The sequence below is a fragment of the Aquarana catesbeiana genome, linkage group LG02 (assembly GCF_042186555.1).
Source record: "Aquarana catesbeiana isolate 2022-GZ linkage group LG02, ASM4218655v1, whole genome shotgun sequence".
NCBI lineage: Eukaryota > Metazoa > Chordata > Amphibia > Anura > Ranidae > Aquarana > Aquarana catesbeiana.
In genome coordinates this window covers 707,510,956-707,655,134 of record NC_133325.1, presented here as the reverse complement: position 1 = coordinate 707,655,134, position 144,179 = coordinate 707,510,956, and the positions used below count along the sequence as shown (strand labels likewise).

General features: G+C 44.9%; 2 protein-coding genes and 2 long non-coding RNA genes across 6 annotated transcripts in view; 2 read left to right on the top strand and 2 right to left on the bottom strand.

Annotated features, from left to right (window-relative positions):
• Positions 1–73,759: 73,759 nt before the first annotated feature.
• On the top strand, positions 73,760–74,381 carry LOC141130080 (uncharacterized). The gene is made up of 3 exons (XR_012241979.1): positions 73,760–73,922; positions 74,011–74,110; positions 74,205–74,381. It is a non-coding gene; the product is annotated as an uncharacterized lncRNA (long non-coding RNA).
• A 260-nt stretch (positions 74,382–74,641) lies between these two features.
• LOC141130081 (uncharacterized) lies at positions 74,642–75,098 on the top strand. Its single transcript, XR_012241980.1, has 2 exons — positions 74,642–74,736; positions 74,888–75,098. It is a non-coding gene; the product is annotated as an uncharacterized lncRNA (long non-coding RNA).
• A 21,229-nt stretch (positions 75,099–96,327) lies between these two features.
• Positions 96,328–123,580, bottom strand: LOC141129146 (cell cycle control protein 50C-like). The gene is made up of 7 exons (XM_073616967.1): positions 123,229–123,580; positions 116,071–116,181; positions 115,439–115,549; positions 109,787–109,883; positions 109,109–109,252; positions 100,837–101,046; positions 96,328–97,809 (listed from the first exon to the last, which is right to left on the bottom strand). Exons 1-7 carry the CDS (start codon positions 123,433–123,435, stop codon positions 97,616–97,618), a joined length of 1,074 nt encoding a protein of 357 aa, XP_073473068.1. The 5' UTR covers positions 123,436–123,580; the 3' UTR covers positions 96,328–97,615.
• Positions 123,581–141,107: 17,527 nt separating this feature from the next.
• Positions 141,108–144,179, bottom strand: part of CMSS1 (cms1 ribosomal small subunit homolog) — a 507,566-nt gene continuing 504,494 nt past the window's right edge. For all 3 annotated transcript variants that reach the window (XM_073616965.1, XM_073616966.1, XM_073616964.1), the window contains exons 8-10: positions 143,361–143,448; positions 142,136–142,224; positions 141,108–141,301 (exon numbers count right to left, since the gene is read on the bottom strand). In XM_073616965.1, the coding sequence (XP_073473066.1) occupies positions 141,218–141,301; positions 142,136–142,224; positions 143,361–143,448 (261 nt within the window). In that variant the 3' untranslated portion in view covers positions 141,108–141,217. The remainder of the gene's footprint in view (positions 141,302–142,135; positions 142,225–143,360; positions 143,449–144,179) is intronic.

Sequence of the window (144,179 nt, the reverse complement as noted above, 5' to 3'; positions counted from 1 at the left end):
TCTTGAGTAAGGGCAGATGATTCATGTAGCATTTACTACCTGGAATCCATCTTCCCTTAGCTCAGGCAGTCAGGAAGGTGTGCTTAGCTGAGAAAAACCCTCCACCCGATGAAATAAAGAAAATGTCCATGAAGACTCCTGGGGTGTAGGAGATCATTTGTCTAGGCCTGGGAATCAGGAAGCAACAGAAAAAATGTAAAAAAAAAGCAAGTAAATATAATATACCGAATATTATATACTATATATGAACAAATTAATGGGGTGGGCAACTACATGGCAAATGAGGGTTAATGTAGAAAAATGTAAAATAATGCATTTGGGTGGCAAAAATATTAATGCAATCCATACACTGGGGGGGAACCTCTGGGGGAATCTAGGATGGAAAAGGACCTGGGGGTCCTAGCAGATGATAGGCTCAGCAATGGCATGCAATGCCAAGCTACTGCTAACAAAGCAAACAGAATATTAGCATGCATTAAAAAGGGGATCAACTCCAGAGATAAAAGGATAATTCTCCCACTCTACAAGACTCTGGTCCGGCCGCACCTGGATTATGCTGTCCAGTTCTGGGCACCAGTCCTCAGGAAGGATGTACTGGAAATGGAGCGAGTACAAAGAAGGACAACAAAGCTAATAAACGGTCTGGAGAATATTAGTTATGAGGAAAGGTTGCGAGCACTGAACTTATTCTCTCTGGAGAAGAGACGCTTGAGAGGGGATATGATTTCAATTTACTAATACCGTACTGGTGACCCCACAATAGGGATAAAACTTTTTCGCGGAAGGGAGTTTAACAAGACTCGTGGCCACTCATTAAAACTAGAAGAAAAGAGGTTTAACCATGAACTACGTAGAGGGTTCTTTACTGTAAGAGCGGCAAGGATGTGGAATTCCCTTCCACAGGCGGTGGTCTCAGCTGTGGGCATCGATAGTTTCCAAAAACTATTAGAGAAGCACCTGAACGGCCATAACATACAGGGATATACAATGTAATACTGATATATAACATACACATAGGTTGGACTTGATGAACTTGTGTCTTTTTTCAACCTCACCTACTATATATATATATATATATATATATATATATATATATATATATATATATATATATATATATATATACTTCTTATCTATTTACCAATGCTAGCAGCATAAGGATTAAAATAGTTAATGCTGATTGAGTTTAATTCCATTTTAATATTTATGTAGCATGAGATTTGCCATGTACTGGGGATTAAAGCGGTAGTACTGTATACGGTCAAATAAAAAAAAAAGAAATTGGGTCCCTGGTTTATGCCATAATGTGCTAGTATGCACCTCATACTAGCACTTTATGACAGACTTACCTTTCAAATGAAGACCTCCAGCAGCACACGGTCACCACTGGCAGGGCTTCCATTTTCACCCAGGGTTACAGGTTCACAGGCTCTGGCACAGCGAATTGCATTCCACAACATACTGTGTGCCCTGAATGCAGAGCATCACTGTGCATGCGTGGGTGACGTCATCAGCTATTGCTTATGCTATTATCTCCTAAACGGTGCAGTTTTAGGAGATATTCTTTGTACCTACAGGTAAAAAAAAACAAAAAATAGTGTAGAGCGCTAATATAAAACAACCATGTGTTGTATAATATGAAGAACGATAGATTCCTCAAATGCACATTTCACAAAAGAGGACATAAAAATTATATAAGAAGACGGAAAAGTCCTAATAGTCCTCAAGGAATGTGTCTGGCAAAGTGATGGTAGTCCTCAATATGTATGTGACTTCATATTGCATGCATCCATAAACAAAGAAAAGGATGATTCGAAGGTACACCCCCACCAACAATAAGAAGGCTTACCGAAACCTTTGGACCCAATGAAACCTAAGTTTGATTGGGTCAAACAAGCTTTGGTCATCAACAGCGGCTGAACTTCGGTGGAAGATGGAAAAAGATCCAAAGATGGTGTATGGAACCGTATGAGCTTCAGAGGTGATGTCCTCAGAAAAGATGGTTACAATGGATTGGGAAAAACAAAGAAAGGCCACATAGTGTAATCCCATATGGAAAAAATGTATGACAAATTTATTGTAAAGGAATTACACTCACATGTAAATAGATAAAACCAGCGCTGTATAGATAAAAATGGTGGCAGTGGGGTCCTACCCATTTTTATCTATACAGCGCTGGTTTTATCTATTTACATGTGAGTGTAATTCCTTCTTTCATTACACTTCTTTCATTCTTCTCTGCTGTTTTATGCCGCTGAGCCGGGCTGTCTGGCATGGGCTAAGGCTGGCAGTGTCTGGCATAGAGCTGTATTACAATGAGGCAGCACACTGAGGACAGCAGAAGCGGCTGGGGCCTGTCCCGCCCACAGCCCTATTCCCATTGGCTTGCAGTGCTGCTTTCTGCCTTGGGGGCCCAGGAGTGCAGAATGCTGTGCTGTGTAGCCGCCACCCGCCGCATGGATGAACTGGCGACCAGGTGTCAGTAAAATTCCATTCTCTCACTGATCAGTCAACTCCGGTCATGTTGATTAGAAGACAGATTTATTACAAATGTATCGATACATAGGGGTGAACTCTGTTCACAGCAAGGAGTTTCATGCAGAGTCACACAGGAACCCTTTTACACATGTCATTTTATAGCAGTATTTGGTAAGCTGCCATTGGCTAAGGCACACTGGTGACTCATGGTGCATCGTCAGCTTTATTGTCAAAAACCAGTGTCCTTTCACAATATTTCCTAATATGGTAAACTTTTGCTAGTTCTTTTAAGTATTGTTTAAGGCGTTAGTCGGAAATAAGCAGGTTGCATAAACAACAAGTCAGCGCCATTTTAGCTAGAAAAAAGCATATAAGGAACAAGGCAAATGTTGATATCACTTGTAATTCTTTACATATTTCTTATCATTCCCTCCTCTGATATCTATATTTGCTTCCTCAATTTATTACTTCAGTGCAGGTCCGTTCCACAACTGGGTTTTCAGACCTTACTTCATTGAGAGGAGTACTTGCATCATCGTAGATATCTTCTCCTTGGGGAACTGTGTGGTACATTATCCTGGTCATGGCAGTCTCAATTAATCTTTGAGAGAGTCCTCGGATACAGGGAATACAACAACAACCACAAATGACTAAGATGGCTAAAACCACAGCAATAGAGATCAAACATGAGGTGGCAAGTCCAGTCCATTTCCCAAAACAACCTTCAAGCCAATTTGTGAATGGATCATTAATACCCGAGTTTTCCGCTAATTCATTCGATAAAGCCGTTAATCCTTCAAGGGCTCTAGTCACGGTTTCTCCAGGAGCTGTAATGTTAGAAATAAAGGTGCAACACATACCCCCAAACATTTTACAGACCCCTCCTCTTTCTGCTAGGACCATATCTAATGCCATCCTATTCTGCCATGCCGCCAGAGAGGTAGGGGCTAATTGCTCTGCCAATCCCTTAACTGCATCCCTGGTGTAGTTTACAAACCTTTGTTGGTTATAGTATATATAGTTAATCCAGTCAACATTTTTGTTTACTGTCACCCACCAGAGAAGAGACTCAAATCCAGCTGCCACTTGGTTCCTAGCCTTAAACTCGCTCGGCACTCCACACGGAACCCCAATCTCATCTATATAGATCTGGGGGTCAAAAGACCCTGCAGGAGAGCTGTCCCTTCTGTTCCTCCAGTGACCCTTCTTCCAAGGGGACTCTGACAGTAAGTGCAGAGGCATTGCCAGCTGTACCAGTGCACAATCCCCTCGGGAATTGGCTGGGATGCTCGCTCTGAGCCTCTTGTCTCCGCATAACCACCAGACGTCTGCCCTCTGGGTGTTGTGCTCAACCCAGTTGTCACCCTCTCCCTTTACAATTTTGTTAATCCTCTCCATGCAGTAGTCATCCGGTAAAGACCCCAAATCTGTGCCACTCTCATTCCCCGGAAGTGCAAAACAAGTAAAGTTGCCAGGGTATGCCGTGACAGCAGGAGGTATCTGAGGTCTCTGAACCTGGGGAAACAATAAACTTAATGTGTGACAGGGAGTGTTGGTGTCAGGTTTGTATGTTTTTTGACATAGCTTTACCATACACCCGAAACCATCTGTATCTATATTGTTATTTAAGGGAAAAGGCACTGTAGCCAGCTGGGGTCTGGCCCCTACACAGACCAAGCAGTTCTCTTTTTTAAGGGTGTTAGCAGCATAGATTAACCATTCAAGCCATTCATTCTTATCCTGGTATCCTGTTTCTAATGTTATAGCTTCTTCCACTGTGAGATTGGTGAATCTCACTGTAGTTCCTAATACCTCTACTGTAAGTCGGTCCTCATTATCTAATTCTTACTTCTTGTTTGTCTCATTCTTTGGTTTAACTTCAAGGAAGAATTTTCCCAAAAGGTCAGTTCCTGATATCCAAGCTTCTAAACGGAATAACCTCTGATCTTCTAGTTTGGGGTCCTTCAGGGAAATCAATAATATATTACAATTCTTTGGTTCTGTACAGGGAGAGTTGGCTGCTTTTAGTTATGGTTAATCTATACTTTAAATCCCCTGCTGCTTGGATCTCATATCCCCAATCCTGGGCTGCAGTTGTCCACATGACTGAATCCCAAGTAGTTCACCTGGTAGTTCCAGCCAGGTAGCACACGTATTTGTGTCTGCCCAGGTCAACTTGCTTGCTTCTACCTTATCTCCACAATCTGTCATCTGGCAGAAATCCACCTGTATAGTACTGGTAGTTCCTTCAACAAAGGTGAGGTTCAATGCTCTTCCTGTCTCTTCCCAATTGATTGGTTCCACTATCCTCCCGTGTCTCCTACCTCCCCGTATAGAGGCCTCTCCTATGCCGCGTACACACGGTCGGACTTTCCGGCATACTTGGTCCGGCGGACCAGAGTGTGCCGGACAATCCGCCCGTGTGTGGGCGGCGGCGGACTTTTCCGGCGGACTTCTTCCCAAAAGCCCGCCGGACCTAGATTTCAAACATGTTTGAAATCTTTCCGTCGGACTCAGTTTCGGGCGGAAAGTCCGCTCGTGTGTGTGCTGGTCCGACGGAAAGCCCGCTCGTGTGTAGGCTGGTCCGACAGACCAAATACGACACGAGGGGATGGTATTGCATCTCGCGCTCGCTGCAATAGGAAAAACAAATCTTCCTATTGCGGCGAGCGCGGGGCATACCAGGCCCTTAGGTCTGGTATGGATTATAAAGGGGAACCCCGCTACGCCGAAAAAACGGCGTGGGGTCCCCCTAAAATCCATACCAGACCCCGATCCGAGCACGCAGCCTGGCCGGTCAGGAAAGGGGGTGGGGACGAGCGAGCGCCCCCCCCCTCCTGAACCGTACCAGGCCGCATGCCCTCAACATGGGGGGTGGGTGCTTTGGGGGAGGGGGGCGCCCTGCGCCCCCCCCCCCAAAGCACCTTGTCCCCATGTTGATGAGGACAAGGGCCTCTTCCCGACAACCCTGGCCGTTGGTTGTCGGGGTCTGCGGGCGGGGGCTTATCGGAATCTGGGAGCCCCCTTTAATAAGGGGGCCCCCAGATCCCGGCCCCCCACCCTATGTAAATGAGTATGGGGTACATGGTACCCCTACCCATTTACCTAGGAAAAAAGTGTAAGTAATAAAACACACCACACAGGTTTTTAAAATATTTTATTAAACAGCTCCGGGGGGGGGGTCTTCTTCCGGCTTCGGGGGTCCCTCCGCTTCATCTTCTCCCGGCGTCCGGTTGGTTCTTCTCCGCTCTCCGGCCTCTTCTCCCGGTGTCGCAGGTCTTCGGCCGGCCCCTCCGCTCTCTTCATGTAGCTCTATTGCGAGCGGAGGTCCGGACTTCTGGGCTTCTTGGCTTCTTGGCTTCTTGGCTTCTCTTCTCTTCTCTTCCCCCAGATGTTGACACGACGCTCTCTCCGGCTGGACTGGTCTCTGAGGGCTGCGTTGTGACTTATATAGGCGGAGACCCCGCCCCCATATGATGTCACAGTCCCTGGGCATGCTGGGACTGTGACGTTTTAGGGGGCGTGGTCGACCACGCCCCCCGACCACGCCCCCTAAAACGTCACAGTCCCAGCATGCCCAGGGACTGTGACATCATATGGGGGCGGGGTCTCCGCCTATATAAGTCACAACGCAGCCCTCAGAGACCAGTCCAGCCGGAGAGAGCGTCGTGTCAACATCTGGGGGAAGAGAAGAGAAGAGAAGCCAAGAAGCCAAGAAGCCCAGAAGTCCGGACCTCCGCTCGCAATAGAGCTACATGAAGAGAGCGGAGGGGCCGGCCGAAGACCTGCGACACCGGGAGAAGAGGCCGGAGAGCGGAGAAGAACCAACCGGACGCCGGGAGAAGATGAAGCGGAGGGACCCCCGAAGCCGGAAGAAGACCCCCCCCCCGGAGCTGTTTAATAAAATATTTTAAAAACCTGTGTGGTGTGTTTTATTACTTACACTTTTTTCCTAGGTAAATGGGTAGGGGTACCATGTACCCCATACTCATTTACATAGGGTGGGGGGCCGGGATCTGGGGGCCCCCTTATTAAAGGGGGCTCCCAGATTCCGATAAGCCCCCGCCCGCAGACCCCGACAACCAACGGCCAGGGTTGTCGGGAAGAGGCCCTTGTCCTCATCAACATGGGGACAAGGTGCTTTGGGGGGGGGGGCGCAGGGCGCCCCCCTCCCCCAAAGCACCCACCCCCCATGTTGAGGGCATGCGGCCTGGTACGGTTCAGGAGGGGGGGGGGCGCTCGCTCGTCCCCACCCCCTTTCCTGACCGGCCAGGCTGCGTGCTCGGATCGGGGTCTGGTATGGATTTTAGGGGGGACCCCACGCCGTTTTTTCGGCGTAGCGGGGTTCCCCTTTATAATCCATACCAGACCTAAGGGCCTGGTATGCCCCGCGACGGGGCTCGCAAGGTGTCAATCTAGCCGATAAAAGCGGCAAGATTGACATCCTTTTCTAGTCCCGTCGCACCTGAGTCACGTTCAAAATGAACGGACTTGTCCGTGTGTGGGCAAGTCCGTTCATTCTGAAAGTCCGCCGGAACTCCGGCGAAAGTCCGTCGGAAAGACGGGCGGACTTAGCCCGCCGGAAAATCCCGGCGTGTGTGGGCAAGTCCGTTCGTTTTAAAGTCCGGCGCACCTGGCGGACAAAGTCCGTCGGAAAGTGTGCCGGACCAAGTAGGATAGAAAGTCCGCTCGTGTGTACGCGGCACTAGAGTCACCAATACTCCCACGAGGTACAAAATCCCTACCATCCTATCTGAAGTGAGGGGGGCCTAAATAGGGCCTTTTCTTCACCAAGGTTGAGACAAGCAGACCTTTTATCTGCCTCCCTTTGTATTTGGACTTTCCCCCTCCTTCAGTCTTTCTGTCCCTACTCTGCCTATGTTTACCTTTTTACAGTGGGATTGGTGAATCCAGATAGTCTTTTCAGCAATTCTTACTGCAGTGGGAGTAGTAAGGAGTACTTGATATGGCCCGTCCCACTTAAGGGAGTGCCAATGCTTCTTTCTGATCACCTTGATGAGCACCCGATTTATACTTTGTCTTCTCCTATGGGCTCTCCTTCTGGAATGGAACACTCTTGGTTAATTTGTTTCTGTTTTAATACCCTTGACATGTATTCTGCCAAGGTTCGTTCCCCTTCCTCTGTGTGGGTTTCATTTGGTAATAAAGGTATTTTATAAGGTCTACCATACATCATTTCAAATGGACTCAGCCCCTCTTTAGTGAGGGTGATGTGCATGCTTAAAATAGCTAGTGGGAGACAGTACATCCAATTTTTCCATGTCTCCTCCATAGCTTTTTTTAGCATATCCCATTATGTCTTTCTATAAGCCCTGCTGACTGAGGGTGATATGCACAGTCATTCTTTACTTCTATACCCATCACTTCTGTTAGGTGTTTTATGGTCTGATTTACAAAATGTGGACCACTATCACTATAATGCCCCGTACACACGGTCGGATTTTCCGATGGAAAATGTCCGATCGGAGCGTGTTGTCGGAAATTCCGACCGTGTGTGGGCTCCATCAGACATTTTCCATCGGATTTTCCGACACACAAAGTTGGAGAGCAGGAGATAAAATTTTCCGACAACAAAATCCGTTGTCGGAAATTCCGATCGTGTGTACACAAATCCGACGGACAAAGTGCCACGCATGCTCAGAATAAATAAAGAGATGAAAGCTATTGGCCACTGCCCCGTTTATAGTCCCGACGTACATGTTTTACGTCACCGCGTTTAAAACGATCGGATTTTCCGACAACTTTGTGTGACCGTGTGTATGCAAGACAAGTTTGAGCCAACATCCGTCGGAAAAAATCCTAGGATTTTGTTGTCGGAATGTCCGAACAAAGTCCGACCGTGTGTACGCCCTATTAATCTTCTCTGGTATCCCAAATTGTAAAATGATATCTTTTAGTAAGGCTTTGGATACTGTTAAGGCGTCAGCACTTCCTGTGGGGAATATCTCTACTCATTTGGTCAATGCATCAATGATTTCCAAACAATATTTCTTCCTTTTCACATTTGTCTAATTCAATAAAATCCATGCAAATGTGTTGGAATGGTTATTGCGGTGTGGGGAACTTCCCTTTCTGTGGTCGTATGCCTCCCTGAGCATTGTGTCTTGCACATATAATGCATTGAGAACAAAAAGTTTTTTAGTAGTTTGTGAAGCCTTAGGCTGTACATACCTTATTTAACATCTCAGTCATCCCCCTGTTTGACACATGAGTTACTCCATGTGTCAATACTGCTGCATACCCAAATAAGGATTTTGGCAATACCAGCTTTCCTTCAGGTGATGTGTAGATGTTATCTATTATTGTGCAACCTTTTGTTTTCCAATATTGTTTCTCCCCAGGGGATACATTCTGCTGTATATCAGTAAGGACTGTATGATCTATCTCTATGATTTCCTGTTCTGTCATGTGTCACTTCTGCATATCCAGTTACACTTGTGCCATCTGGATTTTTCGTACTGGAGCCATCAACAAAAAGTGTCATGTCAGGGTTAGATAATGGTACATCTTTCCAATCACTTCATGGCAGTACCTTTTCAGCGATGGCAGCAGTACAGTCATGTTTATGACCATCAGTAGGAAGTGGTATTAGTGTGGATGGGTTTAATGTAGTACATCTCTGTATTGTTAAGTGAGGTTGTGTCAAAAAGTATTGTCATACAGGAAAGGTGTCGTGCTTGGCTCAAATGTATGGACCAACGGGGCGCGGTCAGTATTGAATACCCGGAAATCCAAGCTCTACAAAAATTTGTCATGCCCAAAAAAGACATCATTTGTTTCTTTGTTTCTGGCTTCGGCACCTGGTGGAGGGCTCAAATTCTCTCCTCATCCAGGTGTCGACCTTCTTTTGAGATATTATACCCTAAGTATTTGACCTGCTGTTGCCACAACTGGAGTTTAGTTTTATTTACCTTATGCCCTTGGTATAACTGCCTGGTTAACAGCTTGTAAATCCTGTACCCTTTCTCCAGCCTGTGGAAGGCGGAGCCTTCTTAACAGGAAAAAGAGGGGTATTGCAGGGGCTATACCCTCCTCTGCTTCCTTCTTAAGGGGGTATCTCCTTCATCACCTTGCACAAAAACCTTTACTTTCACATTTTTTTTCAAACTTGTCAGAATGCTTAACATATTGCAAAACATTTAAAACTGATGCAGTTCGGTAAGAGATTGCATCTCTGATAGACGGAAGTCAATCTGTCTGTCAAATCTTGGCTATCAAGGGCCAGTGGTTCCCCTCTTTGTTGAGGGGGTACTGTGGCTACACAGGGGTCCCAATTTCCCTTTACTGATGCCCAATCTGATCCTAGAACCCTCCTTAAGGCCCTTTCCACTTCGACCCCGTTTAGCCTATAACTGTTCCTCAGACCTTCCATATTTTTAATGATTTGGTTTGGGGCCCCAAACTTAGGATATTTAATATGCTCAGTAGCCTTCTGCACGTCACTCTCAGTCCATGGTTTAAAAACAGTCATAGCTAAGGGCTGACCATTTTGTCTGCCTCTTTGTCCACTAGGGGCAGTTGGGCTTGGCATTTCTCTTTTGTTCTCCTTCCTTCTACTCTAATTCTAGCGTGCTCAAACCAGTATTCCGCCATTTCTAATCCATACTTTTTTTTTCCTTGAGCTTAGAATACAAGACTGGTAATTCTACTTTCTAAATTTGCCAAAATCTATATAAAACAGCAAACAAAGTCCAAACTCTCCAAACAGGAAATAAACATATATATATACATGCATATACATGCACATATATATATATATATATATATATATATATATATATATATATATATATATATATATATATATATATATATACATATACATACACACACACACACACACACACACACACACACACACACACATACATATATATATATATAAAACAACTTATACCTTTACCTTGTTTACTACAAAGTACAGTTGGTCAAAACATACAGTATTCTTAGCGTTCTGATCATTTTTTTTTTTTTTTTTTACACACACACACACACACACACAAAAGAGAAAGTGCACTTAGGTGTCCATGGGGGGGGGGGGGGGGGGGGGGAGGTGTGAGTGAGTCCATTTTTTTTTTTTAACCACAAGTTTGCAGCCAGACAGATCATAAAGCGGCCTTTTATCAACCTGTAAACCACCAGACTAGCAACCCTTGGATTACGGTAACAATAAGAATATAAGAAAAGCAAAAATATCAAGACTCCCCACACATAAAGTTAGCAGTAAGGTTAAGCATGAGGAGGAAAGAGCGAGAGTTAGTCTCATGATTTAACAAATGCAGTAAAAGGAACAGTGCAGGAAATGTTGTTCTCGAGAGAAAAAGAGAAAAACAATCGATCTATGGGGGAAGTGTTTCTGATCAAGTTAGATTGATTCCTGCTTGTACATTCACTTCCTCTTTTGTCCCAACCACCACTCAGTTAGAAAAAAACCTGAAATGGCCACTGTGACTCTCTGTAATCTATCCAGATTACTTGTAGTCACTATTCACAACAATTATCAATCATCTATCATTTATCATCTTTCGGTACCTTAAATTTTTTGTAATCTGTCTCGGACAGCGGGCTACGTCTATTTACCATAGGCAACATCCCCAAGTGCCTCTGTCTTCGGCCCCTATGTCACCTAGATCTTATAAGATCAACTACAGTGCCGGCATACTCAATAAAAACCCAAATCACCTTGAGTAGAAGAAAAAAGAAGAGAAAAGAAAAGATCTGTCTTACCTTTCACAGACCCGGAGGACTGGATCAGAAGTCCAGGAGTAGAAGTCAGGTGTGGATCCCCGAACCGACCAGCCTCTTTTTACCACTTAACTTGAGTGGGAGGACCTAGGTCTCGACGAGAGGGAGTCTGATACTCACCGATATTTTGGACGGAACCGTTCAATCCACCACCTAATCCTTACTCCTGGCTCGAAAGGACCATGATGTCAGTAAAATTCCATTCTCTCACTGATCAGTCAACTCCGGTCATGTTGATTAGAAGACAGATTTATTACATAGGGGTGAACTCTGTTCACAGCAAGGAGTTTCATGCAGAGTCACACAGGAACCCTTTTACACATGTCATTTTATAGCAGTATTTGGTAAGCTGCCATTGGCTAAGGCACACTGGTGACTCATGGTGCATCGTCAGCTTTATTGTCAAAAACCAGTGTCCTTTCACAATATTTCCTAATATGGTAAACTTTTGCTAGTTCTTTTAAGTATTTTTTAAGGCGTTAGTCGGAAATAAGCAGGTTGCATAAACAACAAGTCAGCGCCATTTTAGCTAGAAAAAAAGCATATAAGGAACAAGGCAAATGTTGATATCACTTGTAATTCTTTACATATTTCTTATCACAGGGCCGGTACAAGGCAGGGGCAGGCGGGGCCACTGTCCTGGGCGGAGTGTGGGAGGGGACACCAAAACACTGGAGCATCATGTTTTGTCTCAGCCTCTGTGATGCTAATTCTGTCCAAAAGCAGAGCGAGAGTGTGCCCTTACCTGCTGCAGGCTTCCCCAGAAAGGACAGAGACCCTCTCCTGGGCACAGATCCCTGGCAGGCTAGATTGGACAGTGAGAACCCACAGTACAGGTGGGAAGAGCAGGCAGACAGCACTACACTGAAGGCCTGATCACTGCTTTCTGCTCAGCCGACATAGGAGCTTTCCTCTCTCCTCCAGCCAACTGAAAATAAGAGGTGACAGATAACTGATTTTCTCCTCCTGTAAATACAGACCTGTTCTGCTATCCACACTGTGCAATGCTGTGCTGTAAACCTGTACTGACCCTTGCATTGCCGGTTTACTAAAGTAAATAAAGTAAATAATTAAAGTAAAGTAAATGTACCATCCAGGAACATTAACCCTGTATGGTATGATGAGGCTGGAGTGTGACCACAGCCACTCACAATTCACCCAGGAGCTCCACAGGACCAATCATAGCACTGGGAGAGCCTAGTGGAGCAAGAAATAAGGTAAAGCTGGGTACACACAGATCACAATTCTTTCGGTTTAGCAGGGACCAGCTGAATTTTAATCTATGTGTGGCCTTACCTGTTAGAAGCTGCCCCATCAGATCAGCTTCTGTAGAATGGAACTGCTGGAAAACCTTGTTCAACCAGCGGCTTGCAGCCAATCAGCTGCAGCGTTGATCAATGTATTCTGACAGAGAGTCCCCACTGTCAGAATATGTGTCGGTAAAGGGGATTTATGCATCCACCTCTCTTGTGTGGATGGATGAATCTGTTAGGCTGGGTTCGCACTGCTGTGCGGAGCGGCTCACAGCCGGGGGTTCGGTGCATCCCTGTTCTCCGTTTCAGGTCTGATTTCGGTCTTAAATTTTGGCTGAATACGGACCAGAAACCAGGGTTGCCAACCTCCCGCAGCATTTTTTTACTGACAAAACATGGGAAATTTACTGGTAAAACACATTTTTTACTGGCAACCTGAGAAATTACAGAACTCCTATTTTTTTTTTTTCCAGATTTTTATTTTTGTGCAAATACCATGCTATTTACACGAAAATCATTCATTCTGTTCTCTTACAATAATTTTTTTGTGCTTATTTTGTGATATTTTCACATGAACTCTTGAACTCTTGAAAGTTGTGTACTATTGATCAGATTATCAGACAATCGCTCCAAATGCCCTTGTTTTCATCTAATTTTGTGATCAAGTGTACTAAGCATGAATGAGCATTTAACCCATGCACAACCTGGGGGGGGGGGGCGCAGTTTGGCATGTTCGCCCTGGGCGCTGAATGACCTTGTCCCGGCACTGCTGGTGACTGCTGCTCTCCTCTCCATGTATGTCCCTTTTTCCCTTTTGGCTTAGCCTCAGTGAGGCTGTCTCAGAGTGTGCCCTCAGTCAGGCTCAGACTAACTTACCACTGCTGTGCTGCTGCTGGCAATATAGTACTGACACTAGTTTTAAGGGTTAATAGTGCGTCCACTGACACCAATTTTAAGGGTTATTAAAGCGTTCACTTGCACCAATGTCGGGGATTGTTCTTGCGTACACTGACACCAATACTGGGGATCATTATTGCATTCATTGCCACTTGTGCTGGGGGTTAATAGTGCATCCACTGACACCAACACTAGGGGTTAATAGTGTGTCCACTGACACCAATACTGGGGGTTAATAGTGCGTCCACTGACACCGATACTGGGGGTTAATAGTGCGTCCACTGACACCAATTTTAAGGGTTATTAATGCGTTTATTTGCACCAATGTCGGGGGTTGTTCTTGCGTCCACTGACACCAATACTGGGGGTCATTATTGCATTCATTGCCACTTGTGCTGGGGGTTAATAGTGCATCCACTGACACCAACACTGGGGGTTAATAGTGTGTCCACTGACACCAATACTGGGGGTTAATAGTGCATCCACTGACACCGATACTGAGGGTTAATAGTGCGTCCACTGACACCAATGTAGCACGGTCCCCTTGGGGACTGCTGAGAATTACCTGCTCATCTGCATGACCATGGCCAAGTGAACTTTCCAACCCACCTGACACTCTGGGTTCAGACATCCTGTTAATTTTATAAAGCAAGAATAAAGTAACTTAGTAGTATAAAGTTATGAAATGTTTTACTTGAACCGAATATGAAAAGTTATTTCACAAAGAGAGGAGTGAATCTGCTGAGCTGTGATAACAGCGCCAACTCGGCAAACAGACTCCTCCCGAAAACACAACAAGGTTTAAACAATGAATAATGCTATATACACAATAATGCACTATATTCAGATCTGAAATCTGGGGTTAAATTTCAGCACCATTAGCGGTAAGGCCTCATGCACATGAGACGCTGGTGCAAACTCTGCTGAACACAGGTTTTTAAAAGCTGAAACCAGCATTTAGAAACGCCCGTTTTGCCGAGTTTGCATGCCGCGTTTGCGTCTAGAAGCGTCTGCAGAGCAGAGAATGACATTTTGTGGCCTGAATTTGGGGCCCCATATCTCGGGGCCACTTGGTGCTAGGAACCCCAAATTTGGATATGTTGTAGTGCTAGTTCCACTGTGTTTGCATACAAAAAAAATAAATTTGGGGTTCCTAGCACCAAGTGGCCCCGAGATATGGGGCCCCAAATTTGGGTTGTAAAAAACACATAAACGCGTTTAGCCGCGTTTATCCGCGTTTAGCCGCGTTTGGCTGAACCCATTTTTTTGCTTCTGGAAAAACGAGGTTAAACGCAACTGCCTAAAAACGCAAAAAAGACTGTGTACATTCAGGGGCAGTTGAAAAAAGTGTCCAACTGCCTCTGAACACGAGTTTAACAGCGTCTCGTGTGCATGAGGTCTAACCCCGAGCCACACTTGGGATTGCATTGCAGGATCCTGGTGCTGTATACTTACCTTGTCCCCAGGATCCTGCGATGTCCCCCTGTGGTGTCTGCGGGCTCCGTCTTCTGCCCGAAGCCTCTCTGTGCCATGCTCCGTTCCCTGCAAGCGTCGCGACGCACGGGGGCGGAGCCTGGTGGCAAATTAAAAAATGTAAAAATCAGAATACATACAGTTCACTGTAATCTTATCACTGTATGAAATCATTTCACCTCCCTTTTGTCCCCAGTGCTTTGTCCAATGCCCTGCATGCTGTTTTATATGATATATACAGTTCTTTCTGCCTGGAAACTTGAGATTGTCCATAGCAACCAAAAAGTGTCCCTTTACATCAAAAGTGGCTTTAGACCAGCTAGAAAACAGCGATAGTAAATTAGAACACTTGCAGAATTGAGCGATAGTGAATCGTGGGGAAATTTATTTTATTATTATTATATTATCATTTTTTAAAATTATTTATATTCATTTATTATATTATAATTTATTATTTTGTGTTTCAAACTTCATCATACCCGGGATATGTACTAGACTCTTGGTGGACGGATTTAAGTGTGCTATTGCTAAGAATTACAGGCCTACAATATAAAACGCCAAATTTGCATGCAAAATAATTGTACCGCTTTCAGCACCTAAAATCCAACATAATCATACCACCAGGGAGGTTAACTACACAAGTGGCCACACTGAGATAGATGTAATCTAGACAGCCTATGCTATTTTAATATAAGAGCTAATCTCCCGCTGGTGTTATATATATATATATACAGTATATAGTTCCACGTGGCAGATCTGTTATTCTTCGCTAGCTAGTTGGAGTTTGTTAACTGTAATCCGTTTGGTTGCAGATGAAACAATAGACTTCAAGTGGTGAAGGCCTAAGGCGTCTGAGTACAGTGTTCCAGCAATGCAGTAAAGTGTTCATGGGTAGGGATGTGTGCGCACTGTGTTCTGTAATGGTGGTAGTGAATAGATAAAGATTGAGCAGCTTGCTCTCTCACCAACGACCCCATCGCTCGGCAGTCTTCTAGACAGGAACACGGATGGCAACACTCCGGCAACGCATTCTCTGTCTCAGCCTTCGGTAGTGACTTTCTCCACACATCCGCACCGATGGGTAGGCGCTGTAGGTGATGCTAGTAACAGGATATCCAACAGTGGGTAGCAGGACTAGGCCTCTCAGGCCTCGTGGTGGAAGTAGCGTTCTGCGTGGTAGGCCGAGACCTCTCTCTCTGTCACACAGAGAGGCCTGTCTTGCGTCAGGCCCAGGAGGAAGAGAGCGTGCGCGGGTTTCTAAACTCCTTTTATCATCCCTCCCAGCAACCTTTAGGCCACTGCAAGGATCCCTGGGATTTGAACGAATCAGCCGGACAATTCGATCATGTGTGGGCTTCATCGGACCTTTGCTGACAAAAAATCAGACGGACTTTAGAAATAAAACATGTTTCAAATCTTTCCGACGGACTCGAGTCCAGACGAAAAATCCGGTCGTCTGTATGCTAGTCCGATGGACGAAAACCGACGCTAGGGCAGCTATTGGCTACTGGCTATGAACTTCCTTATTCTAGTCCGGTCGTATGTCATCACGTTCGAATCAGTGGGAGTTGGTGTGATTGTGTGTGGGCAAGTCCGTTTCGTTAGAACTCCGTTGGAACTCCGCCGAAAAGTCCTCCGCAGTTCAGTCCGTCAAAGTTCGGTCGTGTGTACATGGCATTAGGGTACATGAATGCATACCAGAAGATTTAAAGAGAACTATACGCCCCATAGCTCACTCCATTGGCACACAGGTTTGAGGTCATTGGCTGCACGAATAATCACGGGGACAAACAATGTTTAGAACACTGAAATGTACGAAGCTTTCTGGTAACAGTCGATATCGCTACACCAATACTGAAGGTTAATAGTGCGTCCACTGACACCAATACTGGAGGTTTACAGTGCGTCCACTGACACCAGTACTGGAGGTTTACAGTGCGTCCACTGACGCACTATAAATAAAGACCTGGGTTGAGCTAAAATTTCAAGGACTAAGCCTAGCCCCCTTGTCTGAGAGCCCTGAAGTGACTTAGCCCGTTGCATCCCTTTCTAATCCTTCTTGCTCAGTTGAGGCTTAACCTCTCACTCAGGGCCCCCCATATCAAAATTTTTGAAAAAATCTTATGCAGTTTGTTAGATCTTTGTTAGATCAGGTTAGATCAACCGTTGTTTGCGTTAGATCTCACACAGAAGAAGCAATATTAATAGTTATTTGCTGGGGGGGGCTAATCTGTCATCACCCCCCTTATCAAAAAATTGACCAAACAGTTAGCTATTTTGAAAGCTACTTGTTATATATATATAGTGGTTTTAACATTAGATCTCACATAATTAAAGACTTATTAAGTGATTAATGGGGGGGGGGGGGGGGATGGCCCCCCTTATCAAATTTTCTGGCCAAAAATCATTCAGGCTAACCGATATTCGTTAGATCCGGTAAGATCAAGTGGTTTTAACGTTAGAGCTCACATCATTTCAGAGATATTCCACATCAAAATAGAGATATTAGGTGGTACATATGGATGGGTTAGCCCCCCCACATGCAATTTTCTGGCCAAAAATCATTCAGGCTAATAGATATTCATTAGATCCGGTAAGATCAAGTGGTTTTAACGTTACTCACATCATTTCAGCATACCTTCCAACATTTTGAGCTTGAGATGGGAATGAGGGACACCTACTAGCAAACATATGTAGGCATAGGACTCGCCTCCTGCCACACCCCCTTAAAGGAGAATTAACCCCCAAGAAAAGGTTAATCAAATCACACAAGGGCTTTTTTTACCACTACTATTCCCTTTAGGTCTGGTATGGATTTTAAGGGGAACCCCGCGCCAAAATTTAAAAAAAAAATGGCGTGGGGTCCCCCCCAAAAATCCATACCAGACCCTTATCCGAGCACGCAACCTGGCAGGCCGCAGGAAAAGAGGGGGGGACGAGAGAAAGCACCTTGTCCCCATGTTGATGAGGAGAAGGGCCTCATCCCCACAACCCACAAAGGCTTCTTCTTCACTCCGTCCGCATGATCCGCCTCAGTGGGAGTCTTTAGCCGTGTGACGCTTCGCTTCTTCTGACATTTCTTATATAACGGAGGGCGGAGCCACCCAGTGACCCCGCCCTCCTCCTCCGACGCACGGGGAATTCACGGGACTTCCCTGTGGCTTTCCCCGTGTCGTCAGAGGGGGGCGGGGTCAGCCTGGAGGAAGATGCGGGACGAGAAGAGCAGAGGAGGTAGAAGATGGAGAAGAAGAAGATGAAGAAGAAGAGCGGAGGAAGAAGAACACCAGAAGAAAGAAGATGGAAGAAGAAGCCGAAAGAAGAAGTAATTAATAAAGGACTTGTCAAAAACCGTTTTTTAACCTTTTTGACACTTTTTTTGTGAAATGGTATTACCAATTCACACGGGGCGGTGGGATCTGGGGGTCCCCTTGTTAAAGGGGGCTTCCAGATTCCGATAAGCCCCCCGCCTGCACACCCCCACAACCACCGCCCAAGGGTTGTGAGGATGAGGCCCTTCTCCCCATCAACATGGGGACAAGGTGCTTTGGGGGGCTACCTCAAAGCACCCTCCCAATGTTGAGGGCATGTGGCCTGGTACGGTTCAGGAGGGGGGCGCTCTCTCACCCCCCTCTTTTCTGCGGCCTGCCAGGTTGCATGCTCAGATAAGGGTCTGGTATAGATTTTTGGGGGGACCCCACGCCATTTTTTTTTTAATTTTGGCGCGGGGTTCCCGTAATATACATAAGAGACCTGAAGGGCCTGGTATGAAATTTAGGGGGACCCCACGCCATTTTTAAAAAAAATTTGGTTCGGGGTTCCCCTGTGGGGAAATCCCATGCCGTTTTTATCAATGAACTTTTATGTGTATTGTCGGACCGACAATTCATTATAGCCGCAAGTAGTTTTAAATGACTTTTTTTCCTTTGAAATGTCATTTTGCTGTCAGACTGTTCTAAACACAGGAAACATGTGCCCCTTTACAGGCATACTATAGACACCCCCAGGTACGAAATTTAAAGGAATATTACACTTTTATTGTTTCACTTTAAGCATTATTAAAATCACTGCTCCCGAAAAAAGGGCCGTTTTTAAAACTTCTTTTTGCATTGATACATGTCCCCTGGGGCAGGACCCAGGTCCCCAAAACTTTTTATGACAATACCATGCATATAAGCCTTTAAAATTAGCACTTTTGATTTCTCCCATAGACATTTAAAGGGTGTTCCGCGGCTTTCGAATTTGCCGCGAACACCCCAAGTTGTTCGCTGTTTGGAGAACTGGCGAACAGCTGATGTTCGTGTCGAACATGAGTTCGACTCGAAGCTCATCCCTACTCCCAACTGTCCCTGATTTCGAGGGACTGTCCCTGATTTGGAGCAATGTCCCTCTGTCCCTCATTCCTCCTCATTTGTCCTTCATTTTGGTCGGACCTATACAGATGTATATAAAATGCACTTTCCTGGTGCCTCCATGGCAGCATACTAGTGATAGAGCTTCGCCTCGACTCCTCCCTCAGGACCAGTGAATAGCATAAATTAAAGGCACAGTCCCTCCCCCAACATTCTCCTTTTTTTCCTCATACCTCTTGTGCTGGTGAAGAGTAGCAGTATGTCCATACCTCTGCCTTCGGCAGCGTCCGCCGAGTTTAGCCTTTCCCGTGCGCAGTCCCTGTTCTTGGGCCACTCACAGCGCTGATAAGACTGGGAACCCCTCTGTGGATCTGTTGGGGTCTTCTTGCAGAGTTTCCTCACAGGAACGCAGTCTGCCACCATATCCTATGGTGAAGGCAAAGGAGTCGCAAAAGGATCAGCTCCCATTCTTCCAGGCTTGTGATTTTTCATTTTTTTCCATTTCTCATTTTAAAAAAGAAAGAAAGAAAGAAAGTTGCATATGTCTTTCCCCCCCCTCTTTCCTTTCTGTATCATTCCCTTTCTTCCCTTTGAAAGAAAATATAAAGATAAGAGGCTGTAAGATATTCCTTTTGTTTAGTACCTGTAATGTTTTCAGGCTGCTGCTTTAGGAGCGACATCCGTTGCCCTGTTGCTGTGGGGGCCGTGTTGTGTTCTGTTTTCCTTTCCTTGTAGGTCGAGACAGCGTGGCTCGGCGTCCCCTTCGCCGTACTGCGCATGCGCGATCCGGGGAGCTAAACAGCCGTCGCTTGGCGAGTGTTTTTCTCGGCTTCCCGGCTTCGGCTCTACTGCGTGGGCCCTTTTCTTCTAAAAAGCTTAAAAAAAAAAAAAAAGACAGAGAGACTGGGGGTTCATGGGACTACCCCACCCACCCTTAAGCTATTTAAGATCTGCTTTGGGGGCTGGCGGTCAGAGTTTCCTCGGCTGTGCCCTGCTAGGTCTCTCTAAAGCTGCTCTGTGGTAAGCATTTAAAAAAAAAAAAAACTTCTTTTTCTTTCCTTACCTTTCCTGCTATTTTTTTCCGCAGCTGATCCTTATGCCCAACTCCGCAATGAGCCTTTCATCTCGCAACAAAGATCCTCACACTTCCGTTAGGTATGGGACCACCTATATGTGAGTATTAAAAAAAAAAAAAAAAAGTGCGCTCGCTGGCCTGACATGATTTTTTTCTTAAAATCATAGCCCTGCCCACTCCAAGAGGACCGAAAAATCCTCAAGGCACCGCGATGACGACAGCCCAAGTCCCAGATCTCGTTCTTCACACCACCGGTCACGCTCATCAAGACGTGAGTCCCATTCTTCTCGACATAGATCAAGAACCAGAAGACGGGAACGGTCCCCCTCTCCTAGATCCTATAAGAAGAAGAAGTGTTGGACCTGTGGGGCTAGTCCGCTGCCGAACAAAGTAGTCTGCAAGGACTGTTTCACAGATTATGCGTCCAGCCGCGAGTTAGAAAATCAACAGGTGGTGGACCTGCTCAAAAGAGCTATGAAGGACTCCTTCTCTGAGCTTGCGGCCTTGGTTCCCACCCAGCCAGTCCCGCAGACGCCCCAGGCTCAGGATGTTGAACTTAATCTTCCCGGTCCTTCCGCAGCCAGTACTCCTCTACCTCCATCAGGCCGACTGGCCAGAGATTCCCCACCTGAAGACCTCTCGGGGGATTCATCCGATGAGTCAGATCCTTCTGGCTTCAGCCAGCCATTGGTAAAGCCATTTATCCAGGCAGTCAGGGCTGCAATAGCCTGGGAGGATACTGAAGAACCTTCCCAGGAAGCAAAAAGCTACTTCCCATTCCTTAAAAGGAAACAGGCTTTCTTCCCTTTGATGGGAGAAATTAGTGAAATCATTCAAAATGAGTGGTCAAAAGACTGATAAAAAGCTGTCATTGGGCCGTTTCAATAAACTGTATCCCTTACCAGAGTCGGGAACACAGTCATTAAACTCCATGCCTGTGGTAGACGCATCAGTGGTGCGACTCGCAAAAAATATCACCCTGCCTATGGAAGATTCCGCTTCTTTCAAGGATCCTCTTGACAGACGAATCGACCTGGACCTCAAGAGGCGCTATTTAGCCACAGGAGCAGCATGTAAGCCAGCGATCGCCCTCACCTCCGTGTCTAATGCCATTAGAGCTTGGACAGATAACACTGAAACGGCTCTGTGCCAGGACGTCCCCAAGGAGGACATAATTAAAGCCTTGGAGGAAATTAGGTTGTCAGCAGACTTCGTCGGAGTAGCAGCTATAGACACGATTAGGTGTTCAGCAAGATCTATGCTGCACTCAGTAATGGCGAAAAGGGCCTTGTGGTTGAAACCCTGGGCGGCGGATTTGGCTTCCAAGCAAAATTGGTGCAAAATCCCGTTTGACGGGAAGGCATTATTTGGAGACAAGATGGATAAAGCCATATCTAGGTTGTCAGGAGGAAAGTCAGGTATGCTTCCCCAAGACAGAAGGATGCAAAGATCCAGAGGGCGTTCTTCCAGGTTCCGCCAGTCAAACCCTAGGGATTTTAGACAATCAAGGCAGTTCAGAGACGGCAGAAGACCCTGGAGGGGCACTCAGGCATCCTTTTTGGGCAGAAAGTCCAAGGCCCCTCTGACTCCACATGAGCAGAAGCAATCCTTTTGACGCCAGATTAGCCCAGACACTCCCGGTGGGAGCCAGGCTAAAATTATTTTTTCCAGTCTGGGCCAGCAAATGCCAGGATCCCTGGGTCCTGTCAACAATCCAATGGGGGCACTTTTGGAGTTTCTCTCATCCTCCACCTCAAAATTCTTTCAAGAGAACAGAAATTCCATCCTCTCCGCTGAAGGCTCAAGCCCTAAGACACTTTGTATCGTCACTCCAGCTTCAGGGAGCAGCTGTGCTGGTTCCCTTGGCAGAGCGCTTCGCAGGCTTCTATTCCACTCTATTTCTGGTCCCAAAGAGAACGGGTGGATGGAGGCCTGTGATAGATCTAAAAAGGCTCAACAGGCACATACACCCAGAAAGCTTCAAGATGTAGTCTCTACAAACAATTATTCAGGCAGTACAACCAACAGATTGGATGATCTCAGTCGACCTGCAGGATGCGTACTTACACGTGCCAATTCTACCTGCCTTTCAGAAGTTTCTCAGATTTGCAGTAGGATGGATCCACCTGCAGTTTCAAGCCCTGCCCTTCGGTCTGTGCACCTCCCCCAGGGTATTCACCAAGATTCTAATATCCGCTCTGGTTCCCCTGAGGGAGAGGGGTTTGAGGATATACCACTATTTGGACGACATCCTCCTCCTAGCAAGCAGTCCGGGTCAGTTGGTGTATCACCGAGACATTCTTCTCCAGTCCCTGAGAGAACTAGGATGGTTGATAAACTCAGAGAAGAGTCAGCTTGCGCCTACACAGCGGATGATCTATCTAGGTGCAATGTTCGACACCCAGGAGGGGACAGTATCATTACCATCCCTGAAGATGAGGATTATTATCCAGAAGATGATCAAAACCATCGCGAGCCGGTACCTAATGGCATCGCAATGCCTGAGCCTCATTGGCACAATGTCTGCCTGTATACCAATGATTCCTTGGGCCCATTGGCATTTGAGATATTTTCAGATGGGTTTCTTGGCGCAGTGGAAGAAACAGCGACTCTCTCAGACAATTCTGCTGATGGGAGCAATGCACAGGAGCCTTCATTGGTGGACTCTTCCGGAAAACCTCTCCAAACCTCGTCATCTGGGTTCCCTCTCCTGGATCACAGTTACGTGGACAAGGCTGGGGAGCCCATTGCGGGGAAACCAGGATACAGGGGAGATGGTCCTGTTCCACCCAGGGAGTAGTATCCAACATACTGGAGATGAGAGCAGCGTTCTTGGCACTGACTTCATTGGCATCTCAGATCAGAGGCCAGAGAGTACTTTTACGCCTGGACAACAGGGCAGCTGTCGCGTACCTGCAGAGGCAGGGGGGCACTCGCAGCACATCACTCCTCAGGGAAGTAGAGCCGATTATGCTCTGGGCAGAGAAGAACATCCTAGACCTCAGGGCGATGTATCTCCCGGGAAGGTTGAACACGGAAGCAGACACGCTGTCGAGGAAATTCTTGGACAACAACGAGTGGGCTCTTCATCCCCAGGTCTTCCGTCAGATTGCCAACCTCTGGGATCCTCCTCAGGTAGACCTATTTGCCAATCCGGAGAATTCCAAACTGACCAGATTCGTCTCTCGCCTGCCGTATACGCAAGCCGAGGAAGTAGATGCCCTGTCATGCCCCTGGAGGTTCACCACCGCATATGCCTTCCCCCCCGGCCATTAATATTCAAGTTCCTCCTGAGGCTTCTCAGAGAGACAGTCCAGGTACTGGCAGAACTTCCATATTGGCCGAAGAGACCCTGGTTTCCTCTAGCTATGCGCCTCAGTGTGAGCTCTCCAATCAGGATCCCTCCGTTCCCTCAACTTCTGACGCAGGGCAGTTTAGTTCATCAAGACCCTCAGAAGCTGAATCTTCGAATCTGGAGGTTGAGAGGCGAAGGTTCGAGTCCCTAGGATGTTCCCCAGGGGTCATAACAACCCTCCTAGGAGCTAGGAAGCCAGCAACCAATGCTATATATTCAAAAATATGGGACAAGTTCTTGTCATTTGCTACCTCAAATGAGTTTGATCCAATCTTTCCTTCTACATCAGATGTTCTCGGTTTCCTCCAGACAGGACTTGATCTGGGTCTTGGCCTAAGTTCCCTCAAAGTGCAAGTAGCAGCAATTTCTGCCGCAACAAATAAAAGATGGGCAGAAGAGCCCTTAGTAGTCACTTTCCTCAGAGGGGTGTTAAAGATTCGCCCACCTGTCAGATGGTCTTTTCCCAAATGGGATTTATCCCTGGTCCTTGAAGTCCTCTCTGACCATCCATTTGCCCCAGTGGAACAACTGGCAATATGGAACATAACACTAAAGACGGTTTTCCTGCTAGCCATCACATCTGGTAGAAGGATCTCAGAGCTCCACTCTTTAGGGATAGGTGAGGACCACATCTCTTTCTTCCATGATAGAGTGGAGCTTCGTCCCCTTCGGGGGTTTACACCTAAGGTCGCTACTCCAAGCCACCTTTTGGAGCCTTGGGCACTACCAGTATTTGCGGAAGCAGATTCGGAATCATGTCATGAGCTGGACATATCCAGAGTGCTCAGAGCCTACCTAGAGGCCACTAGGTCCTTCAGGAACTCGGAAAGACTTTTTATTGTTCCATTCGGTAAATACAGGGGCAAGGAAGCTTCCATCGGAACTCTGGCTTCTTGGGTGGTAAAATTAATCCAGAAGGCCTACAGGATGAAGAATATGGAATCTCCATCCCGAGTGAATGCTCATTCTACAAGGGCAGTCTCAACCTCCTGGGCAGCGAGGGCTAATGTTTCATTAGAGACGGTGTGCAGGGCCGCCACCTGGTCGTCTCGCAATACTTTCCTCAGACACTACTATATTGATCCAGGAGCTCTCACAACGGTTGAGTTTGGGAGGAGAGCAGTTCAGGCTGCAATGTCCCATTCTAATTAAACATTTATTATTAAGCATTATCCCATCCGTATCAGCTAGTTATTTATCACTAGTATGCTGCCATGGAGGCACCAGGAAAACGGAAAATTGTATCATACTTACCGTAATTTTCCTTTCCTGGTGCCTATCCATGGCAGCATACGCTCCCACCCTCTGTATTCTATTTGACGGAGAATGTTGGGGGAGGGACTATGCCTTTAATTTATGCTATTCACTGGTCCCGAGGGAGGAGTCGAGGCGGAGCTCTATCACTAGTATGCTGCCATGGATAGGCACCAGGAAAGGAAAATTACGGTAAGTATGATACAATTTTCCGTTTTTTATCTATCAAAAAGTGTTTTCCAGCGCTAAGCATTACATCTGATTTCTAAATTGCTGCATTTGTAAATTCTAAAAGCCAATATAAAGAAATAGTAGAGGTAAATAAAGCACTTGTGGGTTGAACCAATCTTTTTTTTGTACAATCCTCCTTTAAGGGGGCATGACAAGAGGTGTGTCCTATGCCTGCATACTTTTGCTGATAGGTATCCCTCATTGCCATCTCAAAAAGTTGGGAGGTATGTATACTTGTCTAGTTTTTTTTTTTTTTTTTTTTATCTTAATGCATTCCCTGCATTAGAATAAAAAATTAATTAAAAAAAAAATGTTTACGTAAAAAGGCTCGAGATGCAGAGTTCGTCATACAAAACAAGAACTTTGTGTGACAAACTCTGCATATCAAGCCTTTTTATGTAACAGTTACGTACTTGTATGTTGGAGGTGTAATGTATCTATATGAAAATACAGCAGGCATTATCTACAGCTTCTGCCCAGCAAGTTCTTTCTGATGCTTCCATTGGCTCTCTCTCCTCTGCCCTCTGATTGGATTGGATTTGCACTGTGGGAGGGAGGAGAGGGCAGGAGTGGGGATTACCCAGAGCTGCTCCCGGTCACATGGGAGTCTTTGAACACAGCAGCCAGCCTCGAGGAGAAGTTGCCGGCTTCTCCAGGTTCCCTTTATAACTTCTTGCTCTTTCCTCACACAATGGGACTATTTAAAGTGAATGGACAAGGGCAAGCCTCCATAGTGTTAAACCATAAATGTATTAGATATAAACAGTGAAAACTGCACTTACAGCATGCCTCCCAACATTTTGAGATGGGAATGAGGGACACCTACTTGCAAATGTATGTAGGCATAGGACACGCCCCCTGGCACAACCCCTTAAAGGAGAATTAACCCAAAAAAAGGTTAAGTCCACAAGGACTTATTCTTTACCACTCCTATTCCTTTATATTGGCTTTTAACATTTACATATGCAGCAATTTAGAATTTAGATGAAAGGTTTAGCACTGGGAAATACTTTTTGAAAGATAAAAAGTGCATTTTATATACAACTATATAGATCAGACCAAAATGATGGACAAATGAGGAGGAAAGAAGGACAGAGGGACATTGCTCCAAATCAGGGACAGTCCCTCGAAATCAGGGACAGTTGGGAGCTATGCTTACAGCAATAAACATGTAATGGAGCTTTAAAAATCTGCCTGTCCGGGACGCCCTGCGTTCTACAGACCGAAGAATACAAAACATGAAGTGACGCAAGTGGCTCTTTTTTTGCGTTTTTGGGAGCGATTTGTAAGCTGAAAAAAATCTGAAATCTCCTCACTGCTGCTAAAGGCTGGCACAAAAATGCTATGTTGAACGTTTTTCATCCAGCGTTTTTCTGGCATTTTTTTTAGCTTGTAGTGTGCACGGAGCCTTAGGCTGGATGGAAGTCTGTGTGTTTTTTCCTCCTGATGGGTTTTTCATTGAAATCAATGTAAGCTCATCAATGAGCCCGCCATCGTATTGTAATGCACATTGTATTGGGTGTCACCACATATCATAACACATGTCAATGTGCGTTGACGCGCGTCATGATGAATCTACATGGCATATGACACATTGACATTAATATGCATCTTAACACATGCATTGGGATGCAGTTTGCTGTTAACAGAAAGCACATCAAGCAAAAATGCAAAGAGGTGAGTCCAGCCTGATTGGTCAATCCAACAATTTTTAGTAGCTTGACGGATATAGTAGAAAGATTTTGGCTCAGTTCACACCATTTCATTGCTCAACGCGTGTGTCACCGCAACGCGTGGCAGTGCTTGTTACTTGCATAAGAGCGATAAGGATTGTGAACTCACCTTGCTGATGCACATGTGTTACATCATTCATGTGTTTGTGGCTTTCATAACCTGTTTTGCATTATTCTACAGTGTATGCATGATCGTTGCCATTTTGTTTTGCGTTATTGATTCTAAGAGCCCATTCACACAGGGGCAACTTTGGATCCGACTTCAAGTCGCCCCAAGTCGCCCCTAGCCGCCCCTAGTCGCGCTACATGAAAAAATCAATGTAAGTGAATGGATCCATCTTAATGCACACTACTGCAGTCGCTCCGACTTCAGAAAAGGTTCCTGTACTACTTCAATCCGACTTCTAGGCGACTTGTACCCATTGATTTCAATGGAAGTTGCCTCCAAGTCTGATCACTGTTCATACTGAGGCAACTTTACAGGAAACAGAAAGTAATTTACTCCACTAAACAGCCAGCCCCCTCCTTCTCACACACAGCTGATAAGCTCTGATTGGCCACTTGTAAAGTTCCCTGTCCTGGATAGGGTTGCTACCTTTTCCTCAAGCCAAACCCGAACACTTTAGCGGCGCACAACAATTTTTTTGTAGTACACGCTATAGGATTGTAAAATACCTTGGGTTACCCAAAGAGAGTACTAATGAGGTGTGCTACGGTGAACAGTGGATGGTGTCAGTAGAGCAGTGGATGGTGTCAGAAGATCAGAGGATGGCATCAGTAGAACAGTGGACGGTGTCAGTAGGGCAGTGGATGTTGTCAGTAGAGCGGTGGATGGTGTCAGTAGAGCAGTGGATGGTGTCAGTAGGGCAGTGGACGGTGTCAGTGGGGCAGTGGAAGGTGTCAGTAGGGCAGTGGCTGGTGTCAGTAGGGCAGTGGATGGTGTCAGAAGGGCAGTGGACGGTGTCAGTAGAGCAGAGGACAGTGTCAGTAGGGCAGTGGACGGTGTCAGTAGGGCAGAGGACGGTGTCAGTAGAGCAGTGGACAGTGTCAGTAGAGCAGTGGACGGTGTCAGTAGAGCAGTGGAAGTTTCAGTAGAGCAGTGGAAGGTGTCAGTAGAGCAGAGGACGGTGTCAGTAGGGCAGAGGACGATGTCAGTAGAGCAGTGGATGGTGTCAGTAGAGCAGTGGACGGTGTCAGTAGGGTAGTGGATGGTGTCAGTAAAGCAGTGGACGGTGTCAGTAGAGCAGTGGACGGTGTCAGTAGAGCAGAGGACGGTGTCAGTAGGGCAGAGGACGGTGTCAGTAGAGCAGTGGATGGTGTCAGTAGAGCAGTGGACGGTGTCAGTAGAGCAGTGGACGGTGTCAGTAGGGCAGAGACGGTGTCAGTAGAGCAGAGGACAGTGTCAGTAGGGCAGTGGACGGTGTCAGTAGGGCAGAGGACGGTGTCAGTAGAGCAGTGGACAGTGTCAGTAGAGCAGTGGACGGTGTCAGTAGAGCAGTGGAAGTTTCAGTAGAGCAGTGGAAGGTGTCAGTAGAGCAGAGGACGGTGTCAGTAGGGCAGAGGACGATGTCAGTAGAGCAGTGGATGGTGTCAGTAGAGCAGAGGACGGTGTCAGTAGGGCAGAGGACGGTGTCAGTAGAGCAGTGGATGGTGTCAGTAGAGCAGTGGATGGTGTCAGTAGAGCAGTGGACGGTGTCAGTAGGGCAGAGACAGTGTCAGTAGGGCAGTGGACGTTGTCAGTAGGGCAGAGGACGGTGTCAGTAGGGCAGTGGATGGTGTCAGTAGAGCAGTGGACGGTGTCAGTGGAGCAGAGGACGGTGTCAGTAGAGCAGTGGACGGTGTCAGTAGAGCAGAGGACGGTGTCAGTAGGGCAGAGGATGGTGTCAGTAGAGCAGTGGATGGTGTCAGTAGAGCAGTGGACGGTGTCAGTAGAGCAGTGGACGGTGTCAGTAGAGCAGAGGACGGTGTCAGTAGAGCAGTGGATGGTGTCAGTAGGGCAGAGACGGTGTCAGTAGGGCAGTGGACATTGTCAGTAGAGCAGAGGACGGTGTCAGTAGGGCAGTGGACAGTGTCAGTAGAGCAGTGGACGCTGTCAGTGGAGCAGAGGACGGTGTCAGTAGAGCAGTGGACGGTGTCAGTAGAGCAGAGGACGGTGTCAGTAGAGCAGTGGACGGTGTCAGTAGAGCAGTGGACGGTGTCAGTAGGGCAGAGATGGTGTCAGTAGGGCAGTGGACATTGTCAGTAGGGCAGAGGACGGTGTCAGTAGGGCAGTGGACGGTGTCAGTGGGGCAGTGGACGGTGTCAGTAGAGCAGTGGACGGTGTCAGTAGAGCAGAGGACGGTGTCAGTAGGGCAGAGGACAGTGTCAGTAGAGCAGTGGATGGTGTCAGTAGAGCAGTGGACGGTGTCAGTAGAGCAGTGGATGGTGTCAGTAGAGCAGTGGACGGTGTCAGTAGGGCAGAGACGGTGTCAGTAGGGCAGTGGACATTGTCAGTAGAGCAGAGGACGGTGTCACTAGGGCAGAGGATGGTGTCAGTAGAGCAGTGGATGGTGTCAGTAGGGCAGAGGACGGTGTCAGTAGGGCAGAGGACGGTGTCAGTAGAGCAGTGGACGGTGTCAGTAGAGCAGTGGACGGTGTCAGTAGGGCAGAGACGGTGTCAGTAGAGCAGTGGACGTTGTCAGTAGGGCAGAGGACGGTGTCAGTAGGGCAGTGGACGGTGTCAGTGGGGCAGTGGACGGTGTCAGTGGGGCAGTGGACGGTGTCAGTAGAGCAGTGGACGGTGTCAGTAGAGCAGAGGACGGTGTCAGTAGGGCAGAGGACAGTGTCAGTAGAGCAGTGGATGGTGTCAGTAGAGCAGTGGACGGTGTCAGTAGAGCAGTGGACGGTGTCAGTAGGGCAGAGGACGGTGTCAGTAGGGCAGTGGACGGTGTCTGTAGGGCAGAGGACGATGTCAGTAGAGCAGTGGATGGTGTCAGTAGAGCAGTAGATGGTGTCAGTAGGGCAGAGGACGGTGTCAGTAGGGCAGTGGATGGTCTCAGTAAAGCAGTGGACGGTGTCAGTAGAGCAGTGGACGGTGTCAGTAGAGCAGTGGACGGTGTCAGTAGAGCAGTGGACAGTGTCAGTAGAGCAGTGGATGGTGTCAGTAGAGCAGTGGACGGTGTCAGTAAAGCAGTGGAAGGTGTCAGTAGGGCAGTGTAAGGTGTCAGTAGGGCAGAAGACGGTGTCACCCGGTGAGAACAGTATATGTGGAGGGTGTATGGGGGGGGGGGGACTGTATATATGGATGGTGTATTGGGGGGAGGACTATATATATGGATGGTGAATGGGGGGGAGGACTGTATATATGGACAGTGTATGGGGGTGTGTGTATGTTTGTATAGTGTATGTATGGTGGGGGGAGGGGTGTGTGTATGTATGTATAGTGTATGGTGGGGAGGAGAGGTGAGAGTACTTTGAAATCCTGACATGGCACAAACTTACCTTACAAGCTTGACTGCAGTCCCAGTGCGATCTCTGCACACATTCCAGAGCAGCAGGGACTGGGGAAGCTCCGCCCACCTCGTTGTCACTTCTGCAGCCAGCCAGGGGATTCGAGGAGAGCACCCGGCCAGCATCATGGAGGCTCCGCCTCTGCCTCTGTGTTCCGACTCCCGTCCCGAGTCTGACAGCTGTGCAGGAGCAGAAATCCAGCAGCGCTGCGGACCCGAAATCGAGGAGACACGGCCCCACTGATGGCACAGGGAGCCACTGGCGGTTCTGAAATGAATAATGTGCCCGGGTCTAAGGTGGTCAGAGACCCGGGCACATGTTTCAAAACCCGTACTGTCCAGGTGAATACCGGACAGGTGGCAACCCTAGTCCTGGAGGCGACTTCAAGTTGTGTTGTAAGTTGCCCCAAGTCGTGCTGTGATTCATACTCAAGTCGTGTCCAAGTTGCCTCCCAAAGTCACGCTGGAAGTCGTGTTGCCCCTGTGTGAATGGTCTCTAACTGTGCGCCTGTTTAGTGAACTGCACGCTACATTTGTTCTCTGATCAGCTGGTCAATTATCTATTCTATTAAATTGCCTGTTCACATTTGTCACTGACTGCGGTCACTGACACCAATGCTGGGGGTTATTTTGGCCACTGACACCAATGCTGGGGGTTGTTATTGCAGACACTAATACCTGTGCTGGAGGTTATTATTGCAGTCACTGACACCAGTGCTGGAGGTTATTATTGCAGTCACTGACACCAGTACTGGAGGTTATTATTGCGGTCACTGAAACCAAAGCTGGAGGTTTCTATTGCGACCACTGACAACAATGCTGGAGGTTATTATTGCAGTGACTGACACCAATGCTGGAGGTTTTTATTGTGACCACTGACACCAATGATGGGGGTTATTGTTGCAAATATTGGCATTAATGCTGGGAGTTATCATTTCATCCAATGACACCATTGCTGAGCATTGTTATTGTGGTCACTGATACCAACGCTGAGGACTATTGCTGCAGTCACACACACCTATGCAGGAGATAATTATTGCATCCACTGACACCAATGCTGGGTGTTATTATTATAGTCACTGATGGCAATGCTGGGGGTTATTATTGTTGTCACTAACACCAATGCTGGGGGTTATTATTGAAGTCACTAAACTCAATGTTGGAGGGTATTATTACAGTGACTATCACCAATGCTTTGGGTTTGCTGTTGTGGTGTAATGACACATTCGGCGACCCATCACATTTTGCTCCGGACACGACGTTCCGCTGAGAAATTAGGCACTGCACATGCGTAAGTTCCCCATATGCGTTCCAAAAGTTTTGCCACAATACCGACCAGTGAAACCGTCAGATAATGTCACGGAAGTAACATTACAAACGATACAAACACTGCGGCGGGAGCGCGCACAGCTACAGCAGAATGAATGCTAATTTATACGTTCACATTACACAAAAAAACAAACACTGCGGCTGAAGCACGCACAGCTACAGCAGAATGAATGCTAATTTATACATTCAGGTTGGGGGGGGGGTGCAATTTAATCCTGCTAAACACACACAATCTATTACAAATAAACATCTGATCGAACATCTTATCTCGCAGCAGTGGCTGTCTCGCTCGCTGCAGTGGCAGTCTCACTGCAGTGGCTGTCTCTCTCGCTGCAGTGGCAGTCTCACTGCAGTGGCTGTCTCGCTGCAGTGGATGTCTCGTTGCAGTGGCTGTCTCGCTGCAGTGGGTGTCTTGCTGCAGTGGCTGTCTCGCTGCAGTTGGTGTCTCGCTGCAGTGCCTGTCTTGCTGCTGTGGCTGTCTCGCTGCTGTGGCTGTCTCACTCGCTGCAGTGGCAGTCTCGCTGCAGTGGCTGTCCCGCTCGCTGCAGTGGCAGTCTCGCTGCAGTGGCTGTCTCTCTTGCTGCAGTGGCTGTCTCGCTGCAGTGGCTGTCTCGCTGCAGTGGGTGCCTCGCTGTAGTGGCTGTCTCGCTGCAGTGGCTGTCTCGCTGCAGTTGGTGTCTCGCTGCAGTGGCTGTCTTGCTGCAGTGGGTGTCTCGCTGCAGTGGCTGTCTCGCTGCAGTGGCTGTCTCGCTGTCTTACTGCAGTGGCTGTCTCGCTGCAGTGGCTGTCTCGCTGCAGTAGGTGTCTCACTGCAGTGCCTGTCTCGCTGCAGTGGCTGTCTCGCTGCAGTGCCTGTCTCGCTGCAGTAGGTGTCTCACTGCAGTGCCTGTCTCGCTGCAGTGGCTTTCTCACTGCAGTGGCTTTTTCACTGCAGTGCCTGTTTCGCTGCAGTGCCTGTCACGCTGCAGTGGCTGTCTTGCTGTCTCGCTGCAGTGGCTGTCTCGCTGCAGTAAATCATAAGACAAAAAATAAAAGAAAAAAACGCGCTGAAGAAATAATTGTATTCAAAACTTATAGCTGCACGAATAAAACACCAATATCTGTGTAAAATAAATCAAATAAAACAAAAAAACGTGCGCTCATAATCAGTGTAAAAAAGAGAAACTTGTATTGAAACAATCCCAATCGATATACATAGTTCAAAGAGATAAATGTGCAAGACGGATCATGATGAAGCGATCCAAATCAATGCAATTAAAGTAAAATACTTAAATCAAACATAAATCGAAGTGCTGTTAATGGGTGATATATAATGAAATGTGTACTGGTGTGCTTAAAATCATATAACAATGCACTACTTGAAACTTCCCGCACTAAATAAGTGGCTAAATAGACCAGTCCTCAAATAAAAAAGCGTCTCAGCCGTAAAAGGAAAGGAGGTAGTCCATAGAATGGATAACAGAAGGAAAAGTTCCATATGTAAATAGTCACTTCATGAAAGCAGAGTAAGACATCCACGATCCATCAGGTCAAAAAGCCACACAGGTAAATGGAGAAGGGGGGAGTATGTAGACACAAACTCTCACAGAATCCAACAATATTAGAAGATGGACCCTTACCCTCAATGGTGGACCTCCCTTCTGGCGAGGTCTTACTTGCAGGCAGACTTAGCCCTCTGCAGGGACTGTAGGTGGATGATATCCGAATCAGCTGATATAGGTGCCTATATAACTGTGTGTAGGACTCATCTTGAGCCTGCTCAGTGTGAGGCTGTGGAACTTAGTCCAAGTGGAACTGGTCTAAGTGGTGGACGAGTTGGTTCACGCCAGGCCGGAGACGCACGGTACATCAGCTGATTCGGATATCATCCACCTACAGTCCCCGCAGAGGGCTAAGTCTGCCTGCAAGTAAGACCTCGCCAGAAGGGAGGTCCACCATTGAGGGTAAGGGTCCATCTTCTAATATTATTGGATTCTGTGAGAGTTTGTGTCTACATACTCCCCCCTTCTCCATTTACCTGTGTGGCTTTTTGACCTGATGGATCGTGGATGTCTTCCTCTGCTTTCATGAAGTGACTATTTACATATGGAACTTTTGCTTCTGTTATCCATTCTATGGACTAGCTCCTTTCCTTTTACGGCTGAGAAGCTTTTTTATTTGAGGAATGGTCTATTTAGCCACTTATTTAGTGCGGGAAGTTTCAAGTAGTGCATTGTTATATGATTTTAAGCACACCAGTACACATTTTACTATATATCACCCAATGACAGCACTTCGATTTATGTTTGATTTAAGTATTTTACTTTAATTGCATTGATTTGGATCGCTTCATCATGATCCGTCTTGCACATTTATCTCTTTGAACTATGGATATTGATTGGGATTGTTTCAATACGAGTTTCCTCTTTTTTACACTGATTATGAGCGCACGTTTTTTTGTTTTATTTGTCTCGCTGCAGTGCCTGTCTCGCTGTCTCGCTGCAGTGGCTGTCTCGCTGCAGTGCCTGCCTCACTGCATATATACTACAAACACCTAGTGTTAGCATTTCATTCATCACCTGAGCGTCGTCTCACTTGCCACTGTCACCTGCCACCAGATGCCCTCTTTATGTCAGGTGTTTACAGTCGATTCCCTCATTACATCAGGTGTCCCCCCCTCTTCATCACCGGTAGCAATGCCACTGGTGATTTTGTCTCCATTTACAGAAGACCGGCTCATGGAGGCCAAAGGGAAGAACCAAGAGCCCGAGCCTGGGTTCCACATCTTGTTTCTTCCTCAAGATAGCTGGTCTTCTGTAAAATAGTGGCGGGAGGAGACTGTTGGCTGCGCACCTCTAGCGGAGGTGGAGAAAAATTATTAAAACTCCAAATTTACGGGACAAGACCCGGTTAGACCAAGAAAAATGTCTAAACACCAGTAATGTGGGACAGTTGGCAACTATGCTAGAGCTTAGTTTTTTTTTTTCACTTATGACTTACAGCTCTGGGGTTCTTGGTGTGAATCATGATTAGCATGCTATCTGCATGGAGTTTGCATATTATCACTGAACTTGCATTGCTTTTCTCTGGGTACACCATTTTACAAAGACATGCTAGTAAGACAGTTGTAGTTTGCCCAAATCTACCCTGTGTTTGGGGATCCACAAATGAAAATGGCCATAGCATCCATATCCCTTTGTCTATCCCCTGTCTCTAGCATGTACGTCCTATGATTGGCTGAGAGCTGTCAATGTGTTGGGAGTGCCATGCGCACTCACTTAGGTTGCTGTGTACACATATTTGTAGCAGCTGCATGTTGTGTGGTTGAATAACAATACAAGACTGAACAAATGTTGCTTTACTTTCGAGAGGAGGGGCTGTTTAGATGTAAAATTCTAATTTAAAAATTATTTCAGTTCAATCACATAAGCTTCTCACCATAGTTTACAGACACCATGCTGTGTTTTGTCTCTCCACCATTGACACCGAAGCAGGCTAAGGATATGGAGTGGTTTGCAACTTTTTAACTTCTTCAGTTCTTGATAGGCCAATTGGGACACTATTCCATTCACTGACACCAATAATGGGGGCCTAATTACATTTGATTACAACAAAGATGGGGCACTATTCCTCCCACGTACACCAATGATAGGGCAATCTTTACTCCAACTAGACACCAGGACATTTTCTACTCCAACTAGCCAAAGTCCATGCCCCCTAAAGTCAGAAGTATAGTAAACTGGCCCATTGTTTTTGACATTATGGATTGGAGTACTTTATTTTTATTTATCACAGGCAGGAACGCTAGTAAAATTTATTTATTTTTGCATTTTACAGTCAAAAGTAAGTAACAGTAAGCAGGTGGATGTACAGTCTTGTCTGATATCGCTCACAGATTTCTAGTGAGCGATGATAGTTTAGTCCCCTTTCACAGGATCAGATTCGCCTGTCCATTTTCTGGCAGATCCAATTGGCCCAACCATTAATTTCGATGGGGGGGTGGATGTCATGTGTCTGCTGATACCCGCCGGGAATACGTTTCAACAAGATCCACTAAAAACAGACAAATGGCAATACATTCACCATTCGTCCAGCATGTCGGACAAAAAAAGACAGGTGGTCCTTTTTCATCCAATCTCCCCATAGAGAAGAGCGGGTATGGAGTGATATCACGGGAGGAGGTTTGTTGTGGATGGAGAAATTTGATGGAGGTATGTAGTAGATTGGGTGAGATTGAGGGTTGTAGTGGACAGGGAGAACCCCCAACTGCAATAGATTGAAGCCTCTATCAGCTAGCAGACACAATAGGTCTTAATTTACAATGGGACTGCATCCTAGCGGCATACAATGGGAAAGACATTTGTCTAGTCTATCCTAATAGAAAAGTCATAAGTAAAGAATACATGTCCCAGCTAGGTCATAAACATGAATCATGGGTTTTGATTTCCAGAGTCCGTATGTCTAAGGGTTTCCCCAGTCACCCATCTACCAAAGAGTAGTGCGTAAGAGGCTTGATCCTTATCTTTGCCAAAAGTCCCTGTCCTGGGTAGGTCTGTCACAATAATGATGCCTTTAACACAAAATGTTTATTTTATGCACACAAATGGCACACCGTTTTTGGTTAACCACATAATTTTAACATTTACTGAGGTTGGTTGAATTGGCACATGGATTCCCATGTGAGCAGTAACGCCACGTCAAGGCTTCAACCCTTGTTACTGACTATTCACACACCTTTCACCCATTCACCCACACCAGTCTCTCTCTCACACACACACACCACAGTCTCTCTCTCACACACCACTGTGTGCGAGAGAGAGACTTTGTGGTGCGTTAGAGTCACACACACACACACACAGGGGGTCATTTACTAAGATGAATGCACTGCGCTGGTTCAGACCTTAATTGGTGTGCTGGATAGATCCTTAATAGGGTACCCACATGTCCCGCATTGCCCGGGACTGTCCCGCAATGGACATGTCTGTCCTGGGTCCCGGACACCTTCATTCCAGGACAATACAGTGTCCCGGAATGAAATACTGGACACAGCCAGTCCAGCCACCCTATTAACTACATTTGTGGAACTGGTTGCTAGGGCCAGCCCCGCCTGGCGTCTAGTAATCAGTGACGTCACAGACAGTGAGCGAGGCTGCCCTCCTGTCTCCACCCACCTCGGCAGTTAGCACCTCTTCCTTCTCCAGCACCCGGCGGCATGCAGCAGGGAGTCAGGACAGTGTCTCCTGAGTCCCTGACCAGCCCACCTACTGTGTGTTAGACTGCCCGACTGCTTCTACTGCTTGGGTGGCAGGCGGTGGGTCTGGTTACCAGCAATGACAGTGCGAGGAAGCAGGACTGGCAGCGGCTGTCAGGCTGACCCCAGAGGAGTAAGAAGTATCTAGACTCCAGTCCCGGAACTCCTCCTCCCTGCACTTCTCTGCAAAGACCAAGAGCAAGTGACACCGACAAAGAGCTGCAGTCACAGGTACAGATAACATGGGGCTGTGGCAGGGAGAGCGCAAGCAGGACTGGAATAGGGTGGCCGTGAGGTCGGCGGTGTACTCTGCTCCTATCATTGACATGGCATGATTAATGGCCATCGCTCTTCTGGGCTCTCTGAATGGGGCACTCTGGAGGTACTATCTTAGTGCCTCTGGAGTGTCCCCTTACATCCTCCAGGGTGTCCCATTAAAACCTCCAGGTTGCCTCCAGAGTGCCCCTTTACTTTTTTCAGAGTGCCCCTTTACCATCTCCAGAGTGCCCACTGACATCCTTCAGCATGGATGAACAGTAGTACTAAGGGGGCACTGTGGAGGAAGATGTAAGGGGGCACTCTGAAGGTATTAAAAAGGCGCTCTGGAGGAGAATGTAAGGGGCACTCCAGAGGATGTAAGGAGGCACTAAGAGGGCACTCTGGAGGATGTCAGGGGGGCACTCTGGAGGATGTAAGGAGGCTATGGCTAAGTTAGTACCGCCAGAGTGCCCCCTTACATCCTCCAGCGTGCCCCCTTACCTCCTCCAGCGTGCCCCCTTACATCCACCACAGTGCCCCCTTAAATCCTCCAGAGAGCCCCCTTACATCCTCCAGAGTGCCCCCTTACATCCTCCAGAGAGCCCCTTTACAACCCTCGGAGTGCCCCTTAGTACAGTAGTACAGTAGTACTAAGGGACACACTCCCTGGAGGAGGATGTAAGGGGGGGATAGACCTGCTGTACTCCCTGCGGTAGTCCCTCTGAAAAGTGATCCTAGAGCCCACTTGTGATCTTGCACACAGGCCCACTGTCTGCATAAGACGCCACTGCCCCTGCCCCAAAAATTGGCCAAAAAAAGTATCAAAAATCATCTTTGGGGGGGGTCCCTGAATGGTAGTTTGGAAATGTGGTCACCCTAATCCTTAATCCAGCGTGTGAACTAGCGCACACACAGGAGTACCTGCACGCGAGAATGTTTCCAGCGCGATAGGATCGCGCTGGTTCTCGGCGAAGCTCCAATAGGAAAAATACATCTTCCTATTAAAGCAGCGCGAGAAAAACCGGCATGGGTTCCCCCTTTGGGTGCATGCCAGGCCCTTCGGTCCGGTATGGATATTAAGGGGAACCCCCTACGCCAAAAAAACGGCGTGGGGGGGTCCCCCAAATCCATACCAGACCCTTATCCGAGCACGCAGCCCGGCCGGTCAGGAAAGGGGTTGGGGACGAGCGAGCGCCCCCCCCCCCCCCCTAAACCGTACCAGCCGCATGCCCTCAACATGAGGGATGGGTACTTTGGGGAAGGGGGGCGTGCTGCGGGCCCCCCCCACCCCAAAGCACCTTGTCCCCATGTTGATGAGGACAAGGGCCTCTTCCTGACAACCCTGGCCATTGGTTGTTGGGGTCTGCAGGGGGGGGCTTATCGGAATCCGGGAGCCCCCTTTAATAAGGGGGCCCCCAGATCCCGGCCCCCCACCCTATGTGAATGAGTATGGGGTACATGGTACCCCTACCCATTCACCTAGGGAAAAAGTGTCAATCAAAAAACACACTGCACAGGTTTTTAAAGTAATTTATTAGACAGCTCCGGGGGTCTTCTTCCGGCTTCGGGGGTCTTCTTCCGCCTTCGGGATCTTCTTCCGACTTCGGGGGGTCTCTCCGGTTCTTCTCTGCTGTCTCCGGCCTTTTCTCCTGTTGTTCAACCTGTTCTCCACGTTCTCCGGGTCTTCTGCCAGGCTCCTCCGCCCCCTTATGCCGTCACAGTCACTGGTAGGGAAGGGGTTAAACACTAGGGGGCAATCAAGTGTGTTCCCTAGATGTGTTCAAACTGTAGAGGGGATGAGCTCACAAGAACATGACAGAGATCACTGCTCCTGATCACTGGGAGCAGTAGATCCCTGTTATGTTGCTAGGCAGAACAGGGAAATGCCTTGTTTACATAGGCATCTCCCTGTCCTGCCTCTCCGTGCCACGATCGTGGGCCACCGGCGGACATCGAGTCCGCGGGGATGCTCCCGCTAGCCGCCGATGATGGAGTGGCGTACGGGTACGTCATTTTGCACACCCGTGCCACTTTTCCTTCATATATCAGCGTGAGTCGGTCTGCAAGTGGTTAAGAGAGACTCCTTCTCAATCATTAATAGTGTGCAATGTTGCAGGGAGTGTACACAGGCAGAGACACTCAGGAGCTACCTGTAAGTGATACCTGGGGTCATGTGTACACCTCCCTGCAAAACCACACACTGACAATTCAGTCTGAAAGCAGAAGCTGCTTATATGCAATGTGACAGCTGCGGGGGCTGGAGGATGTTAGCATCCAACACTCCTAGAAGTGTCAGATTCCTATTCATTCTGCAAAGCTTGTACTGTAAATAAAGGAGCAACCATCTTTTCAAAAATAGCACTCATGTATCTGTTAATTTTAAAATTACAACTTTTAAAGTATCACCAAAATATAGAAAAAAAAATTCAAATCCCCCAGAGGACCAAGTGCATATAGCACTCAGTCCCTTTCTTTGTTCTTGTTAAAGCTGACTGTACTCCAAGCTGAAGCCCAATTTGTGGGCGTTCCTATGAGGATACTACAGCCAGCGCTGTAAGAATCAAAGGGGTTGATTTACTTAAAGTGGATGTAAACCCAAATTTTTTTTTTTTTTTGATATCATACTGTAGAGTATAAGATTTCCGATCATTTGAGCCCAGTCTTGCCACACAGAGTTAATCCATCTCTGAGCAATCCTCTTTTATTGTTCAGTGAGAAAAATCTTGACAAACTGAGAAAAACTTTGTCAAATCCTCCCGCTTGCTGTGAGTGACAGGTGATTTACATATCGTGTTTCAGCCTAAGAGACATGCAGTATTTTTTAATTCCCTCCCCCACTCCTTTCTTCAGCAGCTCTGCAAGGATTGGCTGTTCCACACCTCAACATGATTTGGCATGCTGAAGTCATGTGGTTACTTTCCTGTCTTTTCACTGGATGTTAGAGATCATAGCAGAAGTTCAGTGTTAGAAATACACAGGAGAAAATGCATATTGACAAGGGGAGTGTAGAGGTGGGCGGGGAGTCTACTGACATCAGGACTCCACCCACCGAGCTCCAGACAACAGACCCACCCACAGAATCTGCAGTTTTTCGGTTCAAATAACAGACAGAGGGGAGACCTTTGACAGGTAAAGGTACATGCAGGAGGCATGTATATCCTTATAGATAACCCCTATGCCAGTAGTTTAGAAAGGATGACATTGGGTTTACATCCACTTTAAGGCTGTGCACTTTGTAAGTGCAGTTGCACTCTGCAAGGGCATTTGCTCCAGAGGGCTTAGTAAATGAAGTGAAGCATGTGATTGCTTGCACATGATTAAATGATGGAAGTTAGGAGAATTTCCCCTCATTTACTAAGCTCTGGAGCAACTCCACTTTGCAGAGTGCACTGTCTATTTGCCTTTAGTAAATCAACTCCACAAGTGTCTGTCTTTACTCTTTCAGTAAAAAAGTATGTTCCAGATTACCTTGCATAGGACTCCTGTTCCCTGCCAGTGAGGACCGGCACAGCTGAGAACCAAGGCATCCAACAAGAGATGCAGAGCTTGTGCTCCGAGTACCTGCTGCCAGTGACAACCATGACCATAAGCCAGTCCACCGACGACGTCATCTCTTTGACGAAACTAGTTGGGCATGGCTACAACGCTTCATCATCACGCACGCTTGCTGACCGGCGGGAGAGTACGGTGCAGCCACACAGCCTGCTGCTTTTTGGGTGAGCAATTTTATCTGTTTTTATTGCTATATGCAAGTTTTTTAAATCTATTGCCCAATAATTTGGTTAGTGCAATTTCCTTTGCAAGTTTCACTTGTTATTTTTTGAATAAATGTTTTTTATGGATGACACTATTGCCGTATATGTTGTTTATTTTTATTTTTCATCCTGCTGATGAACCAACCCTGACTGGATCACGTTTCTCGCTTTGGAGTTTCCCTTCATAAGGAGATGTAACACGCGCATTTGACCATATTATATGATGGTCCACACCCATCCGCTAAGAGGCTTTAATACTTGGAGTCACCTGGATGTGGAAGCACTATGAATTGTGATTGTGGGGACACTGGTGGAGCAAATAAATCGTGAATAATTTGTTTCCTTTGGACTTTCTTGTTTCACATATATTTTTCCTTTTAGCCCTTATGAATGGGCTCTTATGGGCACTTATTTACATATTTGGTGTGATTTCTTTATACACGTTTTTCACCTAATTAGTTTATTGTCATTATATTGATTAATTTTAGCGTTTTCACAATATTGAGTTAAATTTTTTAGCGCTGCTTTATATATTTATCACAATTCTTGCATCTAGTATCACAGACTGCTTAAACGCTGGCTGACCAGCCGCCGTTATTATACAGCAGCAGGTCGGCACGTTCCCGCAAGCCGTCGTAGCTGTACGTCAGCCCTTTAAACGGGGATAGAAGCACTGCGGGGGGAACCGATGAGCATGGCCGTGATGACCGGCGGCACGAGAGCCAGAAGGAGAGCCAGAACAGGGACGTGTGTATGTACACACAAATCCCTGTTCTGTGAGGAGAGGAGAGACAGATCGTGTGTTCCTACTAGCTAGGAACAACAATCTGTCATCTCCTCTAGTCACTCCTATTCCCGTACAGTTAGAACACACTGAGGGAACACAGTTAACCCCTTGATCGCCCCCTAGTGTTAACCCATTCCCTGCCAGTGACATTTACACAGTAATCAGTGCATTTTTATAGCACTGATCGCTGTATAAATGTCAATGGTCCCAAAAATGTGTCAAAAGTGTCCGATCTGTCCGCTTTAATGTCGCAGTCCTGATAAAAATTGCAGATAACCGCCATTACTAGCAAAAAAAAATAGTAATAATAAAAATGCCATAAAATTGCATAAAATTCTGCCTGATTCCTATAGGTAGATTATGGCATGACATCTGCATTTACTAATATTGTAGTAAGCATTGTAATATCACATTGCATTATAATGCTACAGTAAATATTGCAAAGTCATAATCAGTATTGTTATGTCATTCTAATCATATAATGCTGTATTGCAATTCCATTAAGTATTTGTAGTTTTTTTTTTTTTACTTTTGTAGTCGTATTTTGATATCAGAGACTTAGAACATCGAAGTGAATATTCTGATGCCACAATTTTATGTCACAGTGATCCATGTAAATCGATTGTAATCCATGACCGCAATATTGTGTCAATCTCGCCACTGTTACCGGCGAGATTTGAAACCTGCGAGCCCCGTCGCGGGAGCCAGCGCCGAGCTGGCTCGCTCATCGGGAAAGTAAAACAGTTTTTTCCTTTCACGATGAGCGACAGGCAGTGCTGACAGCTGTCTGGCATGAATCATGAGGGGGAACGCCGCACCAAATTTGAAATAAAAAAACGGCGTGGGTTTCCCCCCAGGGACATACCAGGCCCTTAGGTCTGGTATGGATTTTAAGGGGAACCCCCTACACCTAAAAATCGGTGTGGGGCATGGGGCCTGGTACAGTTCACGAGGGGGGGGCGCTCGCTCGTCCCCATCCCCTTTCCTGACTGGCCAGGCTGCGTGCTCGGATAAGGGTCTGGTATGGATTTTGGGGGGGAACCCCACACCAATTTTTCGGCATAGGAGTTTCCCCTTAAAATCCATACCAGACCTAAGGGCCTGGTATGCCCCTGAGGGGGAACCCACGCGGGTTTTATATTTAAAATTTGGCGCGGCGTTCCCCCTCTTGATTCATACCAGACAGCTGTCAGCACTGCCTGTCGCTGATCACGAAAGGAAAAAACAGTTTTCCTTTCCCGATGAGCGAGCCAGCGCGAGATGCACAGTACCCTGTCGCTGAGAACGATGGGATCGCGCTGGAAACACAATCTCGAGGTCAGGTACTGTATATATTCCCTGTTACTGGTCCCTGTCAATCAGCTTGAGAAAGGAGTGCAGCCGTCACGCTATCCACGGCCTGCCAGCTCGAGAAACGTGTTGCATTTCCAGTGACGTCATCACCCTCCGCCTGGATTCCAGTCTGCATCCCAAGCCTCGTTTTGACGCCCATTCACCGCTGCCGGCTGAATACCATCTAGCAGTTCTGGAGACGAGTACAGAGAAAGCACATCCACTGGCTTCCAGGAGACTGACATCACTGATGCCCCCCCGTTGTTTGGGACCATACCGTGCCTTTTTTTACGACAAAAATGTGAGTTATGTTTACAACTCTTGTTTGATTAAAACCTGTTATACAGTCTGCACCCAGAGGCGCCTCCTCTTCTTGTCTCCCCCAAATATCTTGTTTGCCTTTTCTGTACTAGTCTCAAATAATAGGAAGGAATTGGGATCGCTAGGACTCTGAACAAATATAATAGTTTGGGCAGAATCGTCATTTTTGTTGCATTAATCTTACCTATCCATGATAATGGAAACCTATTGTTTCAATAGGTCTGTGACCTGTCTCAGTATCGGAGGATAGTTGGCTGTGAATAGGTCTGTATTAGAAGCTGTGAGGTGTATTCCAAGATACAGAATCGATTTTTCCACCCAGGTAAAGGGGAAACCATTCTTAGCAACCAATTTCATATTGGAGAGGGATAAATTAAAAGCCAGGCATTTCTTAGGGTTAATTATGAGGCCAGAAAAGGCCACAAACCTATTCAGAACGGGCAGGAGATTGGGGCCTGAGACTTTTGTAAGTGACAGTTATCGATCGATACTGCACTTGGGTGGGCTGGGCATGGCTGGGCCGTGGGGCAAAATGCAGGTGCTAGCAGGTATCTGGGCTGATCCCGCTAACATTGCGTTTTTGGGAACCCTAAACTGCTGGGGACGCTAGTATAGATCTGATCAGATCAGATATTGATCTGTTCAGATCCTATACTACTAAGGGAGGTGTATGCTGCGTGCGTGGGTGTTAGCGCTACTGGCACTAACCTGACGCTGCCTGGGGCGACGCAGACCCTATCTGACCCTAAAACTTAGCTTATATCACTGCCGGGCGATCAGGGGGTTAAACCTTTATTCAGTAATAAACGGCGGGTGCCCTGAAACTATAAAAAACAAGCTAACTAACCAGGGTCACCCGTAACAGTTATACGGTGATCACTGGTGAAAGGGTTAACTAGGGGGCAATCAGGGGGTTAAAACCTTTATTAGGTAGTATATGGGGGTCCCTGACGCTATAAAACGCTGACGGCGAACCTAAATGCTTACCTCCCTAACTAGCATCACCTGTGACATTAATACAGCGATTAGAAAAACTATCGCTTAGTGACACTGGCGACGGGGGGTGATCACGGGGTTAAACCTTTATTGGGGGGTTAGGGGGTACCCTAGACCTAAAGGGGGCTAACCCTAACTGCCTTACTACTTATAACTGTCACAAACTAACACCAATGCAATAATCAGTAAAAAAAAAAAATGCTATTGGTGTCACTGTGACAGGGGGGTGATCGGGGGGTGATGGGGGGTGAAAAGTGTGCCTAGAGTGTTCTACTGTATGTGTAGTGCTGGTGCACTTGGATGTTTTCTCTCCTCGGTGCCGGAACGAAAAAGACCGACACGAGGAGAGATGACATTACTTCCTCTGCCGCTGTTTACATTACAGAGGCAGAGGAAGATTGTCATTCGTACCAGGTACGTGATTTTGCCTGCCCGTGCCATTCTGTCGCAGTATATCTGCATTAGGCGGTCGCCAAGTGGTTAAAGATGGTGCAGCCATAAGACCATACAACAGAACAAAATATTACAGCGCACACATGCAAAAAAGACATTTACCTCCTGCATGGCTATTTAAAACACCTAGACATTTTCAAAAAACATTATCAAAAAATATGGGGATTTGGTCACACATATTGCTATATGGTGCTTAAGCCCACTTACTGCGACAAAGTACCCCATGATTAGTGGGTCCTACACTATCCATAGACTGTGAGATCCTGCTTCTCTGAACCATGGGAGCAATACACTCCTCCAGGGCTGGACTAGGACAAAAATTTGGCCCTGGACTTCATCCAGACCGGCCCACTTTGACAGGTTTCTCCCATGCCGGCCGGACAAACCCGCCCCTCCTCCCAGCCGGCCAACCCTGATGGCCACCCAAGCCCCCCCTCCCCCTTCACTAGCCATTAGCCGTTCTACTTTATTAGAGTAGAAAGGCTGGTACCGGTGGGGAAGTTACTCATTATTTCACCCGGGGCAAAAAATCAGTTTGTTGCCCCCCCAATGGGACAAGATTAGACAGAAGTGAGAAACGCCCAGGCCATAGCTGTTGAGTCAGCTGTCTGTCCCCTCCCCCATGCTCCTTTTGGTCCCCCCATGCTCCTCTGCCCCCCCTGTGCTCCTCTGGTCCTCCCCCTGCTTCTCTGTTCCCCCACATGCTTCTCTGTTCCCCCCCATGCTCCTCTGTACCCTCGTGCTTCTCTGGTCCCCCCTGTGCTCCTCTGGTACCCCCCTGCTTCTCTGGTCCCCCACATGCTTCTGCATTCCTCTCCTGATCTTCTGTTCCCCCCAGGCTGCTCTGGTACCCCTGTGCTTCTCTGGTCCCCCCATGCTCCTCTATTCCCCCATGCTGCTCTGGTCCCCCGTGCTCAACTATTTTTCCCCCATGCTGCGCTGGTCCCCATGTGCTCCGCTGGTCACCCGCATGCTGCGCTGGTCCCCCATGTACTCCGCTGGTCCCCCACCTGCTCCTATGGTCCTCCATGTGCTCTGCTGGTCCCCCCATGCTCCTCTCCCCCCCTAATGCTGCTCTGGTCCCTCGTGCTCCTCTAATCCCCCCCTTTGCTGCTCAGGTCCCCATGCTCCTCTATTCCCCACCATGCTGCTCTGGTCCCCCATGCTCCTCTATTCCCCTTCCCCCCATGCTGCTCAGGTCCCAATGCTCCTCTATTCCCCCCATGCTGCTCTGGTCCCCCATGCTTCTATATCCCCCCCCCCTTTGCTGCTCAGGTCCCCATGCTCCTCTATTCCCCCCCCCATGCTGCTCTGGTCCCCCATGCTCCTCTATTCCCCTTCCCCCATGCTTCTCAAGTCCCCATGCTCCTCTATTCCCCCCATGCAGCTCTGGTCCCCCCTGCTCCTCTATTCCCCTTCCCCCCATGCTGCTCAGGTCCCCATACTCCTCTATTCCCCCCATGCTGCTCTGGTCAGACCCCCTATGCTCCTCTATTCCCCTTCCCCCCTTTTCTGCTCAGGTCCCCATGCTCCTCTATTCCCCATGCAGCTCTGATCCTCCATGCTCCTCTATCCCCCCCCCCCCCCCCATGCTGCTCTGGTCCCTCCGCAGTGCTCACCTCCTCTCCCTGCCTAGTTATGAAGCGGACTGAATAATGACATGCTCCTCGGGAGTCGGCACTGAGAAGCTCATCATACGATCCGGAAGGAGGGCTCAGGGCAGCCACACACAGCTGTGACATAAGCTTCCTCTGCACTCGTTCTCCTGCTCTTTCCTTTCCTGCTCTCCATCTAGATTCTCCGCGGCAGCAGACAGGATGGAGAGTGGGGAAAAAAAAGAGCAGGAGAACGAGTGCAGAGGAAGCTTATTTCACAGCTTTGTGTGGCTGTCCTGAGCCCTCCGTCCAGATCGTATGATGAGCTTCTCAGTGCCGACTCCCGAGGAGCATGTCATTATTCAGTCCGCTTCATAACTAGGCAGGGAGAGGAGGTGAGCGCGGCGGGGAGACAGAGGAGCGGAGGGGTGGCGGTCCGCTGTCACTGAAGCCGGCCCACTGAGCCATCGGCCCACCGGGAAACTCCTGGTAGTCCCGATGGCCAGTACATGCCTGCACTCCTCTATATGGGAGAACTAAAGGTCTCCACTCATGACACAGGTGGACACTAATGAGAGGCACTGATGAGGGAGTGGGGTGCTCCTGCCCAAAAGGATTTGGTCAAAATCCATACAATAGACAAACAAGATATTTGAGGGGCACACCCTAAAAGATGCATTAAAGATGATGCAGCCGTCACTCTCATTCCCTTGGTAGGGATGTACCAATGTTGCACAAAACTGTGTAAAACGTGCAAATTTGTAGCACATGGCCAGAAATCGTTTTGCACCAAAGGAAATACTTATCCTTTGAAAGATTTCTATAATTGCTCTTCCAATTACGTAGTATACTGCCTCACCTGTCCATGTGGCCTAATGTACGTCAGCCGTACCATCCGGCCCCTCAGACAATGCTTTGGAGAGCAGAGGAGGTACACTGAGGGTGGAACAGCGTTCCCAGACACTTTGCTGTGGCCCACCAAGACTCCACCACTAGGCTGAGAGTCTGGGTTATAGAACAGATCTCTAGATCTCTCCCGATAGCTGAATGTTTTAAAAAACTATGAGCGAGAGAGACTTACTGGATCTACCGCCTTGATGTCCTTTCGCCAGGAGGAATCAATGAATATATTGAAGTATCTACCATTCTTTAATACCTAACATCCCCTCATTTATCTCTGTTCTTATAGCCATTTTACTACCATTTTAGATACATTATTGTATAGTATTATATTTGACTTATCCTCAGTTTTAACCTTATCCACCACGATCTCTATGAAATCTAACCAATTTTTTCCATATATAACCTATAGGTTGGCCTCCCATTCATTCCCTCATTCCCCCCATGGGGGTGGCGGGCCCTCTGTGAGTATGGCTGCACATACCCCTTTCCTTCTCAAAACCCTCCCTCCCCCACCCCCTCTTCCCAATTCTCCTTCTCCCTCACCCATTTGCCCCCTCCCTCTTCCTTTCTCTCTTTTTTTCCCCCTCCCCTTTTTTTCCTTTATTCTTTTCCTCCTTTTTTACCTCCACACTCTTGCTCCCCTCCTCATTTTTTCCAGCCCTCTCCCCTCCCTCCCCCCAGTTCGTTCTTCCTTCCCTTCTTTTTCTTTCCCTCCTCCCCTCCCTCCCATCTTACCTCTTCACATATAGTATGCCTTTAAGTTTACATCCACACATGCATACATACATTACCCTCTGCCCACACCATATTGTTAATATATCAATTTATTTATCTATACACATTTCCATATATCCCCCATTGTCCACCCCCTTTTTTTTTCTTTTATTTTGGCCCTTTTACTGCCTCACTTCATCCCATACATTTTATTCCCATTGATTCACACCATCTAATTCCATTCCCTTTATTTATTTAATATATCCATTCATTCATTTAAAATCCTTGCCTCATTGCAACAATAGTAATTTCACATGCATCAGGGATATTATTTATTCATACACCATACTCTTCCCCACATATTCCTAATTGATTTTATTGTTGTTCTTAATAATTTGCTCTTTTACCATATTTGTATACTATTTCTATTGTGTGTTTGTCTTATCATGTTTATTATAACCCATGATTGCTGCTCACCATTTTTGCCTTCTAATGATATTTTATGATGCTAAACTGTTTTACATAACGTTCCCTTTCGTGTGCTGAGGTATCACATCACAGTGATGCACCATTACACAAGGCTAATTCCACACTCTGGCCACTCCCCTTCCCTCCCCCTACAGTAGATGACCACAATATTGTGTCAATCTCGCCGCTGTTATCGGCGAGATTTGACACCTGCGAGCCCCGTCGGGAAAGTAAAACAGTTTTTTCCTTTCACGATGAGCGACAGGCAGTGCTGACAGCTGTCTGGTATGAATCATGAGGGGGAACGCCGTGCAAAATTTTAAATAAAAAAATGGCGTGGGTTCCCCCCCAGGGGCATACCAGGCCCTTAGGTCTGGTATGGATTTTAAGGGGAACCCCCTACGCCGAAAAATCGGTGTGGGTGTGCCCCCCAAAATCCATACCAGACCCTTATCCGAGCACGCAGCCCGGCCGGTAAGGAAAGGGGGTGGGGACAAGCGAGCGTCCCCCTGAACCGTACCAGGCCACATGCCCTCAACATGGGGGGGGGGTGGGCGCTTTGGGGCAGGGGGGCGCCCTGTGGGCCCCCCCACCCCAAAGCACCTTGTCCCCATGTTGATGAGGACAAGGGCCTCTTCCCAACAACCCTGGCTGTTGGTTGTCGGTGTCTGCGGGGGGGGGCTTATCGGAATCTGGGATCCCCTTTAATAAGAGGGCCCCCAGATCCAACCACCCTAAGTGAATGAGTATGGGGTACATGGTACCCCTACCCATTCACCTGGGGGAAAAGTGTCTTCTTCCGACTTCGGGGGTCTTCTTCCGACTTCTCCGCTCTCTCCGGGCCTCTTCTCCTGGTGTCCGCTTCTTCTCCCGCTCTCCGGCCTCTTCTCCCGGTGTCCGGTTCTTCTGCCGGGCTCCTCCACTATCTTCTGCCGCTAGCGGTGGCCTGGTCTTCGCCGCCTTGTTCCTTCTTCTCTTCTTCCGATGTTGATATGACGCTGTCTTCCGCTGACACTTTTTCCCCCAGGTGAATGGGTAGGGGTATACTCATTCACATAGGGTGGGGGGCTGGGATCTGGGGCTCCCAGATTCCGATAAGCCCTCCGCCCGCAGACCCCGACAACCAACGGCCAGGGTTGTCGGGAAGAGGCCCTTGTCCTCATCAACATGGGGACAAGGTGCTTTGGGGTGGGGGGGCCCGCAGGGCGCCCCCCTGCCCCAAAGCACCCACCCCCCATGTTGAGGGCATGCGGCCTGGTATGGTTCGGGGGGAGCGCTCGCTTGTCCCCACCTCCTTTCCTGACCGGCCAGGCTGCGTGCTTGGATAAGGGTCTGGTATGGATTTTGGGGGGGAACCCCACGCCAATTTTTCGGCGTAGGGGGTTCCCCTTAAAATCCATACCAGACCTAAGGGCCTGGTATGCCCCTGGGGGGGTAACCCACGCCTTTTTTATATTTAAAATTTGGCGCGGCGTTCCCCCTCTTGATTCATACCAGACAGCTGTCAGCACTGCCTGTCGCTGATCGCGAAAGGAAAAAACAGTTTTCCTTTCCCGATGAGCGAGCCAGCACGAGATGCACAGTACCCTGTCGCTGAGAACGATGGGATCGCGCTGGAAACACAATCTCGCGGTCAGGTACTGTATATATTCCCTGTTAGTGGTCCCTGTCAATCAGCTTGAGAAAGGAGTGCGACCATCACGCTATCCACGGCCTGCCAGCTCGAGAAACGCGTTGCATTTCCAGTGACGTCATCACCCTCCGCCTGGATTCCAGTCTGCATCCCAAGCCTCGTTTTGACGCCCATTCACCGTTGCCGACTGAATACCATCTTGTGGTTCTGGAGACGAGTACAGAGAAAGCACATCCACTAGCTTCCAGGGGACTGACATCACTGATGCCCCCCATTGTTTTGGACCATACCGTGCCTTTTTTTACTGAAAAAATGTGAGTTATGTTTACAACTCTTGTTTGATTAAAACCTGTTATACAGTCTGCACCCAGAGGCGCCTCCTCTTCTTGTCTCCCCCAAATATCTTGTTTGCCTTTTCTGTACTAGTCTCAAATAATAGGAAGGAATTGGGATCTCTAGGACTCTGAACAAATATAATAGTTTGGGCAGAATCGTCATTTTTGTTACATTAATCTTACCTATCCATGATAATGGAAGGTGTGACCATTGTTTCAATAGGCCTGTCCCAGTATCGGAGGATAGTTGGCTTTGAATAGGTCTGTATTAGAAGCTGTGAGGTGTATTCCAAGATACAGAATCGATTTCCACCCAGGTAAAGGGGAGACCATTCTTAACTGCAACCACATCCATATTGGAGAGGGATAAATTAAGAGCCAGGCATTTCTTAGGATTAATTACAAGGCCGGAAAAGGCCACAAACCTATTGAGAACGGGCAGGAGATTAGGGCCTGAGACTTATGTAGATGATAGAAACAGCAGGATATCATCTGCAAACATACAAAGTTTGTGCTGATATCCCCCTATTTCTATACCTGTTATCGTAGGATTGGTTCTGATTTGTTGAGCTAGGGGTTCTATTAGAAGAGAAAATAGGAGGGGGGATAGTGGGCAACCCTGACGTGTACTCCTTTTCTATATTGAAGGAGTCTGACCTGTACCCTGCGTATTTTATATATGGTTTAGGTTTATTATAAAGTGATGCAATCCATTTTATAAAATGTGGGCCAAAACCCTATTTCTGTAGGGAGTAATGCAAATATGGCCATGCTACAGAATCAAAGGCCTTCTTGATATCAAGGGAAAGAAAGCATAAAGGGATCTGGCGCGTTTTAGCAATATGTTACAGAAGCACTGCCCTTCGCACATTGTCACCAGCTTGTCAAGTCGGCATGAAGCCCACTTGGTCCCTATGAATTTGATTTTTTTATGATATTTTCAATAGATCTGTAATCTCTAGTATAATCCATTAGAAAAGTCGTTTCATGCCCATTTTTTTAATTTTGTATTTCTTGGTTTATCTCCTAGTAGTAGATCTCTATTCATTTCTTTAACCTGCTTTTGTGTTGATTTTAGTATTTCCCTGTTAAACCCTTTATTAGTAAACCTTTAAATTAGTTCGTCTGATGTAAATAATCATCTATTCTGTTACAATTGTGCCTAATGTGCATTAATTGCTCTTTGGGGATACCCCCTAACCACTTCGGGTGGTGACAGCTGACTGTTGGGATGTAACGGTTTCTATCAGTTTCCCTTAAGAAGGTTTTAGTGTATACATGGCCATCCTGTTTGAAAATAACCAGATCCTAAAAATTGATAGACAGCTTATCCCAATTACCAGTGAACACCAACTCATTGTTATTTATGTATTCCAATTTAAAAAAAAATTTCAATGTGTCCTCACTTCCTCTCCATAGAATCACAATGTCTTCTATGAAGCTCTTGAAAAGAACTAGCTCCAGTACATTTTTTCTGAAAATTGCTTTGTTTTCCCATTTGCTTAACAATAGGTTGGCAGCACTGGGTGCATACTTGGTTTTTCAGCATTAGCCAAAAACTTTTGTATTTGAACAGATTTTTCTTTGTATTCTGATGTATCTTTGAATGGACTCAATTTTTCTTTTAATTCAGCTATTTTTGTGATTATTTTTTAGAGTTGGAGCAGTGTGACCGCATGCAAACAGAGGTGTGCCAGAGTCACAGGGTCTAAGGAGCCATCTGGTTTTCACCAGAGCCACTGGAGGTGTGGATGTTGCGCTGCAAGGCAGCTCCCAGGTTGCGGCTCTCTAGCACTCCCGTGCGGGCACAGTCCATCCAAATAGGCATAATATTACCTAGGTTCAGGTATTGCGTCCACTGACATCAATGCTTGGGGGTTAATATTGCTTCTACTGACACCATTGTTGGTGGTTATTATTGCGCCCACTGACCTCTTATCCTTTACAAGCAAGGAAGCTTCCATCTTAATTTCTGTTTGATCTGCAGTTCTCATGGTGTTGTATAGTTTATCAGCCATGACACCACCCATATGATGTGTTTATAGTTTGGTTGAAAGCAACCTGTTCTGCATTAAAAGTGCCCTATAATATGATAAAAAGTACATTTGAAAATTGATAGTCCTTCAGTCTGTTGGATACCCTGCCGCCAGGTTCTGGCAACTGGCTAGGTGCCCTGCCACCTGGGTTTGGAAGCTGGCTGAGTGCCCTGCTGCTGAAGTCTGGAAGCTGGCTGAGTTCCCCACAGATCAGATCCTTTAAGAATTACAACACTTGGATTTTGCAGCTCCACAAGGCAGAAAATATCCCAATGCTGGGATCCCATGGACTATCTGCAGGCTTAACATGGAGTCCCTTAACCCATACTGCTTTTCATTTTACCAGTCAGCCAAGTCTTTCCAAGGAATTGGTTCCCCAGCATAGGTCCCCTAACACCCTTGGAGTCACAGAGGCACACATTACAACTGGATCAGGACAAAAGTCAGATGGAAATCTGCCCTAACCCAGAAAACCTCTACTACTGGAGTTGTAAGTGTAATGCCCCGTACAAACGGTCGGATTTTCCGATGGAAAATGTGTGATAGGACCTTGTTGTCCGAAATTCCGACCGTGTGTAGGCTCCATCACACATTTTCCATCGGATTTTCCGACACACAAAGTTTGAGAGCAGAATATAAAATTTTCCGACAACAAAATCCGTTGTCGGAAATTCCGATCGTGTGTACACAAATCCGACAGACAAAGTGATACGCATGCTCAGAATAAATAAAGAGATGAAAGATATTGGCCACTGCCCCGTTTATAGTCCCAACGTACGTGTTTTACGTCACCACGTTTAGAACGATCGGATTTTCCGACAACTTTGTGTGCCCGTGTGAATGCAAGACAAGTTTGAGCCAACATCCGTTGGAAAAAATCCTAGGATTTTGTTGTCGGAATGTCCGAACAAAGTCCGACCGTGTGTACAGGGCATAAGTGTATTTTAACAGTCACCCAGGTCTTACCAAGACATTGGTTCCCCAGAAAAGGTCCCCTAATGCCCCTGGAGTGGCAGGGGCACACATTACAACTGGATCAGGCCAAACGTCAGATGGAAATCTGCCCTTACCCAGAACACCTCTACTACTGGAGCTGTAAGTGTAAGTGTATTTTAACAGTCACCCAGGTCTTACCAAGACATTGGTTCCCCAGAAAAGGTCCCCTAATGCCCTTGGAATCGCAGAGGCACACATTACAACTGGATTAGGACAAAATTCAGATGGAAATCTGCCCTTACCCAGAACACCTCTACTACTGGAGCTGTAAATAAAAAGCAGAAATCTGGACCACCAGGCTTTTACACAACCTAATTAAATGGCTCATGAAAGTTGTCTACAGGAATCTTGGACCAAACGGGTAACCTATGCCAGGCATGCAACAAGCATGAAGATGCAGAGGTATTAGACCTCTGGAGCTGGTGATATCTTGACCCTAGTACCAGAGACTGACTGGGCAGCAGGCACAAAACTAGCAGAGGCAGGCTGGGCAGCAGGTGGAATATAAGCAACATCAGGCTTGTCAGCAGTAAAGGATCAGTGGCATATGGCTGGGCAACAGGTGAAATACCAATGGATTCAAGCTGGATAGCAGGTAAAGGATTAGTAGTCAAAGTGGACAGTGGGTAGAGGATCAGTGGCATCAGACTAGATAGCTGGTGGCGTATCAGGCTGGTCAGTGGTTAAAGGATCAGTGGAATCTGTCTGGGCAGCAGGTGAAGTACCAATGGAGTAAAGCTAGATAGCGGGTAAAGGATTAGTAGTGTCAGCCTGAACAGTAGGTAGAAGATCAGTGGCATCAGATTTGACAGCTGGTGGCGTATCCATGAAGTCAGGCTGGTCAGCGGGTAAAGGATCAGTGGAATCTGGCTGGGCAACAGGTGAAATACCAATGGATTCAAGCTGGATAGCAGGTAAAGGATTAGTAGTCAGAGTGCACAGTAGGTAGAGGATCAGTGGCATCAGACTGGATAGCTGGTGGCGTATCAGGCTGGTCAGCGGGTAAAGGATCAGTGGAATCTGGCTACAGGTGAAGTACCAATGGAGTCAAGCTTAATAGCGGGTAAAGGATTAGTAGTGTCAGCCTGAACAGTAGGTAGAAGATCAGTGGCATCAGATTTGATAGCTGGTGGCATATCAATGAAGTAAGGCTGGTCAGTGTATAAAGGATCAGTAGAATCTGGCTGGGCAGCAGGTGAAGTACCAATGGATTCAAGCTGGATAGCAAGTAAAGGATTAGTAGTGTCTCTATGTGCTGGGGAGAGAGGGAGGAAAGGAGGCTCTGTGCACTTGATTCACACCATCTATTTCCATTCCCTTTATTTATTTAATATATCCATTCATTCATTTAAAATCCTCGCCTCATTGCAACAATAGTAATTTCACATGCATCAGGGATATTATTTATTCATACACCATACAGGGGGAACTGGCATATCAAATCAGCAAACTTTTGATTTTCCCAGACTACTCAGTGGAAACGCAAAAAATGAGGCGCTCTTTTGACCAAGTAAAAGCTGCTTTGCGAGTAAAGGGCATTAAGTATAGTATCCTGTTCCCGGCAAGATTGCGGGTTCAAGATAGTGAAACCACAAGGTTTTTATTTCTCCCAGAGATGCATCTGCCTGGCTAGAATCCCTCCCCCCGCACCGCTGATGGCTGCTGGTCTCCCCACATTTAACAACCTCTTACCTCAGTATTACAGCCCCCCTCTTCTGTTCATAAATTACCTGACGGATGGACCTTGGGGCGGATGTCTGGGGGAGATCATCCTCCAGGTGTGAGGTTGCCTTCTACATCTGTTGCACCTGTTGTGCCTGACCTACTTGTTTGCAATGTTTGAAGAAAGTGCCCCTGGACAGACCAGGTGATCTTGTGCAGTTGTGCACACTCAGGTTTCTGTTCACCATTAAGTACTCCGGATTTCATGGCTTATGCCGAAATTCTGTTTCCTGCTGCAGGGATTACCTTATATGTTGGGGGGGGGGGTCCCCCCCCCTTCTTCCCCCCCCCCCTTTTTTTTTTCCTGCACAGAGTCTCATTCCTCCTGCTGTAAAGTGCCCAAACTGGAAAGACTTCCTTTACACTAACTTCTGACTCATTGGAGGACCCTAGTGTCAGAGTCTCACTCCTCCTGCTGAAGAGTGACCAAAATGGCCAGACTTATCTTGCACTAACTTCTGACTCACTGGCGGACTCTAGTGTCAGGTAAAAGGTACTGTAGCCCTGTACTTCTGTGCAGACTGTGAAATATTAATGCAGAAGGTTTATCCTTAGCCCTGACTAAAAGGACTATTATTCAAGGGGATGGGATTGTTTCTCTCTTGGGGTCTAATCGTATGCTATTCCCCCCCCCGCTCATGTTTAAATGCGTAAAGGGTATGAGTTTTGTTATCTCTTGGTGCACATTTGACGGATGGAGATGAAACCTAATAACTGTGTTGATTCTCTCCTGCACTGGCAGTGGAGCCTCTCCAGATCTGCGGGGTCGCTCCCCCCTCAGTGTATATATACACCCACTGGTACACGCTCCCTAGCATTGGGTGTATAATGTTTGGGGTTCTAAGCATTCCTAGGTTGGGGATTGGGATGCGGGGAGGGGGAGGGTTAGGAAAACGGTTGGGATTGTTAAAGGTGTTTTTTTGTCACCTCAGGTGTTTTGTGATGTCTATACTTAAGGTAATTTGGTACAGTGTCATATGTGCTACAGTGTTCCTCATGCATGGGGCCAGGATGCTGCCCCGCGAGCCTTCTACCTCTACACTGATTTCTCCCATATACCTCGAATGGCTCCAATTACAGTAATTTCTTGGAATGTTAGGGGCCTAAACTCAGCGGTGAAACAATCCCTGGTGTTCTGCTTTCTACAGAAACATAATCCTGACATTTGCATTCTACAAGAGACCCATCTTCAGGGTCATAAGACAATCTCCTTGAAAAGACCATGGGAGGGGTTAAACTATCACCCCACTTATTCTACATATGCTCGTGGGGTCGGCATCCTGGTCCGGAAATCCCTACCCTTTAAACCCATTGCTATAAAGACTGATAAGGAGGGCAGGTATGTCATAGTACACGCAAACATTTATGATAGTACTGGTTGGGTTGTATCTTCCCCCGCCGGCATCAATCCAAATCCTTCATGACATTATGCAGAAGGTAGTCCAGCTGGACACCGGCTTGGTACTTCTGATGGGTGATTTTAATATGGTTCCATGCGCTGATGTGGATAGGATGTGTACGTCAACTCATGACTCTCCTCACCTCCGGCAGTGGGCGGACACTTTCGCCCTTACGGATGTGTGTAGACACACGCACCTGAAAGAAAGGGAACATACCTGCCACTCCTCCACCTTTAAAACACTATCTAGAATTGACCTGGCGTTTGGATCTAGATCAGCCCTACAATGTGTCCAGGATATCTCTATGCTTCCCAGAGGGATCTCTGACCACGCTCCCTTGTGTCTTTCTTTAACACTAACTGTTCCCTCTGGGTCCCGCCTATGACGACTTTCTAGCTACTGGGCAGCAGAGGAGAAGCTCCAGGAGCCTATTACGGCATCCATATGCAACTACTGGACTGAGAATACTGACTCAGCCCCTCCCCCAGTACTTTGGGATTCTTTTAAGGCCTGGGTTAGAGGAGAATTTATCTCCAAGATATCACGCACTAAACGAGAAAGAGCCCAGGCCCTGGAGGAGCTGGAGGGTAGGTCCATCAAACTAGAGGTTGACTATATTTCCAACCAGACTGAGGCTCAATATCAAGCCTGGCAACAGGCGCTACGTGATCTGTCTGATGCTAGACTTAAGGATACAAATTGAAGAACTATATACATCTAGGGCTTACTATACAGAATCTGACCTACTGACCTTTTTAGACTCTGTGTCCTTTCCCGCCCTGTCTGAGGGAGACAGGAAGAGGTTGGAGGAGAATGTTACGCTGGAAGAGGTCCAGATTTCTATGGGACGGCTGAAGAGTGGGAAGGCTCCGGGGGCGGATGGGTTGCCCTCTGAATTCTATTCTACCTTCACAGAACTAGCTCCCAAATTACAGACATTATTCTCCAACGTTGATTCTCTTGAGGCCTTACCAGACTCAATGAACGAGGCTGTCATAGTTTTTGTCCCTAAGCCGGGTAAGGATCCTCTAGACTGCTCGTCATATAGGCCTATTTCCCTTTTAAACGTTGATGCAAAGATTTTTGCAAAAATCCTTGCCAAGGCACTAGGGTAATCGCCTCATTAGACGCTAAAAAGGCATTCGAATGGACCTATCTGTGGGAGGTCTTACGTCGATTTGGCTTCGGCCCTAAATTTATACATGGTATCCAGCTCCTAGGGCCGAGGGCACGGGTTCGCACGAACAACTGGCTGTCAGTGCCATTCGCCCCCTTTTCCGTGGCACGAGACAGGGTTGCTCGCTCTCCCCCAGCCTCTTTGCCTCGGCCCTGGAGCCTCTGGCCATTTTGGTCAGAAATGCTCCAGATGTGCTGGGCTTGCGGCTGGGTAAGCTGGAGGAGCGGCTGTCCGTGTACGCGGACGACGCATTACTATACCTTAACGACGTGGGCCCCTCGCTCTTAGCTGCCCTACGTATATTTGACACGTTTGGAGGATACTCAGGTATGAGGATTAACTGGGTCAAGTCAATACTTTTCCCCCTAGATGAGGGAGCCATCCGTGGGGCGGCCTCCACTCCTCTCTGCTGGGTTGAGGAATTTTGTTATTTGGGGGTCCAGGTGACAAAACATCACTCGGACTTCTTGGGGAAAAATCTGATGCCTGTCTTGTCGACCCTTAGATCCAAGTGTTCAACATGGTCAAAATTGCCACTAAATTTGATAGGCCGCATTAACCTACTAAAAATGATCATATTACCCAAATTTAATTATTTATTCAGAAACTGCCTGATATGGATCCCAGTCAGCTTCTTCAAAGAGATAAACAAATGCATAGGTTCCTTTATATGAAATGGGGCGATACCGCGGTTGGCCAGATCCATGCTCTGGCTATCTGCCCACCTGGGTGGGTTAGCCCTACCCAATTTTCAAGTTTATTACTGGGCGGCGGTACTAGTGACAGTCCAGTGGTGGTACCAAGGGGATAGATCCAATGCGGCGGTATGCCTGGAGGCGAACTGCTTGGGCTCCCTCGCTGGGCTCCGCAGCTTTTCATATAGGGGTCCCGGGGCATATGAGACAACACCGGGACCAACCAGGGTAACGTGGCGGGTTTAGACCGCTGCCCGGCGGCGCTTTTTGCGGCCGGATCAGTGGTCTCCGGCACAACCTTTGTGGGGCAATACCACCCTATCACAACTTCGTTCCATTCCGGATCCACAGTTGTGGGCCAGGTTTGGCATCATGACACTGGACCACATCATGCCCCAGGGTACCCTACTGAAGTCTGCGGATCTGAAGGTTAAATATAATTTACCAACCTGGATGGCATTCAGATACCTACAGCTCAAACATGCCACTAGAGCCCAATTCCCCCGGCCGATCACACTCAAAGCTGATCCTATAGAGGAACTATTGGCTCCAGGAGATCTAACCAAGCCTCTTTCTACTCTGTATAGTGCGTTATTGGGCAATGAGTCCCCAAAAATAGAAAGTTTGTGGGAAACATGGCACAGTGACATACCCTCACTAGATAGGGAGGGATGGGAGGACTGCCTGAAGTATGGCCCCAGATTGGTCATCTCCTCTAGAGATAAGCTAATACAGGTAAAATTTTTGCATAGTATATATTATACGCCCCAAAGACTTCACAGGATGTACCCAGACAAAGACCCCGAGTGTCCCAAATGTAAAGCACATATAGGAACCTTCTTCCACATGTTCTGGGACTGTCCTGTAATTTCCACTTACTGGACGAAGGTCTTTAGGGAAGTTAACTCCAGACTGCAACTGGCACTCCCAATGTCACCTGAGTTGGCATTACTGGGAGTTCACGATGAGGAGCAAAGACCACACCACTTAAAACTACTAATTGCATACCTATTCTTTTATGCCAAAAAAGAAATCCTCCTCAAATGGATCCTACCAGACCCCCCCTCCATCTCCTCCTAGAAGGCACTGATCAAAGCTGCACTACCCATGTATAGGATTACATATTTGAACAGAGGCTGTAAGTGGAAATATGAAAAAGTCTGGGCCCCATGGAGCTCTGATTAACGTACTGTGAGGATCTCATATCCTAAGATAGGTAACTGTAAAAGGTATACTACTAGACACCTACGCGGAATGTATTAACCTAGTCCACATGCTACCTGTATGCAAACTTTTGCTGCATGTTGTACTTGTTCACTGTATTTTCTGGATCTGTATGTACACACATGTATTCCATGTGATGATATGTACTATACCTATGGATATGCTTTTTTATTCAACCTATTTGACAACAATAAAACACCTTTGTTTGTTAAAAAAAAAAAAAAGATTGGTAAGCTGCGATATATAACTTTTTTTAATTTAGGGGTTTAATATGGCTTTAAAGAGGAAATAAAGCCTCTGAAAAAAAAATACACCCTGCAAGACTAGGTTATAATAAGCTAGTATGCATAGCTGGTGCCGCCATTAACAACATGATCGCCGTTAGAAATGGCACGTTAGAAATCGCCGTTAGAAATGGCACGCTCAGTGCGCCTGCGCCCAATGTCTACGGCGCATGCGCCGTAGACATCAGTGCCACTATTTCTGAAAATATCTCCTAAACCTTTTAGGTTTGGGAAATATTTCTTGCACCTACAGGTCAGCCTTAAACTAGGCTTACCTGTAGGTTAAAGTGGTTGTAATGGGTTTACAACCACTTTAACCATCCAGGCTGGATATGCTGTGTATATGCAATATGAGAACTGACCAGTAGATGGCAATGCAGGATTGTGTCTGCATTTCAGTATTGGTGGGGCTCTATATGCCAGCTACCTCTGTGCATTTTTGAGTTTAGTCTAATATTAGACTGGCACCGTTCCTAAACTGTACCTGAAGCCAGAACTTTTTTCTGTTGTTTTTTTTCCTCAAGGGTGCCGAGGCCTGTACAGCGTGAATGAGCCATTTGTTTTGTTTTTCTGTACTAGCACTGAGCTGCATGCAGGTAGCACATATATATGAAAGGACACGCATCGGCTCTGCTCTCCCGCACAGCTGAATTTGACACCTCTACCGGGTTAGCCCCCCATATCAAAATTTTTGAAAAAATCTTATGCAGTTTGTTAGATCTTTGTTAGATCAGGTTAGATCAACCATTGTTTGCGTTAGATCTCACACAGAAGAAGCAATATTAACAGTTATTTGCTGGGGGGGGGCTAACCCGTCATCAGCCCCCCTTATCAAAAAATTGACCAAACGGTTAGCTATTTTGGAAGCTATTTGTTAGATCCGGTAAGATCAAATGGATTTAACATTAGATCTCACATAATTAAAGACTTAAGTGATTAATGAGGGGGGGCTGCTCCCCTTATCAAATTTTCTGGCCAAAAATCATTCAGGCTAATAGATATTCATTAGATCCGGTAAGATCAAGTGGTTTTAACTTTAGATCTCACATCATTTCAGAGATATTCCACATCAAAATAGAGATATTAGGCGGTACATATGGATGGGTTAGCCCCCCCTTATCAAATTTTCTGGCCAAAAATCATTCAGACTAATAGATATTCATTAGATCCGGTAAGAACAAGTGGTTTTAACGTTAGATCTCACATAATTTCAGAGATATTCCACATCAAAATAGAGATGTTAGGTGGTACATAAGGACGGGTTAGCCCCCCCTTATCAAATTTTCTGGCCAAAAATCATTCAGGCTAATAGATATTCGTTAGATCCGGTAAGATCAAGTGGTTTTAACGTTAGATCTCACATAATTTCAGAGATATTACACATCAAAATAGAGATATTAGGTGGTACATATGGACAGGTTAGCCCCCCCCCCAACTTGCAATTTTCTGGCCAAAAATCATTCAGGCTAATAGATATTCATTAGATCCGGTAAGATCAAGTGGTTTTAACGTTAGATCTCACATAATTTCAGAGACATTCCACATCAAAATAGAGATATTAGGTGGTACATATGGATGGGTTAGCCCCCCTTATCAAATTTTATGGCCAAAAATCATTCAGGCTTATAGATATTTGTTAGATCCTGTAAGATCAAGTTTTAAAACCACCCCGTATCATCCTCAAGGAGATTCTCAACCAGAGAGATTCAACCGAATCCTCCTGGATATGCTCAGAATTCTAAGTTCAGAACAAAAGCAGCACTGGAGCAAGCATATAGTGGCTATTATGCATGCTTATAACAGCACCGCCAATGATGCCACAGGTTAATCTCCCTATAGTTTGATGTTCGGACCGTAGGCCCGGCTGCCAGTAGACTTGGACTTCGGCACATCCCTTGACCATACCTCAGCAACTTCCCACAGAGGGTATGTGGATCGCCTGCAGAGACATCTGAAAATTGCCTATGTTAAGGCTCAAGCTGCCTCATATGTCCGAGGACAGAGAAACAAAATAAACTTTGACCTCAGGGTACCAGTGCAGGACCTACAGCCGGATGACAAGGTACTGCTGAGAAACCTGGGTGTCCCTGGAAAGCACAAGTTGACTGACCACCGGAAGTCGCAGCCCTATTTGGGGCCCCTTACACAGCTTTAGGCCTGGGCCCCCCCGGGGCCTGATCACCAACATTCCCCAGGGCCCGCCCACTGGCCGTCCCACCGAATCTGCCCACATTGTGGAGACTGGAGGAATGGATAGATGGATGGTGCTGGGCGTGGATGTGGATACATTGTGGAGACTGGAGGGATGGATGGATGATGCTGTGTGTGGATGTGGATAGACAGGGCCGGTGCAAGGAATTTTTGTCTACAACCCCTACCATCCACAATGCAAACCCCCACTCCAATACAGTACAGTGTCATTATACAATACAGACTGATCTTATACACTGACACCGTACTGTACATTATATGCAGACCAGTCTGTACCCTGCTGACACTTACGTACAGAGTGCAGGGTTCAGGAAAGTGTGAGGTACAGAGTATAGGGTTCAGGCGAGTGCTAGGTACAGAGTGTAGGGTTCAGACGAGTGCTAGGTACAGAGTGCAGGATTCTGGAGTGCGTTATGTACAGGAAGGAAGGTGGGTTCTGGCATGCGTTATGTACAGCAAGGTGGGTTCTGGCATGCGTTATGTACAGGAAGGTGGGTTCTGGCGTGCGTTATGTACAGGATGGTGGGTTCTGGCATGCTTTATGTACAGGAAGGTGGGTTCTGGCGTGCGTTGTGTACAGGAAGGTGGGTTCTGGCGTGCGTTGTGTACAGGAAGGTGGGTTCTGGCGTGCGTTGTGTACAGGAAGGTGGGTTCTGGCATGCGTTGTGCACAGGAAGGTGGGTTCTGGAGTGCATTGTATACAGGAAGGTGGGTCCTGGCGTGCGTTATGTACAGGATGGAGGGTTCTGGAGTGCGTTATGTACAGAAAGGTGGGTTCTGGTGTGCGTTATGTACAGGAAGGTATGTTCTGGTGTATGTTATGTACAGGAAGGTGGGTTCTGGTGTATGTTATGTACAGGAAGGTGGGTTCTGGCGTGCATTATGTACAGGAAGGTGGGCTCTGGCATGCGTTATGTACAGGAAGGTGGGTTCTGGCGTGCGTTATGTACAGGAAGGTGGGTTCTGGTGTGCGTTATGTACAGGAAGGTGGGTTCTGGTGTATGTTATGTACAGGAAGGTGGGTTCTGGTGTATGTTATGTACAGGAAGGTGGGTTCTGGTGTATGTTATCTACAGGAAGGTGGGTTCTGGCGTGCATTATGTACAGGAAGGTGGGTTCTGGCGTGCGTTATGTACAGGAAGGTGGGTTCTGGCATGCGTTATGTACAGGAAGGTGGGTTTTGGTGTATGTTATGTACAGGAAGGTGGGTTCTGGTGTATGTTATGTACAGGAAGGTGGGTTCTGGTGTATGTTATGTACAGGAAGGTGGGTTCTGGTGTATGTTATGTACAGGAAGGTGGGTTCTGGTGTATGTTATCTACAGGAAGATGGGTTCTGGTGTATGTTATGTACAGGAAGGTGGGTTCTGGCGTGCGTTATGTACAGGAAGGTGGGTTCTGGCGTGCGTTATGTACAGGAAGGTGGGTTCTGGCATGCGTTATGTACAGGAAGGTGGGTTCTGGTGTATGTTATGTACAGGAAGGTGGGTTCTGGTGTATGTTATGTACAGGAAGGTGGGTTCTGGTGTATGTTATGTACAGGAAGGTGGGTTCTGGTGTATGTTATGTACAGGAAGGTGGGTTCTGGCGTGTGTTATGTACAGGAAGGTGGGTTCTGGCGTGCGTTATGTACAAGAAGGTGGGTTCTGGCATGCGTTATGTACAGGAAGGTGGGTTCTGGTGTATGTTATGTACAGGAAGCTGGGTTCTGGTGTATGTTATGTACAGGGTTCAAGAGAACACTAGGTACAGAGTCCATTCATCCATGTACATCCCAATACTGCACCTCTCCTCCACTGGTAATGACTTCTGCAATACACACACCTCTCCTCTCCCCTCATCTTCCCATCCCCCAAAGCTCCACCATCCTCCACATGATTACCTTTGTAAAAGTACTTTTCTGTAAACTCCTTTTCAGCTTCTGAACTCCCCGACCAGATAGGAGATAAGGATCCTGGTGCAGAGCAGGGAGGCTGTTGAAGGAGCCATGGGAGAGCTGCTCTACCCCCACTTTCAATTAATGCACAAACTGAGATCTGAAAAAACCTGCCTTGGTACCTTTTCCCCAGCCAGCAATGTACGAATGCCTCTTCCCCTATACACTGGTTGCTTGACAAAGGGGGCGGTATGAGTAGTAGTCCCGCCCATACCCGACATCACAGCTCTCATCTGACAGTCTCTAGTCCACGCTGCACAGTGGACATCCAGCTGGCTTGCTTGCCCATCACATTCCCTGGCTGTGCTGGATGTTATATCAGCAACAGAATGTGTATGCTCCCCTCTCGCTCTCTGTAGCGGCCCCCGGAGGGGGGAAGGGCGGGCCCCTCCGGGGATGCTCGGGTCCCTTACAGGAGTACTGCCTGTACCCCCCTGATGGCGGTCCTGTTTGCAAGCATCTGCCAGAACACCCAGCATATCAAATCCGGCCAGAGGGAAGCACAGGCCCGCTGAAGACTTGGCATTGCAAATCTGTTGCCTCTGTCAGAAGCAGTTCATGTACCATCACAGCCAGATTTACAGTCCACACCCATGGCCTCTCAAAGATCCCGGCCAGTTACTAGATCTCACTCTGTACCCCTTGCTGAAGGTGAAAACAGCAAGGAGGAACAGAAAGATTGTCTGTGGCCATCTCAAATGAAAGGACCTGCCACCCCCCCCCTTTTCTTCTCCTCCCAAGGTGACTGAGGTGACTCTCAGACCAGAGGCTCCTGAGTTTGTACCTCAAAGTCCACCTTTTGAAGAGTTGGAAGACCCTCAATCTTCCCTGCTGACAACAGACCCCTAAGACTTTCCATCCTTCATTGAGGAAGTTGAAGCTGATATGCAGGAAGAAGAAGAGACCAGTGTGCCTGTAACCCCACAACCTAAACAACAGCGAGAGCGAAGGGTTATTCACCCGCCCTAAAGACTAACATATTATACTTTGGGTGAAAGCTCTGAGGAGGTTGTTCTCATTGTAAAAAGGACTCTTGAAGTAAATGACCCTTCCACCGCAGATTTGATGGTGGACAATCCCAACTCACTGTCAGGGCTGGGCTCAGCCCTTCCTTCTCTGAGCTGGCCGCTCAGCTGTCGGCTAATTGCCAGCTCCTATCTCTCCACAGTTACTCAGCTGTTGATGATATCCTGCTTGTCAGTCCTGCCTACTTAAGCCATCCAGTCCAGAGGATCTCTGCCTTCACCTTGGTCAACATCACAGAAACTCACAAATCTCCTGCGATCCTGTTCAAGACTTGCTTTGCTGACATCCCTTCTGGGTCCAGATCCTGCTTGCTGTTCCACTACATTGATCCCTGACTTCTGACTTGGCTGACTATCCGTTCCGGTTACTGAACTTTGGCTATGTTTTGACTACGTTTGTTCTTTTTACTTTTATGATTATAAAGTGTGATTTACTGTACTTCTGTCTCGGCCTGTTTCTTGGTTTCTGACACTCACTCCCTGGCACATCTAACTGGGCCATTCCAGTTAAGGTGACCTGTAGGCAGGACAACTTCCCCTCCTATGCTAATTGGTGGGATGTTCCTCTGCCAGGGTTTTATGCAGATGTAAATTGTATGGTTTCCTGTGCACACTAACCTGTTTTTTTGTTTTTTTTTCGTGTGTATATCAAAAGCATGTAACAGGTCATAGACTCTTTACCTCCTTTGGCGGACAAAATAATCTTTGGTGGAGGGAGTGTGTAGTGGGGGCTACTCTATCACCTGTGGTCCCGCACCTCCCGCCTTTACCGCCAGTGACCGCCGGACTGAATAGACACTAACATAGGCACTCACTGAGGGAGACCACGCCTGTTAGACCCTGTGGAGGATTTCTCCCCCTCCCTCTCCTCTTCCTGTGTCCCTATTGGCAGGGAGAGGGAGCCAATCAAGCAGCAGCAGAAGACCACAGGACTTGAAGTCTCATCACAATACAGCCCCATTGATTTCTACAGGGGGTGGAACTACCAAGCCCAGCCTGCTTTGCAAGAAGGGGGGGCTAACTAAAGACTTAAAGAGGGAGTCCCGCGAAAAAAAATGTAAAAGTCAGCAGCTACAAATACTGCAGCTGCTGACTTTTAAAATAAGGACACTTACCTGTCCCAGGGTCCAGCGATGTTGTGCCCGAGACCGAACTGTCCCTCGGTACTCGGGTGCTGCCGCCACCATTCTTTGTAAGGGAATCAGGAAGTGAAGCGTTGCGGCTTCACTTCCTGGTTCCCTACTGTTCCCTGCTGTCTCTGGGACCCGTGCGTGTCCCAGCAGACAGCACGGGGGGGGGGGGGGGGGGAGGGGGCATAGACTCCCGTGCAGGGCCGTCTTTAATATGGTTTGGACCCCGGGCAAACATTTTTTTTGGGCCCCCCCCCAATTCAATTTTGCTTTTCACCCCAACATCTCAAAAAACAGACACAAACATAGATTTATCTTTAAAAAACATTACAGCCTCGTCATATCACAGCACCCATTACATTGCAGCCTCCTCATATCACAGCCCCCATTGCATTGCAGACCTTTCCACATTATAGTGCCCCTTTACACATCACAGCGCCCCCGTTACATTAGAGTCCCCTTCATGTCCAGGGCTGGACTGGGACAAAAATGTGGCCCTGGACTTCATCCAGACCGACCCAGGGCATAACACATCAGGGGACAGGACACAGAACATCATGACACAGCACATCAGGGCACAGCACATCAGGGCACAGGGTACAGCACATCAGGGTACAGAGCCCAGCACATCAGGGTAGAGGGTATAGCACATCAGGACACAGCACATCAGGGTACAGGGTATAGCACATCAGGTCACAGCACATCAGGGTACAGAGCCCAGCACATCAGGGTACAAGGTATAGCACATCAGGACACAGCACATCAGGGTACAGAGCCCAGCACATCAGGGTACAGGGTATAGCCCATCAGGGTACAGCACATCAGGGCACATCAGGACACAGCACATCAGGGCACATCAGGGTACAGCACATCAGGGTACAGAGCCCAGCACATCAGGGTAGAGGGTATAGCACATCAGGACACCGCACATCAGGGTACAGGGTATAGCACATCAGGACACAGCACATCAGGGTACAGGGTATAGCACATCAGGGCACAGCACATCAGGGCACATCATGACACAGCACATCAGGACACAGCACATCAGGGCACAGCACATCAGGGCACAGCACATCAGGGTAGAGGGTATAGCACATCAGGACACCGCACATCAGGACACAGCACATCAGGGTACAGGGTATAGCACATCAGGACACAGCACATCAGGGTACAGGGTACAGCACATCAGGACACAGCACATCAGGGTACAGAGCCCAGCACATCAGGGCACAGCACATCAGGGCACAGGGTACAGCACATCAGGGTACAGAGCCCAGCACATCAGGGTACAGGGTATAGCACATCAGGACACAGCACATCAGGGTACAGTGTATAGCACATCAGGACACAGCACATCAGGGTACAGGGTACAGCACATCAGGACACAGCACATCAGGGTACAGTGTATAGCACATCAGGACACAGCACATCAGGGTACAGGGTATAGCACATCAGGACACAGCACATCAGGGTACAGGGTACAGCACATCAGGACACAGCACATCAGGGTACAGTGTATAGCACATCAGGACACAGCACATCAGGGTACAGGGTATAGCACATCAGGGCACAGCACATTAGGGTACAGGGTATAGCACATCAGGACACAGCACATCAGGGCACAGGGTATAGCACATCAGGACACAGCACATCAGGGCACAGCACATCAGGGCACATCAGGGCACAGCACATCAGGACACAGCACATCAGGGCACATCAGGACACAGCACATCAGGGCACAGGTCACAGTACATCAGGGCACACGACATTGGGGCACAGCACATCAGGGCACGGGGCACAAAGCACATAAGGGCATGGGGCACATCAGGGTACATTGGGGCACATCAAAGCACATGGGGCACATCAGGGTACATTGGGGTACATCGCGGCGGACCTCACCGCAGAACAACTGGGAAACGATGCAAAAGGCAAATTAGGCGGCCGCTGGAACCGGCCCACTGAGCCATCGGCCCACCGGAAACTCCCGGTAGTCCCGATGGCCAGTACATGCCTGTTCATGTCATAGTGCCCCTTTACACATCACAGCACCCCAATTACATTGCAGCCATTGTCACATCACACATTCACATGTATGTGTTTTGGCGGCCCGCATTTGCGCAGGCACAGCAGCCCATTCATTTGAATGGGTTGCCATGCCTGCGTTTCCTGCAGAAAAAAAAGTTGCATGCAGCATTTTAAAAATGCAGTGGCCTTGAAATTCATTCGGCTTTTGCACCATGCGACTTACCTGCAGTTCCTGCGCACACAAACGTACTGTGTCTTTAAAAGCGTGGCCTAAACATCTAAAAATGCAGCAAGTTTGCCAGAGCAGGAACTGCAGGTAAGTCACATGGAGCAAAAGTATAATGAACAGACAGTGCTGTATTTCATTGCTTGATGGGCATAGGTGTGTGCAGCCCTATTAAATGCTGCATGCACCTTTTTTTTTTGCAGGAAACGCAGACATGGCAGTCCATTCAAATGATTGGGCACTGTGCCTGCACAAATGTGGGCCACCAAAACACATACATGTGAACCAGCTAGGCCCAAAATAAGCCCATCAAGCAGTTCACACTGAGGCGCTTTGCAGGCGCTATAGCGCTAAAAATAGTGCCTGCAAAGTGCCCTGAAACAGCGGCTCCATTCACTCCAGTGTGAAAGCCCCAAGGGCTTTCACACTGGAGCGGTGCGCTGGCAGGGCGTCAGAAAAAGTCCTGCCAGCAGCTTCTTTGGAGCGCATTAGGAGCGGCGAACTCACCGCTCCTAAAGCGCCCCTGCCCATTGAAATCAATGGACAGCGCCGCTGAACCGCCGGCAAAGCACCGCCGTAGCGGTGCTTTGCAGGCGCTTTTAACCCTTTTTCGGCTGCTAGCAGGGGTTTAAAGTGCCCCGCTAGAGGCCGAAAAGCGCAGCAAAAACGACGGTAAAGCGCCACTAAAAACAGTGGCGTTTTACCACCAATGCCCGGGTGCTTTCAGTGTGAAAGCAGCCTAAATACAGTATGCCATGTTCCTGTAAATCATGCTGTGTGCTCTCCTCTGAGGCCTCACTCAGCCTGGACAGTGGACTACAGAATGGCTAAGTTTTTTTTAACTTTCTTTTATTACACAAGACATGGCATGGGGATAGGGGGAGCATGAGCCAGGGGAGGAGAATAGACCTTACCTGGTCGTGGAAAGCTAAATTCTCCACACTGCTCCTTAGTTTTTTCACTTCACCAGGCACTCTCCACTCCGCGCTGCCCAGGGCCCTGTCTCACTCCTCTTCCGCTTCTCCGAGTCAGTGCTAACACAGCACTGTCTGCACTCATAGCAAGGGGCGGGGCCAGAGCGTCAGTGGAGCTCAAGGCCCCGCCCACAAACGGCCCGCTCCTCAAATGAAAAAAAAAAGGCACTGGCAGTCTGGGCGCCGTGCGCGCCGCTGCGGCTGTCAACACATAATTCAGCGCCGATTTGCGGGCAGCGCGCAGAGGTAACGGGCAGCTCTGCTTTGGGCCCTAAGCAATGACAGGGCCCTGGGCAGCTGCCCCGTTTGCCCTGCGCTAAAGACGGCCCTGCTCCCGTGGGAGTCTATGCCAGAAGTGGGTGCAAATACCTGTCTTAGAAAGGTATCTGCACCCCCCTCCCCCTTGAAAGGTGCCAAATGTAACACTGGAGGGAGGGTTCCGAAAAGCGGAGGTTCAATTTTTGTGTGAACCTCCGCTTTAAGCTTGTTGGTATGTGGAGAGATCACCATGAGGCAGGGAGGTGAATGGAGATGTGAGGAGAGACTACAGGCACCCGCTGAAGAACCATCCAAAGACGGTTCCAGAGACCATCCAGAGACCATCCAGAGACGGTTGAAGATGACTGTACCTTCTGTACCACCTAATATCTCTATTTTTATGTGGAATATCTCTGAAATTATGTGAGATCTAACGTTAAAACCACTTGATCTTACCGGATCTAACAAATATCTATTAGCCTGAATGATTTTTTTGGCCAGAAAATTTGATAAGGGGGGCTAACCCGTCCATATGTACCACCTAATATCTCTATTTTGATGTGGAATATCTCTGAAATTATGTGGATCTAGCGTTAAAACCACTTGATCTTACTGGATCTAACAAATATCTATAAGCCTGAATGATTTTTGGCCAGAAAATTGCATGTGGGGGGGGCTAACCCGTCCATATGTACTACCTAATATCTCTATTTGGATCTGGAATATCTGTGAAATTATGTGAGATCTCATGTTAAAACCACTTGATCTTATCGGATCTAACGAATATCTATTATGCCGCGTACACACGGTCGGACTTTTCGTCTACAAAAGTCCAACGGACGCTGACGGACTAAAGCTGGCTGGTAATCCGATCGTGTGTGGGCTTCTCCGGACTTTCAACGGACTTTTTCAGCCTCAAATCCGACGGACTTTAGATTTGAAACATGCTTCAAATCTTTCCGACGGACTCGAGTCCGGTCGAAAAATCCGCTCGTCTGTATGCTAGTCTGACGGACAAAAACCCACGCTAGGGCAGCTATTGGCTACTGGCTATCAACTTCCTTATTTTAGTCCGGTGTACGTCATCACGTAAGAATTCGACGGACTTTTGTGTGATCGTGTGTAGGCAAGTCTGTTCGTTAGAAAGTCCGCCGCAAGTCCGTCGAAAGTCCGTCGAAAGTCTGTCGGACAGGCTGTCGGACTTTTGTAGCTGAAAAGTCCGACCGTGTGTACGCCCCATTAGCCTGAATGATTTTTTGCCAGAAAATTTGATAAGGGGGGGCTAATCCATCCATATGTACCACCTAATATCTCTATTTTGATGTGGAATATCTCTGAAATTATGTGAGATCTAACGTTAAAACCACTTGATCTTACCGGATCTAATGAATATCTATTAGCCTGAATGATTTTTTGCCAGAAAATTGCATGTGGGGGGGCTAACCCGTCCATATGTACCACCTAATATCTCTATTTTGATGTGGAATATCTCTGAAATTATGTGAGATCTAACGTTAAAACCACTTGATCTTACCGGATCTAACGAATATCTATTAACCTGAACGATTTTTGGCCAGAAAATTTGATAGGGGGGGCCCCCCTCATTAATCACTTAATAAGTCTTTAAGTATGTGAGATCTAACGTTAAAACCACTTTATTTTACCGGATCTAAAAATAGCTTCCAAAATAGCTAACTGTTTAGTCAATTTTTTAATAAGGGGGGGCTGATGACGGGTTAGCCCCCCCAGCAAATAACTATTAATATTGCTTCTTCTGTGTGAGATCTAACGCAAACAACGGTTGATCTAATCTGATCTAACAAAGATCTAACAAACTGCATAAGATTTTTTAAAAATTTTGATATGGGGGGCTAACCCGGCAGAGCTATTGTTTATGCTCTTAGTACCACAGTATACGCTGGGTGTGACCATAAAAGGTACCTCTGTTGAGTGCATTATATTTGTTTTTGTCATGCTTATGTGGATTAACATTGGTGTACCAATCTGCTATGCTATTTGGGTTGCCACCTTCTCTTCAAGTCAAACCTGAACACTTTAGCAGTGCACAGCAATTTTTTTTATAGTATAAACTATACATATATTTTGCAATTAAATAACATTTCTAATTATATTAAGTTAATCACAAGAGTCCCCTTTTACATCTGAATCCGCAGAGTTCTCCTTTTACATCTGAATCCGCAGAGTTCTCCTTTTACATCTGAATCCGCAGAGTTCTCCTATTACATCTGAATCCGCAGAGTTCTCCTTTTACATCTGAATCCAGAGTTCCCTTTTTACATCTGAATGCAGAGAGTTTCTTTACACTGTAAGGGGGACTCTGCAGACTCTGATGTAAGGGAGAACTCTGGGGACTCTAACATAAGGGATGCTCTGGGAACCCCGAGAACTCTGATGTATGGAGAGGACTCTGATGTAAGGGGGGACACTGTGGCCTCTGGTGTAAAGGGGAACTCTGATGTAAGTGGTGCCCTGAGAACCCTGATTTACCTTAGTGTACTCACTTAGAGGCAGGAGAGAGAAGGGGGAGACTTCAGTCACAGACCTGGATGGATGGTGAGCTCACTCACCCCTTGGCAGTCATCGCCTCTCATCCAGATGTATCTGAGGCTGCTGGACTTCAAATTTCCAGCCCTCACTTTCTTTTTCTGAGGCACAGCTCCGGGGATTGGAGTGTGGGCAGACACAGAGGGGTAGGGGCTGGAAGAAGAGGAGTAGATCTCCTCTCCCTCTATGCTATGTTGTACTGTAATTTTTATCTGCCAATACAGTCTGCTTATTTTCTTTAAAGGGCAGTGTGTGCAATCTTTGTATGTCTGCTGGGAGTTCCCAGCCATGCTATTCTGGTGGTGTCAGCGAGGCCTCGCCTAGGGCTAAAGAGAGCAGAAAGGGTGCTACATACATTTCTGTGATTTTGACATGTCCCAGGGGGAGAATTTTTTTTTAACCATTAGTAACACTGGGGTCGATTTACTAAAACTGGAGCGTGAAAAATCTAGTTCACATCTGCATAAAAACCAATCAGCTTCCAGGTTTTATTGTCAAAGTTTGGCTACCATGAACAGCTGCCCCAGATTCTGAGTGCACCAGTTTTAGTAAATCTCCCCCACTGACTGTGATAACATATTCATCTGGCCATTGCAAACTTCAGGGCTGTTTTAGCACAGCTCCCTCTTTCTAGCTGATGTGAGTGATTGCACTTTTTGCTCCTTGTGATTTGTTTTTTAAAGTTGAACTAAAGGCAAAACTTTTTTTTGGATAGAGTAGAGAGGGATTAGAACCCCTGACAGTTTTTATTTCTGTCTATTTATCCTGTTTGCAGTTGAACAAAAGTCAACGAAAATCCTGAATTTTGGATTGATGCCAGAAGAGTAATAGAGGGTAAATATTCAAAATTGTATTCTCATTGTATTCTCATTTGTATCAGCTTTGCAAAAGTTTTTGTATTTGTTTGTATTTATTTCTTATTTTTTGTTTAACCTGGACCCTGTGGTTCTCTATGTTTTGTATGGTCTTTGTGGCTGGACACTGCGGGTCGAGGCGCAGGGATATTCCCTCCGCCCCCAGAGACCCCTGGGGACTGTCGGGCCGATTGGGGAATCTTCCCCTCACCCTGCGCCCCTGCCCGCGTCTTACTTCACTACTGGGGGGTCCCACCCCTGGATCACTTTCACTGCCTGCTCCTCTTTCATCACATGGGGGGGTGCGGTTCTGCCCCCTGTCGGGGAGGACAGAGCTGGCGCCGCTGGTGCTTGTACGGACGCCCGGGGCAGTACAATCCTTGTCTGCCCCAGGTGTCCGCGTATTGCTCACACTGCCCGGCTTCCTGCATTCCATCGGCGGATGGGGGTTTGGTGGCGCCTTGGGACCGCCCGCTCCACGGTGTCTCCATCCTCCCATTGGCCATGCGGGGGCCGTACTGTCTGGGCATGCGCGCGCGATGCATGCCGGAGCCTGTAGTCTCCTGGGTGCTGTCCAGTGCGCACGCGCGGACGCCTCTTTCTAGCATCCGCACACCTGATCATTACCTGATCAGGTGTGGGGGGCACATAAGTAGCCGGCCTGTCCTAGATCACCACGCTGGACGAAGGAAACACCTGTCTCTGCTCTGCACATATTAGCCAGGTAATTTTGGATGATGATCTACCTTTTCAGCTATTCTTAACAAATTGTCCTTTTACATTCAACTTAGCTCCTATTCATCTCTTCCCAGGATTCATTAATTCTCTGCCAGTGTTCAACCTGTGACTTTTACGGTAATTCTGTGAACACTGATCCCTGAACAGTCACATGTTTTGTGAATGGCTTACTAGGTAAGCTGTCTTTTGAAATTCATCTCATCTCCCATCCCCAACTAAACTGTTCCTTCACTTCTAATTTAGTTCCTCTTTATTTATCCTCCCTCAGGACCTACTAACTCCCTGCCACTTTTCAATCTTATTCCTATGCAAATCATGTGAACACTGGTGTCTGGTGTTATCCACATGTCTTGCAAATAGCTCATTAGCTAAGCAATTTTTTGTTATCTCTTTTACCCCTCTACAAGATCATTGCTAAATATATCTACAATGCTAATTCGTTTATGTCCTCCCTTATAGGTCATTATCTAACATTTTTACCGATTGTTCCTGTTTATCCTTGAATCCATCCACAGGCGTTTTCCCCTCGATTAATCAACTTGCTTTTAATAAATAGTGTAAGTTCTCTAGAGGCTCTTATGCCCCATTTAATTGATGTATAATGCATTACCCCCCTTGTTCCTTAAACCAAATGTTTAATAAACACCCAATATTCACATACCTACCATTAATTCCCAACTATCAATATATTCAATTGCCAGGTTTTCTGTGTGCCCCCTGCAAGCACAAATACGGTGCAGCCTGCCCTCCCCCCTTCCGGGGGTCTCCTGCCGCGCATCCCCTGGGTGTCTGTTGCTCAGGTATGTTTGGGATCCCGGGGCTTGTACGTGGTTGCCTCCCTGTGTGAAAATGTCCAGCCATAACATTCCAACATCTAGTAACATTTATAACTGTCCATATTCTAGCGTTCCTATTTATTTATATGATTTTTTTTTGTATCCCAATGTATAGATTTTTTGATATTGCATTAGAGCTCTTGTTCCCTGAGGAAGCCAATGCCTTGGCGAAACATGTAGGAAACCGAGCCCTTACTTCAAAGGCCTTCTCCATCTGGCCCACCCTACTGCATTTGGGTCACACGCAATATTTATGTTTTTTGGTTGTTAATTATTTTATTGCTCTTTCTATGTATTTATTGTGAAATAAAATATTTGTAATTTTATATCTCCTTCTCATTTCCATACCTTTTACTCTAGCACAGTTATAATCCCCTGTCCCTTTATTCATTAATTATTCAATTACTTTAGGATGAGGTGCCGTATCTAACACAACCATCTAGCCACACCTGCATCTATTCAAAAGGGGACACTAGTTTTGTTGATTCCCTCACTTTGGAGGGACTTCCTCTCATTTCCTGTTTTGGCTGTGGGACAGGAAGTAAAGGGAAATCTTTCAAATGGGACACATGGCAAAAAAAAAAAAGAAAAACTGATGGGTATACCCCTCCATTACTCTATCCAATAAGAAAAAAGTTTCCCCCTTAACTCTAGTTTAAGTAAAACTTATGGCATCAGACATTCTGGTAGGTTAATTGGCTCCTGTCTAAATTATCCTTAGTATGTGTATGTATGAATATGAGTTAGGGACCTTAGATTGTAAGCTCACTGAGGGCAGGGACTGATGTGAATGTACAATATATATTAAGCATTATATAAATTCTTGGTGCTATATAAATACCAATAATAAATAAAATAAATAAATGCACCCCTACGTTACTGGCATGGCTTTGATGCTTCTTGGTAGAAAGTGAGGTAGTTCCTCATTATCGTCACTAGGTGTCATTGTTGTTGCATCTTTGAGGATGGCAGTACCCCTTCAAAAAATATGCTTTAATGGTGTAGAAAATGATTTTATTTTGGTAGTTTTATAACATGTCATTTCATGGTTTGGTGGTTTGCATCTTTAGCTGCAGTACATAAAATATAGCCCTGTAACTAAAAGTTGGGGAAAATGCCACCATTCTTTACCCACTTCAGTACCAGGCACTTACGCCCCTTCCTGCCCAGGACAATCTTCAGCTCTCAGCGCTGTCACACATTGAATGACAATTGCGTGGTCATGTAACACTGTACCCAAACAAAATTTTTATCATTTTCTTCCCACATATAGAGCTTTATTTTGGTGGTATTTGATCACCTCTGGGGTTTTTATTTTTTGATAAACAAACTAAAAAGACCAAAATTTTTGAAAAAAAAAAAGTTTTTCTTAGTTTTTGTCATAAAATTTTGTTTTCCCATTCACTGACGGGCACTGAGGCGGCACTGATGGGCACTGATGAGGCAGAACTGATGGGCACTGATGAGGCAGCACTGATGGGCACTGAGGAGTTGGCACTGATATGTAGAATTGATGGGCACTGATAGGTGGCACTGATATGCAGCACTAATGGGGACCAATAGGCGGCACTGATAGGCACTGAAAGGTGGCACTGATGGGCACTGACAGGCGGCACTGATGGGCTCTGACAGGCGGCTGTGATGGGCACTGACAGGCGTCTGTGATGGGCACTGATAGGTGGTACTGATTGGCACTGACAGGTTGCACTGATGGGCAGCACTGATGATGAGGTACTGATGTCTTACTGACAGGTGTTACTGCTGGGCATTGATTGGCACTGATTGCCACTGTGGTGGGCACTTGAAGGGTTTTTTATTGGGGGAATGCTAGGCACTGATTGGTAGTGTTTTTTGTACATCTGAGGGGATTAGAACCCCTGATAGGTTTTTATTACTGTCTGTGTCCCCATTTGGAAGATTTGCCTTTTTTTATTGTTCTAGTGACGATCGGCGGGGGTGTAGCTAGGATTGTGAAGGATCTGGTGCACCCTTAGCACCGCAATTAGAAGCAAGATGTTGTGCACCGAGCATGTCTTGACAATTGCATGTTATGGGACAGGCTTATAGAGGTATAGTTAAACAGGATCTGAGCTTACATGCTTTATACACAGCACACAAATATCATAATCCCTGTACACATAAAATATGGTATTAACCACTTCAGCCCCGAAAGGATTTACCCCCTTCCTGACCAAGTCCTTTTTTGCAGTATGGCACTGCATCGCTTTAACTGACAATTGCGCGGCCGTGCGATGTTGTACCCAAAAAAAATTGACGTCCTTTTTTTACCCACAAATAGAGCTTTTTTTTGGTGGTATTTGATCACCTCTGCGGTTTTTATTTTTTGCGCTATAAACAAAAAAATTTCTTCCTCAGTTTAGGCCAGTATGTATTCTTCTACATATTTTTGGTAAAAAAAAAAAATCGCAATAAGCGTATATTTATTGGTTTTCACAAAAGTTATCGCGTCTACAAAATAGGGGATAGATTTATGGCATTTTTATTATTGTAATTTTCTTATTAGTAATGTCGTAGATCTGCAATTTTTATCATGACTGCAACATTGCTACGGACAAATCGGACACTTTGACACTATTTTGGGACCATTGGCATTTATACAGCGATTAGTGCTATAAAAATGCACTGATTACTGTGTAAATGTCACTGGCAGGGAAGGGGTTAAACACTACGGGGTAATCAAGTGTGTTCCCTAGATGTGTTCAAACTGTAGGGGGGATGGGCTTACAAGAACATGACAGAGATCACTGCTCCTGATCACTGGGAGCAGCAGATCCCTGTTATGTTGCTAGGCAGAACAGGGAAATGCCTTGTTTACATAGGCATCTCCCCGTCCTGCCTCTCCGTGCCAAGATCGTGGGCCACCGGTGGACATCGAGTCCCCGGGGACGCTCCCGCTAGCCGCCGATGATGGAGTGGCGTACGGGTACGTCATTTTGCACAACCGTGCCACTTTTCCTTCATATATCAGCATGAGTCGGTCGGCAAGTGGTTAAGAGAGACTCCTTCTCAATCATTAATAGTGTGCAATGTTGCAGGGAGTGTACACAGGCAGAGACACTCAGGAGCTACCTGTAAGTGATACCTGGGGTCATGTGTACACCTCCCTGTAAAACCACACACTGACAATTCAGTCTGAAAGCAGAAGCTGCTTATATGCAATGTGACAGCTGCGGGGGCTGGAGGATGTTGGCATCCAACACTCCTAGAAGTGTCAGATTCCTATTCATTCTGCAAAGCTTGCACTATAAATAAAGGAGCAATCATCTTTTCAAAAATAGCACTCATGTATCTGTTATTTTTAAAATTAAAACTTTTACAGTACCACCAAAATATAGAAAAAAAAATTCAAATCCCCCAGGGGACCAAGTGCATATAGCACTCAGTCCCTTTCTTTGTTCTTGTTAAAGCTGACTGTACTCCAAGCTGAAGCCCAATTTGTGGGCGTTCCTATGAGGATACTACAGCCAGCGCTGTAAGGATCAAAGGGGTTGATTTACGTAAGGCAAATAGACTGTGCATTTTGTAAGTGCAGTTGGGATTTGCTCCAGAGAGCTTAGTAAATGAAGTGCATTGTGATTGCTTGCACATGATTTAATGATGGAATTTAGAATTTCCCCTCATTTACTAAGCTCTGGAGCAACTGCACCTTGCAGAGTGCACAGTATATTTGCCTTTAGTAAATCAACTCCACAGTGTCTGTCTTTACTCTTTCAGTAAAAAAGTATGTTCCAGATTACCTTGCATAGGACTCCTGTTCCCTGCCAGTGAGGACCGGCACAGCTGAGAACCGAGGCACCAACAAGAGATGCAGAGCTTGTGCTCCGAGTACCTGCTGCCAGTGACACCCATGACCATAAGCCAGTCCACCGACGACGTCATCTCTTTGACGAAACTAGTTGGGCATGGCTACAACACTTCATCATCACGCACGCTTGCTGACCGGCGGGAGAGTACGGTGCAGTCACACAGCCTGCTGCTTTTTGGGTGAGCAATTTTATCTGTTTTTATTGCTATATGCAAGTTGTTTAAACCTATTGCCCAATAATTTGGTTAGTGCGATTCCCTTTGCAAGTTTCACTTGTTATTTTTTGAATAAATGTTTTTTATGGATGACACTATTGCCGTATATGTTGTTTATTTTTATTTTTCATCCTGCTGATGAACCACCCCTGACTGGATCACGTTTCTCGCTTTGGAGTTTCCCTTCATAAGGAGAGTAACACGCGCATTTGACCATATTATATGATGGTCCACACCCATCCGCTAAGAGGCTTTAATACTTGGTGTCATCTGGTTGTGGAAGCACTATGAATTGTGATTGTGGGGACACTGGTGGAGCAAATAAATCGTGAATAATTTGTTTCCTTTGGACTTTCTTGTTTCACATATATGTTTCCTTTTTAGCCCTTATGAATGGGCTCTTATGGGCACTTATTTACATATTTGGTGTGATTTCTTTATACACGTTTTTTCACCTAATTAGTTTGATGTCATTATATTGATTCATTTTAGTGTTTTCACAATATTGAGTTCAATTTTTTTAGCGCTGCTTTATATATTTATCACAATTCTTGCATCTAGTATCACAGACTGCTTAAACGCTTGCTGACCAGCCGCCGTTATTATACAGCAGCAGGTCGGCACGTTCCCGCAAGCCGTCGTAGCTGTACGTCAGCCCTTTAAACGGGGATAGCAGCACTGTGGGGGGAACTGATGCGCGTGGCCGTGATGACCGGTGGTCACGAGCAATCGCGAGCACGAGAGCCAGAACAGGGACGTGTGTGTGTACACACAAATCCCTGTTCTGTGAGGAGAGGAGAGACAGATCGTGTGTTCCTACTAGCTAGGAACAATGATCTGTCATCTCCTCTAGTCACTCCCATTCCCCTACAGCTAGAACACACTGAGGGAACACAGTTAACCCCTTGATCGCCCCCTAGTGTTAACCCATTCCCTGCCAGTGACATTTACACAGTAATCAGTGCATTTTTATAGCACTGATCGCTGTATAAATGTCAATGGTCCCAAAAATGTGTCAAAAGTGTCTAAACTGTCCGCTATAATGTTGCAGTCCCAATAAAAATTGCAGATACCCGCCATTACTAGTAAAAAAAATAATAATAATAAAAATGCCATAAAATTGCCATAAATCTTTGCCATAGTTTGTAGATGCAATAACTTTTGCGCAAACCAATCAATATACGCCTATTGCAAATTTTTATTACCAAAAATATGTAGAAGAATACATATCGGCCTAAACTGAGGAAAAAAATAGCTTTTTTTAAAAAAAAAATTGGGGATAATTATTATAGCAAACATTACAAAATATTATGCCCTTTTCCAAATTGTTGCACTTTTTTTGGTTATAGCGCAAAAATAAAAACCATAGAGGTGATCAAATACCACCAAAAGAAAGCTCCATTTGTGGGTAAAAAAGGACAGTGTTGCACAACCGCGCAATTGTCAGTTAAGGCGACGCAGTGCCGTAACGCAAAAATGGCCCGGTCATTAAGGCAAATCTTCCGGGGCTGAAGTGGTTAAAGTGATTGTAAAGGCTCATTTTAAAAAAAATTAAAATAACAAACATGTTATACTTACCTCCTCTGTGCAGTTGGTTTTGCACAGAGCACCCTGGATCCCCCTCTTCTCAGGTCCCTCTTTGCTGCTTCCGGCCCCTCCCTCCTATCGAGTGCCCCCATAATCAGCAGCTTCCTATGGGGGCACTGGAGCTGAGTCAGAGCTCTGTGTGTCCATTCAGACACGGAGCTCCACACTGGCCACGTCCCCTCTCTCCTCTGATTGGCTAACTGACTTTGATCGACAGCCGCTGGAGCCAATGGTGCCGCTGCTGTGTCTCAGCCAATCAGGAGGAGTGTCCTGGACGGCTTAGACATTCGTGGACATCGCTGGAGAGAGATGGGGCTCAGGTAAGTAATTCGGGCGTGCTTGGGGGGCTGTTACACACAAAAGGTTTTTTATCTTAATGCATAGAATGCATTAAGATAGAAAAAACCTTCTGCCTTTACAACTCCTTTAAGCGGCTGCTCATTTGTAATTTATATGTTTTAGTGCGGATATCCTATATGATTTTTGACCCATGATCATTGCAAATAAGACAGAAAGTGATAGGTAATCCAAACTTTTACAATCATCTCCTTAACAAGAGATAAAGGTTAATAAACTTTTGGAGACACCTGTTCCTGTGACAACTGTCTAAGAGGAGAACTCCCCTAATATTGGAGAGATTTCCTCTCTTCCTGTTTTATTTGCAGTACCGGAAGTGAATAAAAGTGCACCAAATGGAAACCAAAAGCAAACAAATAAACTAACTAAGGTACTACTCTATCCAAAACAAATTCCAGCGTTTAACAGATGGGTTACCTCTTGGTTGGACCCCTTGAAGAAAGGACCCTGCGTGGCCCTGAAACCTTGGCTTACTTGACATTGCACTAATAAAGTAGTGTATATGTTTGTAACAAAGTGCTGGTGATGACTTCACGGGCTCAGGCGCTCTCTCCATTCCCCTGCAGCTGCCGCTGGCTGATACAGGGAATCACGTAACTGGACCGGAGCAGGCTAAAAATAGGTAAGTATATACAGTACATCTTTTTGGCACAGGTTAGCCAGCATAGGTGTTGACAGGGGTAGGAGACATTTTAAGGCTAGTTATGTTTAAGCTGGAATTCTAAACTATTTGGGTCACTACAACAGAACACAAAATACGCAGCTTTACGCAACATACGCTGAGATTGTTCTGTCTCACTTATTTGCATTTATTGTGTTGTATTGAATTGCATCATGTTACTTTGGTTCTGTGGTATGCTGATATCTAGTGGTGGTTTTGGGGCAGTACATGTTGCTTTGTATCTCCCTGTGCTCTTCCCTCCTATTTAATTCTGGTTAGTTTAGTCTTAGCTAGACCCTCCTTGTTTATTCCATATTCCCTCAGTCAGTGTTAGAAGCTTAGGAAAGTCATTAGCTTCTTACACTTCAAAAGACTAGAAAAACATCCTTTGTACAGCAATTATGAAATAAAATTGCTTTGGATTCTGATACTTCTGTGTCTCATTGAAGAGTTAAGGTGTGTGTGGAGTGTGCCAAGTCAGCAGGTGACCATACTGTCCAGATAGACTGAATCTAAGAAGGTATGTCATTGCATAAAGTGGCATTTGAAACAGAACAGGTATGCTGTGTAGTTCAGTAATACAAATTGAACACATTTTTCTTGTGCTTATTATCTTTGCTGCCCAAAGTGCCCAAAATGGTTGGGCACTTATTTTGTTTTTGTAGCACCCTCCTGTAGTTAGGCTGCTAGGCTAAATTTAAGTTTTTGGTTTCACTGTAGTGAGTGGAGCAGTGATCTATTGGTTTTGTCTGTTCAGGGTTTCCTGAGCTGGATGTTTGATTTCTCTCACCTGCTTCTGGAAGAAGCTTCCAGAACACAGGTCAGGGAGATTCATATAGCAAACATAAATATTTTTATGCTTCTGCCAATCCCAGGAAGGAGGCATCCAGAAGGTACCTGTGGAGATCATAAATGTTTGGAAGGCCTGGGCAGAGTGTTCTTTCCTCTCCAGTGAAGGTTCCAGTTCTCCTGGGGCTGCTTCCCCTGGGAGAGAGCTACTGAGACAAGAGGTTGCAGTCTAGGCCTCAGCAGGAGCTGGGCTAAGGGCCCGGAGGAGATTACTATTGGGCTTTTTGCTGGAGGACACTGTCCTGAAGTCCTGGTCTGGAGAAGGATCTCGTTATCCCCCTCACTGAGGATCTACCTGTGGATGCTGGGTGGCATCCAGCTCCTGGAACACTGTGAGTAAGGCCTGATTTGTTACTGTAGAGTGTGTCTGGCCTGAAAGGATTGTTTCACTAAGACGTTTGTCCTCCCATTGATTGCTATTTGGAAAATTCAGTGACCCTAAACACCTCTCCTTTTCTAGTTTTTCTGCAATAAATTCTAAAAAAGACCTCCTAGACTGAGCCTGAATTACTGGTGTGTGTTACTGGCAGCCTCTGTACTAGCAAGGGAGACCTGGACATATTCTCAGCGGGGGTGAGCGCAAATTTTTAAAATTTTTTTTTACACATCTAAATCAACATGTAGAGGGGATATCTTTCCTGGAGCTCTCCTTTGTCCTTGTACTTGTTTCTTCACTGTTCCTACTTACAGTCCCTTATCTTATTTCTGCCCAGACTGTCATCCCCTGTGTTAAAGCGGTTGTATACCCAGAAGAAAAAAAAAAAAAACCTATAAGGCAAAGGCATAATGAGCTAGTATGCACTGCATACTAGCTTATTATGAAATACCTTAGAACGAAGCCCCCGCACCGTCTCTCGGTCACCGCTGAGGGAGCTGACATTTTCCCTCAGCGATTCTTCCGGCAGCGTGCCGGAACGATATGCCAGACCTTTGCGGACCTTCGCTGCGCATGCGCCGCTGACGTCAGCGGCTGCATGCAAGGTGAATATCTCCTAAACCGAAATAGGTTTAGGAGATATTCATTTTACCTACAGGTAAGCCTTATTATAGGCTTACCTGTAGGTAAAAATGTGCTAAAGGGGTAAACAACCGTTTTAACACTGGTAAATTGTCCAGCAAAACATGCATACACAAAAGGACAATTACTGCTATATCACTGGTCTGAGTGCACTAGTCAGAGTAAAATATCCCACTTCTAAGCAGAGCTATTAAGCAGGCATTTGTTTTTCAGTTCTGTTTTAGCCCTGTTCTCTCTCGTCTCTTGCAACACAATGAAATTGACAGCTCCGGCTAGATGCTATGTTTTTATATGAGGAATGCCAAACCACATCGTCCCTGCTGGCTGGCTGCTGCTAAAGGTGGGAGAACCCTCTGGAGGACTGGAACACATCAAAGGCATTTACCAAAAGTGTGCAAATGTGACATGGAGGCAAAATGGTACAAGTTGCTACGGCCTCATCCACTGCAAATACCTATTTAACCACTTCTGGACCAAGCCTATTTCTGGCACTTGTTGCTTACAAGTTAAAATCCGTATTTTTTGCTAGAAAATTACCTAGAACCCCCAAACATTATATATTTTTTTTTTAGCAAAGACCCTAAGGAGCAACATGGCGGTCATTGCAAAATGTTATGTCAAACGGTACAGTTAGCCCATTTTTTTGCATATTGTGATAGTTGATGTTACGCCGAGTAAATAGATACCTAACATGCTACTCTTTAAAATTGCACGCACTCGTGGAACGGTACTTAAAAACCTCCAAAGGCGATGTTGACATTTTTTTAACCGTTACCTGTTTCAAGTTAGAGAGGAGGTCTTTTTACTAGAATTATTGCTCACACTCTAAAAATCGTTGCGATACCTCACATGTGTGATTTGGACACCTTTTGCATTTGCAGGCACGACTTACATTGGTGCATGAGCTCGCGTGGACGGGGGGGAGGGGGGGTGGGGGGGTCGCTTTAAAAAATTATTTTTTCATTATTGTTTATTTTATCAGATTTTTTTTTATTGAACACTGTCCCTTTAAAAAATAAAATAAATCTGATCACTTTTATTGCTGTCACAAGGAATATAAACATCCCTTGTGACAGTAATAGGCAGTAACAGGTACTCTTTATGGAGGGATCAGGGGTCTAAAAGACCCCAAATCCCTCCTTTGCACTTCAAAGTATTCAAAACACCAAAATCAGCGTTTTGGAATACTGTCATTTTTTTTAAATCGGCGCCATCGGCAGCTGAGTAAACCGGAAGTGACGTTGTGATTGGCTCACTGATTTTCCCAGAAGTCTGCACTAAGATACAAATCAGATTTTGGCATCTCCTGCAACAAAAATGTAATTATTGGTGAGATATGCTCAAAGCGAAATCATGTCTAAAGGGCTGCAGACCCTGCAGCTTGTTTCATTATTGCCCTGCAGGTGCAGCAGTTGATTGATAATTATAAAATCACTCCCATACAGATTCACTGTGCACATGGACACAGTCAAACAAACAGCTATTCCTTCAGAATAACAAAAGGTAGGAATCTCCAAAACAGTTTGTTAAAATCCTTGAAATGTACATAGATCACCCAGGGGGGAATATTTTTTTCTCAAGAAAAAAGGAGTTACTCTTTAAATATTGGTAAGTTAAAATTAAGTCACTCAGGGGTGCCTCCACGCAACATCGGTCACCACAACGGACAGAGAAGAACACAAGGGATGCCAGCAGCTGCCACAAGGGAGTGTGCAAAGTAGCAATAGCTATTCCAAATCATTGGGGAGCAAACACATACATTTGCATACATTCATTTATCCACAGGTATCTTAATGCCATGTTCTTTATTCATAATGGAAGATCCAAGGGGGGACACAAATATAAACCCAAAGAAGGCCAGTCCAAACCAGTAAGTCAGAAAAAAATGGTCAGTAGGCAATTAACAGAAAAATTGCCAGTAACTCACTAGGGTATAAACACTGCAAAGCTCAATATATGAGCAAACACAGCATCCCTCTAATTCGCTGATTTACCAGTTAAGGTGTGATCTAGGTAATCAAGAAGTTAGACACAGAAAGGACAAGGTGGGGAAATGCCTCACCTAAAAGAGATAACTAAGGACTGTAAGGGTCAATTCTGCTTAGACGTCTGGACGATCAGTGGAACTTCTCGGAGCCCCCAAGAGCATTCAAATTAACACAAGAAAGTCGTTTCAAAGAATGCTCAGTTTAATGGCAGCGTGAGCTGAGTTTTTATACAAGCTGGAACAAAAGGAATCACAAAACACACATGGGGGGATCAAGACATACAGCATGACATCTTTAGACATCTGGTTTAAACTAGCTCATAGGTCATGGGATGCTGACGGTTGATTTTGTCTGAAAACAGAGTTTCACAACCAGTTCTTACTGGAGCTTATCTATCCTGTGGTCATTGCGACAAACAAGACCCTAAAACAAAGATATTTGTCTGTCAGCTATTTAATGTTTCAGTCTTGTTAACTCTTTCTCACCCTTCAATCCCCTCTTAAATCATAAAGTGATTTGACCATGATCACTTAATATTTTCTGTGTGGGATCCTTTTGTTGCGTTGTATGATTACAGATACATTGAATAAGCTTGAACAATATATATATATATATAACAAAGAAAAAAACAGGCACATTAAAATTAACATTCCTGCCTGTCGGAACCAGCAGAAAATGGAACCAAAAAAATCAGCGAAACTTCCTAGTCCCTTAAAGGGGTTCCATCCATCTTTGGCAATATCTTTGGCTTCAGCTTGGAGGTTTGACACCTCCTTTCGGTTTATCAATTTATATCATAGTAATCCAGAACTTGGATACTGGTATTATGAATCCACGTGCAGCACTCATAGTCCTCCATTACTTCACAGAGTCCAATCAGGGCAGCACTTATGGATTCAATGGCTACTTCAACATATCGTTTGACCTTTATTTAAGGAATTTCCTAAGTTAAAACACCAATCTGGAGAGTGGCTTCTACCAATTATCAGGAAGGAAATTGTGTTATCTGCATATAAGGCCTTTAGGGAGCCCAAGTCCTCAGGATGATAGATACAGATAGCGATGATCCATGTGGGCAGAAACACCATCAGTGCCAGCATACAGAGTAGGCACAAGGCTTTCCCAGAAGTCTGTGGTGAGAGAAGTGAGGTCATCTTTTTCAGGGTCTTTATCACCTGTTTCACTCACTCTTCGAGGATTTGCATCACCTGCTTCACCTCCTTTATCTGTCTCTTGCTTCGGGGTGCTTTGTGGTACTTTCTTTATCCTCTCGGCGTGGATACAGGCTCCGGATTGTTCCTTGAGGACAGCGGTTCTGGTCACTGCAACTACGGTAGTGGGCAGGTCGAAAGGGTAATCTTGCTTCTTGGTCCAGTTCAGCTGGCGAATTATGACCACATCTTCGGGTTGGAACTCGTGTGTTGGTTCCTGGGAGGGTAATGGAAAAGAAGAGAATACTTTACCGTAGATTGCCATTCAGCTTCATAATCAAGTTTCTACAATATTCTTCCTGTGTCAAACTCAGATATCCCTGCTCTATTACCAAGGGTTTCTTAATCCAGGGTGTGGGAAAAGGTCGACCCATCAGGATCTCAAAAGGGGACAAGTGATTGGTCTTGGAAGGGGTCATTCTTATTTCTGCTAAAACTGCAGGCAGCACAGTTTTCCATTTGGCAAATGTGCAACACGTAGCCTTCCTTATTTTGTCTTTAACTGTTCAGTTCATTCTTTCCACTATACCTGAACTCTGTGGGTGATATGGAATGTGGAATTTCCACTCTAGTTACAAAGTCTTAACTAGTTCCAGACATACCTTGGAGACAAATGCTGGGCCGTTATCTGAATTTATTTGCTTGCAATGGACATCCCCACCTGGGTATTATTTCTTGTGTCAGGATTTTTACAACTGTCCTTGCATCTTCCCGGGTACATACAAAGATTTCTACCCACCTGGAGAACATGTCCACTATCACTAACAAATAATCTGTCTCTTGCCCAATTTTGGCATGTAAGTGAAATTAATTTGTAGACGTGTAAAAGGAGAGGTAGGATACAGTAGATGTTCATGTTTGGGCTTGTTTGGTGTGTTTGGGTTATTTCTGATACATTCAATGCATCTGGACACAAAAGATTTACATAGGGGTAATAAATGTAGAATGTGGAAGTCTTGTGTTAACATTTCAGCTGTAGCTTTCCATTCTTTATGTGCTATGCCATGGTACTGTGAGATGAATAAAGGTGCACTTACTTTTGGTATGCCTGGTTTACCCTCTTTGGCAATGAGTCCTCAGTCTCAGGACTCATTGTCAGACCCTGTTTAAGCCAATAGGCTAGATCTTCTGGTGAAGCCATAGCCTGTAGGTCCTGCAAAACCTGTTCCAAGGGCAAAGTTGGGGGTTGTAAGGGGGGGGGGGCATTTGGATAAAAGCTGGGACTGTCAAAGCAGCTTGTTTAGCAGCGACGTTGGCCAGTGCATTTCCCTTTGAAATGTCATCAGTACTGTGTGTGTGTGTGCTTTGCAGTGAATAACTGCTATCTTTCTAAGTAGAGTAATAGCATCAAGGAGGTTGGTAACTAGGGAAGAATGGGAGACGGATTTTCCATCTGCAGTAATGTAACCACGCCTCTGCCAAACTACTCCGAAGTCGTGTGCGACTCCGAAAGCATATTTTGAATCTGTGTAAATCTGTGTAAATGTTTACCTCTTGTCCTTTTAAAAAGCTGTCACACTCTAGCAGCTTTGCTGCTTGAGCTGATTGATAAGGGATGGGTTGTGCCTCTGTCACTATGTCAGGTAGTTTTACTACTGCATAGCCTGCATAATAGGTGTGATCATTGAGGCGAGAGCAAGACCCATCCACAAACACAATGTGTTCTCCTTCTATGGGACTTGAAAGTAAATCAGCTTGAGGTGATGTGTCCTGATGTACAATGTCTATACAATTATGGGAGGGGACTAATTTGTCTGTTTCATCTTTTATCCCAAGCAGGGCATTCAAGATAGGGGCAGGACCTGCCGTGGGGGTGCTGTACCTTATCTGGGAGGGGTTGCTCATGAGGATGATTTCATACCCACTTAGTCGTTGTGCAGACATGTGTTGGGTATTAAGATTTTTTTTAGCAGATACACAATCTGGTGTGTAGTTCCGTAGGGTGGCCTAATGTAAATGATGTAGCCATTTCTACAGCCATGGCACAAGAGGCCAAATCCCTTCAGACATACCGGCATGCCTTGTACTGGGACTACTCTAGAAAAAAAAGCTACAGGTCTCAACTTTTCTTTCATGCTCTTGTGCAAGGACCCCAGCTATTGTTTTACGGTTGTCCCTTGCAAACAAATGAAACACTTTACAAAGTTCAGATAATCCCAAACCAGGAGCCATTACCATAGCAGTTTTAAGACAAAAAAACAATTAACCATTTCATCGTTCCATTTCACAAGGTCAGGACTGTCAGGTAGAGCAGCTTGTCTCAGCAAGTTGTCATAGTAGGAGCAATCAGGTATCCATTGGCGGCAGTAACCAATCATACCTAAGAAGGTTAACACTTCCTTCTTGGTATGTTGGCGGGGCAGACCCATGAGAGCCGCAGCTCTCTTGTGACTTATTCTCCTTTCACCATGGGACAGAGTAAAACCTGACACCATTGCAGCTTTTTCTTAGACACTTTGTGACCTGTCTGTGCTAGATGTTCTAACAGTAAAACAGAAGCTTTCTGACAGGCTTCCTGGGAGGGACTACACAACAGTAGGTCATTGACATACTGAAGAAGGACGGAACCATTGCTAGGTGCCCAAGACTGTAAGGTGGCCTGGAGAGCTATTGATCTGGCGCCCACTATAAGAGAATGCAAGTAGTAGTTGTGTCTCTTCATCAACAGGGATGGAGAAAAAAGCTTTACTTAAATCAATAACTGAAAAACATACCTCTGAGGCAGGTATGGAGGTATTGAGAGATGGTACATCAGGTACAATAGGGGCAATTGGAATCACAAGGTTATTTATGGCTTGGAGATCCTGCACAAACCTGTATGATCCATCACTCTTTTTGACAGGGTTTATGGGAGTGTTATAAGGTGATATGATGGGTCCTAAAATTCCTTGTTTCAGGAATTGGTCAATAATGGGTCTGATACCTTCCTCCTTCTCTTTGGAAAGATGGTACTGCTTGTGGTAAACTGGGGATACTCCTTGGTTTAGTCTGGCCTTGTAAGGGGTACATGAAATGTATCCTTCGTCAAGGCTGTCTTTAGCCCAGAGGGGGTGGTCCTGTGGAAATGGGGGAGGGACTACAGTTTGAAAGAACAGTGGTGATTATATGGCTACTCCCCCACTTCAAGTCAAGAAAATTTCAATTTCAAGGCTCCTATTAAATCTCTTCCTAAAAGATTTACCGAGCATGAAGGTATTATCCTGAATGAATGATGTAAGAGTACAGTTCCAGTGACAAAGTCAGTTTTTTCCTGCCTCCTTCATATACTTCATGTCCCACTCGGGGTCTCCTATGTACCATGGGAAAGCTTTCTTATCCCCCAGAGTCCCCTGACCATATTCATATGGAATTGGTCATTTGCGCCTGTGCGCGGGAAAGGTGAGCTACTGCGCATACTTAGACCCCTTTCACACTGGGGCGGTTTGCAGGCGGTATTGCACTAAAAATACCGCCTGCAAACCGCCACTAAACAGCCTCCGCTGTTTGCTCAGTGTGAAAGCCCGAGGGCTTTCAAACTGAAGCGATGCGCAGGCAGGGCGGTGAAAAAAGTCCCGCAAACCGCTTTTTTGGAGCGGTGAAGGAGCAGTGTATTCACCGCTCCTGCCATTGAAATCAATGGGACAGCGCGGCAATACCGCGGCTATAGCCACGCTGTACGAGGGATTTTAACCCTTTTTCGGCCGCCAGCGGGGGTTAAAACCGCACCGCTAGCGGCCGAATACCGCTGCAAGAACGACGGTACAGCAGCGCTAAAAATAGCGCTGTTGTACCGCCGACGCCCCCACCGCCCCAGTGTGAAAGGGGCCTTTCTGTCCAGCCGGCCAGATCGTCTATGAAAGGATTTATCAAAAAGTAAGTAAGCCTCTACTTTTACTGTTTTCAAATTAGTCTCCCAAAGACTATTACTTCAATGCGCTTCCCAAAAGCATGGCAGTTTATAATTAATCTATCTACAATTTTGCACTATACAAGGATGCGATATTATCAGAGCCAAGGCAAGAACAGCGTCAACAAAATAGACAAAGTTCACTTACCTCAGATGATCATCGCATTCCACCCACTGCTACCAGTGCTGTAAGGGTCAATTTTGCTTAGACGTCTGGACGATCAGTGGAACTTCTCAGAGCCCCCAGAAGCATTCAAATTAACGCAACACAAGAAAGTCGTTTCAAAGAATGCTCAGTTTAAAGGAATCACAAAACACACATGGGGGGGGTGAAGACATACAGTGTGACATCTTTAGACATCTGGCTTAAACTAGTTCATAGGTCATGGGATGCTGACGGTTGATTTTGTCTGAAAACAAAGTTTCACAACCAGTTCTTACTGGAGCTCATTTATCCTGTGGTCATTGCGACAAACAAGACCCCTAAAACAAACTTTCTAATAACATGAATTCACCCAGTAACCCCCCATATCCCCAGAAACACCCTCCCCCATCTTTATATCCCATACCAAGGACCATTAACTGTATCTGTTTTAATTTAATCTGAAACTGTGCCAAAGCTCCCCTACTCAGGTAAGTTGCTTTGTAAAAAGGTACTGCCTTGTTGACCAGAGATTTCCAGGATGCCAAAGTTGGGGTAAAAGAACTCTTCCATGATAGGATGATCAGTTTTTTTGCGTAAAACAGGAGGAAGGTCAGAAGACCTAGTAGTGGGCAACGGTTCAACCAGGTGCAACAAGCATACGTCATAGACAATAGAGGTGACCGACCTGATACACTGCGCTATGTCTTGCCAGTAGGGCTTAATCTGGGGACAGTCCCAAAATAGATGCATGAAGTTTGCAAGGGGTGCAGAGCATCTCCAGCATAGAGAGTTTTGGTTCCCAAACATCCTAGCTAATCTGGCTGGTGCCCCCATAGCAAGCTGCTTGCTGTAGAGGAACTCTGCAGGAGGGGGACCAGAAGCACCAGCGAGGGACCTGAGAAGAGGAGGATCGGGCTGCTCTGTGCAAAACCATTGCAATGAGTATAAGTATAACAATAAGTATAACGTTATAAGCAGATAAGTATAAAGTTTGTTATTTTTAAAGAAAAAAAATGAGACTTTAGTATCACTTTAAGGCCCCTTTCACACAGGCTTTCCGATCAGGTCCACCTGTCAGTTTTTCAAGCGGACCTGATTGAATATTCCATTCAGCCCTATGGAGCAGCGGATGTCAGTGGTGACATGTCTGCTGACACCCGCTGCTATCCGATCCGATCCTGTCTGCAAAATGTAGAACAGGTGTTTACTTTAAGGGCACTTTCACACTCGCAGCGCCCGTGCTTCGTTTGAGCGGCACTTTTTGCCCGCTATCGGGGTGCTTTTAACGCCCGCTAGTGGCCGAAAAAGAGTTAAAAGTGCCCGCAAAGCGCTGCTGCAGCGGTGCTTTGCTGGCAATTCTGCGGTGCTGACCATTGATTTCAATGGGCAGGGGCACTTTAGGAGCCCTCGCGCTTTCACACTGAAGTGACAGGAGAGGCCCTTTTTTCAGTGCCTGTAAAGCACCTCAGAGTGAAAGGGGTCTAATGCAGAAAATCCAGATCAACAATATGAATCTGCAAAAATGTTTTTTAACATTTTGAAATATGGCATGAAATATGGCATAACACATTAAGTTAGCTTAGTCTTTTTATAAGAAATAATAGATGTATATGTTGGTGTATTATCTCCTTGCAAAAATTCTGATTATACACACATTGCTACTATACAGTATGTTGATGGCGACCTGGTAGGACACAGTTAACAGCATAAATAAACAATGTGGGTCCAAATTCAGCAGTGATCTCTAAACCCTGGGCAGCACACAGATGTTACAATCTCTACAGATCATAAAACTTTATTAAAGTGTGCAACACCAAGCTCTCCTTCCAGAGGCAATCGTATGCTCTGTTAAGAAAACAGTTGTGTTCTCCCCAGGATCTGCTTCATTGTAAAGGTTAATTAGTTATGATAAATTACACCTGATTTTCTGCCGGGGGAAGTGTATGCTACACAGCATTTCTTCATCCTCTCTTATTGGTTTGCAATGATGTCAGAGTCCATTTGGCCATGCAATTTGATTTTATCTGAAAAGCAAAGGTCCATGAAGGGGCATTTTATATTAGACTGAAAAAAGACACATGGCTGTGAAGTTCAACCAAAAGCTGAAAATAAATAAAATAAAAACACCTTGCATCCTCAAAACTCTAAAACTATAGTTGATCTGGAGGAAGGGGAAAATATTGTCCAATTTGTGCCAACAGGGAAAAAATCCCTTACTGATCCCCAAAGGCAATCAAATATTCCCTGGATCAATATCCTACAGTGTTATTTATTTTGCCTGTTAATAGCCAGTTACAATTAGATGTATATGGAAACATGTCCAACCATTATTTTTGAGCAGTCTACTGAGTTGGCTAACACTAGCTCCTTTGGAAAGCTATCTTACATTACCACAGCTTTTCCTGGGGAGAACCCTTATATAACATACACAAATAAATCTATTTTCTTCCAGGCACAAAGAGTTTTTATTTTTTGCCATAACAAACAACTTTTAACTATCGTTACAAAAGATCCTTCTATATAGGGAAGACTAAACAGGAATTTCATAAAAGGGCGTACAGGCACATTCTAAGCATGCAGAAGTCTAATCCTGATTTTCCATTAGGTAGGCACATTGAGGGTAACCATAGGGGAAAACTTCCATATATCAAGTTTCTCATCCTTGATCGGGTGCACCCTAACAATAGAAGTGGAGACTGGAACCGAGCATTACTCCAGCGTGAAACACACTGGATAGTATACTTGGATGCCACCTCGCCCCCTGGTTTAAATGATATGGTGAGCTACTGTCCGTTTTTGGAGGGCTTCTCATCGGTGGATGGGAAGAATAAATTGTTTCTAGAGTTGATGGCTATCTGGTTCCCCTTTTGGGATTCTAACTTCTGTCTGTTTTCTTATTTCCTCCCCTTGTCTTTTCTTCACTGGCTACGAATTAGTAACACTATGGTCCAGTATAATATTATATATATATGCTACCCTGATTGGCCTATTTATGAATTATTACAGAATTGTTATTTGTATTTATGTGCCTTGCTGTTTTGGTGTTTTTGCCCTCTTTCTCTTTCCCATGTGCAATCTGACATTGGTGGCTCTTGTTTATATGTTTCGCTCTTGGTGAGTGATGTCTCACCCAGCGCATAAAGGGAGTTCTCTGCAATGTTTATGTGGGCTCCCCCTTGTGGCTATGGCGCTGACGAGGTCGGACCATTATTGTGGTTCAGCCCTTTGTCAGCAGGCCGCGTACTGTGCGTCCGTGTCACTGGAGCGCAGGGCGCCTTCACGCCATATTTGGGGCGGCGCCGTGCGCTCTGAGGACAGTTGGTCCTCTCTGATCACAGCACGCATGCGCAGCGACCTTTCACCATCCACGCATGCGCGATACACACGGGACTACCGCACATGTGCGGGCGTCCCAGTGTGTATAAAGATCTCGCTGTGGCTGGTTATCTACACGGCTGTGGCAGATCTGACATCGGATTTGTGATTGATTGTTTGATAGGAGGTAAGACGGTGGGTTTCATCATGATTCCCTTGGCTTTCTTAATCCAGTTTTGGTGATTTATAACCTAAAAGCATCCCTCTCTCCAACCCCCCCCCCCCCTTTTTGGTCCAGCACAGGCATTCCTCCTGTTTTTAGGGGATACCATTGGGTATGTGAGAAATACTTATCTCTTAGGTGTGATACTTTATTTACATGTACACACTAATGTACACCCATTTGGTATAATTAGGAGATATATGGGTTATTACTATGATATTTCTGTTCACCTAGATTATACCAGCTGTGATGTCATACATGTGATCACCAATTGGACCTTTGCTGAGATATCCTTTGCCTATGAGGTGTTTAGCATCTAAGACCCATCCGTTCAATCCCTCTGTCCTCTTTGTGGGGGGGGCCCCTCTAGGTCTCTTCACTCTTTTACTGTTCATATAAACAATTGATATCAGTGGTATGTACTTGATATTTCCATCAATATTTGCTTGCAGTTTTTTTTCTCAACCTGTGTTTACTGTCTTTTTAATTATATATATATATGTTTTTTCAATAAACATTTTTGCTCTGTTTGTTAATAACCCCTGAAGAAAGGCATTTAGCCAGAAACATCGGGTCCATCAGAGATGTAATCAATGTCTCTATATGTATAAATTGTTTATTTTATATTTCTATGTCCATTGTGACAATTTTAATCATGTCTAAATTTATACACTAAATATATTGTTTTGATACCATTGGTGTATTGGTCACTTTAAAAGTCCCACTTCCCCAAGGAGGTTTTCTTTTTCTAATCTTTACAATATAGACCAGTTACATAAAGCATTTTTCAAAAACGTCATATGCACTCTTTGATTGAACCTGCATTTACTAAGCAAAGATTTTCTATCTTATAGGGATCATAAAAATGTTAATTGTGCCTAAGACCCCCAAAATATTTTGTTTGCCTTAAATTTTTGCACACCCTGTACATAGGCGCTCCTGAAGCCTCATAGATGCATATCTGTGGTGTAAGATCTATGGCTACTAATCTCACAAGGTTTGGAGTGTAATTTGGTGACGTCATTACTGTGATGCTAATAGTTCTTCTTGCTGGAGAGAAACCTTTATCTGAAGACCAGCACTGCAAGAATCTTTCTGCTTCTGCCATCTCCATCATATGGATCTGTGCTTCCTCCACCTCATTAGCTTGATCATTAACCCACCAGCCATCAAGTTTGCCAGTCATTAGTGGGATAGCTCTACCATGAAAATGCAAAGTTTCTTTACCAAGAGATACAGTGCCGAGCAAAGTATGGTAAATCAGTAATGGGGAAAAGGTCAGCTGTAGGAAGCATTCAAATCAATGGGCTGCCTTAACGTTAATGCGCTTTAATGTGCATACATTGCATGCATCACAAAAGAGTGCTATGGTAAGAATGAGCCCTAATGCTATATTGTTATAAATGTTCTCTCCCTGCCAGGGAGGCTTTCCGCACTCCCAGGGCTGCTGCCCCTAGGAGCAGAAGAGACAAGATACTGCAGTTTGGGCCTCAGTGGTTGCTGGGCTGAGGGCCTTAGGAGGATTGCTGAGGAGGCATAACGGTCGAAGGACACTGCCTCAGAGTCCTGGTCTGGAGAAGGATTTTGGATTTTGGTCTGGAGAAGGAGAAGGATTTTGTTATCTCCCTCACGAAAGATCTACCTGTGGAGGCTGAGTGGCAGACAGCTCCAAGGATACTGTGAGTAAAGATCTTACAGGGGACTAATAGCTGAGCAAAGGAGAAGGGATCAGAGGCTAGAGATTTCCAGATGGTCTGCAGCTGACAAGAGAGAAGTTTGTCCTCCTGTACTGTTGCTAAACATTTTGCAGTATCCCGTGACCCCTAAACTTGTCCCCCTGTTAAAGTTCTTCAGCAATAAACACTAAAAAGATATCCCCTAGACTGAGATTTAATTGTCGGTTTGATTGGTGGCCTCTGTACTACTAGCCTCTCTGTCTCCAGTGGCTTCTTCGAGGGTCAGTGCTACATGTGTATACAACAGTGCATTTTACAGAGATAGGACATTTTTTCAGAACAAGATTTTTTTTCGGAACATGTTTTTTATGATGTAAAACAAAGGCAACAAGATAGGGGCATCCCTATTATTCAAGTTTGATGGGGTGATGAGGATATCTAGGTGAAGCACAATAGGGCCACATTAACAATACAGGCAAAAGGGGCAGCTGCTCCAAGCCCACTAGTTCATCCAGGTCTGTCATAAGATTGGTGCACAGCACATTTTTATGAGAATATTCTATTTTCATAAGAATAATTCAAGTATGGGTGAGCTGTATTAATTTTTTAGATGTAAACTTTATTCACTATATTTTCACCTCAATCCAGTACAATGTTTGCAAACTGAACACATAACTTACAATCTGGATGATATATTTATTGCATCTTTTATGTTGTTTTCTTGTAGCCCTGATGAAGGGACAACTGTTGATCCCCTGAAACATGTAGGCTTCAACTGAATGTGACCTTGAATAAAAGAAACCTTTGCACTTCAATATACCAAGTCTGGTACTTACAGTACCTCTTTACACACTAGCTTTCTAAAGAAGAAAACTAAACTGTCAGTTGCTGGTGGTAGACAGTGTCACCTCCCATCCAGCAGCAAACTACAGCAGGGATTTCTTTCTGAATGTTTAAAGTCCCTTTTAAAATGTTTTTTTTCTTTATTTTCATGAAAGTAAAAAAAACATCAAAAGGAAACAGTCATTACATCATGGCTATTCTGTGGATAATCGTGTAAAAACTTTGTCCATTTTTAAAGTCTAAAATACAGAATCTGTTTCTCACTATACATCCAAATTTACCCTAGGGCCTATGCTATATACTATGGCAGGTCCCATGGCATGCAATGTAATATATACTGAACATGATGCTGAAAGGCCAATTCTAGCAACAAAAATCAATTTGTGATTTTTGACAAGTTGAACCACATGCTGGTTTCATACATCTTTTGGGGACTTTGGGTGTGATCATATCCCCCCCTCACTGTAACTCATTCTATCTGACTGCCATTACAAATGACAGTGGAACACCTTCCTAATGGATCCTCCATGTAACTAGAAAAAATAATTCAGTACAGCCTCGTTATCAGGGATGCAGACAGAAACTACTTTGGACCCCTCTCTCCAATTGAGTCCCCAGGAAAAATATGAAGCTGGAGGAGTATTCAGCCTTCTGGTGTCCATCCTTAATTCAATTTGGGTGTGTTTTACTTTATCAAGAACCTGTAATGGGAAACATAGGGAGGCTGCATTGCTTTTCTTTCCCTATTCTGAAATAACTAGTTGCCTGGCTATCGTGCTCGCCCTTTGGTTTCAATACTTTGAGTGACTAACTCTGAACAAGTATACAGACCAGGATTTCTTTCTGCCTTCCTACTGGTTAGGAAAGTATCACACAGTGAAATGCATTAAAGTCACAGATAGCCAGGCAATTACCATTTTCAGAAGGAGGTCAGCAATGGCAGCCTCCACATCTTTCTAACTGTGGGTTCCCTTAAAGTTGATGTATAAAATAATAAAATTGGCATCAAATAATAGCTGGTGTTATAATTGTTCTGCACAGTTCTATCTTTCAGAAAATGGCTTTTTCTTCTTTGGTCTTTTCTTCAGATGCACAGCCAGCATGACAAATGCTGTTAAAATGATGGCAGCTCCAGTCACTGTGTATGCAATTCCCAGGAACATGTTACTTCCTCCACACCAAGAAAGCGTAGATAGAATTGCGTATTTTCTTCCTCCAAACTTCGATACTGGAAAATCTAAGAGTGCAGGTTAAGAACATAATTTATTCCATGCTTTGCTAGTAAGAGAAAGCAGCACCTCTATTCTAGAGCTGTAGCAAGGTAACATTTATCACAGCCTTCTTCAGACTTTTTACCTCCGGGGGTCAATAGCAAAAATTCCCATTACATTGGTGGTCAATAGGAAAATGCCACTTTTACAGAAAGCTGAAAGATATTTGATGTCATAAAAATAAAAATAGAAGATCCCCGCGCCACTAAATTAATAAATATATACTGCTGCAAGCACTGAAAGGTTAAACCAAACCCTAAAATAAATGAGTAATATTTGATGTCATGCTGCTGGTTTTGCCGGGTATCTTTGGTCCTGGAACTATCCAGGCGCCATCAAATTGGAGGTCATCTGTCAGAAGTCTAGTTGGAGGCCAAGGTGCTGAGAGGGCTCCCCTTGCAGCTGAGTGCAGCGCAACCCTGAAGGTGGAACAGGGAATGCAGTGCCCAAAGAAGCAGGGTTTTCCTGTGGCTGTGGCCTGATGACTTGATCACCATGGAGCAGCTGAAGCAAGCTGAATGCACTGTGTGGTAGGCGTGCTAGAAAGGAGCCAGACATAGTGGGTAGCTGGGAAATCCGGTAGGAGAAACAGAAGCCAGGTCAGGGGTCATACACAGTAAGATCAGTCATTAAGCAGATTAAGGATTTAGGTAGGGTCACTGGAACAAGCCGAGGTCATTCACGGTAAGACGGGCAGGAGTATAGTCGGTGAGCCAAGCCGGGATCAAGCAGTGGAGCACGCAGAAGTAGGTCAGAATATAAGCCAGGTGTCAAGCCAGGAGATCAGAATAAGCGGGTAGAGGAAGCCGGGATGTTCATCGGGAAGTCCAAGATCAGAATGCAGGAACACAGAGAACACAGAGGAGCTGGCGATAATCCAGCAACTCAGGGATCTCATCAGTGGGTTTATATAGGCAGTGGGCGTCAGCATCTATCACACGCCTGCTCACTCCTGTTAGCGCTGTCGCGTATCTGCGTACACCCATTAGCGCCATCGCGCAACTACGTATGCTGATGAGCCTGGAGGTTTGTCTGGTGAAGCCATGATGAGTATTGGCGACATTGCCAGTCCTATGGCCATTTCCCTGACATCATCAGCCACATCTCAAGAAGCCCCTAGTAACCTCTGGAGGAGGCTGTAAGAGAAGTCCAGTTAACAAACTGGCATTGGCGCGCATGTGCGGGCACACTAGCATGTACACAAGAAGAAATGTGCATATGTGCATGCGTGCGCGCACGAGCATGCGCATGCGCACACACACACGCATGCACTGGTGGCTAACGGCCTATTTAAACCGAGCAATGACATGAACACATTGCCGAGTGGTCTTTCAGCTTGTTCCTATTTGCCTGTACCCTGATCCATTTCCTGCTTACCTGTGTTTGACCCGGCTTGACCTTAACCCTTCTCTAGACTTTCGCCTGCCGACCTTGGCCTGTGATTGACTCTGCTCCTGTCTCATGCTCTTGTACCATTCTGCCCGACTGTGTGCCGACTCCGGCTTGTATCCCGTTCCTGCTTTAGTTTCACGTTCCTGTACCTGCACTGCCAAGTTGTTGATGACCCCTTGGCTTCTGTTCCGGCTACGCTCCTGCCTACTAAGCCAGAGTCACCGAGATCCAGTTCTGGGTGCCTGTCTGGTGATCTATGGCCATCGGTTACCTGCCATGCCTCAGCTGGTGCCACGTGATATACCGGCCCTCGTGCCACTCTTTGTCCTACACTCCCTATCATCACTACCAGGGGAGTTGGACAGGGGATGCAAGAGAAGCCCGCTCTACAGCTCAATCTCCACCTGGTGGAGATTGAGCTGTAGAGCGGGCTTCTCTTGCATCCCCTGTCCAACTCCCCTGGTAGATCTGCCTACTAAGCCAGCGTCACAGAGATCCAGTTCTTGGTGCCTGTCTGGTGATCTATGGCCATCGGTTACCTGCCAAGCCTCAGCTGGTGCCACGTGCTATACCGGCCCTCCTGCCACTCTGTGTCCTACACTCCCTATCATCACTACCAGGGGAGTTGGACAGGGGATGCAAGAGAAGCCTGCTCTACAGCTCAATTTCCACCAGGTACGTGACAGAGCCCTAGCTAAGAATGGCTGATCTATTAAGTGGAAAGATAGCCATGGAGTGAAGGCTAACAGTACTGTGAAGCAGCACTGTAGTTTGATGCACCTGGGTCCCTCAGCAAGATATAAGTCAAGGTTCAATCCTCCACCCACTATTCCAGACTCAACATCACCCACCACTGTAACGCTCCCTGTAGCCAACATACCCACCCCATCACTACCTTCAAGCTATTTTCAACAAATTACTGAAATATGTAAATATCTCTGCTTCTATTGGTTCAGTAAACTGTTAAAAGGCATTCCTGGTGTGGACCTCTCCTTTCTACATGGGGATGTCTCCAGGAAAGGAAACTCATGCTCAAGGGGCAAAGCAGGATCCATTGGTGTAAGGCCTAAAGCAGAGGTCCAGAGGACTGTCAACATGTACCGGTTAGGCTAGGATTGGGTTGCCCCACAGGCCCCCGCATGTGCAAAGGAGAGAATAGGATAGTTCCCTAGGTGAGCCCCGTGCCCATGATACACTGTTAAGGCAAGGTCATTGCCCTTGGGAATAGGCAGGGTTAAAGAGTGCACATGCTCGCCTACGACACAACAGCTCTGCCATGACTGTTTTTCTGCAACTGCTGTGAAGATAATTTAATAATCAGATGAACACCCTTCAAGCACTGTAACCTTTTGCCCAGACATAAATGTTATTGACTTCATTGGGCTTCATTCTCAGTGGGCGTAGAAGGCTGCGGAGCCAGCACAGAGGTTTTTTGGGAATAAAAAAAAACACCAGATGGTTTTGCTACCAATAAGCAACAGCTAGCAAGTGACTGTACATGTTCACACCAAGCATGTAACTGCAGGTTGGTACAGCAGCTCTCTTCCCCCCAATGTCTTTTTATAAAGCTCACACATAACAATCATTCACACAAAGGATACTATATTCTATGACGTAGGTATAATTCCCAGCAGGGAGGCCATTCGAAAACTGTTGTACACGAGAAAGACGACGATAGAGTTTCCTGAAGGACGGGAATGCGGCCACTCTCATCCAGTTTATAAAGTCATCATTTTTGTAACCATTGTTATTGGGATCGCTGGGATCGAGTTCGTAAGCAGGCTTTTGCCAGTTGTGTGGCCTTGCACTTCCTGCAATGAAAGAAAAGTAAATGAACCCACTATATCTATGAAAATGCACCTTGGCAGATTATTATTATTATTATAATACAGGATTTATATAGAGCCAACAGTTTGCTCAGCACTTTACAAAATGCATTGATTTGTGTTTTAGGTTACGCAGCAGTAAGTCTCCAGAACCCATCACTGAAACTCTATTTCTTAATAGTTCAAATAATTATTTTTTTTATTTGGTCTGATGATTTGCACATTCTGCACAATACTGTAGGTTCTTGTGAAAATTTGAAGTTTAAGAAAAGCCCAAACATAATTTTTTTATTTATTTTGTTGCTGTCTATATCTGGGGAGATTAACCATATCTGTTGGTCCTGAGGACCACTGTCTCTGCTACAAAAAGGTATAGGAAAAACAACATTTTTGAGTTGAAACTGAAACAGAAGGTAGGAGAAAATCTTCGGATGGGAACACTCTTTCAGATGACACCTGTCTAAGGTTTGCTCTCATGGATGATAGCCCTTGCTGCCCCTGTGAAGAGCGATCAGTAGTGGAGGGCAGTTGAGGGGCTGTTAACAGGCAGCTGGGAGGGAATATATATTGTCTCCTCACGGCCTGTTTAGACCCTGAAGAGGATGAAAGACCACACCGCAACTACATGCATTGCAGAGTGGTTGCAGTATAGTCCCCTTCTTATCATTGGGTTGTGTTCGTAGGCATTCCTGCCTGCCGAACGCTAAAGGGGCTTAATGTGTACAGCCCTAAGCCCCTGAATGTTCTTCTTTAGGTGGGCAGTAAAACCGCTGCTCATACGTCTGCTTTTATCACCCCCTAGCTACCTGTGTGAACGATGTATAAAGAGAGGCTATCCCCTTACTTTTTAAAGATCTTCTTTTACTTCTTGCTGTGTCTTTGGAACAGGCAATACAATTATTATAGCCAAAACAAAAATGTCCTTAAACCACCTCAATACTGGGCACTTTCACCCCTTTTCAGTCCAGGCCAATTTTCAGCTTTCAGTGCTGTCGCGCTTTGAATGACAGTTGTCCAGTCATGCAACACTGTACCCAAATGACATTTTTATCATTTTTTCACACAAATAGAGCTTTCTTTTGGTGGTATTAAATCACCACTGGGTTTTTTATTTTTTGCGCTACAAATGAAAAAAATCTGAAAATTTTGAAAAAAAAATTGTTTTTCATAGTTTCTGTTATAAAATTTTGCAAATAAGTAATTTTTCTTCATACATTTTGACCAAAATTTATACTGCTAGATTTCTTTGATAAAAATAACCCAAATCAGTCTATATTATTTTGTCTGTGTGAAAGTTATAGAGTCTACAAGCTATGGTGCCAGTCATTGAAAATTGATCACATCTGATGTACTAATGGCATATCTCATTTCTTGAGGCCTAACATGCCAAGAGAGTACAAATATACCCCAAATGATCCCTTTTTGGAAAATAGACCGTCCAAGGTATTTAGTAAGAGGCATGGCGAGTTTTTGAAGTTGTAATTTTTTCTCACAATGCTTCGGAATATGAAGAAACAAAAATGTCAGGTTAACAGGTTATTTCTCACACACGGCATGGGCATATTTGCAACTACACCCCAAAACACATTATGCTACTCGTCCTGAGTATGACGATACCACATGTGAGACTTTTTGTTTGCAAGTAAAAATCTTTATTTTTGCTAGAAAATTACTTAGAACGCCCAAGCATTATATATTTTTGTAGCAGAGCCCCTAGAGAATAAAATGGTGGGCTTTGCAAATTTTTATGTAACATGGTATTTGCATAGCAGTTTTTCTATCGCAATTATACCCACTAACACATAAATACATTTTAATTCATTTCAATGCACACAAATCCAATATAATTCCCACATTTTTGTAAAATATTAAATACGGTGTTGTGCCAGGTAAATAGATACCAAACATGTCATGCTTTAAAATTGCGCACGCTTGTTAAATGGCACCAAACTTCAGTTTTACAAATCTTCATAGGCAGTGCTTTATAAGCCTTTATTGGTTACCAGTTTAGAGTTACCCTGATGTAAGGAAGGGGCTCTCTGGGGACCCTGATGTAAGGAGGGGCTCTCTGGGGACCCTGATATAAGAGGGGGGCTCTCTGGGGACCCTGATGCAAAGGCAGACTCTCTGGGGACCCTGATGTAAGGGGGCGCTCTCTGGGGACCCTGATGTAAGAGGAGGCTCTTCGGGGACCCTGAAGTAAGGGGGAGCTCTCTGGGGACCCTGATGTAAGGAAGGGGCTCTCTGGGGACCCTGATGTAAGAAGGGGCTCCCTGGGGACCCTGATGTAAGGAGGGGACTCTCTGGGGATCCTAATGTAAGTAGGGAGGCTCTCTGAGGATCCTGATGTTAGGAGAGGCTCTCTGGGGACCCTGATGTAAGGGGGATCCGCACTATGTAACGATATTTTATATATTGTGACAGTAATCGATATATTTCACCTCGCATTTGTTCTATTGCCAGAGACTGAACCGGAATCCGGCCCGGATTTTTCCAGCCTCTGTGGCAGGCTTGGTTCCCTGTCCGGGTCTTGTGATCCACTTGAGTCCATGCTCAGGTGGACTTTAAATGACCAGGAAGAGAGCACAGCAGTGCTCTGGCCTGAGGCTCAGAAAGGAATCTGAGAGAGAGGAGCCCTGTTTGTTTGGACTGAAAACGAAGGTTTGCTTTACCTCATGTTTTGTGGGTGTCAGGGACCAGCCCCACACCGTATAGAGAGCAGTGTACAGTTTAGTTTAGCGCCGGACGGCAAGGATTTGTTTTACTGTTTTGTTTATTTTTATGACTTTGCAAACCACCTGTAAATAAAGCTGGCAACCCGCCAGATATTAAAGAAACTGCCTGTACGCTGACCTTCATTCTGAGAAAAGGTGATCCCCACAAGCTAATCGCCCCACAATATAATTAATATATATATATATATATATATATATATATATATATATATATATATATATATATAATCATTACTATCATCAGTGGTATCATAGTACAAACAAGATCAAAGTAGTAAATCATAGTACATACAAAATCAAAGGGGTATCTATAGCCTTCCATAAATCTTTCAATCCGGAGGTTCTAGACTCCTTTGTTGATCCCTTAGGTCATTTTCTTTTTCTCAAATTAAAATCTAACTCCTCTATTTTTACAGTGGCTAACGTGTATGGACCTAACCAAGGCCAGGGGAGCTTCCTGTCCATGGTTCTGAACAAATTAGTTTCCTTTGGTGGTCCCTGTTTCATTCTAGGTGGAGACCTCAATGTGACCGTTTCCCCGCCCGTGGACCCTTCCTTGGGTAAGTCTTCCCTCCCCCACTCCACTCTCACACACATCAAATCACTCCTGTATTCCGCTAAACTTGTGGATGTCTGGCAAGTGCAGCACCCATTTGAGAGAGATTACTGCTGTTACTCTGTAGCCCACAACTCTTATGCCCCATATACACGGTCGGACATTGATCGGACATTCCAACAACAAAATCCTAGGATTTTTTCCGACGGATGTTGGCTCAAACTTGTCTTGCATACACATGGTCACACAAAGTTGTCGGAAAATCCGATCATTCTGAACGCGGTGACGAAAAACACGTACGTTGGGACTATAAACGGGGCAGTAGCCAATAGCTTTCATCTCTTAATTTATTCTGAGCATGCGTGGCACTTTGTGCGTCGGATTTGTGTACACACGATCGGAATTTCCGACAACGGATTTTGATGTCGGAAAATTTTATAGCCTGCTCTTAAACTTTGTGTGTCGTAAAATCCGATGGAAAATGTGTGATGGAGCCCACACACGGTTGGAATTTCCGACAACAAGGTCCTATCACACATTTTCCGTCGGAAAATCTGACCGTGTGTACAGGGCATTATAATCGTATAAACTACTTCCTTGTTAGATATCCCACTTAAAACATCCCTTGGCAATATATTGTGGTCTGACCATGCCCCCCTACACTTAAGCCTGGCTTACCCACCTAAGTCCCATAAGACATTTTCATGGCGCTTGAACGACAATTTATTGAAAGACACCCCATGTGTAGCAGTGATTGAACGGACGATCCGTGACTTTATTCAGGATCACCAGTCTGACTAAACCAGCCCCCTTATTAAATGGGAAGCCTTAAAATGTGTGCTTCGGGGGGACATTCATACAACACGGCTCCCGCCTAAAGAAGGCCAGATCTGCCTGATATAGCCAGACTCCTGTCCACTATAGCTACACTCAAACTCGCACATAAACGGGACCCAGACCCTATAACAATTGTTGACCTCTCTAACGCCCATCGAGAATTGCTCTGCATACTAGATTCCCATTCCCTCATAACTAGGGACAGGGGACGTAACCGCCATTACACTTTAGTCAACACCTAGCTAGGGTCCTCAACCCGTGCCCACCACATTGACCCAGCCAACACATCTGCACCACCGATCAGCAAAAGATTAGCAACACTCAGGGTATATCAGATGCCTTTCGACACTACTACTCTCTCAGCTGTATAACCTGCCCTGGCGGCCTAAAAAAAAAACATACAGGGGACCCATATCTCTCCAGCATGGAGGATTACATTTTAGAGACGGCCCTACCACAGATAGATGCCAAAGAGTCAGCTGATCTGGATAACCCTCTATCGGTAGGGGATTTCCTAAGTGCCATCAAAGGGCTGAAATCTGGAAAGTGCCCAGGCCCCGACGGGTTTTCCCCTAGGTTCTAGTAGTCATTTGCCCAGTCCCTCGCCCCGTTGCTCTCAGCAGAGTTCAATTCCATAGACGACTCCCACTTACCATCTAATGACCTTTTATCCACTAACATCTCTGTCCTCCCCAAACCAGGCAAGGATCCCTCTCAGTGTAGTAGTTATCAGCCGATTTTGCTCCTCAACTTAGACATTAAACTTTTCGCAAAAGTTCTAGCGAACCTATTATCACACCTTTTGCTCTCAGTCGTTCATAAGGACCTGGTGGGTTTTGTCCCTGGACGAGAGGCCAGGGACAACACCGCTAAAACTATTCACCTCATTTCTTACATTCAGAGACACAACTTAAAGGCATGCCTTCTATCCTTTGACACAGAGAAGGCATTTGACCGGGTCAATTGGCAGTTCTTAGGCCTCTCCATGGAACAGACAGGCCTCGGTACCACCTTTGTATCCAAGGTTATGTCACTGAACTCCCAGCCCTCTGCTTCTGTTATGGTTAATGGTTCCTTGTCCACACCGTTACATATCTCTAATAGTACCCCCCAGGGATGCCCCCTGTCCCTTTTTATTCTGGTAATAGAACACCTGGCTAGGGCCATTAGGCAAAACAATTCCATAGTAGGGATCCAGACACCTTGCTCCAACCACAAACTTTCACTTTATGGCGATGATCTCCTGGTCTACATCCAGCAACCACACACGTCCCTGCCCTCCTTGATGCATGAATTCCACAGGTTCGGGGAATTTAGTAAATTCAAACTAAACATGTCTAAGACTGAAGCCCTTAATATCTCTTTATCGCCCACTACCCTCGCTCGGGTACGGACTAACTTTTCGTTCCAATGGGGCTCCAGAGGGATCTCTTATTTAGGGATAACGATTCCCTCCAACTTATCGGACCTCTATACACTTAATTATCTCCCCTTACTGACCCGTCTTAGGAAAGAATTAGATACGTGGAAATCTTCCTCACTGCCTTGGTTTGGTTGCATCAATACACTCAAAATGGACACCCTCCCTAAGCTACTTTATTTCAGACGGTACCTATTACTGTCCCCAAACGCTTCTTCAGTTCCCTGCGCTCCATGTCAATACATTTTATTTGGCACCAAGGCCTATCCCGCATCCGTCACGCATTGCTCACATACCCAAAAATTCGAAGTCTGGGACGGTGGGCCTCCCAGAATTCGAACTATACCATAGGGCGGCCCTGTTGTTTAGGATATTGGAATTGATCCCCCTTGCCCCTTCCCTAAAGCATCCACCATGATAGAACAAGACCTCTCCACCCCCAACCTACGGGCCCTACTGTGGGGCTATGGGCAGAATCTGCATTTACTTTCCTCCTCCCCATTAACCACAGCTGCCTTACATTTATGGTACAAAAGAGGGCTGCCATCGGTTCTATCCACAGACCCCTCACCCCTCACGTCATTGTTTGACCACCCCGCACTGCCTCAGGGGATGGGGTCCAATGTGGTAGGCCCATACTCACGCTCTACCTGGCCTGTAACAGGCTCATTTGTAAATCCCACCTCAGGTACCCCTGTTGTACCAAGGGACCATGGTAACTGGCTCACGACCCTTCATATAGCCTCCTTCTGCTCTGATTTATTTTTTTCCTCCCAAATTCATAGATCCTTGACAGGTTACGAACAGCTCTGCTCTTTCTCAGAAACACCCAGACACTTGCGCTCTACTATCTACAAATTACAACATTCACTGCTGCACGATTAACCCCTCTCTTACACCAGGAGGTGGTCCACAGATCTGGGAAAGGAGTTCTCTTTAGTTGAATGGCAAAAGTCATTCCATTTCACGCACAAATCCTCCATATCCTGCTATACCCAGGAAAAAAACTTTAAACTCCTCTCCAGATGGTATAAGAACCCTCAATCTCTACATAAAATATTTCAATCGGTACCTCCCTCGTGTTGGAGATGTGGCTCGGCCGAGGGACGTTATTTACACATTTGGTGGAACTGTACAGGAATACAACCCCTCTGGTCGCAGGTTTTTACCATATATAGCAGCCTATATGATCGGTCACTGGCACCCACCTCAGAGATAGCTTTATTATTCATGCTTCCTGGCTCCATAGCCTCCCAAAAACATGCTTTTTATTGTCAGCCGCCAGACAACTTATCCCCCTATTTTGGAAAACAACTACCCCCCCCCCCCCTTTGTCTTTGTGGGTCTCAATGGTCAACGACATTGTGCATATATGGAAGAGATGCTAGCCCTAGTCAATGACATTTATGAAAAATTTAAGGTCCTATGGCTCATTTGGATTGACTTTTCTACCTCGGACTCTCTGAAAACTATGCTGACACCCCATGGCCAACACAGAAACACTTCCTGATTCCATCACATAGGTTTGCTGCACCAAGGTTTGCTCAATTCCCATCTGACCCTCTCCCCTCTTGCGCTTTACCTGAACTTCTCCCCTTTCTTATTTCTTTCTTCTCTCCCTTTCTCTTCTCTTTCTTTTTTTTCTATTTTTATGTCTCCTCAACCCAAACCCAAATGTTCTATTCCCCAACTCTAACAAGTTTCACTTCAAGACGTAAGGGGGTTTTAGCCTCTTGATATTGCAAGATATCTATATGATGGTACTTCACTCAGGCTTATATTTTAACACACACTGGATATGTGACTTAAGTTGTACGATTTTCTGTAATGAACATCTGGTCATTATATATGTTCTTCTATTTTGTTAAACATAATAAAAACATATTTGACGCTAAAAAAATATTTATTAGTTAATGAAGTCCAGCGTTGTCTTCCCTGCAATAGAAGTTCTCCTTGTACCGTCCCACTAAGCTTCTGTGCTACCATCTTGACACTTTTGTCTCTGTGGGAGGCTCTTTCTTCCTGATTTTCATGTGCATGCATGCCACTGGATCTTGCACATGCACAGACATGATACGGGTCTCTGCCAAGTCCCAAATACTTCACTTATGCCAGATGGAAATCGCATAATACCTTATCCTTCACTGAAACAGTGCCTCCTAAGATGTGTGATAAGGACAACCCCCTTGTCATCCTCACCTAAGAGAAGAATCAGGAAGTGGCAGGAAATTATTGGTATTTACTCTGCCAAAAATAATTAAACTATCTGCTATTGTGTAAGGGGGGAGGGTGAGGGAAACAATGGGAGGTTTCTAATATTATGGACAATGGTCTGCTTTAATATACAGTATAATAGTGTGCCAGGCTGAAGTTTTAGTATTTATTTGATAGAAACAAGTTCAAGGTTATGGTAGCAGCTTTTCTTTGGCTTTCTTAGCCTCCTAGGCATTCTTGAATAGATCCTGTGCCTGCCTCTACTATTTATTTTATATACTTTACCTGCAAACGCCTGTATTAGGTTGTCTTGCGGTTTGGGGTTATTAAACTTCACATTCTTATCAGACCACCATGTGTTTCCTGTCTTGAGTAGAGGGACTGTGATCTTGGTAGAAGAATCAGGAAGATAGAATAGTGATATTGTGTCTGAGGACAATAAACAGCAAATGTTGAAACGTGCAAATACTCCCACAAAATACAAAGTGTGAAAGTATCAAGTAGAGGAAGATAGAAAGAAAATGGTGTATGTACGATAGAGAGCGAGGGAGATGGAGAGACTGTGAGATTGCCATTGAAATAGGTAAAGATTTTAATGGGTAAGTGCCAGTAGTGTGGACTATATCAGTATAAGATAAACAAGACATTTTAATGATCTAAATCAGCCATTCTTAACCAGGGTTCTAATGAAATCCTCAGGTTTCTCCAGGAGTTGCTAGGGGTTCCTTGACCCCCCATCTGATGGTGCCTGCATAGTTTTGAATCCAAACCCACTTGGTAGAGCCAGTGGCATGACATCAATGTGCGTTTTAGCCAACTGTAAAAGTAGCATTCTGGCTAAATTAACTTTAGCAGGGGTTCCTTGAATTTTTTTTTTTCTTTTCAGTTTTCAAGGGATTCTCTGGGGTAAAAAGGTTGAGAAAGGCTGAACCAAATATATTATCTAATCATTCTTCTGCTCACCATTAAACATACTGTTGGCAATAGCACCGCAGGGAGCCATTGGGGTTCCATTATTGTAAACGGAAAATGGGGCGCAGTAGCTGAGTTTTTGGATGCTCTGAAAAATATATATACAAAGGTCAGTTTAAAATGTTTCCCATTGGTATTAATTACACAGCTTTTTTTTTTTTTTATGAAAAGTTGTAAAACTACAGTTTAGGTTTTTGGATTTTCTACCTTACTTTTATAAAAATAAATTACTGAAAACTGTAGTAGATGTATATTCATACCAACTGCTTTATTGAGACAAACAAGTAGTGTAATGTAGCTCTGTATCTTTATAGTATGATCTTCCTGTGCAACGAGCAAATGGTTGTCCTTCAGAACTTGACTTCTGCCACTTCCAGCCAGAGCTATCTATATACAGTAGAGGTTGCACCTAAACAGTGCCGTGTTGTGGACAGCCTGGTACATTGGTAAGTTTATGCACACTGGCTTAAAAAACTTTGCTTCTACAGGAGTTTTGTGTTCTGCCTGTAGAAGCAGCTCAATGTTATCCTATGTATCCATGCACATTAGGACATTAAGAGGCATATTTTGAGTTTAACGTTTAGAGGCAGAAAAAAAGCGTTTTTTACTCCATAGAGAACAGAATTTTTTTAAGCCCAGTGTGCATGGAGCCTAAAGTGAACAAAGAATTTAACCTGAGTATTTTAATGTGAACTGATCTTCTTCTCTTTTTTGTCCATGTAGGGCAAAATAAACAGATCAGTTACCTCCATCTCCTTCCCGGCTGCATATACCCATCTTTCCTTTACTTCCCCAATGCTCACACAAGACGGGTGACATCACCGCTCCCTCTGAGCTCCAACACCAACTGAGGCTAAGTATAGCAATGCCTGTTGCAACAGAGAAATACCCTACAGGGAAGAGCTGGTGAGGCGAGTATAAAGTTGTTGTGGGAGGCGTTCACACAGACATACTTTTCTCTGAATCGGTAAGGTGTCAGCATTTCTTTAAATTGAAAGACTCCACCTGAATATTTTTCACATAAACAATTTTTATACCTCAGAAAGGTCAAGATTTACATTTCAACAGCTGTATTCTTAAAGGCTAGGTTCACCTTTTTCCCCCTAAATTCCAGCTCCCATATGTACCAGTATAGCATTAATGTACTTCTTTTGTAAAAATAAAACAGCTTTGCATTTATTATAAGCACGCTTACCTCATTGTCCTTATGGCTGTTTCAAAACACTGCTCCATTATTTGTTCCTTATTTCCTGGACAGACTTTAGGTCATGACACAGGAAGGAGTTGACCAGCAGAGGGTAGATGATGCAGGGTGTGTGCTAATAAGATCAGTTGGTCAACCCCTTCCTGTGTCATGACTTAAAGTCTGTCCAGGAAGTAAGGCAGAAGTAATTGAGCAGTCAGTGTTTTAAAACATCCATAAAGACAGTGAGGAAAGCACGTGTATAATAAATGGAACGCTGTCTCATTTTGGTAAAAGACGTACATGAATGCTATACTGGTACATAGGGGACCAGGAATTTTTAAAAAGGTGAAATAAATCTATACTGAAGCCTGTTTAACATATTATTGGAGGTTATGAATGTCTACTTTTGATTTATTTGTGTTTCCCTGATAAAATATATGTATGCTAGCTGATGACATATATGACATAATTCACAAGAAACGTAATTTAAGAAGCTCAAAGGTAAAATCTCCATTATTGCACTTTCCAATGTATCATTTTCCAAGAAGCCGTAACTTCAACGTGTCCGTCATGTGATTCAGAAAGTGAGGAGTGGTGAGTAATTCCTGGTTTATTACACCTTTGCAGCACTTTGCTCCTGTAGATGTCATTGCACAACAAGAGCTTTATAAACAGTTTTCTCTTGAAACTGCCTTTCTATAGACATGCTGTATAGATCTCATCCAGCCATGAATTCACACTAAGCCTTTAAATACCTTTTTTGATGTATGTATGACACCTACCTACAAAAGCCACTACCCCTTTCAAAAAACCTACTTGTGAGTTTAATGCTTCAATTTGAGGTGGTCTGAATGCACACCTGACTGGCCCGCCCAGGCTGCGGAACTGCATCCCCTCTTCCCCCCCATATGTCTATACTGGCTTGGGGAGTGGCAGTTGGTCTATAAGGACGGTGTAAATGTGTGGTTTTACATGTTGTTTTTATATTATCGCTTTTCATTTCCATCTGTTAAGAACACTTTATCACACCAAAATATTTGCAGAGTTGTCTCTGAAGAAGAAGCTAGAGAGAGTGAAACACCGCTCCAGGTGAGTCTCCACTGTTCCCACTGCAAACTAATGGGTGCTGGCCCTGTACATCACAGGAATCCCAATGTGAAAGTCTGGCTGGCAGCACTTCCATAAAATCACCTTTATTGATGCAGAAAATTCACGACAATCCACAATGTACAAATGAGGGGTATAGCATTTCCTAACGCGTTTCGCTGTATTCTTGGCACTTAATCATAGCTTAATGATCTACATGAGCTATGATTAAGCGCCAAGAATGTCATTTGTACATTGTGGATTGTCGTTGGGAATTTTCTGCATCAATAAAGGTGATTTTATGGAAGTGCGGCCAGCCAGACTTTCTTCACATTGAAGAAGAAGCTAGTTGACTTTGAAACGCGTTGGAAACAATATGCGACCTCTGCCTAAAGATTAGTCTATATGTATCATATTATCTGATTCTGTGCTTGCTTTACTATATGAAATTTTAAATATTATTCTGTGTACCCAATTTTACTGTATCTTTAATAAATTGTATACATTTTTATAAGAAAAACAAATACCTTCTTGAGCCTTTAAAGTCCCACCCCATGGGGGAATCATAATTCTAGGTAAATCGTTGCACAACAAGAGCTTTATATACAGTTTCCTCTTAAAGTTTAACTGCAACCAAAACCATTTTTTTAATTTTGCATAGACTACAGAGGGTTTAGAAACTCCATCAGATTTTTACTGTTGTTTTTGTGACCATTGTGGAAACTTCACTTCCTGGCCTGGTGACACAAAATGCAGTAAGGGAAATTTCCTCAAGGAAAAAAAAAAAACAGACACCCAACTCCTCCCAACTCAATTAAAGTGCATTTATCCTCGCTCCCTGTTCTGAGACGCAGCAGGAAGTAATGGTAAATGTTCTTAATACAAGCGATTCAAGAGACAAAGCAATACAAAACATAGGCTCTACATGGTGAAAAGGTGTGTGTAGCGGTGTCATAGAGGCTTGTGCGTCTTAGGCCTGGTGCCTGAGAGGGCTTTTTGCCAGAGATGTCTGAGTCTAAGTCTCCGTTTCCACTAGTGCGACTTGTCATGGTACTTTAGACATATAAAGTTGCATGACAAGTCACAGCCCATTGATTTCAAAGGCACCTATTCCAATCTATGTGACATAAAGCTGCAGCGACTTTGAAAAGGTGCCTGCACTACTTTGATGCAACTTTGATCCAGTAAGTGTAAATTTGGATCAAAGTTGCACCCAAAGTCGCATCAAAGTCGCACTCCAAGTTGCACTAGTGGAAACGTAGCCTAAAGCCTGCAAGATTTCCCTGCTTTCCTGCTGCACGATATAGTAATGAGAAGTAGAACAGGATTTTGTTGTTTGGACTGGAGTGCATTGCAGAGAACATTGCAGGGAGAGCACCATGCCAAAAAGTGGACATGGTTGGATTAAACTGAACTTTGGGCGTGGCTTAATAGATTCTGATCAGAAACAATGAAGAAATCTGAGATTTAATTCAAATTAAACTCACCCACTGCTCTGTTCTGTAGAGATTGCCTCCCACCCCCATTACACTGCCCTCCTTCCCACCAGTACATTTTGCCCCCTGTGTGTAAACAATGCCCCCACACACTTTACCCCCCCCCTGAATACATTAGGGGTTAAGGGTAATAGGAGGGAGGCAGGGTGGCACCCCTCTCTCATTCCTGCAGAATATCACTCCTATCACTCTACCCCTATCCAGGCAGAACATCACCCCTGTCACCTGCCTATCCCATTCCTGCTAAAAATCACTCCTGCCACCCATCTCCCAGCCCTGTAAAACATCATTCCTGCCACCCTACTCTAAGTCCTGCAGAACATCAATCCTGTCACTCCTCTCCTATCCCTGCAGAACATCACACCTCTCACCCCTCTCCCAGCCCTGCAGAACATCACTGCTGTCACCCTAGCCCATGTACTGCAGAACATCACCCCTATCCCCCGCTCCCAGCCCTGCAGAGCATCACTCATATCCCCCGCTCCCAGCCCTGCAGAGCATCATTCATATCCCCCACTCCCAGCCCTTCAAAACACATCTGCCTCCCTCTTCCCAGCCCTGGAAAACATCACACCTGTTGTTTGCCCTCTCCCAGCCCAGCAGGATGACAGGAGAGGAGAGACACAGCACTGTTACTAAACAAAGGAACTTGTCAGAGACCACGGAGCTCTCCTGAACCGCCTCTACATGGCTGCAAAAGCTCAGAGCTCTGTCCTCTAGCAACCAGACCAGCCTCTCCACCCATAGGACAAGGTAGGAACTGCAGCAGACTAGCAGGAAGGGCAGGAAGGTGTCCAGTGCGGGGATGAAGTACAGCAGAGCAGAAGAGTCTGTATCTCTTCTCCACTTTTGGCCCAAATACAGAGGCAGAAAGGGCTCTCACTTCACTTGTTCTCTGTGCAGCATGGCATCAGAAGCAGTCAGTGCCTCCTCTGTCTCTACCTCACCCTCTCCTTGACCCGAAAGTGACAGACAACGGAGTATGTTGAAAATGCTATATAGTCTGAAGAGTACAGAGTGCTAGTTGGGGCTTAAAGGCTAGTCTGAGGTTTATTTTATTTATTTCAGGTACTTATATAGCGCTGTCAATTTACGCAGCGCTTTACATATACATTGTACATTCACATCAGTCCCTACCCTCAAGGAGCTTACAATCTAAGGTTTGAAGTAAAGTTTAAGGTGCTGGTCTCAAGATAGGTTTAAAGGGGTGCTGATCTAGGGTCTGAGGAGAGTTTAAAGGGGTGCTAATCTAGGGTCTGAGGAGAGTTTAAAGGGGTGCTGATCTAGAGTCTGAGGAGAGTTTAAAGGGGTGCTAATCTAGAGTCTGAGGAGAGTTTAAAGGGGTGCTAATCTAGAGTCTGAGGAGAGTTTAAAGGGGTGCTAATCTAGAGTCTGAGGAGAGTTTAAAGGGGTGCTGATCTAGAGTCTGAGGAGAGTTTAAAGGGGTGCTGATCTAGGGTCTGAGGAGAGTTTAAAGGGGTGCTGATCTAGAGTCTGAGGAGAGTTTAAAGGGGTGCTAATCTAGGGTCTGAGGAGAGTTTAAAGGGGTGCTGATCTGAAGTCAAAAGGGGAGTTTAAGGAGGGCTGATCTGAAGTCTATAAAGCAGTTTAAAATAGGACACTTTATTGTGGTCTGGTAGGGAGTTTTAGTTTTGAGATCTAAAGAGAAGTTTAAATGGGGTGCTAATCTGTGGTCTGAAGACCACTACTACACTTTGTTATTCGGCAGCTTACTCAAAATTTCTTAATGCAATGCACACATTGACATGATGCGCGTCCATTTGTGTGTGTTGCCACACTGTAATAGTGTGATCCCAGCCTTGTATTTTTATACTTCTTCAGTCTTTTTCAAAGAATTCATATAAATAAACCAACCTCCACATTAGTTACATTTCTCCCAAGTAATTGGGCATCATATTTTGATATTACATATCGGCGATGATTCTGGAAAAAATTGCTGAGTCCATAATACATGAAGACATCTCCCTGCAGAAAAAGAAACATCCTGTGTTAAAATAATGAACTTTAGCAGTAAAGTTAGGCTTTAAAGCAGTGTTTCTCAACCTTTTTTCATTCAAGACACCCTTTAAAATTATGCACACATCTTGAGGCACCCCCATTCAGTGCTGATGAAGAGGGGTAGGGCAAATAAGGATGCTGTGCAGGCACACGGCATCCTCCTTATCAATTGACATCATTGGTTATTAGGACGCCGGCGCCTATAAGGTTGTAGAAGTTTGTAATGGTACACAATGAAAACCTGTGGCTTTGTGGAACTGAAAGGCAGGCTCGATCCTACAATTTTTGGACAATTTTTGGGCATTTTGTCAATGCGCCCCTGACTAAACCTGCTTCTACAGTATGTCTGATAGTGTATAGTTATACATATATGTAAGTGGAAGAATTATTTATTGATTATATATGCACTCTCTGCGTACTTTGCACTTTGGTAATCATCTTTTCTGCTGTATTATGATTTCTGTAGCAGATATGCTGTATTTACTTACCTGGAAGTTCTCTTTCACACTGAAGTTGACAGTGCAGGTGCACGGCTTCTCCGAATTGGAGGAATTCATTCTCAGTTTTGTACATTCTGAGCAATTATCAGAATAATTTATCTGCGAACAGAGAATAGCAGAGGGGTAACCAATACACATGAGCCCTGATGCCATCACCTACCTTAGTTATTAACCAAAAATATTTTAGCTTCTTAAAGATAAAAAATTCCCAGAAATATTAAGACATTTTAGAATAAAATGGAGTATATGAGCTATCAAGGAGCAGGCATCTGTCGTTATTATCCTTGCATGGTTTAGTGGTTAGTACTTCTGCCCTTAGTCCTTAGGGTCCTTAGTTCAAATCCCAACCAGGACACTACCTGTATAGACTTAGTATGTTCTCCCTGTGTATCCTCCCACACAACTAGGGCCATCTTTAATATTGATTGGACCCTGAGTAAATGTTTTCTTGGGCCCCGCCCATACAGTTTCGCTCTCCACCTGCTCTGAGACATACAATAAATAGCAGCTAGACTTAAAATCAGTTTGCTGTATCAGATCAGGAAGTGATTGCGATTGATTGCCAGAGGTTACAGTGTATCATTACCTTTACTGACTGGTTGCTAGAGGTTACATCACACATTACGGCTCACTGATTAGTTGCTAGATGTTACAGCACATGATTTCTGCTTGTTGATTGGTTGCTAGAAATTACTGTACAGTAATACTGCTCACTGATTGGTTGCTAGAGGTTACAGCACATCATCTCCTCACTGCAGGATGCATGATATACATATGAATGCCGCCTTTATTTACATATCTATGCCACCACATGCAGCTATTTACATATGAATGTTGCTGCTATTTACATATGAATGCCGGTTATTTACATGTAAACACAAGGTCTGCAGGTGAGTCATCTGTACACAACAATAGGGCAGAGCTGGGCAGCATTAGTAGCAGCACTTCACACTGAGATATCAGGACACAGCAAGGGACAAGGGAATTTAAACTGGGATAGTTGGAAAGTATGAGGCAGCTGCTTTGGGCCCCACAACAATGACAGGGCCCAGGGCAGCTGCTCCTTTTGCCCTGCCTTAAAGACTGCCCTGTACACAACAAGGACATTATGGTTGGTTAATTAACTCCTGTCTAAACTGGACTTAGCATGTGAGGTAGGGACCTTAGATTGTAAGCTCTTTGAGGGCAAGAACTGATGTGAATATACAATATGAAAATGGCCGCACTATATACATAGTTGTAATAAATAGATTTCAGGCTGCACAGATGGTCTGGGTCTTTGATTTAGTAGTGAAGCAAGGATAGGAATAACAGCCCAAAAGCAAATGAATGAAATACATATTCAAAACCTTAAAAATGAACTTGTGAGAATAGCAATGGTGAAGTTGCCATTCATGACTACATTTTATACCTAGCTTCACACCTATGCACACCTATGCCCTGTTGTAGCGCACAATAAAATGTGTGTTTTACTATATGTTACTACATAGCACATGCACAGATGTTAAAACCATCCGGTTTATGTGTGTTGTGGTGTTTTGGCAACCAATTTAATATTTATATACTGTACCGTATATATGTGTGTGTGCGTATATATATATATATATATATATATATACACACACACTGGAAAGCAGCATAGTATTTAATGTTTATTCTGGAACAAACATACAAGGGAAGTCTTTATACAGCGTACACTGAAAAAACTGTTTTGAGATTCCTTGCTCTTTTTCAAGTTCAGCAGGTATACTAGTTGGGTAAGTAAGCACTACACATTTAGCTGAATAGGAAGAGGAAATACATAATCTACATCAGTGTTTCTCAACCTTTTTGTCATTCAAAGCACCCTTTAAAATTATGGACAGTCTCAAGGCACCCCAGCGCTCCGTGGTGACTTATATAGGCTGAGACCCCGCCCCCTTATGATGTCACAGTCCCTGGGCATGCTGGGACTGTGCCGTTTTAGGGGGCGTGGTCACCGAGTGATGTTGACCACGACCCCTAAAACGTCACAGTCCCAGCATGCCCAGGGACTGTGATGTCATAAGGGGGCAAGGTCTCCGCCTATATAAGTCACAACGGAGCGCTCAGAGAGCAGTCCAGCCGGAGAGAGCGTCGTGTCAACATCTGGAGAAGATAAGAGGGAAGAAGACAAGAAGCCCAGAAGTCCGGACCTCCGCTGGCAAAAGAGCGGCATGAAGACAGCGGAGGAGCCGGCAGAAGAACTGGAACACCGGGAGAAGAGGCCAGAGAGAGCGGAGAAGAACCAACCGGATGCCGGGAGAAGAGGAACCGGAGGGACCCCCGAAGCCGGAAGAAGACCCCCGAAGCCGGTTGGTGGCCAAGACCATACAGCAGTTTAACAGGACAGGTTCCACTCAGAACAGGCCTTGCCATGGTCGACCAAAGAAGTTGAGTGCACATGCTCAGCGTCATATCCAGAGGTTGTCTTTGGGAAATAGACCTATGAGTGCTGCCAGCATTGCTGCAGAGGTTGAAGGGATGGGGTTCAGCCTGTCGGTGCTCAGACCCCAGAAGGAAGCCTCTTCTAAAGGCGATGCACAAGAAAGCCTGCAAACAGTTGGCTGAAGACAAGCAGACTAAGGACATGGATTACTGGAACCGTGTCCTGTTGTCTGATGGGACCAAGATAAACTTATTTGGTTAAGATAGTGTCAAGTGTATGTGGCGGCAACCAGGTGAGGAGTACAAAGACAAGTGTGTCTTGCCTACAGTCAAGCATGGTGGTGGGAGTGTCATGGTCGGGGCTGCATGAGTGCTGCCGGCACTGGGGAGCTACAGTTCATTGAAGGAACCATGAATGCCAACATGTACTGTGACATACTGAAGCAGAGCATGATCCCTTCCCTTCGAAGACTGGGCCGCAGGGCAGTATTCCAACATGATAACGACCCCAAACACACCTCTAAGATGACCACTGCCTTGCTAAAGAAGCCGAGGGTAAAGGTGATGGACTGGCCAAGCATGTCTCCAGACCTAAACCCTATTGAGCATCTGTGGGGCTTCCTCATATGGAAGGTGGAGGAGCTCAAGATCTCTAACATCCACCAGCTCCGTGATGTCGTCATGAAGGAGTGGAAGAGGACTCTAGTGGCAACCTGTGAAGCTCTGGTGAATTCCATGCCCAAGAGGGTTAAGGCAGTGCTGGAAAATAATGGGAGCCACACAAAATATTGACACTTTGGACCCAGTTTGGTCATTTTCACTTAAGGGGTGTACTCACTTTTGTTGCCAGTGGTTTATACATTAATGGCTGTGTGTTGAGATATTTTTAGGGGACAGCAAATTTACACTGTTATACAAGCTGTACACTCACTACTTTACATTGTAGCAAAGTGTGATTTCTTCAGTGTTGTCACATGAAATGGTATAATAAAATATTTACAAAAATATGAGGGGTGTACTCAATTTTGTGAGATACTGTACATGATGTATTACCCCGATAGATACTTGGAAGCTACTACTCTACATTATCACAGAATACCACCTGGATTTTTCTATCCTTTTGGGATGGGTTTGTGTGTGCTGGGCCCCTCTCTGGACCCCTACATACACCCAAAGCTCTCGGGACAGACAATTCTGGTGGCCCTCATTTCTCAGCATCGCAGGTTTGACCTAGGCTGCTGTGTAAGTATTAGGGAGAGTTTGCCTTACGTCTTCAGCTACTCCCTGTTATTTGGGTCAACCATTAGAGCTCATTGATACATATTTACACATACATATATTTTTTGCAGATATATCATGACCCGCTCCTGAGAAAGTCCACAAAACGCATAGAGCATATTGATGCAGATATACTAATACAGATATGTTTCATTTCAACCAGACCATGTTATGTTACTTTCAATTCCTGCAACTTTTTGTTTTTTTAATATGGAGTGCATATTGGCTTATATTGTCCTACTATGTTATGTGCTATCATGCTTTTTCTGTATCTGCCAAAATGTGTGATTTTATGCTCACATTTTGTTATATTATCTACATTCCTATATATACATATTGCTATGTGTCATGCTGTCCGACAATAAATATGCTTTTTACTTAGGTTTATGTCATGTGCCTTATATAAAGTCCTGCACTCTTCCCCCCCTTTTTTTACATGTGATGATTATATTATATTTGTTGTAAGGTGTCTTTTGTTTCGTCAGAGCACATGGTGTTCCATGGGGCCCGTGGAAGAATTATCTTCTTTTTTTTTCTCTGATGGTATTGAATTTGGTTAATAAATTTGGCAACATTTCACTCACTTTACAAGCTGCTATGTATTACTTGCAGAATGGTCTTTTCATTGTATGTTAGGTAATGCAGGCTGGTTTCTTATCGATGATGTGGATGGCAAACTGTATTTCCTCTTCCTATTTACACATATGTGTAGTGCTTACTTAATTTTTTTCGAGGGTCCCCTTGCTGACAAAACCTAGTGGTGGGGAGAAAGTACTGCAAGAGACAACCCTGAATTTAAGGTAAGTATTCTAGCAAAGGCTGATTTTTTAATCTTTACCTGGAGTTCCACAGCCCTGTCAGGGTAAGGGATCTGATCTTTTTCTGCCCCCTTTCCTCCCCCGTTGTGACCGGACAGTGAAGGAGAAGCAGCACACTGATGAGCTAATCTCTCTGTCCTCCTTTAAGCATTCTCCTTGTTCTCCAGCACAACTGATTGGCTAAATGTGCTGCTCCCCCTTCTTCCTTTGATCTCTGCTGTTCAAACTATACAGCAGACAACGGTTCAAACTATACAGCAGAGGCTGACACCAAGTCAAATTCAGGCATGTACACTGCTAATAGTTAAAAGAGAAGCATGGCCAAAGTTGTTTTGGCCACACTTCTCATGTGGGTCACAGGATTGCACTTACTTGTGCTCTCCTGTGACCCAGAATCAATCTAAAGTGGGCAATGTCACAGAACAGTCAGATGTCCAGTTCGCTCAGTTCTTTGGCTTAGAGCTGGCGGGGGACAGCTGCAGCATCAGACTGATGCTGCAGCATGGAGGTATTTTTTTTTACCAAACCCAAAATTAAATATATTTAGAGATATATTAATAATTGCAGAGCTAAATTCATTTGTATCTTTACATATGCCTAGAGTTCAGCCTTAAAGCGGATTTCCAATCCCCCAATTCTATTTTTTTTTTTTTTTTTAATACTCCACTTCAACTTGCTCCACTTAAGCGGAGTTCCACCCATATAAAAGTCGGCAGCTACAAAAAGTGTAGCTGCTGACTTTTAAAAATCAGACACTCACCTGTCCCATGGTCCAGCGATGCGGGCGAATGAAGCCACGCTCCTCTCCACAGCGCTGGCATTCTGACTGGCATGTCAGGAGGTCACCTTCACTTAAAGCAGAAATTCAATTTTTGGGTGGAACTCCGCTTTAATATGCACTCTTTAGATAGTGTTACGAATGTAGTCCTTTTTATTTTTATTTAAATTGAATAAAAGTACCTGGATCTCAGAAGCTTGCAGGGTCCATCCCCAGTGTGGGCGTCTGAAGCCCTCCTGTATCTATTTCTGGGAATCAATGCAGCTGGCTACCCAGCATGCACCTCCCAATCTCGTGGCTGCACAGCAATGCCATAGCGTGGCGCTCATTCCTCCTGACACAATGCCATAGCAATGACGGCTTGGGGAAGGGATCACCGCTCCAGGTGGATGTGTGGAAATGGCACTCTCCTTAAGATGGAAGCATGAGGTGCAGGCTAAGCATATAGCAATTAGTAGAGGGAAGGTATGGACAGCCGCACCCCAACAAAAGCGCCTCCACCATGCAAAATAACAAAAGTACAAACCACAACGGGGCACAGGATAAAAAACAAACGTTTCTCACACTCCCAACAGTGCCCAGTTGGGAGTGTGAGACGCGTCAGTTTTTTATCCTGTGCCCTGCTGTGGTTTGTACTTTTGTTATTTTGAACGGTGGAGGCGTTTTTGTTGGGGTGTGGCTGTCCAGACCTTCCATCTTCTCATAGCAATGACGGCATCGCTGGAAGTTCCTGTCCAGGTTTATGATGGGAAATGGCATGAGATTCCGGTATCAGGCGACTCCCTAGGACTCCTGGGATACATGACGCCGATATCCCGGGTGTCCATGGGAAGAGCCCAATGACGTAATTGCCTAGGCAGAGGGACTAGGAAGTGCTCCAGAAAATCAGAAATTACAGGCATATAGAAAAATAAATAAAAAGAAGTTACCATTTAAAAGCGAATGCCTGCAACAAGCATGAAGTCAATGAGTCTGAAATGCATGCACACCGCTCCAGGCCAGACATTAGTTAGTCCAAGCAGGATGAGGATGGCAGTCCTAGAACCTGCACCTATACACATTAGAACTAGATCCACATTTTAATCTCCACACTGGCTTATTCACATTCCTATACGCCAGCCTTTCATAGTGATAGGCCAATAGGAATGTATGCTCTGTGGGAGGGAGAGGGCAAGCTTGGACACTACCAAGAGCTTTCCCCAGACTTGACTGTATGTTAAAATAAAACTATAGTTGATGCTATGAAACTGCCACTTACATCAAAAAGTAGGAATCTCCAGGTGCCTACATGTCCTGATCATTTTAGTATCCCCAAACATTGGTGTGTTCTGATATAAAATAGTTATCTGTGATCTTTTTTGGTCACTTGCTTGGGCTGCATCTCTTCTGCACCTCACTATTGGCCCATCACTGAGATGGATGCCCTCACTAACCAATAGTGAGGTACAGAAGGCTACAGGGGTAGGCCAGTGTCACCATTCACAGGAGCTGGTTCCAATTTTCATATTAGCACTCAGGCTTCCTTCCTAGGCACTCACCAAAAAAAATAGGAAACCAACTTGAAGACATTAGTAAATGGCTTTTATTCGACGTAAGTGACAGTTTGATGAGCTGTTAGTGAGTTAGTTATTTTCATGATGTTAAGTAAAATGTTTTACCAACGACAGAGCAAATTTCAGTAGGAACATGCATTAGCTAATATGAAGGGATTAAATGTAAGAAATTGCATCATTATTATACATACTAAATTAGATCATTCTGTGTATTCTTGAAAGAAAGTAACAAACCCTTCCATGCATTTCAAGGTCCCATTTGTATTTTGGCTATGCTACTCCTTTAAAAATAATTTTTGAATGTTTTACTCACCCATATTTCTTTAACATTTGTCGTTGCTACAATCCAGCTGATCCCCACAGCCAGACAAAAGAGTCCAATGATGAAGAAAGTGCTCAGGACAGACTCAGCGGTTAGCAGAGGTCTCCAGGCTGGTAGTCTCTGCTGTTTGACGGCTGTATTATCAGGACATTTGGATACTGGGAGGCCCCCCTCCTCTGCCTTTTTCTTTTTCCCCATCTTTTACCAGCTCCTGGGGTCTTGTGCTTCCCGAATGAGAAAATCATACACCCGTGCTTGCTATTTGGTGTCTGTCTCTGTCTTCAGGTGAGTGGAGTGAATCTTTTTTGAACTTCCTGGAATTACTGATTAACTCCAATGGGCTGGCATTGCTCTCACTATATACATAGAATTCCTGCTCACTTTATTAGCCATTGTCAGTCTGGCTCAGTGAACTTTGCTCATGCGTAGGCCAATCAATAGGCTATACCACTGTATGTGTGTTTGTTTTATAAAGCTTTTTATGATTGCTACTTTACACTCCTTACACCTTATTACAGCTACTAAAGAGAAACACATATACTTGTTTAAAAATATACAGGTTAGGGATCATTTTTTGCAAAGCCTATTATCTAGAAATTATGACACTATTACAGAACACCACTATGAAGTAAATCTCATCTCTTTTATAGACATATTTGACACCCCTTTTACAGCAGTTTGTTAGGAACCCTAAGTAACCTATATACATTACATTATCTTCAAGAGAAAAACACTCAGCAGACATTTAAAAGTTTAACGGGCAGGTTGGATTTTTCAGTTGACCAACAACTTGTATTTTCCTTCAGTGTCTGTGGTGTCAAGACATATTAGTCTGAACAAAATACATGTATGGCTGGTTTTCCAGAATGCTTGTTCCACAGAAGCCGGTAAGATCAGCTTCTGTTGAACAAGGACCTGTACACAAACGCTGAATGTCTGCCGGTTTCTACTGTACCGGCTGATTTTGGCCAATATTAGCCCCAAGTGTACGGGGCTTTAGAGATTTGGCCCACACCTGGGCCCAAGTGCAATAAGATTTCCCACTCGTCAGCAGCAGTGCAGCTACTTTACGGTAGTAAAAGCTGCAAAAGCAGAAAAAAATATGTAAATAAAACTCACTGACTGTATAATTTCAAAGTTTTGCTACCATTATTGTGATATCTGTCTTCGTAGAAAACTACCGGTATAGCTACAGACATTCAAGATCCAGTCGTTAGATTGTTTAGATGGCAGAAAAAGATGGCTTTAGCCCACTATCAGCTGAAAATGGGTCACAGGAGTGCAGAACAAACTGCACTCCTATGATCCATAGAAGAAGTAAGACCAAAAAAGTTTTGGCAATACAGTACTTCTCCTTTAAAGTGGTAGTATACCTAGTTTTTTTTTTTAATTGTACCTACAGGAAAGCTTATAATAAGGTTTACCTGTAGTTACAGTAAAATATCTCCTAAACTTGCACTGTTTAGGAGATATTCAGAGTGCATGACGTAAGATCTTGGCATGAAACGTGTTGTGGCAAAATTAATTCCACGCCTTCTGCTACCAGAGCAAAAAGAACATCGTGCTGCAGTTGCTACTGATTTGCTTCAAATCGCTACCAATGAACCAGATTTCCTCAAGAAGGTCATAGTGTAGAATGTTTTGATCAGTGGAAGAGATGCTAGGAGAGCTGTGTGAGGTCTCAAGGTGTCTACTTTGAAGGGGACTGAGGTACCATCATCCTATATACAATGTTTCCTGTATCTTCTTCAATACATTATTCTATGTTTCATATTACATGGCTGCATACTATCCACAAGAGACCTCGTATATTTGCATAGAGAAGAAGGGAGGCCACCTAAGCTCAAACGACAGCAGCACTCAGTCCCTATTATATAGAACAAGCCCGAAAGATATGCCCATGGGACTTTTGTGAGTTGTGCTAAATACAATGATCCAACAAAATATTAAAAACGTACAAAATGTATTACAAAGTACAAAAAACTCACAATTATATATTTGTTGACAAAAAAAAAATCAAGCATGTATATACAACATATCACCCATGATTCTTGGGATATGTGATTAATCAATTCATATAGGCTGTAGTCTCTACACGTTTCATAGGGCAATGCCCACTTCATCAGGAGACAGCCAAGACCTGAATTTTTTGTGTGTATCTGTGGAGAAACCATGTCATAAAAAAGCAACAGTAAATTGAATAGTTTAGAATTAATGCATTTAGGTCATATATTTGCAAATAGAAGGACCCCTGCTTTTATTTAGAGTTAATAAGCATGTGTGCGTTAGTCTTGCATATGTTCACCCTTCACTGCTGTTAAATTGATTGAGGCATTTGCATTATTTTCTATGCAGGGAGCAGGCGACTGATCTGGTTTGACAAATATGTGGGCAATAGCAGGAACTATTCCTACATATAATCCAGTTTGTGTGTGCTTCTGTATTTTTAAAAGACATAGGTTTCTCACAGCTTCTCATAAACCTTGGATAAATTGAATCGACTTGTAAAAACGGAGCTTGTCTGAGGTCAGCCATGAATGGGTGGTCTCTGCCACATCTCAGTAAACCTGACAATCATTAAGCACATGTTAAAGACCTGGACACATTTCGTCATGCTTTTACGCTATAAAGAAACCTTTCATTTTTTGCTGATTATATCACATCCCTTTTCCTTCCAGAAGAGATGTGGTACAAAGGGGAAATTCTTTGGGGTTTTGCCGGCAAATGTCATTCATAGTTGGGCATCACATCATAACAAAAAGCTTCTCTTCTTGACAGCTTCTTCACAAAATTGTTATTTTTATGTTCATGGTTTATGTACCAATCTCCCTCCACTTACGTTAACACACAGATCTGCTTTAATAGTATTTTCGCACCCCCTTATAAAATGTGTCTAACTTTTCTTTTTCCAGATTTGTGATGTTACACCAGTGAAGATCTAGTTTCATATTTTATTGCCAGACTCTTCGGATCACTTACGTCTTTTCTATAATGCTATTTTATTCACCAATTTATGCTGTGTTCTTTATTCTGGGTTTTATATTCTGACAGTTTTATACTTGCTGTCTTGGTGGTTTTTCTTTTTTTTAAACTGAAAGGAAATATCTGTTTAAGATTGGTGATGTTTTTATGTATGGTTAAGGTTGTGTAAGTATTTTTTGGGGGGATAAATGGTCTAACTACTTTATATTTTAGTGTCCAGAGCAGTTTTGTTTTATTTTTTCACACACATTAAAGGCCAAGTTCACCTTTTTTTTCTAAAATCCAGCTCCCCTAAGTACCAATGTACCATTAATGTACCTCTGTTGCACAAAAATACAAGTTTTCTTTGATTTTGAAAACAAGGCCTTGCCTCATCCATGGCTATATATTGCAGATCACTTCAGAGACTCCCTGGTATACAGACACAGACAGACTAGCCAGTAAGACACAGGAAGGAGTTTACCAGCTGACCTCAATAGCACACCTTCACCCATCAACTTAGTTTTCACAGCACTCACGGCATTTCTCCATGCATGCATTTGCCTGGCTTCTCCAGCGTCCCTTCAGATGGGCTCAGACTGCATGCTAAACTTCCTGGGGCCACATACAGCCCACGGGACACCCCTGATGTAGTGCAAGAGCCTGTCTGATTGGATACAGAGTGATTGGATAGATGGTGTGTCCTCCTATTATATAGTTTTCGTAAATCTACAGGAGATTGTACAGAGAATGTACAATCAGATTGTATCATGTATGGCTACATTTATACACCTGAAACTACCTAGTTGTGCTTTCAGTGTCATTAATTGTTAACGGCACACCAAACACAGAAGCAAACAAACATTTTGCCACATGAAAAAACAGGTGACAAACACACCAGTAAAAAACATACAAAAATGTCCCATGAGCTACTTTGCCAGGTGTAGCACAGCCCATTGAAATCAACGGGCTGACCTATGTGTGTCACTGGAAAAACGAGACAAAAAACATGCGCTTCTACTACTATTCTAGGTGTGAATGGGGCCTGAAAGTGAAATTGGTGCGTTTACACAAGAACAATGAGACTCTATTCACATCTGTGTGTTTCCAAATGCATGGCAAACTGCACAGTAAATGCACGCTTCACCATGCGTTTCAGAAATGCTGCAAATATGCATCGTGTTTGTGTTGTCATTACATGTTAAAGGCACCCCAAGTGCAGCAAATGCACCAAAAACTGCCGTAACGCACCATGCGCCACTCCAAAAAAAAAAAAAAATTCTGGAGGTTCTCTGGGGCAATTGTCGTGGGTGAGTGTTCAAGTGAATGGGCTGCCCTATAAGGGACGAGGGAAAACGATCAAAAACACCCAAAATAAACGCATGTGGGAATGTGAGTTTTCACTACGTGGAGATGTGAATGAGGCCTGACAACTGAGTGTTTCTGTCCACTCCCTGTTATGTACTTGTATAAAGATGGCCATACACTAAGCAATCTGATTGTACAATCTCTGAACAATTTCCTTTGGATTTGCCAGAACTATGGCATAAAGGACACACCTGAACAATCCATTCAATTTGTATCCAATCAGACAGGCCCTTGCACTACATAGCTGATGGGAGATCTAAAGGAGATTGTACAATCAGATTGTATAGGAAGTGGGTGGAAGGTAGTGTGTTCCAGAGTGGTGAACACGTCCTATCACACACTCTTCTGTGATGCAACAAGTTTGTGAAGGCTTCTGGGAGATGACCTAACAGGAAGTGAATACTGATACAAGCTACAGGAAGTGATGTAATCTGAAAATCCATTTAAAAATACTAATAGCCCGACAAGATTCCTAATATTCTGTGGATGAGGTAAGTGAGGGAAAAGCACATTGCGATGGCTGAGTCGGGAATGGCATTAAAAAACACTTCTATTTATTATGAAAAGTGAAATTCTGCCTGAAAAGGTGAACTTATCCTTTAAAATCAGCATTTTTTGCTATAAAGTTTCTTAACCCCCCCCCCCAAACATTTACATATTTTATGAAAGCAGGGGCTGAGGCATTTGTGCTTTTTGTATGTTGCATGATATTTGTGCCACTGTTTATCAAATGCATATTTTGAGGGAAAAATACAATAAATTGGATATCTTCCCAAGACCTCCTGATCTCTAGCTCCCCTGTCCCCACCTCCCATGCTCTCCTCCAGGTCTTCTCCTGAGCCTCTCCCATCCTATGGAACTCCCTACCCCAATCTGTCTGACCATCTCCTACTCGTTAGACGATCCCTGAAAAGCCTTTCAGAGAAGCCTATCCTGCTCCCACCTAATAACTGTACTTTAATTTTCTCCACTAGTTGTTACTTTTTGTATCACTTGACCCTCCCTCCTAGATTGTAAGCTTCAAACAAGCTGGGCCCTCTGATTCTTCCTGTATTGAATTGTATTGTAACTGTGCTGTCTGCCCTGTTGTAAAGCGCTGAGCAAACGGTTGGCGCTATTTAAATCCTGTATAATAATAATAAAAAAAAAATAATAATAATTATAAAATATAATAATAATTTTACTGCACACAAACACAATATAATACCCATTTTTTTTAGAAAAATATAAAAGATAGGATTACTTCAAGCAAATAGATGTCAACCATTCCAAGCCCTAAAATGTTTGCACCTGTGAAATGGCATAAAAGAACAAACCAAAAACGAAATCATGATAGAGCTTTCTTTTGGTGGTATTTGATCACCTCTGTGGTTTTTATTTTTTGCGCTGTAAACAAAAAAGAGCGACCATTTTGAAAAAAAAACAATATTTTTTACTTTTTGCTATAGTAAATATCCCCCAAAAATATATAAAAAACTATTTTTTTCCTCAGGTTAGGTCGATATGTATTCTTCTACATATTTTTGGTAAAACAAAATAGCACATATATTGATTGGTTTGCGCAAAAGTTATAGCGTCTACAAAATAGGGTATAGTTTTATGGCATTTTTATTGTTAATTTTTTTTTACGGGACTGCGACATTATGGAGGACACATCGGACACTTTTTTGGGACCATTGGCTATAATACAGCGATCAGTACTATAAAAATGCATTGATTACTATAAAAATGTCACTGGCAGTGAATGGGGTTAACACTAGGGGGCGATCAAGGGGTTAACTGTGTTCCCTGTTTGTGTTTCTAACTGAAGGGGGGAGGGGACTGTGTAGGGGAAGAGATAGATCGCTGTTCATACTCTGTATGAACAGACGAACTGTTACTTCTCCCCTCAGAGAACCGGAAACTGTGTGTTTACACACACAGATCCCGGTTCTCCGTGTCTCAGCGGCGATCACGGGAGGCCGGTGGTGATCGTGACCGCCGGGCACTCGCACCGGCTCGGAGGGCGTGCAGCGGGCGCGCGCCCCTATTGGCCACAGGGCGAAGCGACGTAACATAACATCGCTTCGCCCAGCCGTGCCATTCTGCCGCAGTTTTACTGCGGCGGCTGGTCGATGTGGTTAAAAGCCTTTACAGGTTATCCCCTGCAGGGGATTTTTCATCGTTGATGACTCCATATGAAAACAAAAACAGATGAATACTGGAGATGTGTGACTAGTGGGGGATCCCGTATATTTCCAGAACTATCATAAAGGTTTTCCAAAATATCCTGAATGGTTTCTTTTCTTTTCCCTGCTGGCTATGCAAGTAATGCCTCGTACACACGTTCCGAATATCGTACAATCGATCGTACGACTGTTCTCCCTAAAGTCGCAGGTAGAAATTGAATAGCTAAAATAAAGTCACGAAAATTCTCGTACGACAGACAAAAAAAAAAATTGGAAGTGATGTCATGTGTTGTAATGTATTTGTATTGTATTTTTGGACGACAACTATACTGACTAAACGAAAATCGTACGATCTGGAATCGTACAAGGAAAATTTCTGGGTATGTCCGATCGAATAATATCAGATGAACGGTCGTGATCGGCTGTCGAAAGTAGTGTACACACGATCCGAATATCGTACGATCCTTCCTCGGACAACCGTTTTCGTACGATATTCGGATCGTGTGTACAGGCCATAACTCTCAATCACCATAAGTTTACTGTGTGATCGGGAATTCATCTGATGAGATATCCTGCACTTTTGGCTGCGCTGAGGACTTTGTTCCCTTGTCTACTTTTTTGACTACAATAATAACATGCCCTAAGCTCCTGAAGAAGCGTTTTTGAATACGTGTAACATGTAGCGCTGAGCCGAACCATGACACACCGCCTCTTCTAAAATTACGTTACTACATCAAATTTTTGGAGAGTGACCTTTGGGTTTCTCATTACTAAGTATTCCAATTTTCTACGATACATAGGTGGTATGTTGTATGCTTCAAGGCACAATTGCGGATAGTCAATGTTTTTAAAGGGTTTCATATGTTTCAGTAAAATAAACACATTTATATACTTTTTTTAATAAAATTATGTATTAAGCGTTATGCCTATAAAGTCCATCATCCAAAAATGTATTTTCCAAATATAATATATCGGGACGTGGCATACGTCTACTCATTTCTCGTATCCACAGTACCACTCTGTGATGATACGATTCCAATTTATCTAACCTTGAATTATGGCCCTAGAAGTATTGATCCAATACTTCCAACTAATCAAGCAAATCCAACACAGATTGTGCTTGATTAGTTGCTTCCCTTGCCACAAAAGGAACAAGAGACTCTGGGAACCACCAGAAAGGGGGCTGCACATTGTCAGTACTGTAAAAGTGATCGGCGCTACAGTCATCCGAATCATTTTTACTGAAAAGCTGGTTGCTGTCTAAAAAAAACTGTACAAAGCTCCCAGCTGGGTAATGTAAAGGTTAAATTTTTTTAGTTGTGGATAGGTTAGGGAAGGGTTATAGCCCCTGTCAGGTTTTTATTACAGTCTGTGTCCCTCTCTGGAGAGATTCACCTCTCCATTTGTCCTGGTGACAATTGTCTGCAAGAGAGAAAATAGTAAAAAAAACAACTAAAATTTAGAGCCTACTGGGCACTTATACACCTTCCTGCCCAGACCAATTTTCAGCTTTCAGTGCTGTCACAATTTGAATGACAATTGCGCGGTCATGCAACACTGTACCCAAACTACATTTTTATCATTTTTTTTCACACAAATAGAGCTTTCTTTTGGTGGTATTTTATCGCCACTGGGTTTTTTATTTTTTGCTAAATAAATTAAAAAAGACCAAAATTTTTGAAAAAAAACACAAAACTTTTTCATAGTTTGTTGGCTGCACTGATGAGGCGGCACTGGTGAGCACTAATAAGGAGGCACTGATTGGCAGCACTGATGGGCACTGTTGAGACTGCACTGATAATCATGTAGCAACCTGATGTTTAGGCAGGGTTGCTAGTAAATTTACCTGCCAAGTGTAGTTGCCTTGGCCAATTATTAGGAGATCAATTGATTCCATCCTAATTCTGGAATTGCTGCACTTTCCTCTTCTGTCACTAGATGGCCGGGTATCTGGTGGCATTAGATAAGACAAGGGAATTGCAAGGACAGATTAGGAATAGATGGGGTGTCTAAGCCAATAGGCAGGGATTTTCTTGTGTCCCTTGGCTTGCTGGCAGAGCCTATTTATTTGGATGGAGTCAGGTGATCTAGGTTCTGTGCCACCTGGACGACTGTCTGGGTGGACGTGTGTTGTATTGCCCCGGGCTGCTAGGCCAGAGCCTGAGGCTTATCCCAATGACATCTGGCTGCTAGGCTGTCTGAGGGCCTATCCAGAAGCAAGAGAGCATAGCAGGGTCGGGGCTGTGGCTTGCAGTCCAACCAAAAGTGACGGTTCTGCTGGCCAGACAACCTGTCATGGTCGGACGTAGAGGGGAAGCTGTCGCCACTAAGGGATCATCCGCCTTATTGCCAGAGACCACCGTGAGTAGCTGAAGCAAGTTCCAGAGCAGTATTCTCACCAACTGGGGACAGTGAAGAATGGAGAAACTTCAGCAGGTGTCAACCAAGGGACCCAGCCAGCGGAGGTGACGCTTGCAGAGCAGTCTTGTGTGCCAAGCCAGGGACCAAGCAGGCCAGTGGGGTGACGCTTGAGGAGTATCTGTGAGTGCCAAGCTTGGTACCCAGCAGGGACATGGGGGTGACGCTTGAGGAAGATACTCGGTGAGAAGATTGGAAGAGCTCAGGTGATTCAGTGGCAGTGGATCAGCGGGTCTCAGTGATAGACTGGGAGCTTAGTTGAGTGAAGATCTAAAAAGGAGATTGTGGAGTAAGTAAAAGAGTTCATTACAACCTTAATTAGAAACTGTTTAAGATTGTTGTCATAGTAGACAGTGTGTCTACACATGCAGATGTGGTGTCCGGCTGAGTGCCTTTCCCTGCATGGCTGTCTACCTATAGAAGTCTTGGAGTGTGCTAATTAACATTGCAACTATTAAAGGGTGTCCAGGCCCTAAACCCTCTCTCCCACAGTTCTGTTTAAGAGAAAATAAATCTCTTTGCATTCTAGAAGTGTCTGGTGCCCATTAATCTACCTTGCATCACACCCACCATGCCTCGTAACCCATTCCACACAGAAGGATGTCAGCTGTCCCTAAGGCTCGATTCACACCTATATGCATGTTGCTTTTGGGCGTTTTTGGAGGTTTTTTTTTCATGCTTGCCATGTTTTTGAGCAGCGTTTTTGCGGCGTTTTTGCCGCGATTTGCGTTTTGCGTTTTTTTTTTACAGTTTTTTTTACAGTCTAAAAAAAATATAAAAAAAAAAATTAAAAAAAAAAAAAAAAACGCAAAAACGCATCAAAAACGCTGCAAAAACGGTGCACTTGCGTTTTTGATGCTTGTCCATTGAATTCTATTACATGCAAAACGCTGCATTTTGCATGAAAAAAAGTCCCCGACCCTTTCCAAAAATGCAGAGAAACAAAAAGGCATTGATGTGAACATGTTCCATAGGAACCCATGTTAAAAAATTCCCGTGCATTTCTGCAAAATGCAAAATGCATCAAAAAACGCGCTAGTGTGAATGGAGCCTAACTCTGGAGGTCACCATTAGGCCTGAAGAGGCCCAGGACTTGGCTACAATCAGGACACTGATAATCAGTGCCCCGATTATCAGTTTACATGTCCCTTTTCCACAAGCCGATTATTGTCTCCCTTCTCCTCACGCTGTCAGCATGAGGAAAGGAATGTTGATAACCAGCATCTGTTTACATCATGATCAGCTGTGATTGGACACAGTTGATCACGTGGTAAAGAGCCGCTGATTGGTTCTTTACCTCAATCTGTGATCAGCACAGCAGTGTCCAGAGGACACAGTGATCACAGAGCAGGATGTCATATGATACGCTCCCAGAACTGGCCGGCCGCGCTGTAGCCGTCGTTCGCATACAGTACGGTCGGCAAGTGGTTACAGCAAGTAGTGAGGGGAAGGCCCCATGCACACTGGATGCTTTTGGATGTTTTTTTACAGCTGCCGTTTTTGGCTTCAGATGTTTTTTTCTACAGTCAAACTCTCCAGCATGTTATCCTATGTGTCCATGCACACATAGCCTGTTATCAACTGTTTTTGGCTGGGGCATTTTTTGGCTGTAAAAACCCCCAAAACTAGTGGCTTCTGAAAGGCGGGTTTCAGCTGTAAAAACGCTCTAACATCAAAAAACGCCTAAACGTGGCTCACCGGCGTTTTTTTAACTTTTTTGAGCCACTGAAAAAAAAAACAAAAAAAAACACTAACAAATGCTAACGCTGAAAAATGCAAAAAAACACTTTTGCAAAGCTAACACTGAAAAGCTAACACTGAAAAGCTATGGGCGTTTTTATAACGTTCAGTGTGCATGAGGCCGAAATCTTTTAACCACCCCAATACTGGGCAATTTCACCCCCTTCCTGCCCAGGCAAATTTTCAGCTTTCGGCGTTGTCACACTTTCAATGACAATTGTTCGGTCAGGCAGCATTGTACCAAAAAGACATTTTTATATATATTTTTTGAGACAGATAGAACTTTCTTTTGGTAGTATTTAATCACCACTGGGGTTTTATTTTTTGCTAGATAAATGAAAAAGGACCAAAAATATGTAAAAAAAACCAAAAAAACAAAAAAACCAAAACATTTTTCTTAGTTTGCTATAAAATTTTGCAAATAAATAACAAGTGCTTCTGCTCTTTCTCAAACCATTCAATAAAGTGTCCATACAGTGCTCTCATACAGGTGCCTCTGTTCTTTCTTCAAACACCAAACAATACACTGGTGATATTGTTTTAATAATCCTCCACCACCAACACAGAGAACTCACGAGAAACACATGACTACCTGCTACAGGTAAGTCATTCTGCGCTTGTTTTTACAGGGTTCTGTTGGCACCATCCACTTCCAGGATAAACCACTCTGCTTCTCCTTTATGTTCCTTTCACAGAAAAACGCATGCCATATGGAGGAGGGAATAAGAGGAAACCGCCATAGCATAAAAACCTTTTTAAAACGCTTTATTTTAAAATCACTCACAATGTACAGTGCTTTATATAGCAATGAGGTATAGGCGGCTCATGGATGTTTAGCAGTACTCGAGTACTTGCTCTAAGTGCTACATTTGCAGGAGAACTTGTTCTGTTCAAAAACAACAGACTTACTGGCTGGATGACCAGATGAAACTAAAGGAAAGAAAACCTAAAAAAGAAAAATGAATGCAGCCATTACATCTAAGAATTGGTAAACTGCAATATAACAAAGGTTTGCTTTTGAGTTTAAAGTGTTACTAAACCCACAACAGTAAAATCAGTCTGTATATGCAGTAAAGCATGCTTGTTATACTTATTGTGGAATCTAAGGGGTTAATCCTCCGCATTGTGTAAAAAGGAAGTTTGTCTTTGTCTTGTCTTCTCTGATCCTCCCCTTCTTCTACAAACCTGAATCTATCTGCTGATAGTACAGAGCCTTAGGAGCACTCTGCACATGCTCAGTTTGGTGTGTATTGCTAGAGAGTTTTTTTTCTTGCGAGAGTGCATGTGATCAGCACTGTCCAGACAGAGGGTCAGGGGTCCTGCAGCCTCATAGGACAGTCGGAGTAGAATGAAAACTCCTCCTAAAACTTTAATCAGACACTGATAGAAGTCACAAGACTGCTATATACTGCTGATGAGAAAAGTTATTTAGCAGTTCATATTTACCAAAATAATTGCATTTTCATGCTCTGTGTACTGTGGGAGTCAAGATATAGTGAATGCAGGGTCCTGGGTTTAGTAACACTTTAATATTGCCTTAAACCCTGAAATAATCAGTTGAAAAGTGTACTTGTAAGAATAAAAAGTTATAAACTTTAAAGTGGAGTTCCACCCACTTTTACAACTCTTCAGCATCCCTCACTAAACTGTGCGTAAACGAATTGGATGTTTTTAAATTTTTTTTCTCAGCACCTACTGTATATCTGCTGTATTCATTTTTCACATCCTCCTCCCTGGCCGTGGCTCATCGCATCATTTCCTGTTTGCAATGCCTTCTGGGAAGGGGCGGCAACTTCCTCTGACACTGCCATTGCTATGGAAACCTGACCTGAATCCTATTACACTGCTTGTGCTGCACTGATCATGTGCGAGATCTGCAAGGATGAGATCCAGGAAGAAATACAGTCTGGCTTCAGATGCCCACACTTAAGATGGCCACGGCCTGCTGTAAGTTTATAAAATAACAAACTACTGCTATAAACTAACAAAACAGACCTTAGTTTACAGACTAACTTTACTAGAATACATTAGGCTTGTGTATTATAGGGGTATTTTTATTTAAAAAGTATAATTTCGGTCGGAACACCACTTTAAAACCTTACCCCTGTCTACTGCCAGTTGCACCTACGCACTGGACTGGAGTGTCTATTCACAACATTTGGGGTACTTATCACCCAATAGTCACGCCCAGTAATGCAGATGATACGGAAAAGGTATGTAAATTACTTTTTTCCCCTCACAGGTACAGTTTTAAACTACCTACATGCAACTGAATACAAGGGAAGGGGGCCTATATCTTAAAGAAGACCTTACATTTTACTGCAAAATCTGATTTAAAGTGACACCAAAATATATCCTTACGCTCTAAAATGACGCATACGCATCCGCTACTTAATGGCTTGGAAATGTAATTTTCATGAATTTGTTTTTTTACTGTGTTTTTCTGCCTCCTTGTAATGTCCTCCGTTAGCCTTATGCTCAGTACACATCCTATAGTCAATAGCCCCAAGTCCATCTCAGGAGTGAGAAAAAGATGGTGTCTATGTTCCTACATAGAGTGATAGCATTGAGAGAGTGAATGTAGCCACCCTCTAACAGGAAGTCAGATCACAGCAGAAAGAAAACAAAAAAAAGAAAAAAAAAGGAATTTGGAGGAGGCAGAATACTTTTTTGAATTAAGAACACATACTTGAATAGAATTGTTTTAAGGGTAATTCCAGCTAATCTTAGAGTCTCAAATATATGCTGGTCCCCCCTTCTCCTTCTGAAATCATGGCTATGGTATTCCCCAGCCCAGCTCCTGATATAAGACTATAGGAAAAAATGGTCACTGAAGTTCTACCTTCTTACAGTGAGGAAAAAAAGTATTTGATCCCCTGCTGATTTTGTACGTTTGCCCACTGACAAAGAAATGATCAGTCTATAATTTTAATAGTAAGTTTATTTTAACAGTGGGAGACAGAATAACAACAAAAATGCATTTCAAAAAAGTTATTTGATTTGCATTTTAATGAGTGAAATAAGTATTTGACCCCTTCGCAAAACATGACTTAGTACTTGGTGGCAAAACCCTTGTTGGCAATCACAGAGCTCAGACGTTTCTTTTAGTTGGCCACCAGGTTTGCACACATCTCAGGAGGGATTTTGTCCCACTCCTGTTTGCAGATCCTCCCCAAGTCATTAAGGTTTCGAGGCTGACATTTGGTAACTCGAACATTTAGCTCCCTCCACATATTTTTTATGGGATTAAGGTCTGGAGACTGGCTAGGCCACTACAGGACCTTAATGTGCTTCTTCTTGAGCCACTCCTTTGTTGCCTTGGCCATGTGTTTTGGATGATTGTCCTGCTGGAATACCCATCCACGATCCATTTTCAATGCCCTGGCTGAGGGAAGGAGGTTTTCACCCAAGATTTGATGGTACATGGCCCCGTCCATCGTCCCTTTGATGCGGTGAAGTTGTCCTGTCCCCTTAGCAGAAAAACACACCCAAAGCATAATGTTTTCACCTCCATGTTTGACAGTGGGGATGGTGTTCTTGGGGTCATAGGCAGCATTCCTCCTCCCCCAAACATGGCGAGTTGAGTTGATGCCAAAGAGCTTGTGTTTGGTCTCATCTGACCATAACACTTTAACCCAGTTCTCCTCTGAATCATTCAGATGTTCATTAGCAAACTTCAGCCGGGCCTGTACATGTGCTTTCTTGAGCAGGGGGACCTTGTGGGCATTGCAGTATTTCTGTCCTTCGCGGTGTAGTGTGTTACCAATTGTTTTCATGGTGACTATGGTCCCAGCTGCCTTGAGATCATTGACAAGATTCTCCCGTGTAGTTCTGGGCTGATTCCTCACCGTTCTCATGATCATTGAAATTTCACAAGGTGAGATCTTGCATGGAGCCCCAGACTGAGGGAGAATGACAGTTATTATGTGTTTCTTCCATTTGCAAATAATCTCACCAACTGCTGTCACCCTCTCATCAAGCTACTTGACGATGGTCTTGTAGCCCATTCCAGCCTTGTGTAGGTCTACAATCTTGTCCCTCACATGCTTGAACAGCTCTTTAGTCTTGGCCATGGTGGAGAGATTGGAATCTGATTGATTGATTGCTTCTAAACAAGCTGAGATTAGGAGCACTACCTTTAAGAGAGTGCACCTAATCTCAGCTTGTTACCTGTATAGAAGACACCTGGGAGCCAGAAATCTTGCTGATTGATAGGGGATCAAATACTCATTTCACTGGATATTTTTGTTATTCTATCTCTCACTGTTAAAATAAACATACCATTAAAATGATAGATTTTATAGATATATTTCTTTGTCAGTGGGCAAATGTACAAAATCAGCAGGGGATCAAATACTTTTTTCCCTCACTGTAGGCACTGGACTTGAGTGTCTATTCACGACATTTGGGGTACTCATAGTTGCTCAATAATCACGTCCAGCAATGCAGATGATAGGGGTAAGGTAGGTAATTACTTTTTTTTCTGACAAAAACTACCTACATGCAACTAAATAGAATATCTTAACGCAGACCTTACATTTTACTGCAATATCTGATTTAAAGGGACACCAAAACATATCCTTATGCCAAAATGATTTCATACTCATCCACTAATTAATGGCCTCAAAATTCTGTTTCTATGAATTTATGTTTTACTGTGTTTTTCTGCCTCCTTGTTTAGTCCTCCGTGAGCTTTATGCTCAGTACACATCCTATAGAATGTTCACCTTCTCCTCTATGCGCTGATGAGGCGGTACTGATAGGCTGAACTGGTGGGCACTGATGAGGTGGCACTTATGGGCACTGATGAGGCGGCACTGATGAGGAGGCAGTAATATGCTGCACTTATGGGCACTGATAGGCGGCACGGATAGGCGGTACTGATGGGTGGCACTGATGGACATTGATCAACAGCAGTGATGGGCATTGATAGGCAGCACTGATAGCCAGCACTGACTGGCATCGCTAATGGGCACTGATTGGGGGCACTTGTGAGCAGTGGTGGGCTCTGATTGCTACCACTGGTGGGCATTGATTGTTGGCATTGGTGTGCACTGATTGGTGACACTATATTGCTATATTGTAATCAGGGCACTGATGATCAGTGCCCTGATTACATTCCTAGATGTCCCCCTGCGTGGAGATGCCGCTGATCGGCTCTCCTCACCACACACTCTGTCAGTGTTAGGCGAGGAGAGACAATTACCGGCATCTCCATGTTTACATGTGACCGGCTGCGATTGTACACAGCTGATCACATGGTTAAAGAGCTGCGGATGCGGCTCTTTACAGAGATCGGGGTCGCGCCATGTCCTAGCACCACGGCACGGCACGGCAGCGATCGCCGCAATGCGCGCCCCCGCGAGAGCGGCCGTTCTGGGACGCCGTCATATGACGGCGTCCCAGAACGAGAGCCGCACCGCCCGCCATTTGACGGCAGAGCAGGCGGCAACTAGTTAAAGGAACATGGAAGCACGAAACACAGCATCGACAATTACATGAAAGAGGTACAGTGGCATCGGGTGAGGCAAGACAACATACCATATCATAAACAGAGTTGCTAGATACAAGTAAGCAAGTACGACAAGCCTACCTCTCACTCTTAACATGTAAATTCAACCCTTTGGGGGGGACAGAGGGAATGAGGTTGTAAACCTCTACAACTAAGTCATTTAATTATCTATTCCATCGGAATTTTGTGTGCTGCAGTGGGTGGTTCTGTGGTCCCCGTCTCAACCTTTTCAATTATTGTAATACAGTAATAAGATATATATCTGTAGAAAAATGACTAGAAAAATAGAGAGACAGAAGTAAAGGAGGAAGATGAGAAAAGAAAAAGGGTGTGAGAAAACCACTGAAAGCGTGGAGGGGGAGAGAGAGGGGGGAGGGGAAAGGGAGAGTGGTAGGAGGATGGTGGCGGGGGAGGAAAAGAGGGAGGTCCGGGGGGGTGACGAATGTGCATCTCCCAGGTTGCGGTACAAGCAGGAAGGGTCTGCGGATAGTGTCAGCAGGGTACTGATGTCCATCCTGGCTATATTAAGGATGAATTAGTCTACCGTGTCTCTTTCAAAGAGGGTTTGTCCTTCATCAGAGAAGACAAACATATTCCAGATTGTCCACGTCTTAGTGTAGCGCTCACGTTGATGGCAGACTGTGAGGATAAGATCCTCCATTTATTGATTTTTTTTGAACCAAAGACTTATAGATGGAGGTTGTGTTGATTTCCAGCATAGAGGGATGCACGCCTTGGCCACGTCGAGGAGGTGGCGGATTATTGATTTTTTATCATTTTTGCTTTGGGTGTTGGAGGCATGGAGCAAGAAGAAGGCTGGAGCATCTGGTATGGGGTGCTCGGTGAACTTTTGGGCAATGTGCTGGATTGTATTCCAGAACTGTTCCAGCTTAGGGCAGGACCAGAAGATGTGGAGAATTGTTCCCCGGTCCTCTTGGCATCTCCAGCAGCAATCCAAAGGGTGAGGGGAAGAACTTTTGTAGTTTTGTAGGAGTATTGTACCATCTGGTGACAATTTTGAAGTTAGTCTCCTGTATCTTTGTACATATGGAGGATTTATAAGTGAAGTGTATAATATTTTGTCTTTGACGTGTGGTGAGCGTATTCTTGGTTTCCTTCTACCATGTACTAATGTACTAAGGCATTGCGGGTGGTAACCATCAGGCGGTGTAATCAATAATTGGTAGACGGCCGATAGCCACTTTTCCAGCTAATCTTAGAGTCTCAAATATATGCTGCTCCTCCCTTCTCCTTCTGAAATCATGGCTATGGTATTCCCCAACCCATTTCCCGATATAAGACTATAGGAAACAATGGTCACTGAAGGTCTACCTTCTTAATCACCTCTCCACCCCCATCCTCTGACTGGAAAATAAAGTAGCAGGAACAAACTTATGAGGTCATCCCTCTGCTCTTCCCTTCTGTAAGCTAGTTCAGTGTTAGGTCAATGAACGCTGTCCATGTCACAGTTGCCTGAAAGTGATGCTCCTCCTTTTCCCAGTCTGCGCGCTGATGTGCTGAGGGTCCCAAAAGGTCGATATCAATACAGATTTAGGTAAATATTTTACTTTCCTATAAAATATATTCAGTGATTTTGAATGAATATATAACTGGATTAAATGGTGTTTTGATAATATATGATCTTAGTTCAGTAAATTCAGAAAGCTACAACATGACCACTTAAACATTAATTAAAGACATGCTTAAAATAGGACTGATTTATTAATAAGTCTTGGCACGTACATTTCACAGATATGTGCACAAATATTCACTCTAAAATAGATGTGCTATAAAAGAAAATTCTATTGATGAGTTAGAATAATGCAATCTTCACAGACCCTGCTCTGCCTGCAGCAATGACACCTGACTCCAGGAGTTCCACCATCTCTTTCTTCACCTGCAAAGAAAACAGATCACGTGTCACTTCTGTTCAAGTCTACAGAACGTTTCAATTCAAACAGACTCAATATGGAGCTACCCTCAATAACCTAACTGCTGCTGTCACTCCATAGTGATGGTAGTTAGAACACATTCTTCTCCAACTAATCCAAAGTTCTCTACTGGCTGTGTACTATTTAGTAGTTTGAAGGACCATTTTGAGGTGTGAATGCGCTTTAATGAATTCTGGCCCATTGGAAGAGTAAAATGTTGGCTTTTCATGTGGTAGAAGAGATGCTGCAAGTGAGAAATACTTGTGGAATCAAGTAGAAATGTGAGTTTGTTGCAGGAACTACACTGAAACGGCAAAATTGGTGGTGATAGAGACCAAAATGTCCTAGACCAATGATGGCGGAGCCTTGGCACTCCTAATGTTTTGGAACTATATTTCCCATGATGCTCAACTACACTGCAGAGTGCATGAGCTTCGTTGGAAATGTAGTTCCAAAACATCTGGGGTGCGAGGGTTCGCCATCACTGTCCTAGACCATCAGCGTTAAATGCCGGATCTTTTATTGCGGACCATAAATATGCACGGCCAAATCTAAAAACATATTTGCCGCCTAATGGCTTGAATATGTGTAAACCACTGTACCACTGCTTCCATGATCACAACACAAAATCAAGAAAAGCCATAAGTATATGGTTCCTGGTACATACTGCTTTGTCCTATTACGGTATTACCCTACTGATGAATCCTCAGGTGAAAAAACAAGTAACGATGCTGACCCTTGCAAATGCCATGAAAGTACAGTATAGTTAAGCAAAAAAAGCATATAAAACGTATCTGTACCTCCGGAATATCCACCATCCTCCGCAGCTTCTGATCCCTCCAGTTCCAATCTAACACAATGTATTTCAGAGACTGCAAAGTAAGACCCTCTATGAACAGAGACAGAGAGTTAATATGCATATAATAACTGCACAGCTCACTGAACTTATCCTAAAGTACACCACCCTACCCAACCTCACATGTATACTCAACATGTAATGGGACCCATTCTGTTTTTTTTTTTTTTTTTTTCAGTCTAAGAACGTTTTTAGGTCTCATGCACACAGGACATTACATTTTTTTTACTCTGAACGCTTTTTACTCCTGGCAGGAAAAAGCAGCTTAAAAAACATATGAGCTATATATTATTATTATTTTTTTTTCAACATCACTCCATGGCCGTACAATGTTTAGATCCTGCCAGGATGGGGCTATCTACCAAGTGTCTCCTGAGAGACTCCATAGAAATCTATACTGATAAACTGCACAGGTGTGGCCAGCGCAAAGCATTTTCTATCAGCAGAATGTACATGGTGGGTCCTGGGATGAGGGTAAGTATGCATATGGGCAGGGAAGGGTGTGGTACTTTGGGGACAAAAAGATCAGTATACTTTAAAAGTGCACTTTTTTTATTGTGGGGCTACATGAATTAAGGCAAATTATTATGATCGTAAAGTGTTTGATGGACTATTTTGTGTTATGATATACAGTTACATTAACAACCAATTCAATTTCAAATTTCAACGGTTTAGTGTAGTTGAGTTACAGATCAATCAATCAATAACAGCCATTGACAGGATGATTGCCATACTGTACTAAGAGTACAGAGATGTAACAGAGTAAAAAATTACCATATTTATGATCTTCGTGTAAACTTCCACGTCATTTTCATATTTTCCCCCTAAATCACATGTATTGTGTTTATATAACGCATATCTCCCTGCTCTGTAATGGCATGGTCTGCAGCCATAGGGCACTTAAGATTACTTTTGTAATATGACAACTGTTCTATCCTAAATTCTCCTCGCCCTCTAGGGGTTGGATGCCCACCCATAGCTCAAAGACAGACGTGCTGGATTGTGTTGTGTTTTTTTGTGTATTAGGTCAGTTCTCATGACTTAAAACATCATTATTGGAAGTATTTAATATCGGCATGTTATAACTTAAACAGGGTTTCTTTGTAATCGGCACATGTATGGGCATCCAAGGACTAGAAATCCTTTATAAAAAACACAGGATTACCTACCTTGTTCTAAGAGAGCTTTCATCCTTCCTGGTGTTCCTATTCCAAGATGAATAATGTTTTTCTCCAGCAGTTGCATCTGATCTTTAATCTGCAATAAGACAGAAGAAAAGGGATAGCTGTTTAATAGATCTGTTAGAAGTTTATACAGCAAGAACACAAAATTCAAAGCAGCCAAAGTTACTGTGTGATCCAGTCACAAAAACAGTCCTCCATAGAAGCACAAACATATAGGAATCAGATATTAAAATTTATTTTACAAGGTCTGCCTATATTGGACATCAACAACAAATAGAATTCAAACAGCACTAAAAACAGATTGTCACACAGAAAAGCGTGTTCCAATGCATACGGCAGGACTACTCTAGTAAGGAGGACTGTACATTACAAGCATCCACCCTGAGGGATCGTTTCATAGAGAAAGGCTATGATGGCCAAGTTTTAGAATCTGAAATACAGAGAGTATCTAGGCTAGATAGAAACTCTTGGTCCCCAAAAAGAAGATGAGGAATGCCCCTAATAAATTGGAGTGGTCATTTATCACTACCTTTTCCTCTCAATACCGATGGGTAAATAAAATTCTCCAAAAACATTGGAAAGTTTTAAAGGAGGATAGAATATTGGGTCCATCACTTCTTGATAGACCAAATGTTATCTTTAGGAGAACCCGGAATCTTAAAGATCTGGTAGCATCCAGTTTAACTGAAATACCAAAATGTTTGTAAACTTGAGAGTTTTTTTTCCAGCGCAAAAGATGTAAGGTGTGCAGGGACTCTAGCACGATTAGGACCACTTCCTTTTCATCACAGATAATCTCGCATA

What these genes read in the sequence shown, in the direction of transcription:
- LOC141129146 (XM_073616967.1), bottom strand. Translation starts at nt 123,435, where the DNA reads ATGGGGAAAAAGAAAAAGGCAGAGGAGGGGGGCCTCCCAGTATCCAAA. An exon ending in GTGTGAAAGAGAACTTCCAG is followed by an intron (nt 115,550 to 116,070) that starts GTAAGTAAATAC and finishes CTTTTTCTGCAG; the next exon opens with GGAGATGTCTTCATGTATTA. An exon ending in TGCCAACAGTATGTTTAATG is followed by an intron (nt 109,253 to 109,786) that starts GTGAGCAGAAGA and finishes TATTGTCCTCAG; the next exon opens with ACACAATATCACTATTCTAT.